The 115,160-nt window shown below is 40.2% G+C and overlaps 13 protein-coding genes and 4 long non-coding RNA genes across 22 annotated transcripts; 9 read left to right on the top strand and 8 right to left on the bottom strand.

Annotated features, from left to right (window-relative positions):
* Positions 1 to 7,413: 7,413 nt before the first annotated feature.
* On the top strand, positions 7,414 to 11,020 carry LOC116209957 (IQ domain-containing protein IQM2-like). Its single transcript, XM_031543726.1, has 10 exons — positions 7,414 to 7,654; positions 7,772 to 8,034; positions 8,211 to 8,704; positions 8,797 to 8,911; positions 8,992 to 9,057; positions 9,163 to 9,251; positions 9,341 to 9,428; positions 9,520 to 9,759; positions 9,881 to 9,982; positions 10,094 to 11,020. The coding sequence occupies exons 2-10, from the start codon at positions 8,032 to 8,034 to the stop codon at positions 10,640 to 10,642; spliced, it is 1,746 nt and encodes a 581-aa protein (XP_031399586.1). The 5' UTR covers positions 7,414 to 7,654; positions 7,772 to 8,031; the 3' UTR covers positions 10,643 to 11,020.
* Positions 11,021 to 12,069: 1,049 nt separating this feature from the next.
* On the top strand, positions 12,070 to 15,195 carry LOC116211830 (protochlorophyllide-dependent translocon component 52, chloroplastic). The gene is made up of 7 exons (XM_031546358.1): positions 12,070 to 12,682; positions 12,907 to 13,094; positions 13,331 to 13,420; positions 13,508 to 13,694; positions 13,782 to 13,982; positions 14,196 to 14,383; positions 14,586 to 15,195. The coding sequence occupies exons 1-7, from the start codon at positions 12,182 to 12,184 to the stop codon at positions 14,839 to 14,841; spliced, it is 1,611 nt and encodes a 536-aa protein (XP_031402218.1). The 5' UTR covers positions 12,070 to 12,181; the 3' UTR covers positions 14,842 to 15,195.
* A 428-nt stretch (positions 15,196 to 15,623) lies between these two features.
* On the top strand, positions 15,624 to 17,860 carry LOC116211302. The gene has a single exon (XM_031545620.1). It carries the CDS (start codon positions 15,887 to 15,889, stop codon positions 17,609 to 17,611), a length of 1,725 nt encoding a protein of 574 aa, XP_031401480.1. The 5' UTR covers positions 15,624 to 15,886; the 3' UTR covers positions 17,612 to 17,860.
* A 3,495-nt stretch (positions 17,861 to 21,355) lies between these two features.
* LOC116210715 lies at positions 21,356 to 29,385 on the top strand. The gene is made up of 4 exons (XR_004157550.1): positions 21,356 to 21,529; positions 26,943 to 28,237; positions 28,486 to 28,731; positions 28,967 to 29,385. It is a non-coding gene; the product is annotated as an uncharacterized LOC116210715 (long non-coding RNA).
* Positions 26,575 to 28,616, bottom strand: LOC116210714 (transcription repressor MYB5-like). Of its 2 annotated transcripts, XM_031544725.1 has the most exons (3): positions 28,484 to 28,616; positions 27,896 to 28,237; positions 26,583 to 27,565 (listed from the first exon to the last, which is right to left on the bottom strand). In XM_031544725.1, the coding sequence occupies exons 2-3, from the start codon at positions 28,204 to 28,206 to the stop codon at positions 26,857 to 26,859; spliced, it is 1,020 nt and encodes a 339-aa protein (XP_031400585.1). In that variant the 5' UTR covers positions 28,207 to 28,237; positions 28,484 to 28,616; the 3' UTR covers positions 26,583 to 26,856. The 2 variants fall into 2 exon arrangements, with proteins under 2 accessions (XP_031400584.1, XP_031400585.1); XM_031544724.1 differs by lacking the exon at positions 28,484 to 28,616 and having other exon boundaries at positions 26,575 to 27,565; positions 27,896 to 28,463.
* Positions 29,386 to 29,576: 191 nt separating the features above from the next.
* LOC116211987 lies at positions 29,577 to 30,787 on the top strand. The gene is made up of 2 exons (XR_004157795.1): positions 29,577 to 30,478; positions 30,652 to 30,787. It is a non-coding gene; the product is annotated as an uncharacterized LOC116211987 (long non-coding RNA).
* Positions 30,788 to 30,845: 58 nt separating this feature from the next.
* Positions 30,846 to 34,498, bottom strand: LOC116211986 (peptidyl-tRNA hydrolase, mitochondrial). Of its 3 annotated transcripts, none has more exons than XM_031546544.1 (10): positions 34,202 to 34,494; positions 33,796 to 33,985; positions 33,619 to 33,703; positions 33,478 to 33,545; positions 32,603 to 32,653; positions 32,434 to 32,507; positions 32,113 to 32,171; positions 31,919 to 31,995; positions 31,550 to 31,687; positions 30,846 to 31,295 (listed from the first exon to the last, which is right to left on the bottom strand). In XM_031546544.1, exons 2-9 carry the CDS (start codon positions 33,892 to 33,894, stop codon positions 31,556 to 31,558), a joined length of 645 nt encoding a protein of 214 aa, XP_031402404.1. In that variant the 5' UTR covers positions 33,895 to 33,985; positions 34,202 to 34,494; the 3' UTR covers positions 30,846 to 31,295; positions 31,550 to 31,555. The 3 variants fall into 3 exon arrangements, with proteins under 3 accessions (XP_031402404.1, XP_031402405.1, XP_031402407.1); XM_031546545.1 differs by having other exon boundaries at positions 33,796 to 33,953; XM_031546547.1 differs by lacking the exon at positions 30,846 to 31,295 and having other exon boundaries at positions 31,551 to 31,691; positions 34,202 to 34,498.
* A 9,708-nt stretch (positions 34,499 to 44,206) lies between these two features.
* LOC116210478 (importin-5) lies at positions 44,207 to 50,902 on the top strand. Its single transcript, XM_031544355.1, has 21 exons — positions 44,207 to 45,110; positions 45,368 to 45,926; positions 46,045 to 46,248; positions 46,374 to 46,478; positions 46,605 to 46,670; positions 46,746 to 46,910; positions 47,135 to 47,209; positions 47,292 to 47,446; positions 47,718 to 47,853; positions 47,937 to 48,006; positions 48,093 to 48,220; positions 48,329 to 48,385; positions 48,716 to 48,901; positions 49,046 to 49,138; positions 49,329 to 49,414; positions 49,499 to 49,565; positions 49,644 to 49,710; positions 49,803 to 49,939; positions 50,076 to 50,167; positions 50,270 to 50,336; positions 50,592 to 50,902. Exons 1-21 carry the CDS (start codon positions 44,440 to 44,442, stop codon positions 50,754 to 50,756), a joined length of 3,351 nt encoding a protein of 1,116 aa, XP_031400215.1. The 5' UTR covers positions 44,207 to 44,439; the 3' UTR covers positions 50,757 to 50,902.
* A 2,332-nt stretch (positions 50,903 to 53,234) lies between these two features.
* LOC116211424 (mitochondrial dicarboxylate/tricarboxylate transporter DTC-like) lies at positions 53,235 to 55,528 on the top strand. Its single transcript, XM_031545800.1, has 6 exons — positions 53,235 to 53,468; positions 53,941 to 54,024; positions 54,226 to 54,287; positions 54,410 to 54,771; positions 54,896 to 55,110; positions 55,205 to 55,528. Exons 1-6 carry the CDS (start codon positions 53,346 to 53,348, stop codon positions 55,259 to 55,261), a joined length of 903 nt encoding a protein of 300 aa, XP_031401660.1. The 5' UTR covers positions 53,235 to 53,345; the 3' UTR covers positions 55,262 to 55,528.
* A 361-nt stretch (positions 55,529 to 55,889) lies between these two features.
* Positions 55,890 to 60,746, bottom strand: LOC116211425 (elongation factor P). Its single transcript, XM_031545801.1, has 11 exons — positions 60,460 to 60,746; positions 60,012 to 60,042; positions 59,888 to 59,901; positions 59,746 to 59,796; positions 59,504 to 59,573; positions 59,230 to 59,296; positions 59,076 to 59,143; positions 57,890 to 58,013; positions 57,437 to 57,476; positions 57,079 to 57,146; positions 55,890 to 56,324 (listed from the first exon to the last, which is right to left on the bottom strand). The coding sequence occupies exons 1-11, from the start codon at positions 60,673 to 60,675 to the stop codon at positions 56,297 to 56,299; spliced, it is 777 nt and encodes a 258-aa protein (XP_031401661.1). The 5' UTR covers positions 60,676 to 60,746; the 3' UTR covers positions 55,890 to 56,296.
* A 1,177-nt stretch (positions 60,747 to 61,923) lies between these two features.
* LOC116210045 (mediator of RNA polymerase II transcription subunit 13) lies at positions 61,924 to 76,025 on the top strand. Its single transcript, XM_031543838.1, has 23 exons — positions 61,924 to 62,156; positions 62,256 to 62,382; positions 62,848 to 62,921; positions 63,039 to 63,178; positions 64,046 to 64,132; positions 64,404 to 64,491; positions 64,575 to 64,655; positions 64,815 to 64,892; positions 65,036 to 65,109; positions 65,709 to 65,787; positions 65,875 to 66,201; positions 66,564 to 66,623; positions 66,879 to 67,113; positions 67,317 to 67,544; positions 68,129 to 69,478; positions 69,977 to 70,274; positions 70,984 to 71,128; positions 71,598 to 71,685; positions 71,789 to 71,867; positions 72,329 to 72,624; positions 72,975 to 74,067; positions 74,355 to 74,726; positions 75,079 to 76,025. Exons 2-23 carry the CDS (start codon positions 62,359 to 62,361, stop codon positions 75,693 to 75,695), a joined length of 5,913 nt encoding a protein of 1,970 aa, XP_031399698.1. The 5' UTR covers positions 61,924 to 62,156; positions 62,256 to 62,358; the 3' UTR covers positions 75,696 to 76,025.
* Positions 76,026 to 77,921: 1,896 nt separating this feature from the next.
* Positions 77,922 to 78,535, bottom strand: LOC116210123 (arabinogalactan protein 21). Its single transcript, XM_031543937.1, has one exon. It carries the CDS (start codon positions 78,411 to 78,413, stop codon positions 78,228 to 78,230), a length of 186 nt encoding a protein of 61 aa, XP_031399797.1. The 5' UTR covers positions 78,414 to 78,535; the 3' UTR covers positions 77,922 to 78,227.
* A 2,570-nt stretch (positions 78,536 to 81,105) lies between these two features.
* Positions 81,106 to 83,251, bottom strand: LOC116210632 (probable serine/threonine-protein kinase DDB_G0280133). 2 transcript variants are annotated; one of them, XM_031544582.1, is made up of 5 exons: positions 82,729 to 83,248; positions 82,340 to 82,635; positions 81,740 to 82,016; positions 81,540 to 81,617; positions 81,106 to 81,367 (listed from the first exon to the last, which is right to left on the bottom strand). In XM_031544582.1, the coding sequence occupies exons 2-5, from the start codon at positions 82,612 to 82,614 to the stop codon at positions 81,317 to 81,319; spliced, it is 681 nt and encodes a 226-aa protein (XP_031400442.1). In that variant the 5' UTR covers positions 82,615 to 82,635; positions 82,729 to 83,248; the 3' UTR covers positions 81,106 to 81,316. The 2 variants fall into 2 exon arrangements, with proteins under 2 accessions (XP_031400442.1, XP_031400444.1); XM_031544584.1 differs by lacking the exon at positions 81,106 to 81,367 and adding an exon at positions 81,402 to 81,454 and having other exon boundaries at positions 82,729 to 83,251.
* Positions 83,252 to 83,429: 178 nt separating this feature from the next.
* Positions 83,430 to 84,472, top strand: LOC116210633. Its single transcript, XR_004157534.1, has 2 exons — positions 83,430 to 83,731; positions 83,821 to 84,472. It is a non-coding gene; the product is annotated as an uncharacterized LOC116210633 (long non-coding RNA).
* On the bottom strand, positions 83,919 to 99,137 carry LOC116210630 (calpain-type cysteine protease DEK1). The gene is made up of 30 exons (XM_031544579.1): positions 98,508 to 99,137; positions 97,107 to 97,357; positions 96,328 to 96,507; positions 96,073 to 96,208; positions 95,633 to 95,763; positions 95,409 to 95,523; positions 94,316 to 95,324; positions 94,060 to 94,170; positions 93,264 to 93,322; positions 93,016 to 93,178; positions 92,527 to 92,800; positions 91,985 to 92,135; positions 91,747 to 91,858; positions 91,473 to 91,638; positions 91,300 to 91,370; positions 91,096 to 91,187; positions 90,847 to 91,009; positions 90,648 to 90,719; positions 89,100 to 89,474; positions 88,893 to 89,008; positions 88,516 to 88,813; positions 88,119 to 88,435; positions 87,639 to 87,993; positions 87,003 to 87,326; positions 86,827 to 86,931; positions 86,574 to 86,702; positions 85,714 to 86,094; positions 85,449 to 85,586; positions 85,123 to 85,359; positions 83,919 to 84,931 (listed from the first exon to the last, which is right to left on the bottom strand). Exons 1-30 carry the CDS (start codon positions 98,630 to 98,632, stop codon positions 84,626 to 84,628), a joined length of 6,462 nt encoding a protein of 2,153 aa, XP_031400439.1. The 5' UTR covers positions 98,633 to 99,137; the 3' UTR covers positions 83,919 to 84,625.
* A 1,878-nt stretch (positions 99,138 to 101,015) lies between these two features.
* LOC116210631 lies at positions 101,016 to 104,905 on the bottom strand. Of its 2 annotated transcripts, none has more exons than XM_031544581.1 (7): positions 104,288 to 104,905; positions 103,574 to 103,660; positions 103,211 to 103,474; positions 102,929 to 103,093; positions 102,748 to 102,801; positions 102,494 to 102,640; positions 101,016 to 101,819 (listed from the first exon to the last, which is right to left on the bottom strand). In XM_031544581.1, the coding sequence occupies exons 1-7, from the start codon at positions 104,462 to 104,464 to the stop codon at positions 101,694 to 101,696; spliced, it is 1,020 nt and encodes a 339-aa protein (XP_031400441.1). In that variant the 5' UTR covers positions 104,465 to 104,905; the 3' UTR covers positions 101,016 to 101,693. The 2 variants fall into 2 exon arrangements, with proteins under 2 accessions (XP_031400441.1, XP_031400440.1); XM_031544580.1 differs by having other exon boundaries at positions 101,016 to 101,778; positions 104,288 to 104,876.
* A 6,005-nt stretch (positions 104,906 to 110,910) lies between these two features.
* On the bottom strand, positions 110,911 to 113,555 carry LOC116211870. The gene is made up of 3 exons (XR_004157771.1): positions 113,135 to 113,555; positions 112,793 to 112,923; positions 110,911 to 111,218 (listed from the first exon to the last, which is right to left on the bottom strand). It is a non-coding gene; the product is annotated as an uncharacterized LOC116211870 (long non-coding RNA).
* Between the last annotated feature and the right edge of the window lie 1,605 nt (positions 113,556 to 115,160).

Genomic DNA, 115,160 nt, shown 5'->3' with positions numbered 1-115,160 from the left:
GTAAACTTAAACTGGCCGACCGCACGCAACACAATGCAACTGCAAGACCGACCCGACCCGACCAATACAATACAATGCGTCGGTGCGCCACAGCTGTTCTCTGTGCTCTGCTCTGCTCTGCTCTGGCCGGTTAACAATCAACATCCATGACCGTCCTTCTGCCCTGCCCCGCCCCGCCGCGCCCCATAGAAATTGAATTGAATGCCGAAGAATAAAATCATATATATACATGTGACACGATCTCACTCAACAGTCTCTTTTGAGTCGGTGATGATTTAATGTGAGCGAGAAAAAAATTTGTGATAACTCCACTCGTTGGCTCGTGCCGTCTAAACAGGACTATTCCGATAATAACAAGAGGTGCATTTTTCGCAAAAGATTTTAAATGCGGTAGGTTTCATGAACATATATATATACACCGTGAACGAGCTAGATATATATATATATATATATATATATGAAACTCACACTTAGTTACAAATATTAGATAATTAGGCCGTGTAAATTTTGGATTTGCGTTATTACGTTGTCAAGTCATTATTATATGTTAGTCTGAATATTCACTTTCACTTGACAATATTGGGTCACGTCATTATTATGCCAGGGCGCCATTGGGGTCCGCCCTTAAATTAACAGTTACTAGTTACTACTCGAAAAATATATATCTGCAATGTTTCCAAAGTATATATCTAATCTTATATATCCGCCATTATATGTCGCACGTACGGTTGGTTGCACACCAGAGACAGCATAATTAGGAAAAGCATATTGTTAATTAGTTTACCATTGAAATTTTGATAGCTCTCAAAAATATAATTAATTAGCCGAGTTTTAACGGGTTTTGGAATATGAGATGGCAAAAACTTAAAATATATATATATATATATATAAATAAAGGGCACTTCTACTATAGTGTGTCTAAAGCAGGTCGGAAAGTGCATTCGGTTGATCTTAGCGTTATACAAATTCTTTTACTGCGGGGTGACAAATCATGGATTGCTGCTAGCTAGTAGGAAGAATTTGTTCTAGAGGTTATAATGAATATATAGTACATATACATCTCGTAATATATATATACATATATATTCATTATTCAAATATATATATATATATATATATAAGATTAAAAAAATGGAAATTGATTTTTATTACCAAATTTTGATCACTTTTCCTTCTCGATCTCTATGCACCACCTAATACCTGAAATTCCTATAACTCCGACAATTTAATGATATGATTTTTTTTGATAAATAGTGATATGATTAATTTTATCTTTAAATCAGAGCAAGGAGAACAGATTCCTTATTAATTAGGTTTATCCATCTTTGTTGACGATAATCAATAATAAAAATAAACATTAATTAACAGAGCGACGTGGCACTGGCAGTAGCTCGGAAGCACGTGGGCCCACTACGAGGGTGCAGCTGGGTTGCCTCCCCAAGCCGTCGGTGAGGAGCATAGCATGTTCATGGAAGCATCGTCCTTGTTCTTCCCCAGTTTTGCACCGGCCCCGGTCTCATGGGTTTATGGCCACGTCATACGTGCGTACGGTGCGAGTACTAGCTAGGACAGAGATCTGGAAATGACAGTTGGAAATGACCAGGTACGGTCTGTGGTCTGACTACCATCTTCCTCCCTCCCCATAACTTAAGGAAATTTATTCAGTCTTGAGGCAAAATCAATACAGTTGAATATAGTCGACTGAAAATATAACTTAGCTGACTGCATTTTATTTCAACCGATTATGTTCATTTTACAATCGACTATATTCAATTGGACCGATTCCGGTTCGGGACTGATTAAGCTTTCATAACTTAATTACAGAGAGATTTGGGTGCTGATTTTTGTGTGATCATTGAAGGCCCCGGAATAAATGGTAATGGTTGGGACGAGGTTTTGTGAGAGCCTCTCTCGTGATCTAGTTTGTGTAACGTGGAACATGTTCTGACAAGTTTTAAAATATGGACAACAAAAACGAAAGAAAAACATGGAACATGCTGTCTCCTGGACGGTCCCCGGTTAAATTATGGCTATTAATTGTTGATCCAGTAGGCACTAATAATTAATATAAGGTTTAGAATTCATCAAAAGTATTATATAAGGTTTACCTATAGGGTCCATATATTTTATGAAGAGGTTTTTTAGTCGATTAGATTTAGATTTAGGTCAGAGAGCTAATTTACGGGGGAGCTACGGCTGGTGATGAAAATCATGAACTTGCTCTCGGGGCTTTAGCTGAACATTGCTTAGTGCACTGTTCTCTCTCCTAAAAAGAGAGGGAAAAAAAGGCTTTTAACCAATAGATAGATCCTCTAATTAAGGCAAACTATATAGAAAAAAATAAAGAATAATTAATTGCTAAAAATTAATCTTTCTTATCAAAAAGATTGTAGTGCAGTGGAGTCTGTCATCGCCTGTTGATTTCGAGGTCACAAGTTCGATATCTAGTGAAACTACACATACTCATTTATTAGTTATTTAATATTTATCTTTCATTATACTAGGCGAGCCTTTGGTCTCTTTTATAATGACAGTTGGAAATCCAAGGCTCTTGTCAAACACACAGATTCGTGCCTCTTGTGGGCATCTATCACCTCTATTTTCTTTAAGGCAAGTTATCGCAAAAATTAGAGGTGATAGATGCCCACAAGAGGCACGAACCTTTGTGTTCGACAAATTCAGATTTTCGTACATTATTTTCATTTATGGTTAGTTTTTAATGAAAATTTTGGTTATTTTTTGTTAGATTAAAGAGAGATGTGTTTTATCAAAAGAGGGTTTAGCACAACACACACGCCTTCATAGTAACCAAGATATTTAAAGTTCAATATCAAATGGTATTATCCGTACCCATTTATTAGTTATTATAATTTTTATTTTATTGTATTAGTCGAGATTCACGAGCCTCCCTTATAATCCAAAGAAAAAAAAGATGTGTTTAGCTAATGTTCGGTGATAAGTAATTGGATTTTACATATACAAGTAAATCAAATTAAACTTCATATATAGTTTCAGTAGTATTCGGAAATCCAATGGATTCCAACTAATTCAATTCTAGTTAGATTGACACTAAATGGTAAAACTCTCTTAATTAATAATTTTTTCCATTCACAATAATTAAACTTCAGATATTAACCTACCCTTGAAGTTAATGATAAATGATTATTTTAACCCAAAAAGATGATAAACAATAATCAAAAATACAAAAGGCAAAGAACTGATTTAATTAAGCGGTGACTGATCGATCCAGCTTGTCCAATAATGTCGAGAAAACCGAAGGGAAACTGAAGCCTTGATCTGAATTAATTGTTGAAGACTCGATGTCACATGTACGTTTAAGACATGTATTATGTATGTGTACGTAATATAGCAAAAGGTCGTACGTACGGTCTACAGTCAAACCCGTACGGGAGTGGTGGTGATTAATTATTCGAACACAGTCTGCATGGAAATCGATGACATCGTTGGATGTCAACCATCGACTTTTCGCTGTATATGCGACTTTCCGACGCATGCACAGATTCCCATGCATGCTTGTTTGATTGATCTCTTCTCTGTACGTAGGAGACCCACACTTCTTCCTTTTTCCTTTGTTCCCTTGGTCGGTATTCTCGGCTACGCGCTATTTGAATTTTATTACGTGACACACACACACACACACACACACGTATATATATATATATATATATAGAAGTTCTGTAACTCACCTTTTCATAATATTTCTATATACATATATATATGTGCATGTGTGTGTGTATATCCTTGTAAAAAGTGATGATAAAGATGTCCATTTGACAAATCATGTTCATACATACATATACCCATTATTAAACTGGATAAAAGAAAATAATATTTGGTTGGTGCACTTTATTTTTGAAATCCAAATGTAAGACCACACGAGAGACCTCTATTATTTTTCATACGCACTTTTTGAAAGAGGCATTCTTCCCAACCATATATTTTCATATTTGGCGGTGTCAAATCATCGTTTCACATGAGATTCTTTAATATTAAATTTTGAAAGTTGCTTTTGCAACTCAATTTGCATTGGGGGCGAAAAAAGAAAAAGAAAATGCTCTTTTAGGATAACGTGCATTCATAGATTTTATCCTACCAGAATTTTGAAAGTAATTTTGCGATTTTTTATCATACCTTGTTTACCTTATCGTCTCGCCTGTCGAGTCATGGTTGATGATGATTTTTCCTTTATTTTTCTGAGTTTTATTAACCGTTTGATCTGAATTAATCCTTTAATTAAAGTTACCGATAATCCAAGTTTGTTGATGAAATAATACATATATATAAACCACATGGCAACATATATGAAGAGAAAAGATCAATGATCAGTATAATAACGAAAAATTTCATCAAATTGTTCTTATTGTTACCGACTTGTGATGATTCATAATTTTATGATAGTAGCTGCAAGGTGTTACAATATTAGGGTTAGTTTCACCATACAACGCGATACTTTAAAATTTTTCACCGCATAACATTTATCGTGTTATGCAATGAAATTTTTTTAAAATATCATGTAATTTGGTGAAATTATGACGATATATGCCACGTAATGAAAATTTTTAAAATATCGTATTTTACGGTGAAATTAACCCTACAATATTATTCCTATAATCTTATACCAGCCAAATACATCTATTTGGGAGAACTCATAATTATATGACTCAAATGTGAAATTCCGGACATGTCAACACTGGCAGTTTACTCCATGCATATGCCGCCGTCCATTTTCTCTCTCTCTTTTTTTTTTCCATATTCAATTGAAATTTAATCCATTAAAGAATTAAAGACATAAATATATTCGGTTATGAATTTGAAGAGGGTCGTGGCACTTCTACTTTACCTGATGGCCGGATACGGTAAGTAAAGTCTCATTACTGTTAGATGGGACCTCCCTCATAGCAGTAGGCAGCCATGGATGCGAGAGTGATAAATCTTTCTTTGCGGTTTTAATAGGTCAATAAAAAAAATTTGACCCTGCTGGCTCGTCTCGATGGATTATTAATTTGTAACTGTTTTTTCCCTCTCCTTTGGTGTTTCTGATGATATATTTGTAAGGTCAATTATACCCTCAATTTGCCCACTGTTTATTAATTATCGTGCTTTGTTGGATTTAAAAATAAAATTGTACTCCACTCCATTCCACGTTATTCTTCCATCAATACAACGACACAATCTTTATTTATTTTATCTTTTTTTCAATTTAATTATAAATTCTCATACATACTTTTTCTTAATTATAATTATAACTAATTTTTAATTCCAAATTCTTCTAATCATTCATTGCTCTTTTAAATTTTTTTTTCCAATTTTATAATAAATCCTTTCACATATTTTTCTTAACAATTATTACAATTAATTTTTTTAATAATAAATTTTTAACTATTTTGTCTTCATCTATTAAAGTGGAGTAAAGTTATAACTCTAAAATGTTTCTCAATCCAATGACATGGACAGATAGTCTAATATTTTGACAAACGAGGGAACTTTTTGGCTTTTGGTAATAGACAAAGTCCTATTGATATTTGATCGGGGAACCAAAGTGCAATGTTTTTCAACTACGGACTTATTATGTTCTGTGGAATTTGAAACATTAAAAAAATACCAAAAAGAAAAAATGTTCAAGAAATTTAATGTTTTTATTATCCCCATCCAATCAGTGTCCAGATCATACGGTGGGTCAGTCCCCCATGATTTTGCATGGAAGTTTCCCCGACTTGAATCTTCGAATTCGATTTTTTTTTTTATAAATGAGATTTAAGACCTAATATAATGAAAGAAAAATTCTAAATAACTAATGGCACGGGTAGTTTCACTAGGTGTCGAATTTGCGACTTCTAGATTTACAGGTGAGAGCGTGTACCACTGCGCTACACCTTTTTTATTCAATTTCAAATCTTTAGTTGGTTTAAATTTGAGTTGTAAAGGAACGTTTTTTAGTGAACATTAATTGTTTTTTTCCTTATAGAAACATAATATAGTATATTCTTCTTGCTTTTCTATTTCATATGTTCATTTTCTTTATATCTCCTCGCTTTTCTTCTTATAAAACTCAAAAATGTACAAAAAAGAAAAAAAGAAAAAGAACCGCTTCTGACATGTCAAATAAGTTTGTCAAATTACATTTTTTGGGCGGAGGAATTGTTTTTGCCTTGGCAAAATCTACTAAAAATGTCGACGATTTTGGGTGTAAGAAAATTTTTTCCCCGTTGTCGCATAAAATTGAGATTATTTCCCGAAATATTGCCAGCGAAAAGCTTGGAATCTATGAACAAGTCAATCTGGATTGAGTATCGACATAACTGAAAATGAACCACAAGCGTGTAAAATCCTGCAGAGCCAGGGAAAAAAAAAGCACTAAGACAAAGTACTAGTAGTTTATTCCCTTTATTTTTTGTATTCATCATTATTATTATTTTTATTTTGTTAATATTTGTTTGGGCTGTCAAACTGACTTTTTTTGGTTCCATGTACATAGCATGAACACGGGTTTATGTTTGTTTTTAGAAAAGAAGTAAGGAGGTTTCATTTTTTTCTAATCTCTTGAATGAACTGCTCATGTTAGTTGAGCTTTCCCTCATTTCACAGTTTTTCAAACATCAAACTAATGGAGAAAAGAGTATAAAGAAGGTGAATCAAGTTATATATACGTCGCCGGTAACACTAATTTGGCCTAGTCGACTTTGTGAGCTCATGCATGATAAAAGAAAAGTAAGTCGCTTATCCACTTGATTCAGATTGAAGTTTGAAATAGTCGATGCTACGTTTACCAGTCATGAATCCCGAAACATCTTTCTGATTTCCGTCGAGGGGCATAAGATTTAGTCAATCCTGAGATTTTGAGCTATTATGATGTGTCAATTTATTCGATTGTAGGTTTCTTATGGTATTAGCTAAACCAAATTATTCCTCAATTTTACTTAGGGAGAGCTCCTAAAGCGACTATGTTTTTGGCGGTGCACTAACAATGGGATAAAAAAATTAAAGCGAACTCGACGGTTGAATTGGTCACTTGAAGCAATACCTTATTTGACCATAGAATTTCTCTTGATTGTGTCCCAATTGCACTCCGTCCATCCGACCATAAACTTTTGCTTGTTTGAACCCACAAAAAGGGCAAGAAAAGAGCGGCAAGGTGCTATTGCTGCTTTTTCGATAGGATCCATTATTATCGATGAATTCTGACGTCATCTCGCTACGTAAAAGTGAGAAAACACCTATTAAATTAGTGATGAATAGAACGATAAGTATTAATTACACTATTAATCGCTAAAATTTTATCAATTTTGATAATTTCATTAATCTTCTTCTCGCTATATTCTTATAAAATAGAATCATTTAAGATTTTCTCGTATTCACCCCAGTCCACGACCCGTACCACGTGGTAGGAAAATCTGTTTTCTCTCCGTCCGTGTCCCCTATCCCCTGTTTATATATTTGCCAACCGGAGGACGAGGAAGGACACTCAAACTTTACTTCCATCTTTGAATAGCTCAACCTCTAGGATTTATATCATCTAATATATTCTACACAGCACCAACTAACTCCACCTCCACCTCCATTTTCTTCCCCAAGGGCTTCACCCTCAACGCAGAAAGAAACCCAGAAGAAGAACAGCTCAAGCTCAAGCTCAAAGGTAATGCTTTTGATTCTGTCAATGAGCTGCAGAAATGGCACGAGCATACGATGTTCCATTTGATTCTCTCAAAAGGGTCAAGTGGGTTTTCCTTTTCTTGGCTCCTTTCCCTTTCAGCTGTCGGGAACATTCCCCTGCTTGATTGTCTTGGCCCGCCAGATCTATGATACTCTGTTCTGGGAGCTGAGCATTCTCATCCTGATGAATATTGCTTCAAATCCAGCAATGTCATGTACCCTTCGTCTTGTCTTGTGGGTTTGGATTTTTTGGGAGGACCGGTCGGCGGTCAACATGGATCCATAATTACCTCAATCGATTCTTCCTGGGAAATTTCTTTTTCATCTGCTGAAATCATGAAAACGTTCTTGAAGTAGCCTATGGTAGGCCATCTTTGTATAAGCACTCTACTTTCCTGGAATATTGACTGCTTCAACAGTGTCTTTGACTGGTTCCGCTAATGGACATTTATACAATGTTTGAAAGCCATATGTTGTTTCTGACATGTTTTAATCATTTCTGGTACTGATTTCTCCTCACTTGTTGATTTCTTCAACAGGAATTCTGTTGGCAAATGGGAATTTCTGTTTCCTGCCCATTTTCAGACTCGGGCGACCTGGAAAAAGGGATCGAATCGATCATCGTTAGGTCGATAAGTTTCGGTAAGGATGAGGCCAAGACTGTCGCCCGATCCATCAGTTTCAATGGCAGAGATTCGGATCCCACGATCGTGAAATCATTAGGTTCAGGAAAGATGATAATAGAGGGATCGATCAGTTTTAAACGAAGAGAGTTGGGGACGTTGATTTCGATAACGGCTCCTTCAGTGGATGACGAGGAGAAGGAAACTGTGTTATCGGATAGTCCTAAATCAGAAGAGAGTGATATTCAATCCCCGATTCCTAAAACTTTTTCCGGGATATCTCAAGAACTGCCGCCACTAGACCGGAGCAGTCCCAAACATGAGGCTGCAACAAAACTGCAGAAAGTTTATAAAAGCTTCCGAACAAGAAGAAAACTCGCGGACTGTGCGGTACTTGTTGCGCAAAGCTGGTATTCCTGTCTACTCTATGCTAATAGTAACTTGCTAGCTGTAAAAATTGGTAAATTCCGGGATAATTAAGCTATTTTCGTGATTCTCACAGGTGGAAGGTATTGGACTCGGTAGAGCTTAAGCGGAGCTCTGTATCTTTCTTTGACATCGAGAAGCATGAAACAGCTATTTCGCGATGGTCACGAGCAAGGACCAGGGCAGCTAAAGTAAGTTCATTAATCTTTTGATATCTCTAGCCTTTGGCTTCTAATATTGTGGAGTTTGATCATCTTTTTTGCTTTTACAGGTTGGAAAAGGTTTGTTGAAGAACGATAAAGCTCGAAAACTTGCATTGCAGCACTGGCTTGAGGCTGTAAGTTCCCCCACAAGATGATGAAATTAGATAAAACCCGATCTTTTCTCCCCCGTCCTTAATGACTGCAACTGATTTCAATATCGTTTTTTCGGTCTTGTCCAGATCGACCCACGTCATCGATACGGCCATAATCTTCACTTTTACTACGATAAATGGCTCCACTGTCAGAGTAAAGAGCCCTTCTTCTACTGGTACGAAGCTGCTACCCACAAATGTTGCCTTTTTAACATGATTTTTCTTTCATTGTTCGGATCTTAAAGGATTTGCCTCGAACTTCTAGGTTGGATATAGGCGAAGGGAAAGAGGCGAGCCTTGAAAAGTGCCCGAGATCGAAACTTCAGCAGCAGTGCATCAAATATCTCGGTCCAGTAAGTCCCATTCATCTTTTGATAATCTTTCTTGGAACTTTCAGTAATTCACCTCTGATTTGCTGACTCATATTTTTCTGTGTTCACTCAGATGGAGAGGAAGGCATATGAAGTTGCCGTGGTGGACGGGAAGTTCTTCTACAAACAGTCAGGCGAGATTCTCCATACCCTGGGAGAATCCGAGGACACAAAATGGATTTTTGTCCTGAGCACTTCGAAGAGTCTTTATGTTGGGAAGAAGAGGAAGGGAACCTTCCAACACTCGAGCTTTTTAGCTGGAGGAGCCACCTCTGCGGCTGGCCGGTTGGTTGTTGAGCATGGCACTTTAAAGGTACAGCTCGAAACAGGAGATCACATCAACTTTCCTAAATGCAAAATGATAATAAAAATGCAACAAGAGTGTGCTTCTCTGGGCATCATTTTTACTGAAGCATCCTGTTTAATCTTTGCAGGCAGTTTGGCCCCACAGCGGACATTATCGGCCCACCGAAGAGAACTTCCGGGACTTTATTTCGTTTCTCGAAGAGAACAATGTAGATATCTCAAATGTGAAGGTAAGATCAAAGTTAATGGACGGAGCTTAGCTTTTAATAGGAACATGAGCTAGAAGATCATTCGCTGAGATTTATAATAGCACTGAACGGTTTTCTGTTATTGTGTCTCAGATGAGCGCAATGGATGACGAAGAAGGTTTGCCAAGCAGACAGAGAAGCAGCGTGCATATAAGAAGCAACTCAAACGAAGAGGACTATGTCCAAAAGGCGAACAATGTGGAGACTGAAGAGGTCCGCATCACGGGCCTCACAAAAGAGGAGCCGGATGCAAGAGAGACTGCTTCGGTCGCATTGGCATCGCACAGGTTGAGGAAGGGGGACAGCTTGAGCAGAAACCTGGCCAGGCTTGAAATATCTGGAAAGGTAGATCTGCTCAAGAGCTTTTCCTCCGAAGACAATCTTTCTGGAGAGACCAAGGTCGACCACACTCAAGCGGAACCATCTGCTGCAAAAAAGGCCATCACCTCACAGAAGTCGTTCCAACTGGGAAAGCAGCTGTCCTGCAAATGGACAACCGGGGCAGGGCCGCGCATTGGCTGCGTAAGGAACTATCCTCCAGAGATCCAGTGCCGAGCCCTGGAGCACGTGAACTTGTCCCCAAGAAGTTTGGAGTATCCGAGGTCATTTTTTTCTCCTCGGACTCCTAGCGGACTAAGCTAGTGAAAACAGAAACTGGCAACAGCCCTAGGCCTGTCGGAAGGAGCATTCTCTAAACCCGAATATGCTGAAGAGCAATCCATTAACATCAGCAGTCTAGCGGTTAACTTCATAGATCAAAAATTGGTTTATTGATTCTTTCATGTGAATACAGCAAAAGAAGATTATAGGTGGATTCGATTTTTTACGACAAGAATATGACAACGAAACATGGGAAAGACTGCAGATAGGAATTTTTTGCCATTATTTTTTTCTTCAGTAGTTCTTTGCCATTATTTTCATTTCAATCAAAGAAAACTTTTTTTTTCCCTCCTTTTGTCCTTGGAAATTGATTTCACTTGTACATTGAAATAGAAATGTCATCGTTATGAACTTTTCTCAGTTCTTCAAGTTATGTTTTCAGTACAAAGGAATGGCTTCTTCTTGGAGATGGATGGATCTCTTTTTGTTACATTCGTGGGCCTCATGGGCCTACAGGCCCATAATATATTTTTTGTTCTAAAATTACAGATACCAAAATAGCGCAAAAAATGAAATAAAATAAAAATATAATCACAAACAACTGAAAAGATGATGGCGTAACCACCAACACGGTGGTCTAGTGATTAAGTATCAAGCACTCTATTTGAACATCACGATTTCGAACCTCACTGAAGACGTAGAGCTCGCCACTATGTGAGTGTATTATGAGATGGTAGTGGTCGGCTCATAATGCTTAATTCAGTGAACTTTGAACATAATTCACTACTGTGTTGGTGGGGCTGCAGTGACCAAATTGGGCTAAAGTCTCAGCGAGCTATGGCGAAAGGAACATTTCGTGGCAGTTAGACTCCTTTCGTTGGGGCAACCACAGAGGGCTAATAACCCGACCTAATATTTTATTCACCAAAAAAAAGAAAAGATGATGGTGCAGTGGGAATTGCGCCGTACAATGACATTCATTAGCAATTACGGTGTTGAAAACCACTGAAAGTGTGTGCATAGATGAGTAAGAACTAATCATAATGCTTATAAGTGAGAATGTGAGCCTATAGTGAGGTCAGTTTTCCACATTCATATATCTTAATTGAGAGTTTCATATTTAAGTATATGAATAATACTTATAAAATATTTGCTCTATAATTAAAACTGTGTTGGAATAAGGATTAATTGGAGGAGAATATATTCTCACTGATAAAAATTGACGAGACGCAATAAATATCATTTCGGATTCACAAAAAATTTATTTTATTTTCAAATTAATTGAAGCCATGCAAACACATTATCTCAAGCTTCCTAATTCCAAATAAATCATCATATTATTATTTTTATTGTTAGTGTTATTATTATTAATACACATCCATGAAAATAACAAATTAATTAAAATAATAATAATCTCTGAAAAAACCGTGGCCTCAGGTTTCATCTTTGCTTCGATCCGTCTGCTCCAAAGCTTTGGAGTTTGGACATGCACGTCACCCGCCCATTGCTCTCTCTCTCTCTCTCTTTCGCTCCGTGCTCTGATCTCTAAAGACCGACGAGACTACCAGTCCGTCACCAGCCATGGAAGCTCTCAGAGCTTCCTTCTCTCCTTCTCTTCACCACCTCCACCCGCAAACAACCCGCCACCAAATTACCCAACTGACTCTCCCCTCCTTCCCTTCCCTCAGACCCACCCGACCAGCCCCCAAGCCGTCCAGGCTCTGCACTGCTCTCTCATCCTCCGCCATTGAGACATCCCCTCCAGCTCCGGAGCTGGAGACATCCAGGGATGCCGAGAAGTTCGACTGGTACGCGCAGTGGTACCCGGTCATGCCGGTCTGCGACCTCGACAAGCGGCGGCCCCACGCGAAGCGGGTGCTGGGCATTGACGTCGTTGTGTGGTGGGACCGCAACGAGGCCGCATGGAAGGTCATGGATGACAGGTGCTCCCACCGCCTCGCCCCGCTGTCGGAGGGCAGGATAGACCAGTGGGGCAGGCTGCAGTGCGTCTACCACGGCTGGTGCTTCGACGGCTCCGGCGACTGCAAGCTCATCCCTCAGGCTCCCCGCGATGGCCCTCCGGTGATCAAATCAAACTCTTGCATATATTGCTGGCTTTATCATCGTGATATTTCCAGGATAGTTGCATCATTTGCCTGCTAGCCGATCGGATCGAAAACTGAGTACAATGGCATTCGGTTTCTAAGAATTTCCGATGGCCGATGGATTAGTCAAAATTCTAATCTATCTTCAGCAAATTGCGTTAGCTTTTGCCTAATAAATTCGTAACTTTTGTAACTGTGCAGGTTCATACATTCAAGCAAGCTTGTGTTGCCGTCTATCCGAGCACCGTGCAGCATGACATTGTTTGGTTTTGGCCTAATTCGGACCCGCAGTACAAAGATATCATCACGAAGAAGAAGCCCCCATCTATCAAGGAACTGGAGGACCCGTCGTTCACCAAGGCAATGGGAAATAGAGACATCCCTTATGGGTATGAAGAAACTTTCTCACCAACCATTGTTGTCGTCCGACTTCGGAATTGCTTGTTTTAAAGTTAAATTTAATATGAATGATACTCGTGACAATAATGCCAGGGAAGTTGCCATTTTTTGTGAAGTTTGAGGAATTATGTCACATGCTTTTAGAGTTCAATATTTATGCTTGGATATAGGCTTTGCGTGCTTGAATTTTGTGTTCACGAGTATAACCTGAATCATACATCTTCAGGTACGAGGTGTTGATTGAAAACCTCATGGATCCTGCCCACGTACCTTATGCACACCACGGGATAATGGGAGGCCAAACACCCAGAAAAAGATAAGAAACTTATCAGCATCTTGTCAGTTCACGTTGCAATATCTAAGACCTGTGTAATTCATGTGAAGCTTTTGTGCTGTTTTTCACAGAGAAAGTCGATAGAGAAGGAGGAAGGCCACTTGAATTAAGCATCAAAAAGTTGGACATAAACGGTTTTGTAGCTAAGCAGGAATGGGGAACCAGCAGGTTTCTTCCCCCTTGTATATTCTATGCCAATTCTGATCCTTTCATAGATCCTGGTAATGGGTCAGCATCATCAGCCGAGATGCAAAAGGTAAAGCATTAGGATAATTGATTGTGGACAATCTGAGTTTTGTTAAAACTCTTACGTTCATTCACACTACTACTCTGGCCAATGCAGGCACCATCATCACCTTTGGGACCAAACCGGAAATTGGCTTTGATTTTCATCTGTATCCCTGTTAGCCCTGGAAAGAGCAGGTTGATATGGGTTTTCCCGAGAAATTTTGGGGTCTGGATGGATCGTGTTGTTCCTCGGTGGATTTTCCACATCGGACAAAACCTGATCCTGGATTCAGATTTATATCTTCTTCATGTTGAGGTGATTTTCTATCGTGAAAATGTTTGTGCGGTATCTCGCAAGCTATGGTATTTAGTAATATGGCTAGAACCAATCGATGTATTATTGTAGTGTCTTTTTTCTATTTATGAGCTGATTCTTCCCAAGTAAGATAACTCAACTAGTCGCTGGAATTTGGAATCGGACAGGAAGAAGAACTTCAGGCTTATTCTCATCTCTTCTCTTCCTATACAGGAACACAAGATAATGGAGGTCGGGTCTTCCAATTGGCAGAAGGCATGTTTCGTACCTACAAAATCAGACGCTCTCGTGGTTGGCTTCAGAAAATGGTTAAACAAGTATGCTGGTGGTCAAGTCGATTGGAGAGGCAAGTTCAGTGGGGCACTTCCCCCTACTCCTCCACGAGAGCGGCTGATGGACAGGTAACTCTTCCACCATTACTCGTTGAGCTCGACTTCCATTGCGTGAAGTGAAAGTGTGGTTTCTTGCTTGAAAGCACATTATCTGTCCACCTGTCTGCATTCGTAATATTTCGGGAAAATCTCACTTGACGAACTTCAGGCATTTCAAAATTCCTGCAAATGTTGTATATTCACTTGCAGTGATGCTACTGTTTCACTGCAGGTACTGGTCCCATGTGGTGAACTGCAGCAGCTGCAATACTGCATACAAGGGCCTCAACGCGCTCGAGGTTGCGCTGCAGATAGCTTCCGTTGCTTTGCTTGGGATTCTTGCTGCGACCAAGCAGAGTGCCGCCTCAGCAATTAGGAGAAACACAGTCCTCGTAATGGCAGTGCTATGTTTCGCAGCGTCAAGGTGGTTGGCTCATTTCATCTACAAGAAATTCCGGTACCACGACTATGACCATGCCTTCCGCTGAAAATCATTCGGTATCTGGCCGAGCCGGAACGTTGCAATTGGAAATAGCAGATCGTACTAGACCGATGCCTGAGCTCCTATGATACAGCTTCAAAGGCCCATTATAATTGAAAGAGTTTCGATATAAAACGCTATTAAAGCCCAATTCATGGTTCTGTTCAGTGGTCTCTATCAGCCCAACTGAAAGCTGATAGTTCCAAACCGACACGACAGTCGACCCCCCTTATTAGGATATTATATATTTTTCTTTATTTATTGTTAGTTTTGTGTGAAGTTTATTAATCAACCTAGTGTCGTATATGTTCGTTTGCGTTGCGTGTTTCAATAATATTCGAACGACTATTATCCATATAAATCCGACAGCAAAAAATTCCATCGATCCATTTCAAATGTAAGGCGATTTTACATCCTAATTCTCTACGAAACGTGTGGTGTATTAACAGAGAAAAATATTTTCGTGAACTTCAATTGGGAAAAAAAAGGTTTTATTGAAAATTAATATTAATTAAAGAATTATTATTTTTATCATTAACTTAAAATGAAAAGAAACCGATATTTAATTAAGAAGCTTCCATCACACTGCTGACGAGGCAGCAGAGCGACCGCTAGCATCCCGATCCAGACACCGTGTGAAACATTGCCCACACCGGGTGTACACACAATCCTAGTTTGCGTGAGGGTTTGGCCAATAAACTGCACTGGGCTCATGTACGCCCGGCGCACTAGAAGTTAATGTGCAGACCCTGCATCTTCCTTCAAGCAAAAGCGAAAATGACAGAATGAATTAAGAAAAGAAAAATGGGAGTTGTTTTTGACGCTCCAACTAGAGAGTGTCAACAAGAAGAAGCTCAGTGGGTGGAAGCTGAAGAATCTTCACGATTTCGCCGGAAGTCTCGCCGGATCCTTGTCTCATCCCCTTCTCGACGGGCCCTCACCCACTGTGAGTAATACCCATCTCCCAATCTCTGCTGCTGAGCTCCGTTTAGTCTCTTGTTGCCTGTCGGGGCTTTTCTTGAACGAACAAGAACGGAGCAGATCCCACCCCCATGAAAGATTCGAACCCGGAAGGAGTACAGCCCATAGGGCAGAATCTGATTAAGGTCATCAGCAATGTCTGCTTCTCGGGGTTCGTGTTCCTGGTCTTGATTTTCACCGCCATCGCCGTCACCTACCAGCCCCCAGATCCGTGGCTCGATTCCGCTCCTGCCCTCGCCAAGCTCTTCACCCAAAACGGCAATGCCACCTTCAAAAACGACAACTCGATTCTCCGGACCGGCGAGGACTTGGCGAGCTCGGCAGGCCCCCCTGTTCTCCCCCCTAAGGCTGCTGCTGCAGCTGCAGCTGCCCCGGCCATCACCGAGGCTGTGATCGAGAAGGCCGAGGAGAAAATCGAAAACTCGACCGTTAAATCAGGTCCTGCTGCCCCGGCCTGTGATGGGCTGGCGGGAAAGGCGATTAATTGCTCGGACCCGCGGGTGCTGATTGCAATCGAAAGGTTCAATCTTCGAGCTTTTAAGTCAATTGTGTTTCTTGATTACCAGACACCAGTTAATGGGTCGAAACCCAATGAGTGCGATGTTATGTGGAGGTTTAGGAACAAGAGGGAGAGGTCTTGGAGGAAGTATAGGGATTACAGGAGGTTTAAGATCCGTGTCAAAGAGGATTGCAACTATAAGGTGGTCCACCCCGGAGGCTGGCATTCGGGTGTTAATGCCCGTCGGGCTTGGATCGGCAGTCGACCTAATGCCGCAAAGAAGGGGGGAAATAATAGAAAAGTTTCACCTCCTGTTAGCAAGGATGATCAGATCAATGATACGATCCCAACTTTGGGATCTGATTCGAGTTTTAGGAAGGGCAAGTACTTGTACTATTCTCGGGGAGGGGACTACTGTAAGGGTATGAACCATTATATGTGGAGTTTCTTATGCGGGCTTGGGGAGGCTATGTTCTTGAACCGGACGTTCGTGATGGACTTGAACATTTGCTTGGCTGCGACTTATAACCCAAGCAATAAGGACGAGGAGGGGAAAGACTTCCGGTTTTATTTCGATTTCGAGCACTTGAAGGAGGTTGCTTCGATCGTGGAGGAGGGCGAGTTCTTGAGAGACTGGAAGAAGTGGGACCGGACTCACAAGAAGAAGATCCCTCTGAGGAAGGTCCCGTCCTACAAGACTACTTCGATGCAGCTCAAGAAGGACAAGAGCACAATCATATGGAGGCAATTTGATGGCCCCGAGCCCAACAACTACTGGTACCGAGTCTGCGAGGGCCAAGCTGGGAATTTTATCAAAAGGCCATGGCGGGCTCTGTGGAAGTCCAAGAGGCTGATGAACATAGTGTCTGAAATAAGCGGGAGAATGGACTGGGACTTCGATGCAGTCCATGTGGTTCGGGGAGAGAAGGCTCGGAACAAGGAGCTGTGGCCCCACCTGGACTCCGATACCTCCCCTGATGCAATTCTTGAGAAACTCAAAGGGGCAATTCAGCCTTGGAGGAATCTGTACATCGCCACCAATGAGCCCTTCTACAATTACTTCGACAAGCTGAGGTCTCAGTATAAGGTTCACTTGCTCAACGATTATAAGGAATTGTGGGGGAACACGAGCGATTGGTACAATGAGACGACAGCTCTAAATAATGGACGGCCTGTGGAATTTGATGGGTATATGAGAGTCGCTGTGGACACGGAGGTTCTCTATAGGGCAAAGACGAGGGTGGAGACATTCTATAACTTGACAAGAGATTGCAAGGATGGCATCAATACCTGCTAAGTAATTATTGGTTGGAGATAGAGATAGAGATACCTCTGCTGATTCTTTGATAACCGATGGGAAAAGTTTTTGTGTCTCTTCTTGTTTATGCCTGTAGTCTAAGGATTCGGATTCTTGGGGAGATATCGTTTAGTATATGCCTGTTCTTTTGTTGCATTGATTGATGATCAGCGATATGTGGGATGTGGGAATTCGATGTGTATCATATGTTCAAATTATTGCATGTTGGTGTATCTTCTGAGTCTCTGATAACAGAAGTCTTTCATATATATATATATATATATATATTTGGGACTCTATTCTGAACTAGGAACTGGATGCAAAGCTTCCTTCCAAACTTCTCTAGTTCCTCTTGCAAACAGGCCGGTGCCCTCCAGCACCCAGGTCGAATCCGACCTAGCTGCTTTTTGTCTGAGCTAGGTAATGACACCCACTATATGTTCGAGGTGAGTTGCTCGAGCCAAGGTTAGGTGACTGAAGTCGGCTTTTGCTTTAGATCGAACCAAGTCGAATCTGCTTGGCTCATGTTTACCTTGGTTAAGTATAACCTGGGTTGAACCATACAAGCCAAACTCAGCCTAGTCTGTCGCCGGCCAATTGTGCTTGACCTAGGCTTGAGTTAAAAAGATCAGATCCATTCCTCTGAGTCCAAGTTGTGTCAGGCAAGGTTGAGCCGTGAACTTAGGAGGTCAAGGCCTGGCCACGGCAAGGATGGTCTGTCCAAGGAGTAAATGTAAATATTTATCAATATTTCTAATGGTGGTACATCGACCAAGCATGCATCGATTTCATCATTCCATGTGAATACTAGTGCATTCTTACGGTGATGGACCGACAACTCTTAGATATGAATATTTAATATTATAACTGTTAGGTAACTATGAACTGTGTTCAATGAGATCGTTAGATATCATTCAATAGTTTATAGCTATTTTTAGATGTTCTCAACTTATTGATTGAGAGTAGAATTTATCCCCTACGTCGGTTTGCCTCTCATATTTTCCCACCTTTACATGAGCAAGGACATTAGATTAGACAGTCTACTACATTTCATTTCACAGAGCAAAATACAACATGATACAGGCCCAAGCCTGCAATCACTTCAGCTCACTTCAACCCCATTCATCTGCAGAGAGGGACTTGAGGGCTGGCTTTTATGTGGGCCCTTATTCCCTTTAGTCCATCCTTCTTATTATTCTTATTAAATAATCAATTAATCTTTGTTCTTTATTAAAAATTAATAAAGATAGGGGAAAGAAAAAGGAATAATGGGTTTTTGCACAGAATCTGAATTAACGGTGAGGATCACCGGCGGGAATGGTAGTTTGGAGCCATATGCAGTTGAACATCTGCGAGGCAATTAATGGTTAACTTAGTCAAACGTTGACCGTGAGTTGAAAATTGGCCGATGAAAATTTGATTGGTTGGTCGCTCTCTCTGCCATTTACGAATTGTACATGATTCTTCTGTTCCCAACTCTTCCAAAGATCAACGGCTATTCTTTTATCTTTTTTTTTATGTGAAATTATAATTCGCAACACTCGCCCTCACATGTAACATGTAGTCTATTTTTACATACATATTATTACATGTCCTTAAATATTCATCCTCGACAATTGACCTTGACGTCGAGCCCATCTTCCGTACTCGGGTAAAAGGGTAGTTGCCATGAGACGCTCTTTTCTAGCTGGTCTTGGGCATACTAGGCTTCCCATGGTGCGGATGCATACGTACATGGGCGGGCATGCACGTAATCTGAGCTTTGATAGCACATTGAAATTTAATATTGAAAATCCATTAAGCTTATACGGGTTTGGACCTGTTTTCACTTAAAAACTCAAGCTGATAAATTGTGATATCAAAATCTCATATAAACTAAATGATTGTTCTTTATCTTTTTCATATCACGTGAGATTATAATTCCCAACTGTAATAATAGTAATAAAATAAAATAAAATTGAATTTTTATTTCCTTCGTGAACATAATGCATAACACCTCCTGTAGCCGGAGATGCTATCGTGTACATGACAGTGTATATAAAGCATATATATCGTGCCAGTTCGGTGTAGAGGGCCGTTTGTGATGAATATCGATGGCTGGTCCGAGAAATCGACGTATATATATAGAAATAGAATGGGGGATTGTTAATTTATAGTGCTCCATGGGGAGGATATGTGCAACACCGGATGGGCCAGAGTTCAAGCCGAGGCTAATCATTAAGCCGGTGATTACCTCGGATTAGATTCTCGGAAATCTCATACGAAGCCATGTATCATTGGATGACGAGTGGTTCTTTCATTAGCAAATGATGAATCTTTCGGGATTAACGATGATGATAATTTGTTTTAATGTTTTTATTAGAGACCATGCATGGATTATACTATCTTATCTAGATATAGATTTTTGCGTAGCAATAATGAATTGGATATTAGAGAGTAACAGCACGGAAGCTTCCTTTGATCTCTAAGAAATTTGGAATCATGAAGAAAAGTAAAACACACGAAGAGGTTCCCCAGAGTAAACCCGCATACTACGCTAAATTTCTCCCTCCGAAATCTTAAATAGTCCAAAAGCTATAAATTTATAATTCGATTCATATTTCTTTCCAATTTTTGTAATGCTTCCTATTATTTCATCTTTTTTTTTATTATCCTTTTCTAAATTCATACGCTTCCCTCCTAGATATGAAAAAAATAGAAAAAAAAGAAAAGAAATGGAAAAACTCGAACATCAATACCCAACAGCGATTTGTTTATTCCTAGCTAATTCATATCTATCCTTCCGTGTCCATGTATAAAAACTAACTTAAAAAAAAGTTGTTGGTATGTATATAAAGCATATAAAAATTACCTTAAATAAAAGATGTTGGTATATATATATATAAAGCAATCTGCAATCTTCAATTGGTGTCAGAGACATATATTATTAGCAAAATTTCCATTTTATGACAAAATCCGGTTTTCTTTTTCTTTTTTAATGAATATTTTATTACAAAATCTTAGTTCCCTCGTAAACTGGCAGGACTGGACAGACAACTATTGAATATGTTGTTTTGGCTTTTACATGTTTCGTTTAGCAATTAGTTTCAGTTAGTTTTTTTTTTTAATCGTCAAACTTTGATAATTCATATCCTAGCTCATTCAACTCAATCATTTCACTCAATTCGACTCTAACTAAACCCGGTTAACGAACTTCGTAAAGTGCCATGATTCCCATATGTAGAATAGCATCTCTACAAACGATATGCTCCCGCGATCCACAAGTCTTACTCACACGAGGAAGCTGATTCCCGAGTAGAACTTTCGTTCATCCAAAAAACCTAAGGCGGTGCAATGCAACTGCTGCGAACGCGTCCTTCACCAACCGAACAACTTCTCGGCGATCGAAGGAGCCCGAGGACCCGTGCCATTAATTAAATTGGCCTGCAAAAAGGAAAGTTTGTTCTGTCTAACAAATTCTGACCCATCGGGTTAGAACGTTCGGTCGGTCCCCAAGTGTACGTTAGATTTTGTTGATGGCAACTTGGCAAAAGGCATAGGTATTCTCCTAGCCGGTAATTCCCCGGAATCTACCGGTCAATCCCACTGTCAACTATCAGTCCGAATCCCTATTGGCGACTCTGCCGTCAGCCTGTCCCCCCATCCTCAGACTGACACGTGTCCTTCCCTCTTCAGCATTCCCAGGTTGCAAGCCCACAGCCACCGTGGGTCATATATAAAGAACCCACCCCGTCTCGTGGCCTCCGTTTTCAAGATCTTCGGCCCCTTTCGCCCTCCTCCTCCCTTCTTCTCCTCCTCCCTTTCTCATTCGTCCAACGTAACATCCTCGCACAGCGATGCATTCTGACATGGAAAAGCCGGGGGCCGTCTTCCCGCTTACACCTGACGTTTCTTCTAGCTCTGGGTGGACGTTAACCCGTGAGTGTTCCTCCTGTTCTTAATGCTATGTATATTCCTGGTTCTGGTTTACGCGTTGAATGCATCAATCCGCGTCTTAGGATGTGTAGAATGCTCGATTCTTGGCCCTTTTGCCTGTCGAGTTTCCTTCCGTGATATATAATATATGCATGCCTTATGGACAATCCCAAAGGCAACGAAGTTATTGTGAATGTGTTTTAAGTAGAAAAAAATTTCAGCATATACAAGATGATCTTTTGTTGGGGATGGCTGTCAAAAAATACTAAGTTAGTTGTCACAATGTGACAGAGAGCTAATTAGTAACTAATTATTTTGTACCAAAAATATCCCACTTTCAGCTCCTTTTTATGAATAATAACGTAATGTACTGTTCAAAGAATATTATATTTTCTTTCTTATAACCGAAAACAATATCATCCCTTTATTAAATTTGCCCTCTAAGGTAGATTTCGACGAAAATAAAACTATCTTTAGGTTTTTCTATTCGGTATATTAATTATAGTTGAGCTTTTTATCTGTATGTAGGCCATTCCCTAGAACTCGTTCAGAAAATAAAACATTTGTATGCGTGTGGATAATATACTAATTATTTATTCTTCATTAATTATCATGTATGTATATATATATATGACTTGTTGGGAGTTGCATGAATGTGATCTTACAACCATTCTCTATTCGTACTATGAAATTATTGAGAACTAATTATATAATACTAGGGGGTACATATAGGTTTCAAGAGTTGTCTTTAAACAATATATAGAGTTATCAACAAGCCAGTTATAACGTAAGGCCGATTTCTTATCAGATATCCATTAGGAATTCGATCATTAACTGGTACAATTCCGGTGCACATGATGTACTTTTTCCTGTTGTTATGTGATTTTGATCTTCGCACGTATTCGTGAGATATATTATGATGCATGGTAATGCACTTAATGAATGTAATATACATACAGCTCCCAAGGGTTAGTGCAAGTGGTTAGGATGTGCGTACATGCTTTTTGAATAGTTTACAAGGTCGTAGATTTGAATTCCTCCTTGTGCACGTAACCCTTGGTGAGGCCACCCTCACATGTACTTGCATATGGACTTACCTAGATTTATAAGCTTATGAGGTGTTCATGGGTCCGGAAAGAATAAACACCTCGTTATAAAAAAAAAAAGGCAATATATATATATATGTCGAGTAGCCTTTAATGATAGTGTGTGCAATCTTAGTATATATATGGATTCATATGTTCTTCTTTGACCGTACATTAATGTTCTTATTTACTAATTTCAAAATCTTTCGAATGTATAGTCGTAGATAAAGTAGAAGGAAAATGAAAGGCAAAGGGCGTCGGACCACTGTAGGACCGACGACCCTCACGAGGGAAGGGGGAAAAAAAAAAGTCAACCATCTACCAATCACAAGTACAAGGATTTGGACTGGTAGTTAACTTGATAAGTTGGATGGTCAGATACATGAGTTTTTGAGAACATTAGGTCAAGTTTCAAACTTGAAATTGTCTCCAACCCACTACATTTTATCTTCCCAATTAGAAGACTCCATTGTTGATTTGATTAAAAAAATAATAATCAAGAAAATATTATGCAAATGATCTTTACATTAAGGGTGTAATTCATTGCTTGAAAGTGATCATTCTCGAAATTGTATATTTTTTCAACAGCGATTGACTTTAAAAAGAAACGATCACTTGAAGTGACCATTCAAATTTATATTAATCCTTGGCTGTCGGTGGGTCAACCACTGCTCGAGCTGGGTGTGTGCCTAATGGCATGACCCATATGAAACATCCTACTAACAGCTTGTTTGGATATGCAAGTTATGAAGGATTATGGAGGGGTAATAGAAGGTCAAGGAGGGGAAGGTTTTGAGGGGTTACGAAGGGATTCTGAAACTCTTATTTGGATAAAGTTCATTAAGGGGTTTGGAGGAATTTGATTGGATTCTTTTTGTTATTATGGACTTGTTTTGGTGTCGACATGTCAAATTATAATTTTTTAATAAATAAATACACAAAAGCCTCCTAAAAGGCTAAAACTGCCGATTTGGAGGATTTGGAATTATGGCATTTAGAGAGGTTTGAAGGTGTTTCAATTCAAGTCCCTCCAAAACCTTTATAAAATTTTTCCAAATAACCTTATCGGGGGGTTTTACAACACCTCTAAATCCCTACCCGTCCGAAAATTTCCAAACCCCTCAATCCAAATATAGCGTAAAAGTCTAGGTGTCCCTGATCTCGGGTTGTGGGCCACAAACAATCTCGGGTTGTGGACCGTAAAGCATGAATAAATATGGCGAGTTAACGGCTGCTGGAGCTCAGCTCGAGCCAGAGGGGGGAAGAGAGAGAGAGAGAGAGAGAGAGAGAGAGAGAGGGCCAAGTGAATGGACCTGTTTGGGCCCCAAATGGATTCTTTCTTCAAGGTTCTTGGAGTTGGGCTGAATTGGGCCCTTGGCCCAACCCATAGCCTCAGTTGCTAGGCCGGCTATTATATTTTTCCTCTTACGATTCTGCTAGAAAACATGAAATATTTTTCGTCAATAACTTTCGGATGCCAATTAGTTAACTCAACATTCTTGTCGCGTTGTTTCCGTATTTAAGTTCGTTAAGGTTCCCGAAGTCATTTGGGATGTCTCAAATCCCTCCTTGAACAATATCATGTCATATATCAAATATGGTCTCACTATGCTATGAGTGTGTGGATATATATGATCAGTGTGTCTTTGTCCTCCTTCCTATCCATGCTTAGAGTGTCTGAATGGTTTGACACTTTACTCAGGGCTACAAGATCATGCCACTCGAGCACGTTCAGGTATCCATCGAACAAAACTGAGCCAAAATTTCAGATCTCACGAGGATGGAGCTTCTCGGAGAAAGCCCGATTCGCTAGGACTGTGCATATTGGACTGCGCATATTGGACTTCGCATATGCTGCTTATTAGAGGCAAGTACCTTAACATATCTTGAGAGTTAGGGACCACGATATTCACTGCATACCTACCCACATCTGTTTGCAGAACCAGCACAATGGCATACTCATTAAAGATTTCAATTTTGTATATCTGAGCTGTACGATCAATTCATTGAGGCGGGCCATCACTAGCATTGAATGCATTAACAAGTTGTGGTGAATAGAGATTTCTGATATATATGAATACTCACATATATATACGGACATTTAATTAGGTGTGTTCATATGGGTCACATACTAGTATATTTCACGTGCTAGATTCAATGACTTTATTTAAATCCCCTGTTCGGAACACCGATCGATCCCAAAAGTAGAAAAAAATACAAAGGTGCGAGTCTATTTATAGTGGAACCGACATTTGTGTTTTTATCAAGATTCTGGGTTAGGGAACTATTAATTATATAATAGATTGGTGCTCATAACTAAACCCTAGCTAGGGTTGAAGAAGATTCCCCTCAGGATACATAACTTAACTCATCAATAAGAAGGTTATTATCTTTTCCATATGTTGTCTCAACAAAAATTTTGAATGTCAATCTATGAAATAAAACTGAGGGAATTCAGGATGGTTATATATGTACTGGAGAAATGGATATATATCGACTTCGTATATAGCTGTTATTACTCATTTTACACCTGAAGTTTTTCCTGCATTAAGATCAAATGAGACCTTAGATCATGAGATAATTTGTTCAAATTAATAGTGCACACAAAACACAAGCTGATGAAAGTGCGTAAACAAATCATAAACATGTTTTTCAGTATATAGACATTTTCTTTGTCTTTTTCGGTTATAAAGGAGACTAAGGCCTAATACAATAAAAGAAAAATTCTAAATAACTAATAAAGGAGCACGGATAGTCTCGCTAAGTATCTAACATGCAACCTTTACGTGTACATACACATTTTTGGATCAATATATGCTGTGAATGCTTCTAAGGACATCATTTCAACTGAACAGTTAGCTCTCGTAGGTTGAATGAATCCTCCATTGACATATTGATTGCTAGCTTGTACGTACGGGCTGATCGACTCTTCCAAACATTGTCAGACACATCCTATATGTACTCGAAATTCCCAAAGCAAGAAATGTGCATAAGTAGGCATTACGCATTTCATGTGATCCACCATTTGTGGTCTCATTTCTTTGCCAGTACATATAACTATGATGATTCATTTTTGGCTGTGATATTGTGCAAGATTGCAGTAAGCTGATAGACATATACATACATTTATAGATACCTGCGTGGCACATTGTGAATCAAAAGTCCATACATTATATATATCTCTGTGATATCGTGCAAGATTGCATTTTTTGATATTGTGCAAGATTGCAGTAAGCTGATGGACATATACATACATATATAGATACCTGCGTGGCACATTGTGAATCAATAGTTCATACAGTATATACGTGTGATAGTAAAACCAATATGTTGAAGCAATCACGATTTGATGCATGCATGTATATACTGATTTGAAAGTAGAAGCAGGAAATGCTATTCTGATCTTATAATTTGAAGTCCAATTTGAGATTTTCCTTGGGACTTTTAGGAACTTGCATGGAACAATATCGATTCTTACATTTATGGAAATCAAAGATGACATTGCGCACTTATCCACAAAAAAACATGACATTGCATAGATGATCAAATGTGCTAGGAACAGGAATGACCACGTAATATAAGTAGGCATGCCGTGCATGTTCCACCATTAATTTTATGTTCTCTTGTTGATAATATAATTATCTCCGATATATGATTATTAGTTCTCGCATGAGCTTTTTGCTGTGGTATTGCTTGAGCATTTGAATCAGAACTTCATACATCATGTGATAGTAAAATCAATATGTTGGAGCAATAACGCGCATGTGTAGGAAAGAACAATTTTTGAATTAGTCTGACGCAAGTATACTGATAAGTGTTGTTATAGTAATGTTAATCGAGATCCAAATTAAGATTTCCTCTTGACACTTTTAGGAACTTCAGTAGAACAAATTGATCAATTCATACATTTTAGAGAAGCAGGAGATCACCGAGATGATGGAATTTGCAAGAGATGTAAACGAACACGACAGTAATAATTTACAGTAATCAATACATAAGAATTCTTCAAGTTTTTTTGGCTTTTTTTTTGTACAATATTAAGATACAAATGATATACCATTACACCAGCAGATCATCTGCGAGATTAAAAGGCAGAAGCTGATCATCCAGAAGTGGAAATTACATTACATTCATCATAGCTAGACACATATAATAATTGCAATAACAGAATACTGCCACAAACCCTAGAACAATATTGGCATGCACCATATCCCGTTTCGATCACGAGCTGCGTCGCTGAAAATGCTATTCGATGTGACCATTACCATAATTATCTACTCTCTTTGGGGCTTCACTATTATTCTGGCTAAATGTCGAGGACATGATTGCAGATTCCCAGCCAAGCCCGAGAGCTGATATAGGATTTGAGATCATCAGGGTATCGGATGAAGAAGAAGCCACGTGGAATGGAGGCTGCTGATGCAGCTGACTGTGGTGGCTAGCAGTGAAGGCCTCCTCGTTGATCAGAGAGTTGAGGAAAGACGAGAACACATCGTCGGTGCAGTAATTGTTGATGTCTTCTTCAGCTTCATGACTTGCCAGCACATGGCTGCCGATCCTCATCATAGTGTTGCTCATCCCGTCGGTGTACTTGGGGAGTAAGTTGTTGATGGGGAAGCTGTTTTCGAACTCGGTGGTAGGGTTGGGGTCTGGCAAAAGCTCCTTGTCGATTTCTTCAATTCCTGAGGACGCGGAGTTAGGGTTCGAGGTGGGGGACGGGGATGGGATGCTGTGATTGATCAATGGCTTCTTCGATGAGGAAACTTCTTTTGCAGTCGAGTTTGCATCCGGGGACTCGTTGTTGCTGTTGTCGGTGCGTTGGTCCTGGTTGAGGGGCTTGTGGGTGCGGGGATCAATCCCCTGGCTGATCAACTTCTTGCTGAGGTGAGTGTTCCAGTAGTTCTTTATCTCATTGTCGGTTCGCCCAGGGATCCTCCCCGCAATCAGAGACCACCTGCAAGACAAGCACATGATGTAGATGACAATGATTAGCTCGGGGATTGCATCCGGTTAAACGTAATTGATCGGTACTGAGGATCGATGAGCTGTGTAATGCGAAACCCTAAGTCGGGGGAGTGAATCAGTTGGGACTGAAAGTCGAAAGCTCCGATTTCGTAACGGCATGTCGGATTATCCAATTGATTGGGGTGAGATTTGAGCTGATTTTTGGTGCTGTCTGCTGAGTCTATATGGAGATAGAAAGAAACCCTAGAGGGTGAGTGGAGCGAGCGGAGCCCTAGGGGAATGGATCGAGGAGTACGTGATGATTCGATTGATGGATTACCGGTTGCCGAGGAGGCGGTGGAGGCGGAGGATGAGGTCCTCCTCGTCGGGGGCGATCTGGCCGCGCTTGACTGAGGGGCGGAGGTAGTTCATCCAGCGGAGGCGGCAGCTCTTGCCGCAGCGGAGAAGGCCGGCGCGCTTGGGGAGGGTCCGCCACCGGCCCTCCCCTTCCCTCTTTATGTAGCTGGACAGCAGCTCGTCCTCCTCGGGAGTCCATGGCCCCCTCTTCAGCCCCACCTTGCTGCAGCACGGCGTAGTCTTCCCACCACCACCCCCTGCCCCCGCAGCCGCCGCCGAGCTCGGGCTCCTCATCGCAAAAATCAGCTCCGATGCAAGCACACAGGTATGTCTTCACCCAGTCCTCCCTCGAAATCCTCGTCTTCCTTAAAATCCTCGTCTGGGAGCTCTGATCTGGTTGATGATAATGGTGGTTTGATTCACACTCTCTCTCTTTCTCTCTCTTCCGTGCCTCTCTCTCTCCTCTCTGCTTGATGTTAGGCTGTGTCTGTACGAACTTGAATGAGATTCGCTTTTCTTTTTTCCAATTTTTATTTATTTATTTAATTTATTTTTTCCTCTTTTCTTGTACAGAGAGAGAGAGAGAGAGAGAGAGAGAGAGAGGGGGAGGGAGACAGTGGTAGAGATGATGATGAGTCATGGAAGGGATGAAGCATAAAGTTGGAGAAATGTCATCCAAACTGCTGTCTGGGAGAGTGGGGATCACGCGCCAGCTCCGGGCCTTTCTGACCCAATGGGCCTCGCCTTTGTCTTCTATGGATAATGGCTATTCCGAAATTGGATCATATTATGAATCTTTCCCGGGTTGTTGAGTTGCCGGTAAGTTTTTCTGTTACAAACGAGACTCATGGCTCTAGTATAGTGGCCGGTAAGTTGTTCGGTAGTTCTTTGCCAAGCAATTATAGCATTTGAGATCTTCGCAATTTACCCCGATCATGACAAATGTTACATGTCAGAAACTGAGTGTAAAAGATTCATGTATCTTCTATCAATTAGTTATGATAAAAATAAGACTTTCCAACGAATATAATAACTAAGATGCTATTTGATTCAGGCGTTTTGGAATTGCGATCTTCTCGTGCTTTTGGAATCATGGAAGAGCTTCCATCATGGAGCTTCCGAGACGACTTTGAGATGTATTAGATCACCCCAAAGACGCCTTCAGCATCCCGGGTTCGCGGACCGACCATAGAGTCCTGTTCAATAAGCAAAACGCATTAGCTGTCAGCTCTTAGGTCGAGCAGTAAGGGTCGAAAAAAGGCAATCACTCATTCTTAAAATCAGCATTCTTAAGACTAAGGAGTCCAGCAGAAAAGGAGGGGAATTCTCTATTCATGATTCTCCTGTAGTTGGATCCTCGAAACTACCAAAATCCTCAATTATGATGAGATTTCAACTCAATACCCTTTAAGGTTTTGAGAAAAGTTAGTGTGTTTGGATTGATAGTTGAGTTGAGTTGAGTTTTGATTTTAATTGGTTTGTAATGATTGTATTGTTGAATTATGAGAAAAAATGTGAAAAAGTAATAAATAATTGAGAGAAAATAATGATTAAGTAATGATTGTATTGTTGAATTGTGAAAAAGTAATGAATAGTTGAGAAAATTTAATATAAAAAATTGAATTGAATGGTTAAAAATATTTAAAAAATAAAAAAAGTAATGATTGTGATGTTGAATTGAAGATAAGTGGAGTTGAGCTGAACATTGTTCCGAAAACAAACACACCATTAATCTTTGGAGAATTCAATACGATAAAAGATGTAAGCTGTGTTGGGGGGAGTTATTGAAGCAATAATTCTAACGCGAAATCATTCGTTACTATGGACTGACGGACAGAGGTTCATACTGAATGCTGTTTAGGAAAACGCCAATCTACATGATAATTGATATGATTGGGCCAAACCAAACGCCGAAGTACGGGTGACAGTCGGGATATATTTGTCATTTTAAAAAACTATGTTCTTGGATTGGAGCGTGGTGTCACATCCGTCCGGGCGGGTGGGGAGAAAGACTGGACGAGTGGGCCCACATGGGCAGTGTGGCGCCACTCCAAATTTTTATTTTTGGGAGAAATTGCTTCCCTGAATTTTCACGTTGTCCACGCAAGGTATTGTTAATTATACATCCGCGACCACGGAAGCCGCCCCGCATCGACGGCTCAGGATTGCCAGCCGATGGGAGTCATCACTGTCCACGTGCCGAGTTGGCTGTCCAACCCACGAGCACGTGACGGTTGCTGCTTCCTTTACTTCCCACGACGTGAAGTGAACTGAAATTGCCTCGACCAAATCAAGCCTCGTTGAATACATTCCAAAAAGAATACGAGGAAAATTATGCTATTTCCCCGAATTGGGGGCTGCCGGTTCGCTCACAATGGCCGTCTAATGGATTGTCGTTCGACGCGTGGCGTCATCCTATTGAGTTGTTTTCGAATATAACTTAGAAGAAGTAGTTTCTGTTGCGATGGAATGGCACAAGAATTGTACCCTCGAAGGCGGCGCGGTGCTTCGAAGGGACTGACTGAACTGGGTTCGGCATGTATCATGTGATTTCTGGGGAATGAAGGTATGACAGCGCGAGTTGAAATGATACTTTATTTTGCGGGTATGAAATAATACTTGACATTGTCATGATTACTAGAGAAAGGCAAAGAATTTTTCGTTCACAGTCGCTGTCTCATGATCTTTTGTTCCGTGTGAGGTATCAACCTTTGAATTGTTTATGAATATAATTTGTAGGAAGTAGTTTCTATGGCGATGAAATGGCACTAGAATCGGACCCCCAAAGGCACCGGCTTGGAGGGACTGACTGGGTTTGGCATGTATCATGTGATTTCTAGAGAATGAACATAAGAAAGCACCGATTGAAATGATACTTTATTTCGTGTGAAATAATATTTTACATGATTATAATTACTGGAGGAAGGCAAGAATTTTTTATACAAATTTAAGCGATAGCTGCAAAAGCAGTACACGAAAAATGTTTCTGTTAACATCAACTAGTAGAATATCTACACACATATCTTAGAAGTTTATCGGGAGCGAATACAAAATCATGTACTTCGCATGCAAACCACGTACGTACTATGTAAGAACATGTCCTTATCAAGTTCAAGACATAGCTCCTGCCCCTTCTTTGTAGCCCTAATAATACAGCAGAATGCTAACTACTTACTCGACAAGGCAATACATAGATTCTCCTAACCCAAGAAACAGTTGGCTCCAGATCAAAAGAATACGAACATTTTGCTCATTGGCTTCCTAAGTCGGGAAATGTCACTTCCAGCAGATCCATGTCCAGGTTACCCCTTTAGATAAAAGCTCCGAGGTCCTTATATGTGCTTCTGTCCACGAGCCATTTTTAGCAAGACTCTAACCATCATCTGCAGAAGAGGGGAAGTGAGAACAATTCCTTTCCATCTGTCTATTTTAGAACACATACGAGCAAGGGAATAACAGATTGATGTTATATCCCAACGAGAAAGGCATGTGAACAATGACAAACTTATCATCAGCCAGACTAAAAAGCCACTAAGACGGACAGTATGTCATCTACTCTATTGAGGACTTGAACGTAGATAAGGTGAGGCATCCTGGGAGTTAACAGAAGAAATTCCAGTAAAGTACAATTTGATACCTGATGTTAAGCCGGCAGGGTTTGCAATCTTAGATGTTTGTACTTTTGTTCCCTGTTGAAGCATCTTGCACTTTCTGTCAAGCCTTTAGACAACACATGCTTCAATGCGCCAACACCCTCTTGTAATGCAACATCAATCTTTCTTGCAGAAATAAAGCAGAAGATCGCATCAACATTGCAACATTTTCTGATCGATCTTAACAGCATAATGATTCCACAAGACTAAAGATGTGCCAGAAAGCATTTTCCGAAATATCCATCTATTTATCAGGTGGAGGCAACAAAAATTTGAACTTAGTTCCTGTCAAAAATAGTTGAGAAAACCTGTAGTATTCTAACAGCCATTCAAATAATTGACTGCAGATTTACCCGCCCTCTGGCTGTCGCATTGAACTTTTGAAGCAAGAATGCCTTCGGATCCATCTGACCGGGAGGCCTACCAATACCTGAACATGGGAGGAAGACAAAAGGAAAAGAGGCGTAAAATTTTCAATAAATTAAAAAGAACTCGAATATTACTTATATACAATTGAAAAATAAGTGCGTTTTGTTCTCAAACTAACCAATTCTTAGCCGGGCAAATTCCCGGTTGCCTCGAAAATGATAGATCACGCTCTTCAACCTAGTAAGAGAAGAGATGTTGCTCTTTAGATGAAAAGGTAACAAAAACCAATTATCTGCCAGTCCTTTCTATACGGTCACCTCCATATGTAATGCAGCTAGCAAGCTTTCCTAGCACCCAACGAATGATATATATTCTTCAATAGCAAATGCTGCTTTAGAATTCTTGGATTAACCATAACATTATTGATCCAACTTGATTTGTTGGCACCTGTTTCCCTAGTCTAGAACTAGAATTAAGTGCACAATAAAATCAATTATACCCATTATGACTTCCATGGCCTCCTTTCGGCTGAAGACGTAGAACTCCACATGGCAAGTCCATGTCATCGTGAAACTGCATCAGGAGAGTATTTAATAATGGAAAAGAATGACTAAGTTGTTAGCACCAATCAAGCTTTCAATTGAGAGAGAGAGAGAGAGAGAGAGTACCACAAGCACCCGATTAAGAGGCAACTTATAATAAGCAGCCAGAGGTCCTGTCTGTATATAAACATAAAACAGAATAATCACTGCTTTGTGCTGCTATACTGGGTGATCAAGAATATTACAATCACTGCTTGGATGAATAGTAAAACTAAAATAACTAATTCTCTTATGATTGCAGAAAATAATTGATTATAATGCCACTATTTAATAACATTCTTCTAGCTTGAACTTGAGCTCGAATGTTATTACAAGTTCCACTATTTAAAGAAATCTCAAATCATTTAGAAGGCACATCTCATTGTCAACCAGAATTTCGGTGCAACGGGAAAAAAAGAAGTTGCTGGATGCTGGCACTTTTGCTAGTGGCCAGCATAAATCTTACTAACAGGGAACGGACAAGACATCATAAGCTCACAAAGAAAAAACTGAATTCCCTCAATGAAAAGGAAAATAACGATAAACCCAGAACATGCTTGAAAACATGCTTAACATAAAATGTCTCAGACTGCATTATAATTATCTCACTATCACCAATAGCCTCTATAAATATTATGAACATCCTAACTCTCGCCAAATATGGATACTTAGATGACAGAAGCACAGGCAATCCACTTCAGTATATTGTTTTTTGTGCATGCTCTGATACAATAACCATTTGATGCTACCAGAGAAACAAATTTTCAGAAAGAACAATGACATCAATACTAGTAAGGGGATAGAACTCATCTTGGTGACTAATTATCAGCTTAGCTACCTTATGCAATTCCGTGAAACTGGAACGTAAGATATGGAGAGCAATTTGAAATTATATTTATCCCTTCACTTGAAACCAGATGATGTTAATGGAATTGATAATGAATATTATAACAGCCACTTACAGATTCGCCGCTCAAATTCATGTATGTTTGAGGCTTAGCGAGTATAACGGGCGCATCGTCAACGAAACCTGTAGCTGAAAACGAACATAAGCAACCATACGCAACTCACTAACACTACAAATATTCGAGCAGAAAACGTGCCTTGGCCGAATAGAGCTTTGCAGTGGACGGTGTCCATTAAAATCCCTTGCGATTCAGCAAATGCGTCAATCATCTCGAACCCTACCTGCCATGAGACAGCTCAGAATCAGCAAATGGCTCGAGCAGAGCTTGAGTTTAGGGTTCAAAGGGCAGGAGGTTGAAGCCAAGTTACAGTACATTGTGCCTGGTGCCTCGGTACTTGTCGCCGGGGTTCCCCAGGCCGATGAAGAGCCAAGGACGTGAAGTCGCCGTGCAGAAGCAGCGCCGGCTGATCATCGGCGACCGAGCGAAGCCGAAGGAGTCCTTCTATGGAGTCCGGCGATTCTGTCACCCAGCTGTGAGAGGAGATGTGAAAATCGACGGGACACTGCGGGAACAGAGAGAGAGAGAGAGCAGAAAATTTCACTCCCGAGTTTTTAAAAATTTAACACGACCCATAATTTTTTTCGAAATCAAGCAGTCCAATGGATTCGACCGACATTGCATCCCATTCTCTCCTACTGTATCGTTTCCTCTTCGGAACAAGAGCAAGCGGAGCTAAGGAGAGAGAGGGGAGACAGAGTCGAGTCAGTCGACGACTCACCAGGGGCAGTCGAAGGGGGGAGGAGCCGCAGCAGCGGCAGGGGTGGCCGTCGAAGGGAGGAGCCGAGACAGCAGCGACGGTCGAAGTCGAGCGGGAGGGCGAGCAGAAGCAGCGACAGGAGGACTAGAACGAGGGAGCGGTAGAGCGCCAAGCAGGAGCAGCGGCGGCAGGAGGAGGGGAGCAGGCGAGCGCCGAGAGGAGCAGCGACGACCGGAGGAGTCGAACGGCAGAGAAAGAATCGGTCTAGAGTTAGATTTTTTTATTTTTTTTCCAGTTTTTCTTTATTATTTTTTAGAAAGGAAGTTATCTTTAATATTTTCAAATATAAAATGAAAAACAATTAAAATGGAACCGGTTTCTGATAACGGTTTCAGTTCTACATACTCCGTACGCTGAACCGGAGCCAAAATCAGTTTTCATTGGTTTCCTAATTTATTATCCAAACCCTACCATGTTCCTTTCGGATATGGTCCAACTAGTTTCGAGTATATCGAAAATCCATGCACACCCCTAGACACCACTAATCTTACATGGTTTTTCTTTTATAAGTTCACTCTTACATGGTTAATTCTACACTAATTGCATCGATAAATTGTATTTATACGGACACAAGGCTCTATGGAGACAACAAAACTTGTCTGGTTTGGTCATTGAATAATTTAGTGGCTGTCCAAGCCAAATCTATTTAAGAGGGCTAGTCGAGGATGAAGTGTCGTTCCGCTCGATGTTCAATCGCACTCGGTTTAGTAACACGAGAACTAGATGTAAGGTAGTCGCGGAGCGAAATCCGAACAAATCACATGCCTATTCCTTTATGTTCATTCACTCGATACATATGAAATCTATATTTTAAATTTGTCTCGTTCGTTTTAGCAAAACATTAACTCGTGCCCTTCAATGTGACTTTGCCAATGAACCTAATAGAAAAATCCTATCCCCGTTCCATGTGTTATTTTAGCCACAGAGGTTTTATAATACTTTCTTTTTTATAGTTACACTAATCTCGATCGATTTTAATGACATAATTACAGAAAGAAATAATAAGAAGTACGATAAGTGTTGATCGTCATATATAATTAGGGAAAATTGGAGTGCACAAATTTTAAAAAATCTAACTCAAAACATATCGTTTTTCTAGTTTGTTGATTATTGGGTTGAACACATTTTTGACATGGTTTAACAAAGCTATACTTATATACAATAATAATTTTCGTAATTAATATTAGTTAAATGAGTTTCTTCAATACTTTTTCATAAGTCGTTTGATCAATATTTTTTTAGATTTCTGCTCAAACACAAAACTGGGATGAATTCATAACATTCATTCAGAGAAATCTCGGTCTCGGCTGCAAATATAATATATATCAGAAAAGTCAAAGAGGGAAACTAACTAACTATTCTATAACAAAATGAAAACTACTTAAATTAGAAGATTGTGATATCCAGACAAAAACGGAAGTGTATCTCGGATATCCTAGGGAAGTGTATCTCGGGATCACGAGTATCTCTCAATACTCCCCCTCAAGTTGGAGCATGAGACTGACGAATGCCCAACTTGCTGAGAAGAAATGTAAAACGTTCTTGACCCAAAGCCTTCGTAAATATGTCTACGAGCTGCAATCTGGTTGGAACTCGTGCAGTGGCAATGACTCGAGATTGAATGTGTTCACGAATAAAATGACAATCTATTTCAATGTGTTTAGTTCTCTCGTGAAACACAGGATTGGTTGCAATGTGTAAAGCAGCCTGATTGTCGCAGAACAATCTTGTAGGATGAGCAGTCTGAACTCCAAGAGAGTTTAAGGCCCCATTTGAAATTTAGGTTGGATTTTAGAATCGTGATTTTGATTTTAACTCTACCCACTAAACAACAAAAACACACGTTTCCCAAGTCAAATTTAGAATACCATCTCATTTGTCTTTTTCCACAATCAAAATCAAAGTTACTTTAACTCTAAAATCAAACGCACCCTAATAAACTTCGCAGCCAAAGTACCTCGCTTACAGTTGCTGCTATAGCTCTATACTCAACTTCTGCAAACGATCGAGACACTATAGTCTGTTTCTTGGTCTTCCAAGAGAGCGGTGATCCTCCAAGCGTAATGAAGTATCATGTAACTGATCGTCTTGTCATGGGGCAGCTCACCCAATCTGAATCACAGTAAGCCACAAGATCTAAAGAGTCAGGCTGTATGAAATCCCTTGTCCCGGTGACTGCTTCAGATAGCGTATCACTCTTATAGCCGCATCCCAATGTGACTGACGCGGATCCTGCATGAATTGTGCCAATATATGCATCGAATAACACAAATCTGGTCTCGTTATGGTCGGATAAATTAACCGACCAATCAACCGTCTGTATCTACTTGCATCTTCAAGACGAGAACCCAAACCAATTGTAAGTCCATGATTCTGCTCCATGGGAAAATAAGAGGGTTTGGACCCCAGCATCCCGCACTCGGTTAGAATATCAAGTGCATATTTCCTATGATAAAGAAAGAGACCAGAGTCGGTACAAGTTACCTCAATTCCTAGAAAATATTTCAGTGGACCAAGATCCTTAATCCTGAAACACCGATGAAGATACTTCTTGAATGAAGCACAATGCTCATAAATGTTGCCAACTACTATAAGGTCATCCATATAAACTAGAACTCCCATAAATATATCTTCCTTCGAATAAATAAACAAGGAATAATCAGCATCAGATTGTTGAAAATCATATCTTTGTAGTGCATTCGTAAACTTAGAATACCAGTTGCGCGAGGCCTGCCGAAGACCATAAAGAGACTTCTGGAGACGACAAACAACCCCTCCTTTACGAGAAGAAAAACCACGTGGTAACTTCATATATACCTCTTCATCTAGATCTCCACGTAGAAAAGCATTCCGCACATCCATTTGGTGTGTTTCCCAGCCCCTTGCTACCGGCACAGTCAACAGACATCGCACGGTAACTAATTTAACCACAGGAGCAAAAGTCTCATGAAAATCAATACCTTCTACCTGAGTGAATCCTTTCGCAACCAACCGCGCTTTATAGCGCTCCACACTCCCAGCACGTCGCTTTATCTTGTACACCCATTTGCAATCTATGGGTCGTTTACCTTGAGGTAATGTCTCTAATATCCAGGTTTGGTTCAACTCTAATGCTCGTATTTCTTCTGCCATTGCGGCTCTTCACTGAGGATCACGAATCGCTTCTTGATAAGTCCTAGGCTCGACATCCGAATCAATTGCAGCCAAATAAGACAAATCCATATTAGAAGAACTTGTTTGAGCCAAATAAGTCTCAATGGGATACGACATATTGAGAGATACTCGTGATCAACAAAATCTTTCAAATATGTTGGCGCTCGAATCTCTCTACTAGAATGTTGGGCCTGGTCAGTTCGGCTTGTGGGCTGAATCTGTTGCCTCTGATTTTGTTTTCTCGGAAGCCCATTGGAATTTTCCGTCGGTGGGCTAGACCGAAGGTCTTCCTGAGGCCCAGCGGAGCCTCTTGTCTGTGAGCCAAACTGCACTTCTTCCCTTGGGCTTATCAATGTCAATTATTTGTGGGCTACTCTTGTCCCCATTCGCTTTCTACCCTAATTGGACTCCCCAGAGACCCGCCCATAATTTCTGGCGATGGGCTGATCCGTGACCCATCGTAAGCCCCTTTATCTTCATCTGATTGCTCATTGATGTGCCACATATATTCCTCCCCCTCGAAATTATCATTCTCTTCAACCCATGTCTTCGGAAAAAATAGTGGATTACCTGATGTCATCTTCGAGTGATTAACTCCCTCGAACGGAAATTCATTTTCAATGAATTGTACATCCCGTGAGACAAAGAACTCTTCTTTCTCCAAATCAAACACCTGCCATCCTTTCTTTCCATGCAGATACCCCATAAATATGCATCTTCGCGATCTCTCAGCAAACTTATCCCGATTACGTGGTTGGCGATGTGCATAACATAGAGATCCAAACACCCGCAAATTAGAATACTGCGGCTTCCTCCGAAAAAGAACTTCATGTGGACTCTTACCTCCCAATATTTGAGTAGGTAGCAGATTAATCAAATAGGCCGTCGTTGCAACACTTTCTCCCCATAAATATTTAGGGAGGGACACTTGAAACAATAACGCTCGGGCGACATTAAGAATGTGTCTGTGTTTCCTTTCTACTCGTCCATTTTGTTGCAGGGTGTTTGTACAAGAAGTCTTCCCATTCCAATAAAAGAAATCCTGCAACTCCCGAGAAAGAAATTCTAGCCCATTATCGCTTCGTACCACCTTCATAGTGGTTCAAAACTGATTTTTAACTAGGTTATAGAATGCTATCAAGCTTTGTCGAGCTTCTGTTTTATCCTTCAACATATACAACCGGACTGCTCGATTATGATCATCCACTATAGTCAAGAAATAACTTGCACCAGATATCGATTTCTCCTTATAAGGGCCCCACAAATCACAGTGCACAAGATTAAATGGCAATATCGCTTTATTCGAACTCAAACCAAATTGCAAACAAGTTTGTTTAGCTCGAATGCATACATCACAATTCTTATTTCTGGAGTCAAAATTAATCTCACTTATTCTAACGCCACTGGATGGGTGCCCAAGTCGTTTGTGCCATATGTTTCCCGAACTAACTCCCTGAGCTTGACAAGCCAACGCCGTGGATGAAAGCCACCGCAAGTAGTATATCCCCCCTTTGAGCTCACCCAGCCCAATCATCCTCCTCGATATGCGGTCATGTATCACACATAACTCAGGTAAGAATGTAACTAGACAATCCATATCTTTACTTAACTAGCCCACCAAGATTAAGTTGTAATTGAATTCCGGCACAAATATAACATCCTGCAATACGAAAGAATTCCCAAGTCGCACATCTCCACGTTTGTTGCTCGAATAGAAACCCCATTAGGAATATAAACAGAAAATTTGTCTCCAATAGATCTCGAATCGTCTAAATAGCTCGCATATCCAGTCATATGTCTCGAAGCCCCTGTATCAATTATCCATTCCCCATTTTTAACAAAAATAAAATCATTCTTGTGTTTACCGACTAATGGCTCGTTCTTCCCTTCATGCACAGCAATCAGATTGAGCAGTGTCTCGAGTTGGGAATTTGAAAATCCCGAAAATGAATTACTGCTACCGCTGGATCCTGCTCCTTCATGTACAGCGCCAGCCATACCAATCCTAGCCGCCCGACCTCCTGTCCATCCTCCCAATGAATTCTGAGTGCCTTGACCCGTCCCTTTCCACCGCTGGCCTGAAGCTTGTCCGGGTGCCTTCCACTGCCCAAAAGCTCCTTGTTTTCCTTGCCCGGATATCTTCTTTCCTCTTCCTTTGCTTCCTTCTACAGGTGGACCATGGAGTGCCCAGCACGAGCTTTTGATGTGGCGGGGTCAACCACAATGATCACATATCGGTTTGCCCTCCGCTGTCCAATGCTGCCCCTGTCGGTTTTCAGCAACACCTTTGACAGCAAACGCCCCCAGTTCGACTCCTCCCTCCAGTGTGCACGCTGTCTCCCGAGAACGAGCAACAACAAACTGGTTTTCCTCTTCCGAAACCATCTGATATATTCGGCTGAGTGTGGGTAGAGGATAAGTCGCAAAGATCATCCCAAAGATCATCCCAAAGCATCTTTGCCTCCGTAGTATAAGTCGCACTCGGCTGTAGCTCCCTTTCCAGGCCATTGAAAATCCAAGCTAAAACCAAGGAGTTGCACATCTCCCAGTTTTCCAGGTTCAAGTCACCTGGTGGCGGTTTCGGAACTCTACCTTCCACAAATCCCAAATTTCCCTTCGCCATCAATGCGATCGTCATCGCCCTTGACCACGTCAAATAGTTCTCTCCATTGAGCAAACAAGAAGTAATCTGGACTCCCGTGGAATCCGAGCTCCCAATCCTATATACTGCAGAATCCCGCATCCCTTTACCCGAACCTTCTTCCTTGTCCTCCCTCTTCGTCATGTCACCTCATCAAGCCTCGGGTCTCACAAGTTTCAGATAGAGCCCTTGCTCTGATACCATGCTCAGACACAAAACTGGGATGAATTCATAACATTCATTCAGAGAAATCTCGATCTCGGCTACAAATATAATATATATCAAAAAAGTCAAAGAGGGAAACTAACTAACTATTCTATAACAAAATGGAAACTACTTAAACTAGAAGATTGTGATATCCCGACAAAAACGGAAATGTATCTCGGATATCCTAGGGACGTGTATCCCGAGATCACGAGTATCTCTCAATAATTTCACGATATAAAAAGTTAATTTGTAAAGTACAAGAGATGAGATGAGTTCTAAAAATTTTCCATTACACATTTGTTCTAAATCTTTATTTTTTCCTTTCGTTCACAATTTCTAAAGTTCAAAATTATAAAACAAATTTAAACACATATTATATGTAATGTATATATAATTTTCTCAAGCATATTGCATACATAAGCACTAGAGTTATATAAAAGTACGGCGGCCGGGGAAACGCGTTTTGCGGGCGCTCCCTGGACTTAAGCGTGCAATTAGGGCGAGAGACGGCGCCGCTTATGCAACCATCTCATGTTATATTACTGAGTTATGTTAACTGCAATTTGCCCCCTGAACTTACTTTCATCTCAATTACCTCCCCCAAAAATTTTACTTGTAGCGATTGTCCCCCGTCCCTTTATATCTTGGTTGTCTCCAATAACTTTGCGTTGTAATAGATTGCTTAACAATAATAAAGAAGGGGGAATAGAACTAAAAATGCAACCAACGCTAGAACCGTGAAAATTAGCTCGAAAATCCTAGCATGCCTAAGAATGCTTCAATGGTAATTGCAAATCAACATCCGGATAATTAGACAATGATGTCCATATTTGTTGGTAAAATTACTGTGACCGAGAATTTAATCATGATATTCTAAGCAAATGAATTACCAGCCAGTAAGCAACAGAGGCACAAATTAAGAAATGTTATAATCAATGATGTTAGTATATATATTAGTTTTTAAATAGCATGACATTTAATAAGGTTGAAAGTTTGAAGGCTGTCAACTGATTAATGCTTGTTGCTGCTTGCTACCATTTTTCTTTTTATTTTTATATAAATTGTTTAATTATTTATTATTCCATAAATGTTTATTTCCCTCCAAAACACAAAAAAGGACATTTAATCATCATGATTCATGACACACAGACCACAGCTAAGCATCCATTTATCCTATATATATATATATAAAAGAGCATCCATTTATCCTTGATGTGCCCTATAATTAGCCCCACTCCACTTTATTTTCCCTTTTTTTTTTATCTGTAATATGACACCGAGTAATAGTAATTGCATCTAAAAATCCTATACTTCAAAAAGCAATCACAGACCATCCACAAATGCTGAGAAATTACATATGTTCCCCTTAAAATATTAATTTCCAATAGCATTATATTTCTGCTAATAGCGTGTTTACGTTCTTTTGTCACATGGACTTTATGGAGCCAAACTAGGCTTCCATAACTTGACGAGCTCAAGAGCCAAATCAATTCTATAAAGAATTCGTTGCAACATATTATTTTATAATAGTTCACAAGAATTCTTAGTTATGAGGAGTTGTGCCATATTTTATACCTATTATAATACCTTCAAATCAATCTCGTTTTGTTTACACGAGTGATATTTTAAGTTTTTGCATTTGCAAATCTCTTCAAAAGCATGAGAGGAAGACCAAAGGTCAAGAGGATGAGCAGGGTGGCAAATCAAATGCAATGATAGGAGATTTTTAACCCTCCGCTAGATCGAAGTATTATGGCTTTAAGAAACTCATCAAGCCCCATATTGGTAAAAGCATAAGGTCTTCGGACGCAAGAGGGTGAGAATATAGTTTCACTAAAATCTTAGGGTCAATGTTTAATTTCCCTCCTTTTTCCCCCAAAGATTTTCCCTTTTTCTATCTACTATTATAAATAAGCATATGTATGTATATTTTCTTTTGCGGTCTTACTTTTTTCATTTTTTTTCTCCCCTTGCTTACAAATCTTGCTTATTTAGTTCATTTAGTTTAGACAATATAAAGCTCGCTGGAATGTTAGAGTCAATGCATAATTTTGCTTTTTTTCCCCCAAAATTTCCCTTTTTCTATCTACTATTTTAAATAGGAATATATGTTTATTTTTTTCATGGTCTCACATATTTAGTTTAGACTATCTTTATTGGTAAGTTCACTTATACAGTTTAGACAATATTATTTAGTTTACTTTTTTTATCTACTATATTATATATATATATATTGGGTGGTACTATTATATAGCTTAGATTTAGACAATATAAAAGGCATATATACATATGTACATATATACACAAGTAAAAAATCTATGTCGATCTATATATATATATATATATATATATAATATAATATAAAGTGGTGTGTCTGCCATATGACCTCAAAATGCTTAATTGTTAAATTGAATTTTCTCAAATTTTAGAGTTTTTTTATAAATGTCTTTTTTTAATATTTTTAAATTTTAATGAATTGCAAATAAAATTTATATTTATATTTCAGAAGATTTTGATTGGTTTTTGAAGTGATGTAGTTGATATTTGTATTTTAAAAGTTATTGATTGAAAATTACTTTCTTGACTCAGTAGAGATTTAGTTTGGATATTTTTAGGGTTTCTTTGTTTGGATCATTTAAGGATATTATGTATGATATGCTATGGACAGAAGACCACACGTAATATTATATTCTAGTTATTATTGAATTTTAATAATCATCAGACATGATATTATACTCATGGATGGAGGTATATTGCCATTTACTCGTGAGTCAATTATCTATAAAAATGGATCATATGTTCATTATTTTAAAAAATTTATGATCCTGTTTACTTTTTGAAAAAATAATTTAAATCATTTTTTTAATAAATATAAATATAATATTATAGGTTTTTCTTGGTTGAACGGTAATATTTTATTAAGTCACCATAATTACATTGGACCTCCGACCACGAGGCCAACCAAAATACCAACGACGCTGTCGGCCACAAGGCCAACGAGACTGCTAACCAGACGGCCAGCCACAAACCATCGGTCTAACACCACCACATTGCCGACAACACCACCGGCCATCCAGCTACATAGAGATAAACACTCCTTATTAGTAAGCACATTGACAAACCTAATCGACCACACATACATGCCTCTGAGCAATCCAGACCCGACACAGCGCAATCCAAGAGAAACCAGCTACAGATACAAACGAAATAGATCGAGAACATCCCTATAAAGCCACCGGGAGAGACACCAAAACGAACAAGGGAGCGACATTGGACAACGTTGGTAAATCGTCGATAGTAAGCGTCTAATCCACAGTTTTTTAATCAAAAACGAAATAAAAGGTGACCTGAAGGGGTTCCAAAACGATTCGTGCTTGGATTGTTATGGTGAGCAAGGACTTGAGTCGTTTCGATGCCGGTCTGTAGGGGCGTCCGAGGATGGGAGATCGGATTGGGCAACCTACAACAACAATGGAAGGAAAGGCATGAGCACAGAGGAAGGATAGGGAGAGACCGATCGGCACGAGGAGCAAATGGATGCAGGGATTGAGCGGAGCAGGGCAGTAGGGCTGGAGTTGTGTGAGTTGGGTAATGAAGGAAAAGAAACATAGGAGATGAATGATAGAAGAACGAGGGGAAAAGAGAATAGAAAGGTTGGTCACCGTCAGACGCGTCGGTAACAGAGCAATTGGGAGGACAACGGGTGCTAGATGAGGGTTCTAAGGCGAGACAAAGACAAAGAAAGAGATTGAACTCTATATTATAGGTTATATATAGTATTCGGTGTAATTCATATAGTTTGATCTGAACTAATCCTGCCTAATTCAGATACTGAGGTGCATACTAAAAAAAAAAAATATGTACATCCATGATATTATCACAACAAAAGAACATATAAATCTTTAATATATATATATATATCATCAAAAATCAAAACCCTTGTGTCTGCGTTGGATTTTCTGCCTTTATAACCCCAAACCCTTCGCCGAGACACGCCCGCTCTTTTCCCTCTTCCCCCCCAATTCCCCCATTCCCCCTTTTATAGCGCAGCGGAGAGAGAGTGCGCCTCCCTCTCTCCAAAGAGCCCGCCGCCAATCCTATCGCCGCCGCCGCCGTCGCCGCCGTCCCGCCTCCATAGTCCTCCTCCTTGTCTCCGCCGCGGCCACCGTACAGAGCCCCAATCAACCCTCCGTCGGCGATGGATCCCGGGTCAACTCAGCTCCAGCAGGCTCAGCTCGCCATGATCCTCGGGCCCGACGCGGCCCCCTTCGAAACCCTAATCTCCCACCTCATGTCTTCCTCCAACGACCAGCGATCCACCGCCGAGTCCCTCTTCAACCTCGCCAAGCAGACCGATCCCAACTCCCTTTCCCTCAAGCTCGCCCACCTTCTCCACTCCTCCCCTCTCATGGAGCTCCGCGCCATGTCCGCCATCCTACTCCGCAAGCTCCTCACCCGGGACGACTCCTACATATACCCCCGCCTCACCCTTCAGACCCAGTCCTCCATCAAATCCATCCTCCTCTCCTCGATTCAGCGCGAGGAGGCGAAATCCATTACCAAGAAGCTATGCGACACCGTCTCCGAGCTCGCCTCCAGCATCCTCCCCGACAACGGCTGGCCTGAGCTCCTACCCTTCATGTTCCAGTGCGTCTCCTCCGATTCCCCCAAGCTCCAGGAGGCTGCGTTCCTCATCTTTGCGCAGCTTGCCCAGTACATAGGCGACATGTTGACTCCCTACATCAAGGAGCTCCACACGGTCTTCCTGCAGTGCCTGACCTCCTCCTCGAACCCGGACGTGAAGATTGCAGCCTTGAATGCTGTTATTAATTTTATTCAGTGTCTGTCAAATTCATCCGATCGTGACAGGTCTGCTGTTAGCTCTCTTCCTTGCGTACTATGCTAATGTCTGGCAGTTATTTCCGTTCGACTAACTCTATCTCGAGGCACATGATGTTGGACTAATGGTATGCTGTGCTTAGCTCGATTGGATTAGCTTCGGCTCGTAAAAACAACAATGTCAATTTTGTGTAGACAGAAAAGAGAGCTCGGAAAATTTCGTTTCTGGTTATTGAAGATAATGAGCGAATTGCATAATATGTGATGTTTTCGTGCAATATGAACAGATTCCAGGACCTATTGCCAGCAATGATGCACACGTTGACTCAGGCATTGAACAGTGGGCAAGAGGTTACTGCACAGGAAGCTCTTGAATTGTTGATTGAACTAGCCGGGACGGAGCCTAGGTTCTTGAGGAGGCAATTGGTGGAAGTGGTGGGTTCCATGTTGCAAATAGCTGAGGCAGAGTCGTTGGAAGAGGCTACCAGACATTTGGCAATCGAATTTGTGATTACACTCGCAGAGGCAAGAGAACGGGCGCCGGGGATGATGAGGAAGCTGCCCCAGTTTGTTAGTAGGCTTTTTGCCATTTTGATGAAGATGTTGTTGGACATTGAAGATGATCCTGTGTGGCACAGTGCGGAGAGTGAGGATGAGGATGCAGGAGAGACAAGTAATTATAGCGTAGGGCAGGAGTGCTTGGACCGGCTCTCGATTTCACTAGGTGGAAACACAGTAGTTCCCGTTGCTTCAGAGCAGTTGCCTGCGTATCTAGCTGCCCCAGAGTGGCAAAAGCACCATGCCGCCTTAATAGCAATTGCCCAAATAGCTGAGGGTTGCTCAAAGGTAATCCTATGGTCAGTGGTATCTGGGATTGTATTTCATTTGGTTGGGAAAACCGTTAATTGTGTGTCATTGTATTGATTACTGCTTTTGTTTTGTAAATTTCGCTTATTAATTATAGGTAATGACTAAGAACTTGGATAGAGTTGTATCAATGGTTTTAAACTCATTTCAAGACCCACACCCTCGGGTTAGATGGGCAGCAATAAACGCGATCGGGCAGCTATCAACCGATTTGGGTCCGGACTTGCAAGTGCAATATCACCAGCAGGTTCTTCCAGCATTGGCTGGGGCTATGGATGATTTCCAGAATCCTCGTGTGCAGGTGATTGCTTGTGAATTATATATATATATATAATTCCTGTGGAAATATATTTTTCCTTGTGTGCAGCTTTGAGTGCTCTCTTGACAATGTTTCACGCTTTCCTTTTTCTACTTGTATACCCTCAGGCTCATGCTGCATCTGCTATACTCAACTTCAGTGAGAACTGCACACCAGATATATTGCTGCCCTACTTAGATGGGATAGTGAGCAAACTACTTATGCTTCTACAGGTACTTTACTGGGGGTCCACATCCAATATCACTATACTATCAGAAACCGTGCTTGCTTAGTGTTGATTATTCTGAACTTGCATGCTCTAGCCTTTTCATCCCCGACATAATGTGTTGATAATGTAGAATGGCAAACAAATGGTGCAAGAGGGTGCTTTGACTGCTTTGGCATCAGTTGCTGATTCATCTCAGGTTTGCTTCTTCCATGATCTGTTATTAGTTTTTTCCTATGTAGGATGGATTGACTAAGATATCTCTTGACTGCAGGAGCACTTCCAAAAATACTATGACACTGTCATGCCGTACTTGAAAGCTATTTTGATCAATGCAACTGACAAGTCCAACCGGATGCTCCGTGCAAAAGCAATGGAATGCATTAGTTTGGTCGGGATGGCTGTTGGAAAAGAGAAGTTCAGAGATGATGCTAAACAGGTAGGGAAGAATATGAAATAAATTTGTGAAAAATAATTGGTCTAGGATGTAGTTTTAGGGAAAATATCCCAAGTCTTGATGTCTTTATGTCCTTGTTGGGTGCTGTTGGTAATTTTGTTGGTGGGTTGGGTTTCTCTAGAAGTAGTAATGACACCGTCACTTTCCAATCTGTGTGTGTTTGATACCTTTTGCTTGACTTGAATTTTGTGCCTGCTTGATAAAAGGTTATGGAAGTTCTGATGTCCTTACAAGGATCCCAGATGGAGACTGATGATCCGACAACGAGTTATATGCTACAGGTATGTCTTCATTGCCTTGGTCTCTTATAGTTATGGATCTACATCTACTCTGTCTCGATCTTGACAACTTCTTATGTTTTAGGCCTGGGCAAGGCTTTGCAAATGTTTGGGACAAGACTTTTTGCCATACATGAGCGTTGTGATGCCCCCGTTGCTTCAGTCTGCCCAACTCAAGCCTGATGTTACCATCACATCTGCTGATTCAGATAACGAGAATGACGAGTCTGACGATGAAGGGTGAGTATTTTGCATGTAATTCGAATTATTAGGTGATGTCGTGATGATACTTCATATATCTACATTTATTATGTTAGTCAATTTCTTTTTGCTATTGTTTTTTTGGATAAGTTTCTTTTTGCTATTTAAAGTATGTTGCTACTCAGGAAATAGTGGGATCCTTTTTTTTTTTTGGGTATAATATTTGCCGCTGGTGTGGTTGCATCAAGGCCCTGTTGAAACTTAAAAAGTTCTGAATATGCTCTCTGATGAAAATTAATTGGTGATGCAGGATGGAGACCATCACTCTTGGGGATAAGAGGATCGGGATCAAAACCAGCGTCTTGGAAGAGAAGGCTACTGCTTGCAACATGTTGTGTTGCTATGCTGATGAATTGAAGGAAGGCTTTTATCCCTGGATTGATCAGGTCAGTCTTGTTGTTCAAACTTTGCTTCATGTTGCAGAAATTTCTACGCGAGGATATTATGGACAAAATTTCTACTGGTTCAGGTGGCTCCGACATTGGTTCCCCTTCTAAAGTTTTACTTCCATGAAGAAGTTAGAAAAGCAGCTGTTTCAGGTAATACTATGGCGGGACTTTCATCATGTCCTCTTAAATTTTTTGTCGGGGCTGGCTCAGCTTCATATGTGTAAGTTCTTTTACAGCTATGCCGGAGCTTTTGCGTTCTGCCAAATTAGCTGTTGAGAAAGGGCTGGCTCAGGGTCGTAATGAAGCTTACATAAAGCAACTCTCTGACTACATTGTTCCGGCTTTGGTGGAGGCTTTGCCTAAGGTCACAGTTTAACATTCAACTATGCAAAGAATTGCATTTTCATCTTGATTATATATTATAGTGGTTAAATTGCATGGTGCTGGTGTCTCTGAATTGCATTTGCTACAGGAACCAGATACAGAAATCTGTGCAAATATGTTGGACGCCCTGAATGAATGCTTGCAGGTGTGTGTTGTTATCTCTATTCATTAGATGTGAATAGATAAGGTAAAATATCAAGTCTTTATTATGGGGAAAAAATGAGCACTAAAATTCATTAGCTTGTGAAATTAAAAATTGGCGCTGTTCGATTATGTGGTACATTATTTCCGGCAGATACCAACTTCGGTTTGTTATGATAGCTAACTCTTCTACTTGTATTGCATCGTTTTGTGCTCCTCAAGTGTCATCTGCAGCAAAGCAATAGCAATGAACAACATAAAAAATTATTTGAATTGCTTTTCTTAGTAACATTTGGTTTGGATCAGCTACTCATTATTGTACTTTGCCCCTCAGATTTCTGGACTGCTGTTGGACCAGAATCAGGTCAAATCAATCGTTGATGAGGTAAAACAAGTAATTACAGCTAGCTCAAGTAGAAAAAGAGAGCGGGCAGAACGGGCTAAAGCTGAAGACTTTGATGCTGAGGAGGGGGAGTTGCTTAAAGAGGAGAATGAGCAAGAGGAAGAAGTTTTTGAGCAAGTTAGTTTACGGATTCTATCTTTTAGATGGACATTGTTGAATGCTGATTTGAAATTTTAACTTGTTTAATTTCTGATATGACGAGCAAACTTCCATTGGATTTAAGATCTATTATCTGAATTGGTTTATTACTTTAATTTGTAGGTGGGTGAAATCTTGGGCACTTTGGTTAAAACATTTAAGGCCTCTTTCTTGCCATTCTTTGATGAGCTGTCCTCTTACTTGACACCTATGTGGGTAAGTTAGTGAAGATCTGACCCACTTGTTCTTACTATATTTGTTTATTTAGGTTCCGAATTCTATATTGGTATTCTGCCTCCTGTTGTTCTCCATTTAGTTTTGCCCGGAACTAAATTCAGAAAGTGATTCTAGCATGCTCTCTCTGCAATTCACTAATTATCTTATGATCGTTGTTTGCTAACTTAAGGGCAAGGATAAAACAGCTGATGAGAGGAGAGTTGCAATCTGCATTTTCGATGATGTTGCCGAGCAGTGTCGGGAAGCAGCTCTTAAGTAAGCTTCTATGTAGCTTGTAGTGCTTGACCAGTTGAAGTATTGCATTACGGGTTAGTTCTAACAGCATAATCTTTTTTGTAGGTACTACGATACATATCTACCATTCCTTTTGGAGGCTTGCAATGATGAAAATGCAGATGTTCGACAGGTATGTCATTTACTATCATGTTGTCTTTCAGGGCTTATATATCCATCTGTCATTTGATGATTCTACTCATCTTTGCAGGCAGCTGTTTATGGATTGGGAGTGTGTGCAGAATTTGGTGGAACGGTGATCAAACCTCTAGTCGGAGGTAAGACACATTCTTAAAAATAAAATAAAATAAAAATATTTGTTCGATAAATTCATTTTGCTAGGGTTTGTGACTATAATTGCTGTTTGCAGAGGCCCTTTCAAGGTTAAATGTTGTGATTCGCGATCCTAATGCTCTGCAATCTGATAATGTGATGGCGTATGACAATGCCGTTTCGGCTCTTGGAAAAATATGCCAGTTCCATCGTGATAGCATTGATTCCTCACAGGTACTTTCGAGGAACTGATGAAGTAGTAACTCTGACTGCATGAATATTGAAACCGCTAGAGAGAGAGTGTTCTAATTTAAGATTAATTAGTTATCTGATCAGAGTTTAAAACTATTTTACCTTGCGATGTTGGCAGGTTGTTCCGGCATGGCTAAATTGTTTGCCAATAAAAGGTGATCTGATTGAGGCCAAAGTAGTTCATGAAATGCTCTGCTCTATGGTGGAGAGGTGAGGACTTCAGGGCCTTACTTACCATGATGAAGAGCTGGTCCTTAATCCTTAGATAATGACGATCCATATGAAGTACTAATTTCAACTATTTTTATACAGATCCGATAGAGAACTCCTGGGTCCTAGCAATCAGTATCTTCCGAAGATTGTTGCTGTATTTGCTGAGGTATGTCGCTGCAAGCCATTTTTTTGGTGTAGCAAGGTCTATCTGAATCATTTGATCATCTATCTTCCTTTCCCACATAACCCACTCTTCGAGCTGATACACTACCTGCCATACTGTGAACAAGTGAAAAGAGGATTTCAGTTTGATGATGGGATCATTGCAAAGTTATAACCCTAATGTCACTTATTCTCTTTTGACGCAAATGCGTGTCATTTAATTTGGAGCTGATTATTTATGGTCTTCTCTTGTGTTTAGGTTTTGTGTGCAGGGAAGGATCTAGCTACAGAACAAACTGCAAGTCGAATGATAAACCTGTTGAGACAGCTTCAGCAGACTCTGCCACCAGCAACTTTGGCATCGACATGGTCGTCCCTTCAGCCCCAGCAACAGCTTGCCCTGCAATCGATCCTCTCGTCCTAGTGATATCAGCCGTGTCCCTACAATCATGTCAGGAGTCAGCATGCTCCTCTTTTGGGGGAGAATACTGCCGTGCTATCGGTGTGTCAGATACCTATTGTTTATCACCACCCATTATTTTTTCGAGGAAAAAAAAAAGTGGTTGTCAATCATCGGTTTTTCTTGCATGAAAGCCCTGGGGCTTTTGGTTGTGTGGAGTCGTGATATATTTGTAATCTCTCTGGGGAACTTGGCTTGGAGGGCTTCTTGTGTATACTAGAAGGGGAGTCAATCCATATAGTTAGTCCTTCAAGACCGAGGGGGATCATGAGGTTGTTCATTCATGTTGAAGGCGTCGGTTCGTGTCATTGTGTGATGTCTTGAGGGGTTGCCTCGGGAGCAAACCCTAAGTCGCAGTTTTGGTCCCGTACGATGCGCTTTGCCATTTTTGGTCTCTTTTTCTTTTGGTTTGCATACAGCCACACTCTCTGTGATAAGAATTGTATTTTTGAGTAAAGAGAATGGTGAATGGTCATTCTTTTATTGACTTTTGCACTATAAACTTGACGGAACCAACTTTGCCTCATTTATTTTCTTGTTCGGTGAAAGTACATCGACAGGTGTATCATATGAATTACTCATCCAAAGTGTGTATCGTATTAACTATTAATCCGAAGATCGATCGGGGAACCGATCTTGATACTTCGGTGGGACAATGCAGATCTGATGGGCTGGGTCTGCAGAAGGCTCGGAGTCTTTGGGCCTCAAAGATTTTCGTGGGCTACGCCCATTAAGGAGAATCTTAAAATTTGGGATCTCAAGTAATCTCAGGGAAACCTCCATCCAACATCGTACGGATTTCCCAAACTGTTGCTTTGCTTTGCTTTACTTACTACCAGTTGCCACTTCATGCCGAACCCACGATTCGTGAGTTTGAATCCAAGTAGAAAGGACATTGGTGGCCGTCTTTGTATAAGCGGTCTTCGTTCTTGACGACGAAGGTAGCAAGAAATACGTGCAGTACATAAGTCAGCTTACAAAAGGAAGTATATTCAGTTCTCAAGCAGTGTATTGAAGGAGTGTTGCATAATAGAGTGGATTTAATTATCCAAAAGATCAAGCAGGTCAGAATGCGGAGTTTTCGGGGTTCTTATATTCGATGAACACTTCAAAGGCACACCGGTAGAAAGGTAGTGCCAAATCAAACAAACTAATATATGTCCTTTGAGGAAGATTCGATGATTGTGAATGAGAAAAATGGGACATGGAATATATCCCACCCAACAATTATATATCAGAGGTTGTTCTGTCAATCTCCAAGAAAAACACCAAAAATTGAGAATGAGGAGAGATATTTCGGAATTATTGAAGACAAGAGGTCGTCAGGCAGCTCATTTTCCGACCATAAATAAATTTTATTAAATTAAATTGAAAAAGAAAAGGGTGTAAATTACAACAATTCTCATATTCTTTGACTCCATCCCTAAAGTCTAATATTTGGCAATCACTCCTTGAATTTTTTATTTTCGCACTGACCCCTTACCACATATAGTTCTATGGCGGGTCGATGACGAATAAAAGCATACTCGACTTTGATTGGCCAATCCCGACCCCAACTCCGACTACAGTCAGAGATGGGTACATGAGAACTCACAAGTCGAGAACTACTTGCGCTAATAAGGTTGCAATCGCCTCGCAAGCTAGCTCATGCAGTTGCCCTTGAGTGTGAATACTAATAGATTTTAATTAGATAGATTGAACCATCAGTTTCAGATCGCTACACTATTATGTAGATGAATTGCACATCAAAAAATAACTTTTTATTCATCGTATTTTTCATTGATGAATTTTCTCTGATTTAAGCATTAGAAACACAACCCAAGTAATCACCATTAATTTAGATTTATTGACTTCAAGTTGTCGTGGCGTCAGAAAAATAATGGGAAGCAAGTTGGGGTCAAGCCCGTTTGACTTTAGAGTAGAAATATATTTCACTTCACTCTACTCCATTTTACTTTTTAACACAATAATTACTTTTTACTTTTTTCTTTAATTTTTTTTATCTTAACTACCATTATATTTATTTTTTAATATTAAATTATCTTAATTATTCGTTACTTTTTTCATAATTCAACAATACAATCATTACTTTTTTTTTTATCTTCATCAATCTCATTATTATAACCCCACTTAAATATATATATATATATATATATAATTTTTTCACCAGTTTTTTTTTTTATCTATTTCAATGAGAATAAAGTTAAATTTCAAAATTTAATTCTATTGTCAAACGGATCTTGAATCGAGACCACATAAGTTTTATATTTTAAAGAGTAATAATGGATATTGAGAGGTGGAGAAAAGTGAAGGGGGTAATGGCATAAAGTAAAAGTCTAGGGGATATTGTACTTAGATCCAAAGATTTTGGAACTGTTCAAATCAAGCCCCCGAACAAACAAGTAAGTAAAATTTATAGTCCGCCGCTCTGTCCGTCCTTTCCCTTTCTCTCTCCTCTGTCCACCGTCTCTTTCTCTCCGACGTCTCTGTGGAGAAGTTCTTTTCTTGTGGACTGAAAATCACCCGAGGAACAGAGCAGGAGGCCCGGGGAAGATGGGAGACGAGAAGAAGCCCAAGTCGGCCACCGGCGTTTGGCCCACCGTCAAGCCCTTCGTCAATGGCGGCGCCTCTGGCATGCTCGCCACCTCCGTCATTCAACCCATCGACATGGTTAAGGTATCCCCAGCAGTGTCCGTCTCTCTTTTTTCTTGTCCTCTGTCTGGTTCCTGTTTTGAGTTGTCTTCTCAGCTTATTATGATTACCATAGTTGAGTCTGAATTCTTGTTTTCCATGGCCTGCCCGTGTCTGAAAGAAGTGGCAGCTGCTCGTTTTCTTGGGTTCATAGTCGGGCCTTTGGAAAGACGCCCGGTTACGGTATACGGGATATTGAGAACCATGTATCGGCATGCTTGCTTAGATTTGGTATTCTTATTTTGCATCAAATAGATGAACGAATGAAGTTGTTCAACTTGTGGTGAGCTAAAGGACTTCTGGTCATAAGCTTCTGTTTGGTATTCTGTGGCGGTTTTGATTAGTTTGGTTCTGGCTACTGCTGCGCTTTGGTGAGATTGGAAATTTGGTTCTAATCGGGCTTTGATTTTTATTTTGGTAATGCTCGGTTTTTCATTTTCGATTATGCTTGGTGTAGGTGAGAATTCAGCTGGGGCAGGGATCGGCAGCTCAGGTGACCAAGAACATGCTCAAGGAGGAGGGCCTTGGCGCCTTCTATAAGGTTGTACTCCGGGACTAATTTCGAACTCAGTCTGCCTCTGCCGTCATCGTGTAACAACTTCAATGTATAATGCAAGACGTACCCTTTTCCAGGAGTCGAAATTCCGAGCACAATGTAGATTGAGATAATATGTGATCCCTTGTCAGTTTACTTAGGAGTACAGTTACTCTTGTCGGCTTACTTAGCAATATCTTGGATCAGGGACTGTCCGCTGGGCTGCTCAGGCAAGCTACGTACACGACTGCACGACTAGGATCATTTAAGTAAGTCACCTTACATGCCAAAATTAGCATAAATCGATGTTCTCTGGCATGCTCTGTTGTTCAGGTTTCCTTGACCTTTAGATTTGCTGATTTATGCCATCACCTGCTGATGCTCCCGCTAGAATTTTGACTGCAAAAGCAGTCGAAGCCAATGATGGGAAGCCCCTGCCCTTATACCAGAAGGCCTTGTGTGGCCTAACTGCTGGTGCAATCGGTGCTTGTGTTGGAAACCCAGCAGATTTAGCCCTCATTCGTATGCAGGCCGATGCCACTTTGCCAGCTGCCCAGCGCCGACATTACAAAAATGCCTTCCATGCCCTCTATCGTATTGTGGCCGATGAAGGAGTTTTGGCTCTCTGGAAAGGTGCTGGCCCTACCGTGGTCCGAGCGATGGCACTGAACATGGGAATGCTCGCTTCTTATGATCAGAGTGTGGAATTCTTCAGGGACTCCCTTGGTTTTGGAGAAGCTGCCACAGTTCTAGGTAATGTTTATTTTGCAAGAAAGAGACCATTTCTGAGGTTTTCCTCTCAGACACGACTCTGTTTCTTGAAAGTTTGTCTAGCTTTTTCGGTGCATCAATATGTACTTGTATGTACCAATTGTAGGAGCGAGCACTGTGTCGGGATTCTTTGCTTCGGCTTGCAGTTTACCCTTCGATTACGTGAAGACCCAGATCCAAAAGATGCAACCCGATGCTGAAGGGAAGTTCCCTTACACCGGCTCATTTGACTGTACCCTGAAAACCCTGAACTCAGGTGGACCGCTGAAGTTCTACACCGGATTCCCCGTATACTGTGTCCGCATTGCACCTCATGTCATGGTATTCTCCTCATCTCTTGATATGTCCGATATATGAAACATATCTGTATATATATGAGACTGAGTGTGCATGATTTTTTTTTTGCTTTTTGCAGCTGACATGGATATTTCTCAACCAGATCCAGAAACTGGAGAAGAACAGCGGGTTGTAATCTATCAACTGACTTGCTTGCCGGTTCTCCTGATACCACTCGCAGCTCGATGTCGAACTGTTTACTTGAGTATTTTCCAGAGCTGCAACTGGGAAGATCTTCCACTGTTAATAGAGTAGTAATAGCAGCAACATTCAGTTGTAAAATTTGGCTGAGCTGAACAGACCGGACGAACGGGATTCACCATCTGGTACTATATTTGAGAGTGAAATGTTCGATTGTGGTTTGTTATAAGTTTACTTCAAAGATCATTGTTTCTTTGGTCCCCTTCTTTCTGCATCCGAGATAATTACTCTATGTACATTTCATGTTGAGCCAACGGATATATAAAAAAATGTCAAGGACCTAGGCAGAGATTTGTATCATATCATACCGAAAGATATGAGAAGGAAGGCAAGTGCAGCCACCATTTCAGTTCCTCTCGAGAATTCAATTGGAACCCATGAAGAAAATTCCACCTCTTCATTGCGTTTTCATGTAACATATTCGAAAGCAATCAGTGACGAGCAGCACTGGGAGATTGTATTTTTCAATAAAAAGAAATTTCGTTTTGTTATCTGAAAACACTGAAGAAAGGGAACCTAAAGGCAGTCTTTAAATGAGAGAACATAGAACTGAGACAGCTTTCTGTAACAAATAGAACATGAATCAGTGGCTAGAAGAAGAAATCCCCAATTTAACAAATGATCGAACTCACAGCATCCCAGATGTTGTAGTACATTATTCAATGAGTCTAAATTCACAATCGCAGCCACCAAAATATTTGCCCTGGCCCATTTCGGAGAACTTAAGTGGATCATCTCCGAAAATGAGATGCTGCATTTTGAATATCCCAGCTATATTTCAACCAAAACTGCTAAACAGTCCATTATTCTCTGTAATGGAATCATGCAATCCAAAAATTTGCATCCTGTGGTGACTAACCCACAGCCTGTCCTGACGTAGTTGGAATTGCCCAGACATAAGAAACTCCAATTCTTTCCAGAAAATAATGCCGTCAGTATCGGTTCAGGCCCACTGCACCATTTCTCTCAATTATGAATTAGTGTGCCACTCCTTGGCCCTGAGAAGAAACTTACAATCAGCGAATTTTCAATGATAGATAGCTTTTTTGCTAGATAGCGAATTTTAATGGGAGATAGCTAGCGATGTAATAGTAAGGTGAAGTGCTTTAAAAAAGCTCCTTACTCTAGCTTGATTGATGCCAATAGTTTTTCCAGATATCGTAAATACTGGTTTTAGAGTTAAGTAGAGTTGAATTTTGATTTTAATTGAATTGTAATGATTGTGTTCTTGAATTATAAGAAAAAATGTGAAAGAGTAATGAATAGTTGAGGGAATTTAATATTAAAAATTGAATTGAATGGTTAAAAAATTAAAAAAAGTAATAATTGTGTTGTTGACTTTTGTTGTTTAGTGAGTAGAGTAAAAATTTTAACGGTGTGTTTGGTTTTAGAGTTAAGTAGAGTTGAGTTTTGATTTAAATTGAGTTATAATGATTGTGTTGTTGAATTATGAGAAAAAAATGTGAAAAAATAATAAATAGTTAAAAAAAAGTAATGATTGTATTGTTGAATTGTGAAAAAAGTAATGGATAATTGATAGAATTTAGTATTAAAAATTGCCTTGCCTGGTTCCCCCCCTTGAAGAAAAAGTAATAATTGTATTGTTGAGTTTTGTTGTATAGTGAGTAAAGTTAAAAGTTAGAGTTAAAATTTTAAAAATATGATTGTAAAATCAAACGGGAAAAATTGACCCTAAAAATCAAACGGGTAATAAGAATCTGATTGAACTGAAGATGAGATATCGGAAGTTACCTGCTTATGTAAGAGTCATCTTCGGTATTGACAAGAATTGCTTCACCAGTTTCAATGAACGAAGGCACCTGTAAAAAACATGTGGTTAAAATCAAAATACGGGGGCAGAACTGCCAACTGTCATATCAGAAAAGTCTATCATAATGGAATGGGCCCAAACAGATGCAAGCAATTAGCTCCGACACATGACAGACTTTCTGGTCAATTCAGAATCAATAGAAAGAAGTAGATGCGAAGAGTGTCCTGGTTGAAGCGCTGTAGAAATAACCAACAATAGAAATCTTCCTGATGGAATCACATAAAGTGAGCGGTTTAATGGCTACAAATAATATAAGAAGAAAGAAGAGGTCAGACTAACTTTCACAGTAAGTCCATTGTCCAGCAAAGCCCTTTTTTCCCTGCATGCAACAAGGTATTCTGAGTATCATCAGCCTAGTGCAGGCAAAGGGTCGATTGCAATAATAAACACAAAGTGGAGCAAACCCATACACAGAGATAAACAAAAGTTTAACAAAAAGGAGAGAACAAAAGCACCTAGCTGTTTTACTTTTATTGGAAAAACTAACTCGATCCTATTGTCATCTGAATTTCACTTCATGCCAACTTTATCATCAGAACCGCAAGAATATTACTTTCAACTTGTTTCCGGCAAAAGCTTGCACAGTCTTGATTCTACTCAACCACAGTTTAGATGGTAGATGACATACATGGCATTCCAGGTATGTAAAATGCAAGAACAACATGTAGCAAACCTATGTTGAACCATATAGCATGGGTAATGGAGAGGTGAAAGCAGAGAGACTGAACATACGCAGGTGTAGCAGACACCCCCTTCACCTGAGGTGGGGTTTCTTTGACAATGCAAATCACACGCTTTGGAATCGATCCTGAGAGAGGTCTATCATCGAAGAGCCGCAACGTAACCTTCATTTCCTCTGTACAATATGATGTCCAATAAGCTAGAAAGAATAAGTGCAACGCAAGCTAGATCAATAAGAATTTGCCTAACTAATGCCATTACTCTAGACCAAATAGACGTTGAAAGACACATCCCACAATTACAAAGCCAGGATGTACTATATTGCATAAAGTTCAACATAATCATCAACAAAACAATTACTTGTAGTAACTACAGAATTCATCAGCATTAACCCATTGACATTTCATAAACTTAATCAAGGACGGAGACAAGAATTATGTCCAGAGGGGCAAAACATAAACCAATAATTAGCATAATTTACGAAACTTCCTTTATTTGTATAAATAAATGGAACGTAAAAAAAAAATCATTGAAATTAAAAAAAAAAATCCAGAAATGTTCTCGACGAGTTTTCATGACCAGAAAACTATTGAAGATTCCTTTTATTGTCAAATGCTACAAAAATATCCTTCTCAATATAGGTAATTATATAATTTTTATAATGTTCTCAAACTAAAGATTAGATTTAAGTATTCTTAATATTACATGGAAATGATTTCCAAATTTTTACCCAAAAAACAAATATTATACTTAAATTACCAAAATTTCCCATACCATATAAACTTTAATTTCTAAATTGCTAATTGATAAATTATTAGAGGTAATATTATTCTATTCTAGAAAAGAATAGTTTATCATTAACCCTTAAAAATTCTAAAACTCAAGATTTAAATACAATCTATTTTAGAATCCTAAATAGCTATAAATATTTTACTTTTAGTAGGATTTATAGGAAAATTGTAGGGGCAAAGTTAAATAATAAAATATCTTAGAGGGGGCATTTACATGTTTTAGGAAGCAAATTTTTAAAATTTGGTGATTTTTCATGTAACAACAAGTAAATTGCAAATCTCGGAGGGGGCATCTGGCCCATTCCACCCTTAGTGGCTCCGTCCCTGGATTTAATCAATGACACAACCAAAATATACCATAAATTATTTGTTAATAACTTGCTGATAAGCTTCACACACGGATTTGCAAATCAACTTAGAGATGGCATCGTGTAACTCTCATTTACCTTCTAGATAAACTGCATTCTTGCCAAACAAATCCTTTTTCACATCTAATTGCTCAAATGTAGCGGGGCTGCAAAAAACGACGAATACATCTCATGATTATGATATAGAGCATCACATCTACAGAAAGTAGAGAATGCTTCAGCACTGACTCACTCTATCAGAGCAACTTCATCATTAATTGTGCACATACATGTGAAAGACTTCTCCTCCACAAACACCTCTGCATCAAGTTTGCATGAAAATCAATCATAATTCTCTCAAAAATGAGTTACAAAGACCATCAATCGCATCCACGTGAACAGGAGGGGAACAAAAGAAGGAGAATGAGCTAAAAATTATGAGCTTCTGCTCTCTCCTTCCTCCTCCTCTCTCTAACATTTAAATGCACTTGACAGCACAATCCATAGGAAAGAATTAAATCACATACTTGCTATAGATTCATCTGTATTAAAACGAGCATTTACTTTATTTCCACTTTCAACATCACGAAGCTCGACCTGAAATTCACAAATTGGCTTCAGTATGATTGTTAATTATTAAAGTAAAGAAGGCAATACAATCGTCAACAAGTAACACCTTGCTAAATATTTTCAGAAGGTTTGAGAAATAACAGATGCAAAAGAATAACAAATATCCATGTGCATGTCAAATGTTGTCTAATGAAGGAACCTGTATCAGAGCAGATCCTCTGCCCTGTTGGTTATGTTCAGCTTTCACGACCTAGACCACACAATGACAAACTCGTCATAACATCTAAATGCAATTCAGAACAGTAGTCACGTATTAAAAGAAATTGAGCTCAATCACCAACCTCATAGAGATGCCCTGAAACAGATATTCCCGGGAAAATCAAAGACGCAAACAGTTAGTAGACTCATCAGTCATAGGACTGGAAAAATTATTCATTACAGCAAGGGTACCTCATCGAGGACAACCTTTTCTTTCAATGACATTGCCTGGTCTTACCTGCATAATGACAACAGATATTAGAAACCAAAATTAGTGTAGAAATTCTTTTTTTATACAACAAATACAAAAGGGTTCCAAGGTTGAGGTTCAACAGCGCACTTCGGTATGACTAATTGCCAAATGAGAGGACTAGCACACATGGACAAAATCATATATCACGACACTGAAGCATAAAATCAAACAACTCATATACACCAACTGCAGAACCGATACATCGACACACCAATTTACAGATGTAAAGAAAGAAGCATTGCTAAAAATCCAAATCATGCATAGCCAGCAAGAACGTCAGTGCGTGCAGACGATAATCTACCGAAGGCTAGCAGATTTCCAAAAATCAAGCACATGTCATTCAAGATAGTAAAACGCTTCAGGAACTTCAGATAGTGATGTGAGGCTTATCGAAATGCTCACTTCAGAGCCTTGAATTTTGACTCCGCGGTGTTGGATGATGGACCAGGGGGACAGGAAGAGCTGCCCCGCCGGCGATGCAGAGGCGGCGCCAGAACGGTCGAACGCGAGGGGAGAATGCGGCGGGAGAGCAGTCAGCGTTCGTAGCGAGCGGGAAGAAGGAACAGCTGCAGCGGAGAGGAGAGCTCGAGAGAGCCTCCTGCTTGCGACTGCTCGCATGTAGAGAGCTCGGCTTGAACTGAGAGCTCCGATGATCGGCTCAGTTGGATCACGTGAGAAGTGTGATCTGCGGCGCGCGCAGCGTTTATTCTCGCCTGAACCACCGAGAGGAACTTGCGGACCGGTTGTTGGTCCAACCGGATGCTTGGTTCGGAGGGAGGGACGCGTACCGACCCGGTCTACTTGACTTTAATTGAGCCAATGGTTGGACTCGCACCAACGGATAGTTATCGATTTTACGAGAGTATGGTGCGTAAATCTTCCAAGTCGATCAGTGCAACAGAGTATAATTATCGATCGCGAAAATTTGCTTAGGCACATTATTTAAGTTGATCTCAATGATAAAATCATTGAAAATAGTAAACCTCATCAATTAAAAGTGGTCTTATTTGGTTTGTTTTCCTATATATTATTCTCTAATTCTGTTTCCAATAAAAAAAATTGTGGCTTAGCGTTTATAATGATATATTTATTATCTAATTACTTAATCGCCAAACACTAATATTAGTATTATTTTTCAAATCAACTATAATTATGATCATTTGCTGTGAAGTCATTTTATATTTAATATGAATGAAATTTAAGGCAAGTATATTATAGTTTTGATAACTACACATAAGTAAATTGAAAATTGACTCAATGTATAAATAAACAACTCCAGTAAGCTTTAGATTGCATTTTATTTTCTTTTCGTAATTTTGGTAATTGGTAGTTTGTGTATATCAATTTCAATACGTTCACATATTTCACATTAATTCTTATCATTCAGAATGATAGACCAATATACAAATTTAATAAGGCTTGACGCCCAATACGTAATATGAATAATTAGCTAATTACTGGACAAGCACACATACTTAATTTATGTAAGTTTCGATACTGCAAAATCAGTGTTCTTATAAAAAATAAATAACTTATAGAAATTTATATAGACTCTTGAGTCATCTTGCGAATCAACATGTGTAGAGTGTCTTAATTGAATAACTCGATAGATTAAGCACTTTGGTGTTTACAAATAAAAATTCAGCACTTATAATTATTAAGTTGGAACAGACACATTCTTAGAAAAATACGTACGTCTTGTGTTTGACAAAGTCCTTCAAAAAATTATAAAAAGTTGTCCACAAACACGTCCGGTCCATATCCGGTTCGCATGGTTGGATATCGACCTCCGAAGCGTCCGGTTTGATCTTCCCTCGGTCAAACCCCGGTCCTTCCCCAACGGGCCTCGACAGCGAGCTCGGTGGACTTTTCTGCACTGACGGACGAACCATCTCTCTCTCTCTCTCTCAGGGTCAGCTCTACTCCCCAGAAAAATTCCTTCTCCGCCCACCTTCGTTAGTTCATCACTCTCGCAGAAAGAACGGGTTCGCCATCAAATCACTGGTTCAGGGCGTAGCTGCGAGAATCCTCCACTTCCTCCTCCTCAATTAGATCCCCTGCGGCCTAACTCCGCTTCTTCCTCCCGCGCTTTACCTGTGGTTAGGGTTTTCAATTGCTTTCTTTCCCGCGAATCTTCTCTATTTGAATTTGGAAGCGCTTTCCGCGTATGCTGATAGACTGTAATTCTCTGGTTTCAGCTCACAGGAAGTGGTGCTCGACATGAATTGAGCTCGCCAGGCGGCTTTTGCGGACTCCGGAGTGCTCTGTTGCAGGGGAAAGCTTTCAAGCAACGCTCCAGAGATGTGGACTAATGTATTCAAAATTGTGAGTTTTTCTGTTTCTGAGTTTCTAGCTTATGGCCTTTCTTCGTCTTGGTTTTTGGTGCCTTGACTGTAGTTGCACTGCCTACTGTTTATTTTCGTGCTGTTGAATGTGTGCGGAATCGAGTCACCGCCTAGGATTTAAGATGAACGAGCAATTGGCTATTAAATTTTTCGACTGCATCTCAGTGACTGGTCATAACAAATATAGGATGGCATTTTCCTCTAGCCTTGTGCAATTTTAAAATCGATGATAATCTGAAGTCTGAAAGTCGAATATCCTTTGATGGTTCATCGGTTTTCTTGTTTGTTCATTTGATTGTTGGACAGTTGATTTGCAAGTTCGTTTCCCCATCTTTCTAAATTTTTGCTGCCTGTTTTTGGAGACCTGTTTGCCTCTGTGCTAGTTCTTTTACTTATGGTTCGCTGTTCTTAAGCTTTTAGTCTATACTCGTATATCCATTTACAGGGAGGGCTTCATCAGCTTACTTGGTTCCAGTTTCTTCCCCTTGAATCTGATTTGAATTCTCTAGCAGATAAAAGGTATGAATATAAAAGCACCAGCAAGTTTCATGGAAAATTGGAGTTTAGATTGAAATTAGCACTGGTCTAATCTGTTCTATGTTAATTTTAATGTCTGATTTCCAACATTTTGGGTAGTTTGAAGCTGGAAGCAAGGGATGCTGCAACGTATTTGGTTCTTTCATCGCATCTACAATTGCAGAAGAAAGGATTTCTTAGTACTTGGACAAATTCTTTTGTAGGACCTTGGGACCCCTCTCAGGGAGTTCACAATCCTGGTAAAGGATTCTGCTCGTGGTTTCCTCTCTCACTTCTATTTATTGTCCTGTATTTTGGCTTATTTTGGCTTTGATGTTATATTTCTTGGGGCACCCCTTTTGGTACTTATTTTTTAGAGTTATGCATGGAATAGCCATGAACCTATTCAGTGGCACCCTGATGCTGTCGTTCACCGATATCTTTGATCTTTAGCTTTAAGGAAAGAGTTTTTGGATGTCGAATCTAGGATCCATTTGTTACCTCTTGGCTTCTTAAAAGGGATACTTTAAAAGTGTTTCTGAGAGCTCCCTAGGCATCTGAAAAACGCTTGACTGATTTGTTGCCGTCCAAACTTAAGGATGTGCTTCTGAAGATTGAATGGCTTTCACCTATGGTATAAGTTATAATGAAGAACAGCTACAAGTCTATGGTAGTTTTTGCCTAGTCTGGGGAGAAACTCAAATAAAATCTGATTACTAGGATTGAGGAACTCTGCAGAGATGCTCTGGTTCAACTGGGGAATTTCCTTCCTGGGGTAAAAATAGAGTAAGAGTGCGACATGCAGTGTTGAACGTTTTCTTCTACTTTGGTTTTTTGGGCATTAGAAGGAGAGGATTTGAAGAGAGTACGAAGGGGTTCACTAGATCTTTTTTCAGCTTGTGCGTGAACACTTTACTTATAATGGTTTGGTATTAGTGCATTCTGTATGATCAAGCCTGTGGCAGCTCACTCCATATGTGTAGTTTCCTCAGGGGTTGCTCGACAATTTGATGTTTTTGTACAGATTACGCAGTTTCTTTTCCAAAGCCTAATGGGACTGATAGAGAAATGAAAAAGAGAAGATAATGGTTTATCTGACAGTTGTTTATTCCGTATGGAAATCTTAGATGAAAAGATCAAGCTATGGCTTTTTCTTCCGGGCCGCCATTCATCTATTGCTGAGGCTGCACAAGCGTCAGTATCCAAATTAAGAGGTATGTCATGATATCAGATTTTCCTTTGTTTCTTTATAATGTACCTCCCAGGTGTAAATCTCTCTCTCCCCCTCTCTTGCTTTTCTTGATGGAAAATGTTTTCTTTTGAAATTGAAAGTGGACTCAATTTAAAGCAAAAGGGAGTAGCCTCTCTCTCTCTCTGGTTTTGAATCTATTGGGAATATAGAGTTTGGTAGAAATATCACATTACGGGCCTTTATTATGTGAGAAGGCATGTTATTTATTCTTTTTTCACTTTTGGCTATTGAAGTTGTTGCATCCGGTATCTGGTTGTCTCCTGGGGACTCAGAAGAGGTTGCAGCTGCTCTCTCCCAAGCTCTGAGAAATTGTATAGAGAGGTGAATCTTCATCACATTTGTATTTAATCACATCAGATGTGTGCGCTCTCTCATCTAAGTAGTTCTCTATTTGGTATTGGCAGATCATTGGGTGCCCACTCTTATGTGAGATATGGAGATGTATATTCAAAGTACAATCCATTCCATAGTGAAGAAATTTACAGGTCCCCTGTCCTTGCCTCCATTTTTTTGTCCTTTTCGATTCCTTTTTCTGTATAGTACATCTCTATCCTTGTTTCTAATTTTCTGTTCCTCGGAACTTGAGTTTGGTAGGCTTTCAAGCCAATCTTTCACCTGGCTAATAATTCTTTGGTTCTTTGCAGGAGAGGACAACCGACAGTTGAATTTGTCTTTGCTGCTACAGAGGAGGCAATCTTTGTGCATGTTATAATTTCTGCAAAGTTAGATTTTCTATTTCCTTTCGCTCCTGCAGCATTTTTTTCTATTATCTATCAAATCCTTTTCTCGATGCTTGTCCAGTTGCTGCACAACAGATGTCTCTAGATATGCATGTAAAGGTGATATCTTATGTGTGTTTAACTAGGCATGTACGGGCGCTTTCCTGTGATGACATGGAAAAAGTATCGAAGCGCTCCAGTTCTGCTGGAAGACTTCCAGGTTAGTGTTTTTCTCTCTGGTACATGGATTTCCAGTCATTCTAGATCTGAATGCAAAACCTGTTATTTTCCTTCCTCGTTGCTGTGGGGTTCCTCAGATGTTCAGCAAATAATATGATTATTGTACATGTGAGCCCTGTCATGTTTTGACATAAAAAACATGCTTTATTATGTAAATGACAGGCCAAAATGAACTAAATTATATTATTGGTAAGACCATATCAGAGAACTTTGCTGATCATGCATTTGAAATTTTAGAACACATAATTGACTGTCTGGATTGAGCTGGCCTTACTCATGGGATATTATTTCATGCAACTTCCAAACATGGAGATGCTTGAAATTGTTAGCGTATTTGATTTGGCTTTGCAAATAGGATGAATTCTCTCTTTTTTCAGAAAATTATCTTAAACAGAAAAAAAGAAAGCCACACATGCTAGGCTGCTAAAGTGAGAAAGAACCCCTGAATCGACTAATAGGAAATCTGGCTGCCAAAGACATTCGTTTAAATTCTTTTCAATTTTAGTTCAGTAAGAAAATTACCTTTCAATAGGTCTTGCTGACGGATTATCTAATGGTGTCATCGTATACTTCTTTTAGTGATCGTTTCTCCTAATGGTATGCGTGGAATGCTAACTGGATGTTGTCCTGGCGATCTTGTCAAGCAAGTCTACTTAAGGTAAATATATATCACTTTTTTTTAACCTATATTTGGGCTTTATTAATCTTCTCTTGATCATAATTTCTCCTGTTAATTCTTGTACAGCTCTGGCAAGTCAAAGGCTTCAAATTCACTTGTTGGGTTACCTCCCCATGTTTCTCAAGGATTTAGCTGCCAACTGAGGGGGCAAAATTGTTTTGCTGAAGTTACCATTGGAAGCCCCATATCTGAAACTGACAGGGCGTCTCAATCAGGCTTACATACTGTTAAAAGTATAGCTAAGAATCATGTTGCTGAATCACCTGCTAATGGAAGAGGAGATCAGAAGGGTTCGCAAGATCGGTTCGCGCATGAGAAGACACTTGTTTACCCAGTCGAGGGAGTGCTTGTCCCAGTTCTGCAAACGTCACTGACTAGAACTTCCTTGAAAAGGTATATGCTTGCTGTTCAAAACGTTTAATTTGCAGTAATGAGATAAGCTAATAGCTATATATATATATATGTATGTATGTAAGTCTTCTGTTGCATTCTTCGAGAGATGATTCTTATTGGGATATTATATATCTCCATCGCGATGGCTTTCTGACTTCAGTTTCTCACTAAAATTTCTTCACATACCCAAATCCATACTTTCTGATTTGTCAATGCAAATGCTTGGTGGTTAGGAGAATCTTCCCTATTTAGTATTGGGTGTCACATAAGATCAATGACGATGCTCTGCCAGCTTTTTTGCGTAGTACCTTGCGAGTCTTTTCCAGTTTGTGATGCCTAACACCGGTAATGATGCTTTGCAGATTTTGGCTGCAAAATTGGTTGGGGCCATCAATGCATGGTTCATCTTTCTTCATGCATTGGTTAGTGCTGTTTTTCTTTTAGACCGACATCCCATTTCTGCACTTAATGATTAGAGGAACTTGTTAACAATTATAGCCGTAAATTTTCTAGTTATTAGAAAGGGAGGCATATTAATATGCACAGCTAATATCTATTGTCATTCCACTAAGAATGTTTTGCTGTTACTCTCTCTCTCTCTCTCTCTCTCTTCCTTTTTCTTTTTCATGTGAACACTTAGAAACCATCCATTTGTTCCCCACCTTTTCTTTTTGCAGTGCCCCTCAGTTTGATTCTTTTGATGGAGCGCCCGAAACAAATGGAGTACGTTCGCAGCATAGTTATTACAGTAGCAGCAATAGTAATTCTAGCAGCTTAAGCAGCAGTTCAAGTGAAACCGATAACAGGATGACTGCAAGAGGTGGTGATCTTGATGCTGATGCTGATTCTTTAACATGTAAACAGTCGGAAATATCTTCAGCTGATCATTTGGCGAATGATCATGTCAAAGCGGTAAAATTATAGCCCATCTATCTGCCAATATCTAATTAAGTGAAACATAAGTGAAGGTGTATTTTTTGCTTTTGGTAGGGATGCTGCTCTTTCTATGCCGTAAAGAGCAGTGGCAACTATTCACATGTCAGGCCTTTTGTGTCTTTAGAGCTGAGAATGCAATTTATTCTGTCTTCTAAGGATGCAATCTTATTTTGATTCAGGGGTCAAAACGTTCTCGAGCAGCTGCTGTACAAGATGGGTATAAGTCTGATTTTGGTTCTTTAGAAGTTAATGATTCAGCAATTACAGGAATTGCTACTGAGCAGATAGGATCTCATTGGGATTGGGACGATGATGATAGAGGTGTAGGCACAGATATCCAAGCTCTACTATCCGAGTTTGGAGACTTTGGTGACTTCTTCGAAAATGATGCTTTGCCCTTTGGAGAGGTAAGAGGCAGTACCTTATTCTCCTCTTCTATGGCATAGGATGAATGCTAGGGTTGCTGCAATTCTTTTTATATGACAATATTCTGTTCTCTTAAAGGATGTATTTCTTATGATACTTCTATGTGCACGAGCTACCAATTTTATGTTGTGGTCTTGTCCAACTTAATTTTCTGACTGAAGTTATCAAGTTTTAGTAGAGTTGACAAAAAAGTTTCTTAGCCAACTAATTTTTTTCGGTAATTTGGTGCCTTTGTAGGTCTCTTTGATTTTGTTGCACGAAAGAAACTCTGTAGATGGGTTAGAAACTCTTTGATTTTGTGGGATTTTTTGCTTCCTTCGAAATTTTTTGTGAAAAAATTTATTCAACACTACACCATAGGTCATATCAATTGAACATGTCTAGTAAGAAGAAAATGCCCTGCATGATCATGATGCTGAAATTTTTTCTTGAATTATCTTTGTGGCTGCATCTTTCTGAACTTTAGCACCCGGCTTGTTTATATATCTCAATTATCTGTACTGTTTTACATAATTTTATTTATTGTGTAGTCATTATTAAGTTTTCTTTGAATCTTATTGCAAAGCCCCCAGGAACTGCAGAGTCGCATGCTCTTATGTTTTCTGGTTCAGATTTGGGAGTAGGTAGCAGTCCTGTTGGTGTTATGGACGTTTCAGATGAGATGCTTCTGCCTGTCGGATTTTCATCCTTTGAGAGCTTCAACCCTCCGCCAGCAGTTACTGAGGAATGTATTAGTAAAAGTCAAGAGATTACCACTAATTCCTTACCATCGGCTCCGATTCCTAACACTCCGGTGTCTACTTCTGGTGATTTTGACCATCTAATTAAAGCCGAAGCATTTATGACCTTTGCGCCAGAGTATGGAGCAATTGAGGCTCCATTAAGTGATATTTCTTCACCAATTTTTAGAAGCCCTTATCTGCCTAAGTCTCGCAATGTGGAGAGTGCGAATTCTAGTACAAATAATTATAGATATGGAGCAACACCACCATCTTCTCCTCGTGTCATTGGATCTGATGAGAAGAGCAGCTTGCCTCTGACCTCAAAAAATTATCAAGGCAGGCATGATTTGGGCGCTGCCCAGCACTCAAAAAATTATTATACGCATGTGGACGGCAGGAAAGTACCAGATGGGAAGAGATCTAATGCTACTTTGGAGGCTGCTCAATCTTCAGTTTCATTCTCTAATATGAGTTCTACAAATGCCGTAAAATCTGTCCAGAGAAGAGTGAGTGAAGGCACTTCTGAACTGGACCACTTCCTGCTTTCTTCAAGGATTGCAATTGCTATGGACATTGAATGCTTGCTGATCCAATCTTATATGTGCAAGGCACGACACACATTGTTATCTTCTGGTAGCACATGTTCTATAAGTTCAGGTAGGTTAACTGGTGGCAGCATCTTAAATACTCTGCCAGGTGAGCAAAGCACTTTGACGGATAATGTATCTGGCATGTATGAGGTAAAGAAGAAAGAATCCATTCCAGTTAGAATTGCTGGTGATATTGATGGACTGCTAGATGGGCACCTTAATGCACCGGTAAATGTTTGGCGCCCTGTTGGAGTTCCTAAAGTTCCCAAACAAAGTAATTCTCCAGGTATAGAAGTTAGTCCGTCATTGCCCCACAACTCCTATGGTGAGGAAGGTATCCTCTCCTATGGGCAAAGGCAGCCTCTGCAGGAGCTTCTTGATGGGCTACCATTGCTAGTCCAACAGGCTACTTCCTTTGTGGATGTCACTTTGGATGCAGAGTGTGGTGATGGACCTTATGGTTGGCTTGCATTGGAAGAACAAGGGCGTCGTGGGTTTTGTTGTGGACCCTCCATGGTACATGCGGGCTGTGGTGGTACCTTGTCATCGTGCCATTTTCTTGATATTGCTGGTGTGGAGCTGGTGGACCCACTTTCTGCTGATGTGAGTATTGACCTTCTATTACTCTTCTCATGCCTTCTGACAACTTGCTTTTTGAATTTCTGTCCTAAATTGCTTGGACTTTTTGGTACATGCAGTCAATGCATGGTCCTATATGTGAAGTGCATTCGTTCCTTGCTCAGCTAGCTTTCCTATAGTGTTTAGTAACTGTTTGCTTTCTAGTTTCTCTATTCTGCTTTGGTTAGTAACTGTTTGCATGTGAGTAATTGTTTGCATGTGTATATTGTCCTATCTTGTAGTGTTTAGTAAATGATCGCTCTCTGTAATTGCTCAGATCATTTTCTATCATTTCTCTTGTTCTTGACTTTGCCTTCTTTGACTTTCTTCTGTTTGATATTTTCTAGGTAAATAATATTGGCGTAGCACTGTCGTATATATTATGTAGTGATCCTCAAGTAGATGTGCTTTTTTGGTTATTTTTCTTCTACCCTATTGTAAAAATGCCATTTCCTCACATTGACGCTGTCTCTCTTCTGCCAGGTTCATGCATCATCAGTGCTTAGTTTGCTGCAATCGGACATAAAATCAGCATTAAAAGCTGCTTTTGGAAACTTGGATGGTCTGTTTGGCCAAAGAAGAAACTTGGAGGGTCCATTGACCATCCAAGATTGGTGCAAGGGACGTAGTCAGGCAGCTGATTCTGGGAACCTGGGGGATGGATTTTCGGCAGAATCCAGCGTAGGTGATTGTAGAGATCATTCAAGTACTTTGACTCTTTCTGGTGGAGAGCCATTCAGCCCATGTGTATCTACTGCAGTTGCATCTTCCAACCTAAAGGGTGAGGAAATTACATAGAGACTAAGATTTCGAAAATTTATGGAAAATTTAAAACAACTTATCCATTATTTATTTTTATTTTTTTAAAAGGGAACTTTAGTAACATACCTGCTGCACATTTTGGTGTCATCACCACCCTTCATGCAGAGATCTGGGATTTCTTTGGGTGTAGAATTATACAGAAAGATATCCATGTATGCAACCATCAATGTTTTAATGGAAAGGGGTCAATAGTGTCTGCAAACCCATATAGGAAAAGATATATAGTATTTCAATAATGGAGTTCGTATATGGTGTAGTACAATCTCAACATGAATATTTTTCTATGTACGTTTTGCTGTTCTTGTGGCTCCCAGTCTCCTCGCTTTCCTCTGTTTAGTTATTCTTCATTAACTGGCAAATCAGTTCGTGAAACAAAGGAAGCATGTAACTATTATTTGACAACTCACAAATAGTATCATAACTATAAATACCCCTCACTAAATACATTGATAATATTTCTGTGTATTCTCGGCCCCCCGAAAAGAAAGCTTTCCATAACTGGTTACCAAAATTTTCAGATTAATCTTTTACTGATTAAAAAAAAACATTTATAGATAATTGGTTACCAAATTCTCTTAAGCTAGAAAGTATGTTATTATTGCGTACAACGAATAAGCATTCATTTAGTCACTGTTATATCTATGTTTTATATGGTTTCTCATTTGCAGGATCAATTGGAATGGATGGTGGTAGAGCTGATGATTTAAGTCAAAGGAGATCGAGCCAAGAAAGCAGTTCAGAGTCTGAGCAGCAATTTAGCTCTCGACGGAAGCCGACACTTTACATTCTTCCTTTCCCTGCAATTCTTGTCGGGTACTTGTACTGCTGTCATTATTATCTTTTAACCTGGTAATGCAATAAGTGGGCTACACAATGAGGGACTCACTGTTATCTCACGCCACATCAACTGTACATGACCACCAGAAGCTCCATTTCTTTACTCAAAATCTCCGTATATGACAAGCAGGAACAGATATGGGCCTTTTTCTTACTCTGAAGGATAGATGCCCTTAGCCAGCTAGACCAAGTGATGCGATTACTTGCCAAACATTTGACTAATCAAAAGACTATGAAAGCATGCTAAGATATTAGGAAAAAGCTTATGCAAGAAAATATCTTTGTTTTGCCATATAAATCTCAATTAGCTGAATTGTGATCTAATGCTTGTATATATATATATATACACACAGTTTAGGAATGTAGTGAAAACTGATACTTTATTTTACCGCATTGGATGGTCTGAACACCTAGTTTTAACCTTCTCATATTATTATTGTATTAGGTATCAGGATGACTGGCTTAAGACATCAGCAAGCTCTCTACAATTGTGGGAAAAGGCTCCTCTCGAACCATATGCTCTACAAAAACCTGTAAACTTCTACATATGAGAGCACTCTATTATTTGCATCGGATTTTTGTCAGTGCTTGCCTATGATTTTAGTCTAATTTCTTGTTGTATAACGATGCTTGCAGATTACTTACTCCGTGATTTGCCCCGATATCGATCCACTTACTTCTGCTGCTGCTGATTTTTTCCAACAACTTGGGACTGGTCAGTTGGCACTCCTTTTATACTGAGGTTTAACAGGTGTCGGGAGTTTGCATGTCTTAGAAAGATCAATTTTAACATCACGTGTTAGGCTTCTAATGTTAGAAGCTGTTTAGGTTTCTAATCAATTGAGGAGTTCTGCACCTTCTCTTGTTCGTCATTCTACGTGATCGTTACCATGTCATTACTTGAGGGAATTAAATTTGAGAATGCTCCTATTCTTTGCAAGTGAAGAAAAGTGAAGGGAGTAGCATCAAATTTATCTCAGCTGTCCTTAGATTGCCCTGTTAATTCTTATTATTGTGCATGTTGAATAACTATGACCTTTTGCAACTTCCACACAATTCCATGCATTTCATTTAGACAACGAATTTTGTGGGCCTCTGACTGATAGTTTATGCTGATAGAGTAGCCAAACATCTATGGAACTAACAATGATCTATCCCTCCTGTTGTCCTATTCAGTTTATGAGACATGCAAGCTTGGGACGCACACACCTCAGACTCTCGGAAACCAAATGGAGATAGACTCTGGAAAATCTTCGACTTCTGGTTTTGTTTTCCTGGATTGCCCTCAATCGATGAAGATGGATAGCAGCAATGCTTCTCTTGTGGGATCAATAAGTGACTATTTCCTTTCTTTGTCCAATGGCTGGGACTTGACGAGCTATCTTAAGTCCCTCTCAAAGACTCTCAAAACTTTGAAACTTGGTTTTAGCATGCCAACAAATCCCAAAGAAGGAAGCAGTGGTGCTTCAATGGTAGGTGATGATTTTTATTTGGTTGCACTAACATTAGTCAATATTAGACTCCTTGTTATACGCTAAATTATTCTGGAGGACTTACTTTTCTTGGAATTCTTTTGATTAGTTGTTCAGCTAAATCTGAAATTTTCACCTTTTATCCAGGTTGCATATAGATTTTTATTTAAAATACTTAGTCGTCAAGGAAATCATGTTCTGAGATTAATTGTAGTTGTGCCTTCTGATTGTTAGAAAACTCTACATTGGAAAATCATTTTTCTTAAGTGGTTAAAATTCATCAAGTATGCCCCAGAAAACCCAAATTCAGATATATCTTAAAATCTTAAATTCTTTTTTTTTTTTTTCAGGTGATCTATGTCGTGTGCCCCTTCCCTGATCCTATGGCAATTCTCAAGACAGTAATTGAATCGTCTGTTGCAGTGGGATCGGTGGTTCTCCCATCAGATAGGAGAGCTGCATTACACAATCAGGTTGGGAAGGCACTGAGCTGCTCAGCAGGTGTTGACGAAGCATCAATATCCAACATTCTGGTTCTTTCAGGGTTCAGTGTTCCTAAGGTAGTCCTTCAGATTGTGACAGTTGATACTATATTCAGAGTTACAAGCCCAACTCTCAGTGAGCTCACTGTTCTTAAGGAGACAGCTTTCACTGTCTACGGCAAGGCTCGGCGAATTTCTCGAGGATCTTCCCCTGACGTTCAGTCATCATCCTTATCTTCTAGATCACAGTCGATCCTGACCCAAATGACCTCTCCTATGTCTTCAATGTGGAAAGACTGTGTTGGTCCTCGAATGAGCGGGCCTTCCCTTCCCAGGGAGGGTGAAATGGATGCCAATATGAGGACTGCTGCTTGGGAGAATTCGTGGCAAACAAGGACTGGTGTATTAAGCTGTGATATCAGTAGAAGCGGAGATTTTCCATTCCACGAGGAAACCCACTTCATGTTCGAACCTCTCTTTATTCTATCTGAACCTGGTTCTGTAGAGCATGGAGTTTCCCCAGCAGCGTTTGGTGGTTCCATCTCTGAATCCTCAAAACCTCAGTCAGATGATAATACTGGAAGTTACTTGCATCCCGGGAGTTCAACAGGAACTGTAGATACGGGATCTAGCTCTCAAATGGATGGATCTGAGCCTGATATCTATGGTCCAGGCCATCAAAAACTCCCGAGCATACATTGTTGCTATGGATGGACAGAAGATTGGCGATGGCTAGTTTGCATATGGACCGATGCGCGGGGAGAATTACTTGATAGCCATATTTTCCCTTTTGGCGGAATCAGTAGTAGGCAGGACACAAAGGGTTTACAGTGCTTATTTGCACAAGTTCTACAGCAAGGCTGTCAAATTCTTCAGGCATGTTCCTCTGATAATAGTGCCGTGAAGCCCAGAGATTTTGTGATCACCCGCATTGGAAGCTTTTACGAACTTGAATACCTAGGTATATATCTTTCTGCCAGTGTATTTATATCTGATCTCATTTTAAAGCATCACAAATCCTTCCTCTCCCTCTCTATCTCCCATTCCTCAACCCCCAAACCCCCTCCTCTTCTTTCTTCCTTCTCTCCCGTTTTGTCTTGCAAGATTTTGGGGGTGAACAGAGTTTCAGTGAAAATTATGCAGTTTCACCACGAGATGAAATATCGGTTGCGTTATCTTTTCCTTCTTAATCTTCATGCTGACAACCTTTAGTTCTTTTATTAACATCAATTCATGGATCGTGACCAGAGTGGCAGAAAGCCATTTATTCAGTTGGAGGAGCTGAGATGAAGAGCTGGTCCCTGCAATTAAGGCGGTTTGGGTCTGACGGAATCTCCACAGGCAATAATGGTGCCTCATTGCAGCAGCAGGAGATGAGTTTGATTCAAGAGAGAGGTCTGCCTTCCTCACCAAGCCCTCTTTATAGTCCTCACTCGAAGACATCAGGATACATGAAAGGTTCTCTGGGCCAACAAACTGCTAGAAAGCAGCTGATGGGTGGACAAGCAGCAGCTGATGGGGCAAGAGGGTTGCTCCAGTGGGTGCAGAGCATCAGCTTTGTTACAATCTCGGTTGATCACTCATTGCATCTAGTTCTTCAAGCAGATTCGACGTCTTCAGGTGAGTACTTGATTCTGCTTTTCTTATGGCTTTGTTCTTTCATAACATTCATATGTTACCTCTCAAATAATGCTTATTTTTGTATGTAGAACTTGAAGAGCATATTTCACGAATTAGAAATTGTAATCTATACGTAAAATATTAAGTTGAGAAGTAAAGGTTGGGATAGATTGGGATAGAAACCCCAAGGTGCAGGAATCTTCTGGCAGAAGGCTCTTTTCTGAAGCACAATTAAAAAATAAAAAAAAAAACAAGATTCAGTTCCTACAAGGATACATCTTACGCATAACATTGGCGACATCATGATATTTCGACCCAGTATTGTTAACAAGATGAAGAATTGATCGTGCAGGAGGGTCTCAAATGGGGTCCGGTACGGGACCACCACCAAGCTACCTCGAAGGCTTTACTCCTGTGAAAGCACTTGGTTCGGCATCTGCTTCATACCTTCTAATCCCATCACCGAGCATGCGGTTCCTCCCTTCCACCCCTCTCCAGCTTCCCACATGCCTCACTGCTGAGTCTCCTCCACTGGCCCACCTCCTCCATAGCAAGGGCCCCTCGATCCCTTTATCCACTGCCTTTGTGGTCTCAAGGGCTGTCCCTTCAATGAGGAAAGATTTTCGGGGCAACTTGAAGGAAGAGTGGCCTTCGGTTCTCACAGTTGGCCTCATTGACCACTATGGAGGTGGTAACAGTGGTAACCACCACCACCAAGAGAAGATGGGAAGAGGTGGAATCAAGCAAAGAAGCATAAACCCCGAGCCTAGAGATTTCGAAGTGCAGACCCATTCAGTTCTCGAGTCTGTAGCAGCAGAGCTTCAGGCCCTCTCGTGGATGACTGTTAGTCCTGCATACAAAGAACGGAGAACCGCCCTTCCCTTCCATTGCGACATGGTATTGCGGCTGAGGCGGCTCCTCCATTTCGCGGATAAGGAGATCTTCTCACAGCAACAGGAGAAGTCATAGTCAAGCTAAAGGTGTGATAGAGGTTTGCGTCTTTTCTCTCCTCAGGCCCTTAAATTAGCAAATCCTGTACAATGAAGTAGTTGGTAGTATTATAACTATCTACAATACATGCATAGTTAGCTTAGCAGCTGATTTATCGTGCCTTCCCTAGTAAAGCACAATGTTTAGGGGAAGAGCCGGGCTAGGACTGAAGAGTTTTTTTACATTTAACTTAGGATTACAGGTATATTATGTAAGATCAGCTTGTTCGACACAAAACTGTAAAAATCGGTAGTTCCTGCTATGTTCTGCCTAATGGAAACCCTTGTCGGTAACGTGCACACTGGAAAACTGTTTTCTGCAATTTCCTACTGCAAAACCACAATAATCTTATAAAGTACAATCAGGAAAGACCATATGGTCCCATCGATCTGAATTTTGTGGTCCAGTTTTAAACTTTTTCTTTAGCTTGCGGACAAAGGCTCGACTTAACCACCATAATCTTGAAAGACCATATGGTCCCATCGATCTGAATTTTGTGGTCCAGTTTTAAACTTTTTCTTTAGCTTGCGGACAAAGGCTCGACTTAACCACCATAATCTTGAAAGACCATATGGTCCCATCCATCCGAATTTTGTGGTCCAGTTTTAAACTTCTTCTTTAGCTTGCGGACAAAGGCTCGACTTAACCACCATAATCTTGGAAGACCATATGGTCCTAGGGGTTTTGGGACTGTTGAATCGGGGGGACCCGGATTAGCATGAAGCTGTCCCTCCCTCCATCCAAACATCCTGGTGGTGCCCGTGCCATAGACGGGCCAGGCCGGACCATAAATTTCCCCCTAATGTCTGGTCGTCTTCTTTTCCCCAAAAAAGTTGGGAAAAAAAAAAAAGCACGCAACAAAAGAGAAGGAAAAACAGAAAAAATCCCTCTGCGTGTTGTTTGTGGCTGGTCCTTTATGCAGAGTCGGCCGCCTCCCATGTGCAAATGCAAAAGCAAAAGCAAAAGCAAAATGATTCATGCGGCTCAGCCACAGCCATCATTGCTCTCTTGTCCTGCTTTTCACCAGCAATCTTATGCCACTTATTATTGTTATTGTTGTTTTAAACAATAATCAGAAAGATCATAATCTCCTGCGTCTGATTCTTCCATGTGGTGGTTGGAGATAAAAAAAAAAAAAAAAAAGGTTTTACTTGGGATTCCCAAGTGTATTAAGTCCAAACCTCCTATCATAATCGTTGTTCAAACTCAGTGTTAATAATTGGGGTTGTTTGGAAATGTGGTAGAGTTAAAAACTCTACTACATTCCAACTATATTTTTATATATATTTAATTGGAAATTGTAATAATAAGGTGGAGCTATCAATTACATTCATCTAAGGTTAGTTCAGAACTCAGAAGCAGTTGTTTGTAATATTCCAAACTCGTCATCCGGGCTTGCTACAAGAGAACTTGAATTGAGTGGGGACGCATAATCGGTTTATTGCAATTTCCAGTCACTTGATTATCAAGAAGTGGGAAGCGTCTTTCGGGGCTCGCTTCCAAAGTTAGTTGGTACACATATACATCTCAACCGATCCCAAGAAAACGACCGGATCCATTCCAATTGGTCCGGTCTCACGGGGTCAATTAGTCTTTTTCGGGAAGTTATTGTATTTTTAACGCAAGGAATGATGGGAGAATTACCGAGTTTGGATCGGCGATAAAAGTCACATCCCTTGTCATCATCTCGGAGCTAAGTGTGTGGATTTCAGACCGTCATCATCACATGATTATTTTCTAGGATTGCATCCATCTCACCCCTCACTAAATTGAGCCACAAGAATTGGAACAATACGGACTGGACTGGTCTCAAATTTTGATTCGTGGCCCAATCAGAGTGGCATCCTGCAATTTTTTTATTATTATTATTTTCTTTTGACTAAAAGTTCATGAGAATTAATTTATTTTTGTTATTTGTTGATCAAAATCTTAGGGAAGACCTTCACAACACTGCAACGCTTCCGAATTATATTACCATATCGCGACGAGTGACGGACGATCCGATCCGGTCTTGTAAACCCGATATGTGTGAATATTAAACTGTTCGAATTATAGGCCGTGAAACTTATCAACGAAGCACCCCGTCGTCGCTCTAATTTTCCGAACATTGAAGCAAACTGGCATTGGTCGTGGGATCGGTCGGAATTCAATATATGCCTATGATTCGCAAGATCAATTAATTCTAAAAGATATACACTCATTAACTATTTTAAAAAAAATTATATATATTACAATCTCTTCAAGCACATGTATATTTCACACCCACCATTGACAAATCTCATCACCACATCATCAATCAATCACCACAAATCACCAAAAACAAAAATATCAACATTATTAAAAAAAAAAAAAAACAGGAATTGGAAATTGAAATTAAATCCGGTGGGCGAAAAAAATGCTGAAACAATTTTAATTAATAATAATTAATTCAAAAATTTAAAATGTGAATTACAACGGAGCTATGTTCTCTGTACGGGGGGGGGGGGGGTGCTGGCTGGCTACAAGCTGAGCTCAGAGCAAGAACCCGGCGGCGAGTGAGGCTACGGATGCGAACAATGTGGGGACGAACACCGCGGTGGCGTCGGACGCCGGGCTCGGGGCTGGGGCCTCTGCAGCGGCGGCCTTCTGCACGGCGGCGGAAGCCACCAGGGCCACCAACATGAATGCGGCGAGCAGCTTCATCCTCATCACCTCCATTTCCCCTCCTTCGCGACTGCTCGTAGCTTAGCTCGAAATGTGGGGATTGATCGTTGGCAGAGAAGAGAGTAATCGAAGAAAGCGCAGAGGAGAAATGAACTTAGCTTGCAGGAACAGAGAGTGGAGCCAGTGGGCTTATATAAACTGTAATTCCTAGAGAGAGAGAGAGAGAGAGAGAGATTGAGGAGATGTTTCTGTGCTCCCGGCGCAGGAGAGTGGGGATTCGGCCCCTCAATAATCTAATTGGGCTTACGGTGCGCCGGGAGTAGGTGAAAGAAACGTGTATGAGAGTTCGTACAGGCTGAGCTTGGGCTGTGGGTGCAGGACAGCTGGCTCTACGCAATGTGTGGGGCCCCCACCTCTGCTGTCTTCTTCTTTACAGTCCATATATATATTATTTGAGTTTTATTTTTATAATTTTCTTAAAGGAAAAAATAATAATAATAATGGTTTCTTCATTTTCACTCAATCATTATTATCACTTTCCTAGCCTCGCCTGATTTTACCTTACCTTTACTTTTACGTAAGGTTGGTAATTTAGAAATACATTAAGTTAGATTTCATGAAAAAATGGTAAATTATCTATGCGACTTTACGAGAGAGTCATAAAAGTTAAGGAATGCGACTGGAGAGAGCTGCCCGGAACCATCCAATATCCATAACATGATGCTGAGTAAAAATGTGGACCATGTTGAAGGGAAAGAGTTAATATTTCCAGAATCTTAATGGTGCATTTAATTTTAGAGTTAAAGTAATTTTGATTTTGATTGTGAAAAATAATAAATAATTGTGTAGTGTGTTGAATTAAAATTAAAGTTCAAATTTTTTATTTGAAAAATGTATATTTTTATTGTGTAGTGTATTAAGTTAAAATTAAAATTAAAATCAAAATGATTTTAATTTCCAAAATAAACAGGCCATGATTCGAGAATAATGATATCTAATGATTCCTAAACAGTGAAAGGAAAATGTTTGAGAATTTGAGAATTTTGCCTCTTAAAGCTTGGTTTGGGAGTGTTGTCGCTGAAACAAAAGTGCTAAGTATAATTCCTGAAAAATAAGTGTTGATTTTAGTATAAACAAAAACATTTGAGAGGTAACAATTTGAAGCTGTTAAAATTAAAATTAATACTTAAAATAGCAAATAAGCAAAAATAATTTTTACAAATACTTATCAACTTGTTAGAGAAAATCCCATTTCCAATCGCAAAAATCGGCGAAACCATAGTTTTGAAAAATTTCACAAAATACTACTTCTGCTTAAAACTAAATAAGATAAGTACTTACTCAAATGCCACTACACTCCCAAATGAGGCCTAAATTTGGTTGAAAGGAAAGTAGTAACGGTTTGATTTGTACTCCTTAGCAGCTCAATTCTTTTTTCTCAATTATATTTTGTTTATGTCTATCATTTAATGCGCATAGGGAAAATGCACTGCAATAAGTAAGTTACGTAGTATGAGATATACCCTTTTATCTCATCAAGTCAAGTGACATAAAAAAGAATCAATTAGAATGTAAAAAACTCGTAAATGAGGTATTAATCACATGAACAATTACCATAATTAGTCAGTTACAAGAATTTTATTGATTTTTCTTCATTACATCATTTAAAAAAAAGAATATTTAAGAACTTATCTGGTGATATAAACATTATAACAATGATTACATATCATTACCCTAGTGGAAACTTACAAACTCTTAATTGCACTCCACGAAAATATGGCGTAGATTTTTTTTTTGTTTGCCCTTTCTGGAATAATTAGACCGTTGCAAGTTGCAACAATTGAAGAACTAGTCAATCAACAAAATCAACCACCAAATTCGCTTTTTTTTTCCACTTTTTTTTCTCTCTCACTTGATGAATAGAAAAAGGCAAAAAGAGCATTATAGTTTCTTTTGCTTTTGAGCAAAGGCTCACGGGAAGTCATGAAAGAGTGGGATGCTAAAGAGAGCCGTTACTAAAAAGTCATGGGGGCACCCTTTCAAGAAAAGCAAAAGGTCATGAAAGAGTGGGATGGAAGTGGTTGAATTTTAAGTTCACCAACAATTAATCTAAATCTAAATGACAATCATCTTCATGATCACATCCCGAGCATGGCCTCATCACCCGATTCAAAATCGCCATTTTCACATTCGAAATTACATTTACCCGCACAGCGTAGTCCCTACATCGACGACCCGTCTGTCCCACGACATGAATGTTCGATATTATGAAAGATGTTAATTGAGGTAAAATGTGGGTTTTCCAATGGAAAGACAAATGGGCCTCAAGAAGCCCAATGGGCCAACAGATTAAAGGTCCATTAACAATGGTTCTTTCTGGGCCATGTCCATTAACCTTGGTTAGATAATGAGGTGCCTAACCTTCATCTAGACAGATGATGCGTCCCAATTTTTCCATATTTGGCATTGTCTGTAAAGGTAAAATGTTGTCTCTCAATCATTGAAAGACATCGAGATCTTACTCAAAGAATCATACATCCATTCGAACTCTAGCCAGTACGAACGCTGCGCGGTACGGGTTACAAGTTGTTAAGGGCACGCTCGAGATTTGGTGAAATGGGTGGAAATCCAGGAAAGAGGAGGAAGACATCTTCCAATTGGATATGGCCTTCTAAGTTCGGTTAGCAGATGGGATCTTACTTTCTACATGTCACAGCCTAAAGTCAAAAGGTAAGACGGAGAGAAGGACATGAGAACTTTGATTTTTGCATATCTAAAAATGGAACGGTGATCTTTTTTTTCTACATCAAGATATGACCAAATAAAACACCTCCCAAATTTTTAACCATCCCATTCACTCTCTCAACTATCAAAAAGAAGAAAAAGATCATATATGGATTTTATCATCACTGTAGCCCGCTTTCCTTTCCTTCCTCCGTCGGGTCGTGCCGTCTGTCTCATTCCGATTCGCTCTCCATGCTTCCCATGGCCTTCAATCCTCTGGGCTTCTGCATCGCAAAGCAAACCATGGTTAGAACTTCGCTTCATCGCATCTTTGCTGGCATCGGCTCTAATCATTCATTGCCACTGATTGGCTAGTACAAATCGTAACTCGCTTGGTTAGGGAGTAAAAGCAACACCGCAAACAGGGAATTTGAGTAAGAGAACGCATCATTTTACCTTCTTAGAAGCCTTCTTCTCTCTCACTTCGTACCTCTCGTGGGACAGATCTGATAGCCAAGTACCAGGACACACCAACTGCAAGACACGACATAAGAGAAACTCAATCAGCAGTCTGATATGATGTAGATCCGTATCGCAAAATTGAAACTTTTCCAACAAACGGCTTGCAACCACGCTACTCAGCAAAGGAAACTCACGAGAACACTCCTTTGGATCAACTTGGCTCTCTTTTTAGGCCTCTGAGGAGGTTTACACCCTTTGAAAGCCATGAAATCCTCTTCCTTCTCTTTGCTTGATAATGAAAGAAACAGTTTTGGCCAGACCACAGCGCCTTTGTCGTTCTTCGCATTGTGATCCAATAACAATTTACCATTCTCGTCTGCTCCCACCGATCCCCTTGTAGTGTAGAACCGATCTTCCTTCTCCGGTGAATGCTGAGATGGCTTCCTCTTATTCGCAGGAGGGTCAGAGCTCCTGCAAGTGAAGCAGAAATCAGGACAAATCAAGCACCCAATCATGAAGGGAACTCAGTCATCTTAACCCCTAATTTCATAAACCAGATCTACACCAACATTTTATAAAATAGTTCAAGGTCAAATAACCAGAACCTATGACATGTTTGATTTGCATATGCTGTTTCAGAACCTGCTAGGTTATAGCAGTCATCTACAAACGAAGGAAACAAAAACCAAAGAAAAAGAAGAAATTCCAACCAGAGAAGAGCAACTTCAGACAAAAACTGGGTCATGATGGACCTAAAATTTCCAACTTTAAGGCATCTCTTCAGAATTCCTCACCTAGTGAGACCTCTATGCGGTGACTGAGAAAATGAATCCTTCTTGGGGTTTAACACACTTGAGTTCAACCTCTTCCTCGTCATAGAATCAGATGAAAATTTGCTGGTGCTGAGGTTGCTGTGGTTGTTGTTGTTGTTGTTGTTGTTGTTGGCGGATGTCGGGGCGATGCTGGGGTCTTTGCTCTTGACCTTCACACATCTGTGCCTCTTCCTATTCCCCCATTGCAACACAAAATCAGGTTCCTTTGCCCTTTGATTCTTCGCTTCCTTTTCCATCAATCTGCCTCCTGCTCAGCCCTGCAGAGACAGACGAGGAGAATCCCACAGACCTGATAAATACCTTCTTCGAGAAGACAAAAGATGACGGGAAGACTCTTAGCAGACACAAACCTCAAGATCTGAAGTTCAGAGGAGAGAGAGAGATGCAATGGACTGTCTCAGCATGAGATTGACCGAGACAACACTGATAGATCTCAAACCCAAGCACCAAATCAAGCAGAAGAAAGCTCTGCAGGTTCAGCAGCCGAGGAAGTGCAGACAGGAAAACCAACGATGTCGATTCAACAAGCCACCACCTCAGAAATTTCTTTTTGACCCCCCAAAATGGCCCAACGAATCACCAGTGGGGAAGAAAGAAGAGGGAGACAGAGAGAGAGAGAGAGAGAGAGCAAGAGACAGACACAGGCAAAGGTTGGAGCTTTTCACTGCAGAGAACTGGAGAAGACTATGAGACTATTTGTTCGAGAGAGAGAGAGAACAACACAGAAGATGAATGCCCTTTGGAGAATACTGTACTGGGTATGTACTGGTTTGAGGATTCAGGGCTAAACTGAAGAGATCAACAGTTACGGCGCTCCTTCTCCTCCTCCTTCCTCTTCTCCTCTGTTATCTTCTTCACCTCTCTCTCTCTCTCTCTCTCTCTCTTGAAAGCCCTCTCCGTTCTTCACCCCACATCACATTCCCTTTTCTTTTTTCTTTTTTTTTCCCTTTTTATTTAATTAATTATATTTGCATTTATTTTATATCTCTCTATTTTACAATTGGATGAGAGCAGTGAAGGCAACGAGGACGCTCCGATGTGAAATGGACGGCCCGGTTGCTTTCCCTCCAACAAGCTGAAGGCTGACGCCAGCCAAAGAGTCGGAGCTTCCCCCGAAGGTCACGTGCGTGAGGCCTGAAGCACGTGAGGACATTGCCAGCTCAGCAGCAGCCCATCGAGGACTTTCCTTTCCTCCCCCCCCACGCAGATTAACGCTCACATATTGTCGTTTCTTATGGCAGCCAACGTTCTCCCCTCCGATTTGGTCCATGAATTTCATCTGAAACTCTGGAAATGGAAGAGGGGCCTGCAGTTCTCTACGTTTAGGGTTCGCAAATCGGGTTTGGAAGTCAGGTACGGTTCGATCGCAAGTGCTCTTCGTTTATGGGAACTTACTCGAATACAGGATACGAACTAAACTTGCAGAGAAAGTTACCGCGTAGGATTGCTTGCGAAAGTCCACTACTTTATGCTGTCGACAAGAACAAGGAAATGTCAGTTTGTTTCTTCATTGCTTGATGAGAAATCTGGTCGAAGGTTCTACGAGGAAGTGTAAGGGTGAGAAGTGTTAAAACATTTCCTAGTCCGAAAATTGTATGAACAATGAGATTGTTCACAGGACGCAGCTGGAAACTATACACTTTAAATCAGCTACAGCAAGAAAAATTCCTAAAACTAATTTTCCTGTAACCTTCCGACTATTTTGACCTAATTCTTTTTGGGTTAACATAAACATCTTACCCTCTGCAGCTACTCATTCATGTACAACTGATCCCGAGAACCCCCCCGATGGACAGTGGCATGACCCTATGATCCAACTCCTAGGAAACGGTTCACGGGAGGCCCAAGGCCGAGAACTCAAGCGCCACTTGATGACCAAAGAGGACATTTCCTTTCTAACAATCAAAGCTGAACTCTGCAGGAATCGCCATCGTGTAGAGCCTTTCTGCACCTCCAGGACAAGTATTGCTCGAATCTCGGCAACCTCTGAGGCCATGCCATGGCACTGAACCACATTTTGATGTTGAGGTACATCACAGAATAGAGGGACAGAAGGATAAGTCGGGCATCTTAGATATTTGTCATGAAAAAAAAGCCCACGGTGAACACTGGTTCCAACTTACTCCATTGCTACGAGCCAAGATTTGTGGTTCAGAAGCATGCCTGTACGTGCCCCTCAACAGCACCGGACCTGATCAATGCTCGGGGATGGTAATTGCAATCAAGAAGTCATCTATCTGTTTTGCCCTACAGAGCTTCCAGGATTATCGATGCTTTGGTGAAGACTGAGAGAACGAAGGGTGCTTCTTCCCCGGGATGTATAGTTGTGGGCACTATTGTATAACCCTTGGGATCAGGATCGAGCACCATCTCACACGAGATTTCTCGGGAGTTCACATAATCAGTCCCACCAACTGATTCATGCAGGTAGATGTTGTAGGCGGCTCGCCGGCCCCGGGTCCTCAGTATCCTCATTCCAATATAGAACATCATCGAGTCATGACTTGATTGATAGTTTCTGAATCCAGCAGCTGTTCTCGAGAAACTCACACCCTACACATAGTATGTTGACCACCAAATTAAAATTGAGAGGTGGAGACGCAATTCAAAATCAAAACCTAAATTGTTGATATTGGAGTTTATATTATTGTATATGTTATGAGCTTATACTTATTAGTGCACCTTCCCATCCGACCAACGCAAGCTTTCAGGAAAGTCGGTAAGTTAAAGAGTTCGACTTATACCTGAGTCAGGGTAATAAATACATGAATCGGCATTGATGCATCAGACCCATTGGCACGGAGGCGGAACTGCGGATTTTGATGCCAGCTTTCGTAGTCCTGACAACCACCAGCACTGTATCCTCGCCATTGGCTGTGAACAGAGTATCGCATCTCTGGGGGGTAGACCCGACACACGTATATTGACCGGAAGTGTATCTGAAAGTCTTGCCAAGACATCCAAAATATCCCATCCTTTGACTGCTCAAAAAGAATCAGGACAAGGCGATTAGACACGTTGATAGAAAGCAAGTATAGAAAATGATAAACGTGATAGAGCCAAAAATAACCTGCGGGACATGTTTCAACTTGTGCTTCATTCGATCTGTCCATTCGGGTGAAGAATCCGACCACGGACCATTCCATTCAACCTCATTGGCCCATGGATTTCGGATTTGCACGAGTTTGTGACCATCCACTTCTCTTACCTGAACAAGGGTTCACAACAGTTAAGAGTACAGCATTGTTTGGAGCTGTTTCGCAACCCGACTTTTAAAACTTGTATCTGAATTAAAATCATTAGAACTGCTTTAGAGGTCATTTCCAAACAGAGACCTGCAAGAGTGAGTAAGCATGCCCTTGCACAATGCCGCTTGAGGAAACATGCACATCAGATCCCGATGGGCTTCCAGCACCGAGCAAAAAGCCCTCGTCCTTGAAACGCAATAATTGAGACCAGAGCCTACCGCTTGCAAGATCGATCTGGGCCTGGGCACTTCTCATATCAATCTCCTCACCAGCACCTCCTGTGAGGTCCACGAGCGCATCCTGAACGAGTCCGCCTTCTAGAGCCTCGTAAGACCCATGCAATTTAGCATAAGCTTTCTCTAGCATAGACACCCAGAGCTCATTGCCCTTCCTACTGGTGGCAAATGCTGGTTTGCCCGGTGATTCACAAGGAATCCAATCATCCACGACTACTGGGACCCACTCGCCCTATAAGATCCAAAATACAAAGCATCATATATCTACACTACTATACAAAGTAAATCCCTGGTGTCCCTGGCTAGTTATTTTAGCAGTGATGTTACTGAGTTACCGTAATAACTCTAATCATATCGAAGAGAAGAAAAATATCATATCAAACATAGGGACAAAACTGTAACTCCACGCAACATTCTTCCCTCTCCTCTCCTTATGCCATGCGACCAACTTCCCCTTTTCCTTTTTCCGCTTCTTCTAAGCCCCACCTTCCATTGCTTTTAGGTTTTTATTTCATTTTAATATAATTTTCTTTGTTCTCCTTAGAAAATTTTAATGTAATTTTAGTTAGTTTACCACCCGCGTATAGCACGGGTGCAAGCGATAGTCACAGTAATGGCACATCTCAAAAGCTCAAATTAAAAGCTCTCATCAGTAATTAATTACTCTAAGCTTAGATGATTTATGGAAAAAGTTGGCGCGGAGAATTTTACCTGAATGCAGAAGCGGACGGTGTAAATTCCTTCTTCGTTATAGTCTGGTGTAATAATCACTTCCGATATACGTGAAACTTCAGTTAAGACAGCAACCGCACTCAGGAACCAACAGTCACCCAACCGCCCCTATTCAACAGTTCAATCATTTTAGGAAAAACAAAATAATTATATTTAAGAAAAATAAACAGTTGCTATTAAGAAAAATTCGTCCCAAGTCATGAAATTCATCGTTAAGCATTTGAAATCAAACCTGACAGACATCAGATGGGTTGGCAGCTCCTGAGAATAAGCAAGGTCGACAATCTAAGCGGCCCTCTCTTATTATATCGGTAGGCCTCATCCACTCAGAGACGACCTAGATTAATTGATAATGTAAGCCACAGCCAAATGCTGAAGAAAGACATCTGTAACAGGGGAAAACATTACCTGCAACTTTGGCGGGGCATTCTCAGGATCCACAAACAGAGATTGATCGTTGGGAGGAAATTCTTGGTCAGTAAAATGAGATTCACCTCTTGCAGTCAGAGCTTCCTTGACTGCTAATTCAACTGATAGCATCCTCTGATTGATCTCTTCCTGTGTCTCCATCCTTGGTTTCCTAAACCTCCTCGTAAAAGAATCCATGTCAACAGCCACCCCACCATCGCGTTCTGTCCTCCTCTTCCTCCCACTGGAATATTGTCCGTCCCAGTCCACATCATCCCTTTCGCATAGGTCCACATCGGCAGGGTCACTATCCCATTCGTCAACCTAAGTGAATCATAAAAAAGAGAGGTTCAAACTTTAGTCATTGTACAGTAAGCTGCAACTATAATGGTTCTCAAACTAGACCATATTGATAAGCAACTAAGGCAAGGCATAGATTTATGGGTCATGAGTTGAAACTGCAAGAATGATTCTATTTATCGGAATTACAAAAGGATCTAAAACCGTCATATGGGTGCCAGGGTTGAGAAAGATCTGGGCAGGTAGGTCCAGCTTCAGTGCTAAAGAGGTCTATCAGACCGATGTGCAGACTCGCTGCCCATTTTTATTCACAACTATGCTAGCTCTGCCACTTACTCGGGAGGGAGAGTCTGCCCATTGCCAAGTATCATCACGGAAGTCCACGGTGCTGAGTTCAATTGAGCCTCCAACGGCAGTATGAAGGGCCGCAACCTCGTCCTCTGTTAAACACCGACCCCAGAGAAAAACGTCCATTATATGCATCTTAGGTTCAGCTCCCTCACTATCTGATCTCCCAAAAGCGTCTAAATCTATTGGAGGTTTGACACCAATCCAAACTTCTGTCCCCTCTTCCAGTATGCTGTTCCCCCCGGCTGATGGCAAACCCGTATGGTCCCCATCAAAACCACCATCTAGGTAACACGTCGCCTCTCCAATATCAGCATCTATAGTTACTGTAACTAAGTGCCACCTGTGATGGAATTACATAGCCATAGAATACGATATTAGGGTGATATTATTCAAGGAGGATCTCCTTTCAGTAGCACAGGGTTCCAGTTAGTTGCCAAAAAAGAAACAAGGAACAAGGAGCTAAACCTTCCATCAGCAATACTAGTTGCACTGATGCTCCAATCCTTTGCCATAGTGGTCTTGTCGCCCTTACAGATAAATCGAAGCCCGACTTGTCCCGCCTCTATGCCTTGTTCTGAACCAGCCACAACAATCTCCCAACATACTTTCTTCTGAAACTCAGTGCCCAAAAGACAAACTGGGCCAGACTCAGGCTGGATCATTACAGCAAAGGAGAAGCTAACCTTGTGACTAGCACATATACTAGGATCAATCTGACCACAGTGTCTCCCACTTGTGGTCGGTTCGTCGTCAAGGATGCAGACAGCACCAGCAATTCCAGTCTGTCAACATTAATATTAGCATTACAATCTTAATGACAACATAAACTCCAGCAATTAAGAACGAGATACTATAATCTTACCTGAAGGGCTCGTCTAGCCAATTGAGTGGCTCGTATACGACGGGCAATGTTAGAAACTCTTTCTCGTGCGAAAGAATCATCGAGAACAGAATCTCCTCCAACAGCACGAACTGCAGCAGCCATTGCTGCCGCCTCCCTGTTCCCAGCATTAGGTATTAATGATATAAGAGACGCTTCAATCTCCTTCCATTTGCGTTCTTCTTTCTCTAGCAAAGCTTTTCTTCTTTCCTTGCCCCTGCCCTCCTCTTCTCGTCGCTGCATCAACATCTCCTCTTCCATCTCCTTCTCCCGCATATAGCTGCATCAGCAGAAAAACAGAAGTAGATTAAGAATTGGAGAAAGGGTGATAGAGAATGTGATCACCAGAACTTAGATACCTCTCCTGAATAATTTCAAATTGTCTGCGATCCTCAGGCATCCACTTCTTAATCTTCTTAGCACTCAGATCAGAAAACCCAATGCTATCAAGAAAGAGTCTTAAACGAACTTCATCCTACAACACCGTAGATACAAAAGAGAATCAATGCCAGTCATTTCCAAAATAATACATGACAAGGACTAACAAAAAGTAGTTCCTCCATTACCTGTACTCTCTCAGCCTTCGCGGTCAAACCAAGCAATAGAAGCAAATAGCCTCCAAATTTGTCCCACATATAAACCCATTCGGTATCAATAGCCTCTTCGAGAGCTAGAATTCGTGCGTGAGCGCACATTTCTCGTCTGTAATCAACATCACCAACTCGGTCATGGCGGAAAGTTCGATATCTCATCTTATAGAAGAAAGATCCTGTAACTAGCTCCTCATTTCTGAGACGATCCCGCAATTTCATGACATCAGCTCTAGGAAGGACAAAGTTCCCAGCCCTATCACGCATAACTGTCGGATCTCCAACTAAAAGTGCTGCAGAACTGGCAGACCTCTGTGGGGCTGAATAAGTGCCTGATAGAGCATTTCTAGTCTGCGAGGCAGTAAAATAAATCACAACATTCTTGCAAATAACCAATTAATAAATAATTGTATTGTTCAACTAGGGTGTTGTGTTACTTCTGAGCATCAAGGACAACACATATAGTCTATGATCAGTATGACAAAAAATAACCCATGCAGATACAAAGACAGGGCTTAGAATGACTGATTAAATCTGCCCAAATAGGTCCTTTGATCCTTTGATAAAGGGCTTTGATCAACTTTTGTTATAAAGGGCTTCTTTGTTTTCCCACTATCCCGAGGATGGCTATGGTTGCTACGGTGCTTAAAGAAGGGGTCTGGCAGTGGCCTCATAGCAAGGACCTGCAATCCCCTATCATTCATTCCTTGGCTATGCAGATCACTTTTGTAGCAAGGGATATGGTGGTCTAGAAGCCAGCAAGCTTGGGACTGTTCTCCATAGCGAGTGCTTGAAGCATTTTGAGGCCTAGAGGTGATGAGGTTAGTTGGAGCAGCGCAGTCTGGTTTCATGGTAATTTGCCTCGAGTGGCATCTATTTGTTGGATGGTTTGGCTGGATAAGCTTACAATAAAAGATAAGCTTGTCCTTTGGAATGTTGCGCAAGATGGGGAAAGTGAATTTTGTGGGAGATGTACCAAAACAAGGGACCACTAATTTTTCTCTTGCCCTGTTACAAGTTTTATATGGATGAGTGGGATGTCCAGGTTGGAGATTTGCAGGCCTGCTGTAGATTGGAACACCGAATCTAGCTGGGTTCTCTCGCTCTAAGGAAGGTTGGACACCATCACTTTGAAACTCTTGCGGGCGCATTATGTATATTGTCTATGGCAGGAGAGGAATGAGAGGGTTTTCAGGAAGACCATTTGCTCAGTTCCTTGTTTGGTGAAGATCATGGACAGCATAAAGAAAAGGCTTTTACTTTTACCTGAGATCAGGTTTAAGTTAGCTAACAAGTTGGGCCGTGAGCCATTAAATAGAGTTCATTTTTGTTGTTTCCAGTAGTTTTGATGGTTCGGCCCTGTTTGTAGGGCTCGATTTGGTGTTGGAAAACATTGTAAATATTTTTTGATTGAATGAATGGAAATACCAATACTTATCTAAAAAATAAGTAGCATTAATTTATGGCAGTGTTTCCAAGAGATGCCAATAACTTAAGTAGCACTCAGAAAGAAATTTACAATACCTTAGTTGCAGATCGAGCGATTGCCTGAACAATTGTCTCCTTACTGAGGAATTGAACAGCATCCTCCATCATCTGGAAATAAAAGTTGGCATCTAATGAACAGAAATTTAAATATAACTGTATAGAGCATTCATTAGCCATATAATTCCAAGTCAAACTAGTATGCATTCTCTACACAAGAAAAGTATAGGAAGCAAACCTCTAGAGTTAAACATGGACGAGAAACAGCAAATCCAAAGGCTACAACAAGAGTAACAGCCGAAACTGCAGCACCAGCAAACGGTGGATAAATCTTCAAGCTAGCAACAACACCCCAGCCCTCAATTGCCAATGCAATCCCATAAAGCACAAGAAAAGCAACACTGCAGAAGCATGCAGGTGTGTTAGAAAAAAAATGACTGAAATCAATGGACAACTGAAGATGAAGAAACGTAAGTATAAGACATACCTAACATTCTTCCCACTATCAGCATGCGCATCATAAACATATACAGGAAGCACCCTAGGAGAATAGACTACAATAGGTGGTGAAAGAAGAACCTGCCAAGAAAAGCGCAAAGTTAAATTCATACTACAATAGACACAAGCCTTGAACTAGGGAATGGAAAGTGGTAAATAAAAAAATTGACTTGAATAAAGAGAGGCAGCTCACAGTCAAGGCTCTTCCACCGAGAAGAAACAAGAAGGAAAAGTACCCAACAGATGCTCCAGCAAAGGGTGTCTCTGAATTGAGAAGAAAAAGATATTTTCTATAAGACAAAGATGGTGACCAAGGGGAAAAAAACTTGAAAGACGAGATAAACTGATGATCAACTCTATAATCACCTTCAAACCACCCAACAAGAAACGCAGCCAAAGCCAAAAGAAAAGCAAGGAAGCACACTAAGAACATCTGTGTCCTCGTCAAGTAGAAATTGTTTGAGGCCCAGTGGTGTATGACACCAATAGCAAGCACGATGAAAAGAAGAACTAGGAGAAACGCTGCTCCAATCTGTTGCAATGAAGAAAAGGATTCATTAGATAGAAATCTAGATAAAACAGCTAAAAGAAGATATTTAAAAAAATCTAGATAATTAAAAAAAATGGGAGCTCCACATACAGTCCAAGGTCTGATCACAACGATGACAGCTGATATTGCGCCTAGCAGAAGAAGGAGGCCTATGCTCACAAACACGAACACACCTTGAGAAAGTCTCCAATTATCATCTTTCCTGAGCAATAAACAAGTAGAGAATTTATAATAAAAAAAAAAGTAACAATATTACCATAGAATCCAATATCAAATTTAAAATCTCAGTTTTAGAATGCAAATTCTCCGAGCTATTTAGCCATCTCACCATTTATATAAACCTGAAGAAAGTGCTAGAACTGCAGGAATGCACAGTAAAGGAAGTAAAGCCGCAAGAAAGTCGCCATTGGTTGGAACTTGGTTATCTCTCGACTTCACAACCTCCAAGTAGGATACACCACAGAATGCCACAAGGATGGCTGGAGACATATTACAGCACCACAATCATAGAAAATGTCAATCCATCTTTTAGAGAGTTGAAAAGTAGTGAAAAAAAGGTTATTAAAAACCCCCCAACAATCTGAGGCAAAAAAGGAGCATAATTTCCAGAAACCGTCTGCAAAAGAACCAATTGAACTGCCTATTTCTTTTTCAACCAGCCCCTGTACCTTAAACTCATTACTTATATTTCAATATGTTTTACTAATATTACTTCTTAACGGTTGGACAAAAACCAAATGACTCATGAAGACACCTTGGCCATTTCCATGGGCTTTTGGGTACCAAGTGATACCGTCTAAAGAAAATATCCATCCTTGAGTAAAAATTATGCAAAGTAACAAAAGGGACCATCGGGGGCAGAAAAAGTACCTGTGAATATCCCAATACATATAGCAGAAGAGAGGGAGAAACGATATGTGGCAAACCACGATACAATAGGAAGAACACCAGTTACGATTAGAGCAATTGCAGAGGCCATGGCCCACCCCAGGTAAACTGATGAAGCATATGGAGAGCTAAAGGTTTCTCCACCACCAGTCCATCCCTTGTATCTCAAATCATCCAATGGCTTGGCTGAAACGATTGCGCCCAGACCCACCACTGATAGAGCAAATAGCGATATGGAAATGACTAGAAGAATTACCTAGAGACAGCAAAACTTCACTGTAAGTTTGATAAAAGATCAGTTGCATGTGGAGTGGAATCACTAATAAGAGGGTGATTCTCAACCATGCAAGTTCCATGGAATTACTAAAGCTCGAAACCTATATATTGGGAGAGGGGGGGGCAGATTACATCCTTATGTTCAAAGTCAAAACATGTTCAGAGGAGGTCAAAAAAATTGGAAATAACATATACCTCCTTTTTCCCAGGGGCTCGGTGATTTCCTGGAAGGTCCGCATTTTGCTCACGAGGAACCCAAAACTGATAGCCATTGTGGATCCATATGGGAATGGCAATAGAAAGGCATACTACCATGAGAGGGACTGTCAACGATAATCCAAGTAGAACCGAAGACTTGCTGGAAAGAAAATTACTACATCTCAGTATGCAAAAATCCAAATGTGGTAAGTAACTCAATATCAAAATGATATTAAAAGCCTTACCTTAAGAATGAAAGCAGCAATCCAACGCAAGTGCTAAGAATCCAAGCGACAGAACCATACTGTAAAAAATGAAAAAAAATTTGCTTATATAAATCATGCCTCCCAACTTTCAAGATGTCTGTGAGAGAGCTCAACAGTCCCTGAAGATTTCCGTATCAATAAGAGTGAAATTTGCCCATTTGAGGGCATCAATAACTCCAGCCACATGATGGGCATCCACAGATCCCTCGAGTTGCAATAACAAGGTTAACAATTACAATAAGTTCTTCCCCATCCGGAGAAGCGCTAGATCAGTTGTTACGCATTTGTTTGGAAATGGAGTTGAGTTTAACTCAACTCCATTCCAACTATGTATACATATATATATTTAATTGGGTTGTAATAATAAGGTGGAGGGAAAAAAATAAAAAAGTAATGATTGTGTTATGGAAAAAAGTGGGAAAAAGTAATTAATAGTTGAGAGAATTTAGTATTAAAAATTGAATTAAATAGAAGTTAAGATTTTAAAAAATGAAGAAAAAAGGAAAAGTAATAATTGTGTTGTTGAATTGAAGATGAGTGGCGTTAAAGTGGAGTAGAGTAAAAACAATTATTCCAAAACCAAACACACTACAATTTCGACATTATACTTCATTTAATCAGTTGAATAATGAAGAAACAAAACTGAATAACCCACCAAGACAAATCCATGCAAGAAATTACACGCCACTCCTCAAATAAGTTCATAACAAAATTGTAAAAAGCATCCATTGCAAAAACCACAATTATAACATATGCTAGAAGAATGTGTCAGTACCTTCAATGGTTTAGAAGTCATGGCAAGTTCTTCCGCTTGAAGGGACCGAAGGAAAGCCATTATAGAACAGGCAACCAACGACAGTAGAAGTACAGCAATGCCAAACTCAAACTGCAAGGTATGACCCCAAAGACAACCAGTGGTATTAATTCAACTTTGTATTCCCCATTAGGATGTTGATTTGGAGCATTAACAATTAGCACGACAAGTCACAAAGAGGTAGTAAAAAAGTTCAAGAATATTGAGCCCCTCCTACCTGTTGGTGTGTCGTATCTATAATTTTAATTGTCTTCGGACGAAAAACACCCACAATTGTTGTCTCAAGAATGAAGAGAAAACTAAAAATGACCCATGCCCTTTCTGGTGTGCCAGCTATGTGGTGCAGAAGAAACCGAGACAACTGAAGCCACCTTTCGAGGCCCCGAAGCCTCAGTTCTTCAGACAGGGAAATCTGATTAGGCAAAACATTGTCAACACTGTTTGAGTCTGCAGCTTCAGTATTATCACGGTGATCTCTATCTGCATCGAGGCTACTCCTCTGCAATAAAGCCAAGATAGTGGGGTCCAAGCTCTTCTCTTTCAACATCATCGCGAAATTAGGATCCAACCCTTTATTCTGCAGTAAGTTAGCCAGCTCAATATCACCCTGTTTTCCCCGCTTTTTCAAGATAGACGTGATCCTTGGATCGCTAAGTCTCTCCTGAAATGCAAGAGCTAAGTTCAGATCCAACGTGTGCTGATTTGTAGAAGATGTGCTGGACTCGCCCCCTTGGCTTTCAAGACCGCTGCTAGAACAAACCACCAGGGAGCTATTAGGCTCAATATTCTTATCAGCAAAGTAAGCTCCTGTTTCAGTGTCTTGAACAAGAGAGCGGCATGAGCTACTTCTCTGGGCTAAGCTTGGCCGCCCACTATCAATGCTCTTATCACTCACAATTCCCTCCTGAGAACTACCAGTACGGCAGAAAACAGCATTGTTCCAGTTATTTGTTTCGCCAGTGATCTGTGTTGTAGCCCTGCAAGTGGCTTCGAGATGACCAGCTTCAACACTGCTACTGCGCTTCATACTTGAGCCACAACCTTCAGAAGAGCTAGAGGAACTGTTATGCTCTTTTCTTCGAAAACCTTCTCTCAGTCGAATCACTGTGCTCTGTAGAGCGTCTCTGCGAGCTTCTAAAGGATTCGTAGCTGATAGATGACGAGAAACAGCTGCACATAGCAGAACTGAAGCCACAAGTGCATAACTGATGCAATGCCCTAAGTACCTGAAGGATGAGCAAATATTTGTAACAAATGAAAAACAACGTGATGAAAAATGATGGAATAGAAACAGTAGGACTTGGACAAACCAGTAATGAACTCCGAAGCAGATGAGGAAAACTCGGGATGTCCCAGCAACAAGAAGAGCCAATATGCGGCTCCTCAGAAGCTTAAACCCATACAAGCATGCCCCAACATTCCAATCTGAGTCATTAGAAGACCATAAAGGAATTACTAATGGTAGACCATCAGAATAGGCCATAACAAAGGCCTGAAATCACCCAACTCATGACAGAGTTCAAGAATCACGCACCAAGTATTACAATGGCAGCTGATGTAATAGCTCCAAGTAAAGGAGCTTCCTTTGCAGTCAAACCATACAAGATGGAGTACACGAGCAGAACTAGAATGGAGCCAGCATAGAGGATTCCAAGATGAGAAGCCCTGCAAGGACCAAGTAGGATAAATACAAAGAAACCAGTTAAGCAAAATAATTATACATCTAGTCAGTCAAAGCATCTCCTTTCTTTCATCTACTCAAAGCAGAATGTAGAATAATGGTGAGCAGTATAATTACAAATTCAACGTTAATCTTTACCCAGCATTCTATCATAAAGAACGACTACAGAGTCAAACCTCAGAAGACCCCTTATAGGTTTACAGCTAATTTATCCTTTTCCTTTCTTTTGGGGATGGGGGGAGTAAGCAGCTTGTAGGTCCAGTATCTATTCAAGGAGAATTTCAGTGGCTCACCTACTGGACTGTCGAGGATACAACTCATTAGGATCTGGTGGCTCTGGAGGACATGACATGGAAGCCACTTCTATACAATCAGAATATGCAAATTTATAAGCCCTCCGAACATACTCATCCACATCTAAGCCATTTCCTGAAGACAGAATTATAAGAGCATAAGGGAGGAGAAAAACATAAACTCGAGGATAGTTACAAATTATATGAAATTTTGAACAACTGACTCTTCATCACAATGCAAACTGAGATGCTCACCGTTAAAGACCATTCTGCATATAAAAAGCATGTTGATAGCCAATGCAACTGCCGATACGCCAAAAAAGAAACCAGAAGGGGAATATTCCACTGATGCTCCACTCGATGTGACATACACAGCACAAAGCTCATATGCACAAAGTAGGGAAACCGCCAAGAGGAGAAGAAGCGCAACAGCCCCTGTCATACGAGATTAAGAATGAATATGACAACGCATGCATATAAGTACATTTATAAGAGGTTGTGCTGAAAAGAATCAAACTCAAGGAAACAGCTGCCAGCAAAATATTGCCCCCACTTCAGTTATCTATGCCACCGGTATATGTAAGAATACGGTACAAGCATAACTGATAAACAAAATGTATATGTTGATAAAGAAAATCTCAAGTTCCCAGTTAAGCATCCTATTTCATTCCTGATTGCTAAATCAATCATCAGCCTTTTTGCCTATATCCATCTGCTTCTGCTGTTTATGATAATTCTTTCATAATATCAGTATACTGAAAGTAGGCAGATCCAATTAGACAAAGAATTACATAATAAATGCCAACTCCAACAATTTTGCAAGGCCGCCTTAAATATTTGTATTGTACATATATTTTACTAAGGCATCAAAAGGTGCTTGATGATTGAAGAATATCATTTCTGCCATAACTAAAGGTGAAAATAGTAAATGGCTATCTAATAAAATATCCTTGGGCATAATTAAAATAAGACATAATTCTCTAAGAAAGAAATTAGTGAAGTTCAGTTTGATGCATTATGTGAAGAATACGTACTTGAGCTTTGCCACTGGGTTCTCCACCAAAGCATGATTGAATAGAAGGCCAACAAAAGAGCAGAGCCCGCCATTATAACAGCCAAACCAACCAAATCTCGACCCAGTATCACAGTTAACCAGCATCCCCATATGATAATAACCAGAATGGGAGACAAAACAATCATCCACGCAGACAAAGAAAGAAATCCGCATAGCATACCCAGCTGGGGCCCTTTCAGAACAGCAGGCCATTTTCTGGCAAAGATCCAACTGAAAAGCAAAACAAATTTGATGTTTAAGGAAATGCAATGCCAACAATAGATAACCAAGAAAAACAATACTTCTTTATTGTAGTTCGAAATTATAAAGGTCAAGCTAGAGCTTCCTATCTTCCCTTCCCCTAGATGGCCATCAAGCTTGTTAAGCATGTATTCGAGCTTACTATTTAAGTTCCCTATGTCACTACCAACAAACATTTAGTTCATTGGCTTGGCAATAAGCAGATTTGCGTCACATGCAATGCATTGAAATTCGCTGTCCCTTGAATAGCACATGCAAGCTACAAAACTAATTAATAAGAAAATCAACAATTTGAAAAGCGTCCTAGAAAAATTAGAAGAGTAGCGTCCAGGGATTGTCACGTGACTACTTCCTAATCTTCATGCTGCAATTCTAATATTAAGAATATATAGCTATGTATTATTCTCACTGTGCATGAGTTATGCGCTTAGACATGGTAAAAGTGAGAATATCAAATACTTGCCCATAATAATGCCATTTATGGAAACTACTACGCAGCCAAAATGCACCAGAAGTTTTCCATATTATAGCTAGTTCGCCTGCTTCCACACTAAATCCTGACAGCTTAGCACTAGACCTATATATTTCACAATGCACTAATAGTTTTCCCGCACAATTGAGATACAGTGATCATTGATATGAGCATTTGAATATAATGAAGTGCTGCTGAGGAAAACACGGATCCACCCCAGGATACCAAAATCAAAATGCAATACAATCTAACCACTAAAAGCTGGCTCCTGAAAACAGAGAGGGAATTTAAAAACGGACAAGAACAGGAAAGAACTGTCGCCCCATTAAATTAAGCCACTCAGAAGACTACTGTTCCACCACATACTAATGGAAAATGCACCGGGAGTATCATTCTCTGACTGCCTAACCAGTAAACTACACATCCTAAAGCAGGTTAAATTTCACCCACAGTTTTTCAATAGATTATGCAACTAAAGCACATTTCTAGCAATCCAACAATTTTCCCCGCGAATTTAAGTGCTTGCAAATAGAAATCCGGACCTATCAACGGATCGCATAAAAGAAATTCAGCAGCAGAACAACTCCTTCATCCCAATAAAGATGATAGCAACCTAAGAAACAGTAATAGAGGTCGTACGAAATTCACCTGTAAATCCTCCACGGTCGCCAATTCACTGCCCAGAGGATCGAAAATGAACCCGAACCCAAAATCGCAAAAAGGGTCCCAGAAATTACACATGCCAGGACCAGGTTTTTCTCGTCCCCTTCCATGGCTTCAGCTCTCAACTGCTCCGAGAGGCCAATAATTCCATAACACACCCGAGTTAAGAACCCAACAGAGCTCTGAACACCTCCAGCACGAGAGCAGGTAACCCTAGCAGGAAACAGCAATGCAGGGCAGGGAAGAAGGGGATGCTCAGCTGCTCACCTCCTGGGGTGGGGGTGGGAGCAGCATGACGTGAAATTCAGGCAAATGGGTCAGTATGAGCATGGAAATTGGGGGGGGTCAACAGCTAGAGCAGGCAAGTCAATGTACACATGGCTCAGCTCAGGAGCAAGGGTTTTGAGCTGCAGGAAGTCAAGCCGGACATGGAGGACCGGGAAGTTCTAGGGTTAGGGTTTCGTTCTATCTTCCACTTCAGCTCCTCCGATTGTCTTGTTTCAGCTCAGAGAGAGAGAGAGAGTAAAGATTAAAACCCTACCCCGTGTGAACTGTGCCAGTAAAAGAGGTCCCTTTTTTAGAGAGAGAGAGAGGGAGGGAGGGTGATGGTGAAAGGAGAGCCGGTCTATTAGAGAGAGACGGAGAAAAGAAGAGAGCGCTAAGCAGGAAAAAAAAGGCTGTAAGAAAAAAAAAAAAAAAAACAAGAACAAAAAAAAGCTACCTCTGTGTCTGCAATGGAGCTTGGCCCAGTCTCCACGGAGGCGCGTGGTAACCACGGACCAATCAGGTGGCGGCGGGCGTCACTGAGCTCTGGTCCGGAGTTCGTCAAAATTTGCTGTTTTTTCTTCCATGGACGCATCCAAAAGGTCTCACGACATACATACTTTTTATTTATTAATTAATTTATTTAAATTCTAATAATTATAAATTAACGTTAACGTTTTGACAATGTCTTGCGGTTTTTTTCAGTTAAAGATGTGCATTAATTTGATCCCACTCTATAAATTATATGTTCGTTATTTTTTTGTTTAAAAAACTATTACTTTTTTTCTCATGAAAAGGTGGTTCTTGGGCCTCATTTTAGCAAACTTGGTTTGGGGGCAGACAGCGAAAATTTTGTATTCCTATCGACCGAAACAAATATCGGACACGAGCTATAATCTACGCGCACTCATTTTATTTCTTGGCCAGGATAAGGTGAAAATGAAAATTTTCATATACATACCTCGATAGAGTCGACTTTAAATTTACAGCAATCCACCGTCGTAATTGGCCTATGACGCTTTTTGTTCACCAGTCTTGAAGTATTAGGTGGAAGGCATGTCCATAGGTATCCAACATTGATTTGTTGAGCGGCAAAGGAATTTTCAAGGATGGGCCTTTCTTCCACATTTTACCATAAGATAATCAACCACGAAGATAGTGATAATATATAAATATAAATAAATAAAAAGTATTAGGGAAAAGGACCGGTAACTGAAATGGCTAAAGGTGACAAATTGATCATTGTTTATTTGCGAGACAATGGCAATTGGCTGTCGTACCATTATGCATCTGAACAAAAGAACCTGTCCCCCCCATGGGGCCATCCGCTTTGCCCTCGAACACGTAATGGGCACCAAAAGATCATCTTGCAGATCATATTCCCACCTCAACCTCGAATCCATGGAGATCTCTAGGCCCTGCTGTCGCCAAGGCTGGTCGAGTTTGCGTTGATCTCTGCTTTCCAGATCCTAAGCCATCGAACATTTTGATGGGGAATATGTCCCCTTCGTTTATATCCGAAGGACCGGACTGAGAGACGACTTAAGCCGTTCCTTAATGATACCGCCAATCTAGCCATTGTCCCGGGATTCTATCAAAGGTTAGGCAGATGGCAATAGATAACTACTGCGAGTCATTCTCTCCCCTGTTAATTACATGAATCCAAGCTTAGCCCATCTTATATTGAACTGAAAGATATCAGTACATCGTTTTCATTCCCTCGCAGATGAAAGCGAACAGCTTCTGCAACTGCGTGTGCACGATGCTCCTAAGGATAGACTGTTGAGCGAGATTGAGTACAACAGACTGTACAATACATTCGGGATGACCATTTTCATATATTCATGGTAGCATAGTACGCCTCCAGCACAATGAGTGAGCAGGTGACTGAAAGCGACCCGAGTAGTCCACGATCGAGGTATCGTCCTAGGAGCGGGATTCGAGTTACCTCTTTCTCGAGGACACCTTTTCGATTCCATGGGACAAGAAGATGCAAAATTCAAAATGTAATTGTGACCTTCGAAGAAAAATGAGATAAGAGCTGTCACCCACTTGAATGGAGCTCCAATCACCAAATTAGTCAACGAGAAACATGGATTTCTCAGAAGAGCAAGAACACAGACGACGGCAAACTAAGCTGGCAGTGTGGAGATTTTAGGCGCAATGTCAGGGTCGAGATGACGCCAGCATTGATCTCAAGAAATAGGCCGTGCCACACACCTTATGGTCTCACCGAGAAAAGGGAGAGAAGCTGTTCATTCATTCCTTAAGAGACCAACTCCAAAGACAGGAGTGAGTAAACAAATAGAATACAAAGAGAGAGAGAGACAGAAGTGGACTGAGGTTCTGCGTCTCTTTGAGCTTTGAGAGACATCAGACCAAACTCTCCAACAACTTACATTTGAGGAGGAGACTTCTTTCTTCTGCTAAGAGAAATGAAAAAAGAAAACCAAGAAGGACCCAGACAAAATTTCCCACTACCTAGTCCAGACCTAAGACTAAAAGGACAGAAGGGCACAGGTATACAGAAGAGGGAGTGAGGGAAGGGAACATCATTACACATAGGTTGAATGATACATAAACGGAAGAAGATCGAGGGCAAGGGCCCAAGCTTTCACTGGCATTTCGGGTTTTTACCCGGCCCCCCGTAGTAGAAGTAGTGGCCCCAGTCCCCGTTATTCCCAGTCTGCACGTCATAGCAGTTGGACTGCTCCGTGAAGGTCCCGATCCCTTTAGGGGCCTTGAGGTTGTTGGATCCGTCCACAACCTGAATGTTCCGGAAGTAGCTCGACTTCCCAAACCCTTCCTCAGGGAAGTGGCCGCTCCCCATCTGCGTCGAGGTGTGCTGACCATCGGGCTCCGAGTTCACGACCTCGCCTCCCCACTCGATCATTGAGGCGCTGTCCGCTAGGTACGAGAAGAGGAAGGCCGGCCAGTAGCCCAGCACGTAGCCGTTCCCGAATTGCATCCACCAGTGTCCTTCATTGGGATCCTGTGAAGTAAAATAAGATACATATAAGGCTCTGTCTGCATCTGCAAGAAAATTGGAAAAGATTGCCGGATCTCAAAGAGGAAACCGAAATCATAAAAAGTCCTTGGAAAAATAAAGATAACATAATACTAAGAGGTGTCTGATTGGGCATTGGCATCTTCCCGAAAGCAATTTGACGCACTTTTTCCGTCATTTTCTACATTTTCAAAGCCGAACCCGACCTAACTGATTGTGAAAAGGTAAAAGCAGTTCTTAGTGTTATGATACAGAGTTCTCACTCTTTCGGGCGGTAGATCCTGTGACTGCCTGGTGTATGAGTTAGAAAAGAAAATGCCAAACAAACCGGTCCCAAAACATCTGCTGTTGTTTGGTGAATGAATCCTTCGTTTGAAATCACACATCTATAATATTGCCAAGAAGGCAATTTCCACATCCAATAATGCACAGACTACACAAAAAACAACTTGCCCTGGTAGTCACATGCATAACTTGAACATATCTCCTTCCCACCCATTTCGGATTTTTGGGTTTTCCGCTTTTTTCTATTATTTAAAAAACAAAAATGAGTGACTTTCCTTCTCCTGATCTTCTTCAAAAAAACTCCAATTTACTGTAAAACGATTTCTCCTTTTTTTCAAGATTTTAAAATTGAAAACGGGAAAACTGATGACAGCTTCTGGAGCTTTTCTGAACAATGAGAGGAGAGCTTTATTACCTTCCATATAAGTATACTTATATCATACTGAGAACCCCTGAAAGCAGAAATTGGGGAGATGCTGGCTCCCATGGCAATCTCGTTGTTTATCTGGATGAAACCTGAGCAGAGAAGGTTGTAGCACCCCGTGGCTTGATACGCATCACTCTGTCAAAAATTTCAGAATGAGAGAACATACGAACCAGCAATAATAAGGCATCAGAAAGAGAAGTCTAAATTTCGCTTCTCGGGAAGAGAACATAAGGGAGATTTACCGTCCAGTAGGTGAACAATCTTGTGTTATTATCACCATATAGATCTGGGCTGACCTGCAAAAACCAAATTTGGTTACAGTCAATAATTTGAAAAAGAAAGGAACAAATTTGGCACTGTCATGATGTTAATGGACTGTTTCTGATAATAGCAAGAAGATCTAGCAATGGGCAATAATATAACCTGCCAACCCGCCTCAATGCTATTGAGATCTTCCCCAAATGAACCTCCCAAGATCCACAGCTGAGAGAGACTGAACTCATTTGACTGCTGAATCTTGGGCTCCCAAACATTAATGGTGGCCTTTGCTCCATAGTACTTGTCCCCCTCAACATAAGCTATGGCATGCTGGTAACCCAAAACATAGTCAGTATACCAAAAAGCTAAAACAAAAGAAACAAAACCTGATTGAAAAGATTACGTAATTCTTTCGAGAACAGCAGGAGAAGCGGTGAGAAATTTAACCTGGTGGCCACTCTGGTTGATAAGATCGGGATCAGCGGAGCGGGGCTGAGGGACGGTTCTGTGCTTCTTCCTCCCATATCTCTTGACAGAACTCGCTCGAAGAACATCATCACTCTTTGTTCTCCTTATGGGGATCGTGTTCTCAGGGCATTTCCCATTTTGGTGCCAAAGCTGGTTAATCGGGTTTGCTTGCTCCTTAGAAGCTGAGGAAGAAGCCACCTTGTTCTCATCAAACAGCCCTTCTGGGTGATAACTAGGCCTCATCTGATACACAAGACACAACCCAAGAAGAGATTTAAACAGACAAGAGATAAAGAAACCGAAGATTTGAGATGTAAATGTAAATGTAAGCTGAGTCCGGACCTGGATTTTGTGATCTTTGAGGTAAGGGTGATCAAAGGCAGGCTGATTTGACATGTGGACACAATCTATTATGTCCCCATCTGGGCTCTGCATAATCCAAAGGCATCAGATCATAAGAATGAGATCTTATACATAAATTGCTGGATTGTTTCTACCACTAATTAACCGAAGCAACACCAAAGTTTCGAGCTCCTCTTGGCAAGAAAGAAGAATCATTTCACTGAATCATTCAAGGAAAAAAGGAAGTGGGCACAGGAAAATAAGGAATTTAGCCCCCCACCCCCCAAGAGACAAAAGGAGCTCATCATAGCACCTCTACTCTACTTCAATGAATTCTTTAACAAACCCCATTAAAGAATAACTCATGAAGAAATCACTTGGACTGAGAGGAAGTAATTATCACAGCATCATTGCAGCTCCAAACAAGATTGTCTAATCATTCAGAACAAGTGAATAAGAAGAACAAGAAGAAGCAAAAACAAGAAAACAAAACCCAGAAATTAGAGAGGGAAAAGAAAACATTATCTGACCCAGCTGGGGTGAGATTCTTAAGTCACGCAAAGCTTAAAGCTTTTCACAAAGCATGGCCCCATAACAACCAAGAAAAGTGTATTTTCCCCTTTCACTTTCTTCTTCCTTTTTCCAACACAGAACGCTCCAACTTTACCCAAACAGCCAGAGAGGAAATGAAGAGGAAGAGGAGAAAGCCACAACCTGAATGCTCTTCACAGGGGCCTTGTTGAGGCGCTTCAGGTGCTTCTGAACCTCCAGCTTCTGCTTCGACCCGTCTTCGAGCCTCGCGGCCCCGCCGCAGGACAGCGAAGCCATCAGACCCAACAGGCAGAGAAACGCCGCGAGAGCTCTCCTCTTCCTCCCACCACCGCCCACCATTGTTGGAAACCGAGAAGAAAAACCCACTACCCAGGTGAAGAAAGCCCCGGAGAGAGAGTGGTCAACGGTCAACACTGAAAAAGCCCGGCGAGGGAGCGGTAGCAGCAGGGCTCGAGCTCAAATGAGTGAGGGCAGAGCAGAAGCAGAGGACCCCAAGGAGGAATGAGGAGGAAGAAAGGTTTCTTTATCCTGCGCACCTCCCCACACGCACCACTGAGCTTGACCCAACTTCTCTCTCTCTCTCCCCTTCCGCAAAAATCCAATGAAACTTCCCACGTCTCTCTCTCTCTCTCTCTCTCTCTCTCTCTCTCTAAACCTCCATTACCGTCCACTGCTCGCTTAATAACATTATTATTTCCCTCCCCTCTACCATGTTCTCTCTCTTCCCTCTCTCTACTTTTTCCATTAATATAAGCAAACAATGCCCCCCATCTCTCTCATCTCTTCCTCTCTTTCTCTCTCTAGCTCACCCTTGATGTGATTTTTCGTTTCTTCTAATGAAGACGGAGGAGGAAAGGGGATGGATAGGAAAGGAATTTGGAAAAGTGCAAAGCTTGCATCTTTTTCTGCTGTGTTTCCTTGAAAAAAAGGGAACATTTTTCCCGGGAAAATAGGCAATTTATTATCGAAAAACAGAAACTTCCTACGAAGAAAACAAAAGGACACTTTGTAATCGTATGTGTCAAATTTTTAATTTTTTAGAGAAGCCAGATAAGAAAAATGGAATTAAATCAACTAAATTGCATAACTATCAATGAAATCTCTTTTAAGAAATACCGCAAATTACAGACGCCCATATTAACAAGAATGCAATGTTACCACGCTTCAAAAATCCGATTTTTAATATCATACAGATTGATCGGTCACATTGTCTCTTTGAACAGATTGCATTTGAGAAAGATCAGCGCGATAATTTTTTTCACATTTATATTCCTTATTTATGCATGACAAGATGCGATAAGAACTTACAAGATGCCGAAAAAAAAGAACTCGAATACAAGCATATATATCTTATTTTATTGATCAATTATCTCAGAAACTGAAGAAAGAGCAGACCTAAAAGAAAAGGTACAAAGCAAGACGAAGAATATGCCGTGATCAAAGCGATTCAAGGTAATTCGAGCTCATTATAGTAGTAAAAAAGTTGTCGAGTCAAGGTTGTCCATGATTAAATTGCGTGGTATCTTATGAGTCCCATATGATCAAATTGCATGATTTGTAGGCCCTCCTCGAAGAAAAATATTATTGCAAGCTTTTATCGATTATTATTGTTATTATCGTGATGTTTCATGTTTGATTTATTAATTAGGAATCCAATGGCAAAAAAATTCAAACACTGCAGCAAAATCTTTTACAACTGGCTTTCGCAGTTCACGATAATGTTTTTGCCTTGCATGTTATTCTAAGACAAAGATTCTTCTGTTTTGATCACATCATGCAGTTTTATAATCCAACCCTTCTTTAGTTTTATTCGCATTATTCTGATCGTTGTTATCATAAGTTGGTCTGACAAATTTCAGAACTAATTTAAAAAATGTTAGATGCTGAGCAGAGGACAACGGTCAAATTCATAATTTTACAATTTCATATTTTTTTACCCTGATTATTCAACTCTGGAAGGTCACAATTTCCAAAAAGAATAACACTATTATATAGTTTTCTTTTCTTACATCGCCCAACGTGGAGATGCATAATTTCCGCAACCACGATTTTTTTTTTCTGCTGAAGGTTCTCCCGTCTTTCCTTTTTCTTAATTTAAAATTTTCATCTTTATTTTCTTTTTTGGGAAAACACGAGAAAAATATGAAGCATGTAGAGCTTATTTGATTTCAAAGTTAAAGTAATTTTGATTTTAATTGTGGAAAATGACAAATGAGGTGATATTATAAATTTGACTTGAAAAACGTGTATTTTTTGTTGTGTAGTGGGTAGAGTTAAAATAAAAATCATAATTTTAAAATCAGACTATGAAAACAAACGCAGTCGTAGTGTTTGATATTGTTAAAGATGATGGCTCATGGGATCTAGAAAAGCTATCTGTGGAACTTCCGGAGAATATCCAAGAACTTCTGCTTAGTGTGCCTAGGAGCATGCCAGGGGAGGGCAAGATAAATTGTTCAGGAATTTCTCGATGAATGGTAATTCGCTACTAAATTTGTTTATGTCTTGGCTTGTGGTTGTGATCCTAAAGAGTATAAGAAAGATTGGGCGTGGGTATGGAAAGGTTAAGGGCGTGTTTGGTTTCGCAATTGTATTTTAGAATCACAATTCTAACTTAATTCTACCCACTACAAAACAAAATAACTCATATAAAGTCAAAGAGTGAGTTCCATTTTTATCACTTTTTCCCACAATAAAACAACATAACTCATACAAAGTCAAAGGGTGGGCCCCATTTATACCACTCAAAATCAAAATCAAAATCTAATTTTAAAATCCGACTATGTAACCAAACACCACCTAAATCTCATCTGAGGGTTTACAATTTCTCATGGCCATGTCGTCACCACGACGTCCCTTCTGCATATCATCTTTATAACCAAAGCATGAATATTTCCCCCATTTGTCAGCTTGCTCCCAAACAAAGGAAACCCTTATCCATATTCTCCGCGAGTACTCTGTTGCGAAAGATTTTTGGAGCAAGTTAAGGTGTTATAATTCTAAGCTGGTCACTTTTTGGTTACCAATTCATGAATGGATATGAACTAATTGTGAGGCTTATGAGGTGCATTCATTAAATATCCCATGAAATGTCATTTTCCCTTATGTTGTATGGTTGCTATGGAAGCAACGCAATGCTTGCTATTTTCAACAAGGCTAAAGTTTTTGAGACCCTGTCTCACGGCAGAACTCCATGCAGCTGCTTCGATGTCTAATCCTACTATCAAACAAGCAATTCCTATTCGTTGGACTTCACCACCGAGGGGTGGGCTAAGCTGAAAATTGACGGCTCGGTGTTTGGTTGTCCGGTTCGAGCGGGTGCTGGTGGTGTTCTTCGTACAACTCTTGGGAATTGGATTGGGGTTTTTTCTAAATTTCATAGAGTTACTAATGCCGCCTTTGATTTCATAATAAGATTTTGAAATTAGATTTTGATTTTGAAAAAAAGTGGTATAAATGAGACCCACCCTTTGACTTTGTATGAATTATTTTGTTTTGTTGTTAAAATTTTTTTGTATAAATGGGGTCCACTCTTTGAATTTGTATGAGTTATTTTGTTTTATTGTGGGTAGAATTAAATTAGAATTGTAATTCTAAAATTTCATCCACAAACCAAACAAGTCCTAAAGTGTCATTGCAAAACTTTGGGGCATCCATGAGGGACTTATTATGGTGCGTGATATGGACATCCAATCTCTGCTTGTAACTTGTAGAGTTGGACGCGAAGGTAGTATTTGATCTTGCGTGGGTTCTTGTTCTGATCATATTAGTCTGATGCCCATCATTTTGGATTGCAGGAAAAATCAGCCAGAGTGTGTTTGGATTTGGAGTTAAGTTGAATTGAGTTGAATTTTGATTTTAATTGGTTTGTAATGATTATATTGTTGAATTATGAGAAAAAGTGTGAAAAAGAAATAAATAGTCGAGAGAAAGTAATGATTAAATAATAATTGTGTTGTTGAATTGTGAAAAAGTAATAAATAGTTTAGAGAATTTAATATTAAAAATTAAATTGGATGATTAAAAGGTTTTAAAAAATAATGATTATGTTATTGAATTAAAAATAAGTAAAATTAAGTTGAGTTGAAGTGAAAACTTTTAAAAAAGCAAACACGCCCTAACAAAGTGGCGAACTTTCTTGCTTGTCGTGCTAGAGACTTTTGTACTGATCTTACTCTCTATGATTCCCCTCCCACACAGGTGGCTGACTTAGCGTTTGCTGATGCTTTGGGGATGTCTGCTCCGAGACTTGCATATATGAACATTTCCATCTCGGATGGATTTAGCTAAATAATATTATTGCTTTTGAGATAAAAAAAAAAAAAAAAAAAACGAAGAGCATGGTACAGCTAGGGTGGATAGCTGAATCGAGGCAGTACTGTACTACAAATATAGCTCATGAAATTTTGACTTTACTCGTATTGTCATAATACAAAAACGGTTCCGCCACGTTCGAGTACTCGACTGTTCAATCGTCAGCAAAGTCCCTAAAACAAAAATATAGGTCATGTTTATCAGCTAAAAGAATATCACTTTAGTAAGGACAAAATAGACGTTTTGGTCCCCGGAAGATACTGCTCACGGCATCTTCATCCCCGAAAGATTTTCTCTGCACTAATTGGTCCGACCGTTTGAAACGTTTGGACCAATTGGTCCTTCCGTTCGTTCAAACGTTGGTCCTCGGGCAGCATCCCTCTTAGACGCCGTGAGCTTGGTCGGCCCCATCTTCTCCTCTTCTCTTCTTGGTTTCCAGCTCGAAATTAGGTCAATTCTTCTCTTCTCTTCTCGGTTTCCTTGGCTTCTTGAGATTCAGTGGTGAAATTAGGGCAGCTAGCCGTGAGATTTCTTCCGATTTCGGCCGATTGTTCGACGGATTTCTGCCGATTGTTCGACGGGAATTCGTCAAGATCCTCCTTCGAGCTCATTCGATTCATTGGAGGTGCTTTTCTGCATGAATTCCGGATTCGCGCTCCATTATCAGAATCCAATTCGTACGCCATTGCTGTGTCCGAGAGCAAGTTTTCTTGAGCTGGTAATGCCTCCCGGTTGTCCGCTGACTTGACTTCGGTTGCTTCTTTGTGTTCAGTTTGTGCATTGTGATTGTTTAGCTCCTGGATAGCTTGGTTGTTTTTCATTGCTGGATCTGAACGTTACTGTGCATTGTGTTTGGATTGGTGGCTGACCCGTTCAAGTTGGACATGTGTTTTCATGTTCCTGAGCCGAATTTTTTTTTTGGCTTTCAGGTTATGTCCCTTGTTCTTCCAATTCACTCCAATAGAATTGACTCTGTTATGTGCTTCTGAGCCATAACCTGCTGGAATGAAGGTCAGAAATGGGTATCTTCGAAAATGTTAAATCCTGATATGGCGAGCTTGACGACATAGTGCCATGCCAGCATTATATTAACTGAAAATAGGTCGATGAACAATGGTAGTAACTGGAGATGTTTGGTCGAGGAAAATATACAATATTCTCTTGATTTTTCTAGAGTAAAATACGAAAGTTGTCTTCAATGGCTCGAAGGGTGTTCTATTCCGTTTTTTTCCGTAGTATGGCTTGATTGTTGGTCGAAAGGGTGTTTTGCTGCGTTATTATCTGGTGAGAGGCCTAATTGTTTTCTGCGTTGCGTTGTTTTGTGTTTTGCTGCGTTATTTTGTGTTTTGCTGCGTTGTTTTGTGTTTTGCTGCATTGTTTTCTGTTATGATGCGTTGTTTTCTGTTTTGCTGCGTTGTTTTGTGTTTTGCTTCGTTGTTCTCTGTTTTGCTGCATTGTTTTGTGTTTTGCTGGGTTGTTTTGTGTTTTGCTGCGTTGTTTTCTGTTTTGCTGGGTTGTTTTTGTGTTTTGCTGTGTTGTTTTCTGTTTTGCTGCGTTGTTTTCTGTTTTGCTGCGTTGTTTTCCATCTGAATGGAAACCTGAAGTTTGCTGCTGAACTTGGTATTTCATCTCTAAAGTTTGCTGCTGAACTATGTGGTATTTTATATCTAGATATAGTACAAGCAGAGAGAACAGCCGATTGTTGTCGAGATTTCTTCCGAAGTTGCCGGCCGTGAGAAGCCCGATTGTTGCAGATGGGGAGCAGGTCAGTTCAAATCCCTCTAAGAAGCCCGACTGTTGCAATGTAATTTGCATCCGATTGTTTAGTTTGGGTGGTTTTCTAAATGGGTGTTTTTGGGCTGATCTGGGACAAATTCGATGAAGCATTGAACATCGAAATGGGTGTAGGATGTAGGATGTTTTGACCTCTTCATCAAACATTGAAATGGAATGCCATTTCGTGTTATTTCGCGTTATTTCAAACATTGAAATTGAAATGGATTCCATCAATTGGTATGTGCACCTTTGCTCGTTCTTCGCGTTATTTCGCGATGTGCTTTCCGGCTATCTGAGAGCAACCATTGAATGCGAGATGCTTACCTGAAAAAAAATCTGATGCTGATGGAAGACAAAATCTTGAATGTAGGACGAACAGGAAACCTGTTATTTTCAAAAATGACGAACATGAATCTGATGCTTACTTGGATTGTTCTAATTAAAGTTTCAAAAATGCCAGCCATCTGACCTGTTATTTTCCAAGCAAAGTCGGGCAATAATGAAAAAGCATAATAAATTGTATCTACAATTTTGAAATAGATTTATCCCGTAAGCTTTTTAATTTATTGAGTTTATGCTTTCTATTTGGTATTATGTTTATATTTACTATATTGTTTGGTTTTATGAAGGAATGATTATGAGGTTGGTGAAGAGAATAATCTTGAAGGATCTGATGTAAATAGGCAGGAGGATCAATTTGAATATGAAGGTGCTGAACATGTTGAAAATTGTAGATATCCACATGTAAGATCACTTCTTTTCCATAAGGGACAGCTAAGGAAACGCCTACCATAGCTCTGTTTCTTTGTAGATATTTGTAGTAGGAGCTTCTTTCCACACCCGCAGAGATTGACTGATTCCTCAACCGGTGAATAAGCCGTGGACTTTTTGACATATTGGTTTGTCCCACTCCAATGGCTTCCCTCACCTCCCATATCTTTTGTCATTCCTTGGGTCGTTATTTCTGCTTGCACTTTCTCTGTTCTCTCTGCTTGTACTATATCTAGAGATAAAATACCACATAGTTCAGCAGCAAACTTTAGAGATGAAATACCAAGTTCAGCAGCAAACTTCAGGTTTCCATTCAGATGGAAAACAACGCAGCAAAACAGAAAAACAACGCAGCAAAACACAAAAACAACGCAGCAAAATACAAAACAACGCAGCAAAACACAAAACAACTCAGCAAAACACAAAACAATGCAGCAAAACAGAGAACAACGAAGCAAAACACAAAACAACGCAGCAAAACAGAAAACAACACATCATAACAGAAAACAATGCAGCAAAACACAAAACAACGCAGCAAAACACAAAATAACGCAACAAAACACAAAACAACGCCGCAAAACACAAAATAACGCAGCAAAACACAAAACAACGCAACACAGAAAACAATTAGGCCTCTCACCAGAAAATAACGCAGCAAAACACCCTTTCGACCAACAATCAAGCCATACTACGGAAAAAAACGCAATAGAACACCCTTCGAGCCATTGAAGACAACTTTCGTATTTTACTCTAGAAAAATCAAGAGAATATTGTATATTTTCCTCGACCAAACATCTCCAGTTACTACCATTGTTCATCGACCTATTTTTAGTTAATATAATGCTGGCATGGCACTATGTCGTCAAGCTCGCCATATCAGGATTTAACATTTTCAAATTCGTCCAACCGCAAAACTAATTTTGCGAGCATATTTTCCTCTCAGATAATTCTACTTTAGGTCATAAATCTACTTTGGGTCAGCCTGGTACTATCACTTGTGAAGAGAACAAACCTTCCCCATCCAAAAAGATGGCTACAATTAAAAAATGAAAACACACTTTCTATGAGTAAAAAATTTCAACTCGAGTTACGTTTAAGACAAAAACGTAGATCACATGATTCTATTTATTTTAGTTCTTCAGAGGTTGTTATTTTTTTTATTATAATAGAGGCCCATAAAGTTTTAAAGAGGATAGAGGAATGGAAAAAACTAAGAGGACAAGAGACATGTTATTAAAGTGACACTAGACTCGCCGCCTTTTAGTTTCGGTCGAGACCAAATGTTACTTCACTGAATCAGGTCATATCTCGAGACGAACTCATTCACTTAGGTTTTTCAATGTTTGCATTTTTTCAGTAAAAAATTTCAACATATACACATTCATACATTAGCAAATATATATATATGCTCTAAGAATTAATGATCCTAAAGTCTTAATGGACGCAATCAAGAACTCCTTAATAATACAAGTTCTCTCTTCTTCTTTTTTTTTCAGTTATAAAAGATATCCATAAAATTAGTATAAGAAAAAAAACTTAATAAAAAAGAACGAATAATCTCACTATAAAAATTAAATTTAAAATATCTAATTTATCAAACGAAAATGTATACCACTGCACTTCGTGACATTTTTTATCAACCCTCCATATTTTTAAGACAACTTCTCAGGATCAGTTTCCAAAGTTGCAAAAATAATGGGCACACCAACATCAATTTCATTTTTCCAAAGTGCAAAGACACCCACTTATATAACACCAACCAGGCACATAAGCAGCAACAACTTGCTTGGGATGAAACAGACTTACCGCCTTTTCTCGAGAAACAGGCAATCCATCGAAGGTACCCATTTCTGACCTTCACTCCAGCAGGTTATGGCTCAGAAGCACATAACAGAGTCAATTCTATTGGAGTGAATTGGAAGAACAAGGGACATAACCTGAAAGCCAAAAAAAAAATTCGGCTCAGGAACATGAAAACACATGTCCAGCTTGAACGGGTCAGCCACCAATCCAAACACAATGCACAGTAACGTTCAGATCCAGCAATGAAAAACAACCAAGCTATCCAGGAGCTAAACAATCACAATGCACAAACTGAACACAAAGAAGCAACCGAAGTCAAGTCAGCGGACAACCGGGAGGCATTACCAGCTCAAGAAAACTTGCTCTCGGACACAGCAATGGCGTACGAATTGGATTCTGATAATGGAGCGCGAATCCGGAATTCATGCAGAAAAGCACCTCCAATGAATCGAATGAGCTCGAAGGAGGATCTTGACGAATTCCCGTCGAACAATCGGCAGAAATCCGTCGAACAATCGGCCGAAAATCGGAAGAAATCTCACGGCTAGCTGCCCTAATTTCACCACTGAATCGCAAGAAGCCAAGGAAACCGAGAAGAGAAGAGGAGAAGATGGGGCCGACCAAGCTCACGGCGTCTAAGAGGGATGCTGCCCAGGGACCAACGTTTGAACGAATGGAAGGACCAATTGGTCCAAACGTTTCAAACGGTCGGACCAATTAGTGCAGAGAAAATCTTTCGGGGATGAAGATGCCGTGAGCAGTATCTTCCGGGGACCAAAACGTCTATTTTGTCCTTTAGTAAGATACAAAAATGTATTTATTTTCTTGCTCTTGCATGTTCGGCCTTCTTGGATATAATTTTTTTATGAAATATGAGAGAATACATTTTTGCCCTTATTATTAGTCGTGCTCGAGAATAATTCAAACTGGAAAAACAATATACGTGGTTTCCTCAACCTTTAATTACTTGACCAACTACACTCGGTACTAAGCTAACTCATCGAACGGATGCTTTTTAGCTTTCGTCGGGATTATGCCCGAACTACTCTGCAAATTTCCACACAGTCGTAACATTTCGAAACGCGTAAATCAAATTTGAATGGTACTTGCCTGTGCCAATTCGGAATAACCTATGGGAAAAAACCTTTTTTTAGGAAAAAAGAAAATAATCTACTGCACGTGGTTTTTGGGAGAAAAAGGAAAAAAATGATAATGAAAATCCAAGGAAGACCCAGACTTCCGGCTGGTACTCTCACCCGCAGATCACGCTGCGGAGAGCGACCACCACTCCGATATCGCTATAGGCTGGAGTGGGGAGGTGAGGTGACGCAGAGACAGACGGTGGGGTGAGGCAGTCACACCCCCGTGCGGGGTACGTCCCCCGGGCCGTAGACTCAAGCAGGCCCTAATCCTAATCAAAAGGAGGCCCACCCGTGAGCATCTACGTACAGTCGCAGAATCACGGGACCACAGTCCCAAAACTTGATTGGACGAGAGAGCCCCTACTGGAAATTATTACTTACTATTCGCGTGGGGGCAGTGAATGGTAGTTCAGCAAATTGACCACGAGGGCAGTTCAGTAATATGATTTGTTTGGCATTTGAATTGAATTTTAACTCAATTCTATTTTAACTTTGAATATATATAAATTAATTGAGTTGTAATGATTGTATTATTAAATTATGAGAAAAAATGTACAAAAAATAATAATAAATAGTTGAGAGAAAGTAATGATTGTGCTGTTAAATTATGGAAAAAATAGTGAATAGTTTAAAAAATTTAGTATTAAAAATTGAATTGAATGATTAAAAAATTAAAGAAAAATTAAATAGTAATAATTATATTATTAAATTGAATATAAATAGAGTAAAGTGAAGTAGAATTAAAAATAAATTGTAAACCCAAACAAATGATTAATTATTCGCGATTCTTTATAACTGAGGTATTGTACTAGCATAAATTATAGATTCGAGTTGATTTCCGTCTATACCTTGCCGGATCCGGATCCTGAATTTCTCAGGTTGATTTTTTTTTTCTTTTTTCAATAGATCAATATATATTTGGGCATCAATCTAATTCTAACTAACGCGATGTCCCTTTAATGAGTTTTGGATATTTGTTACTGCCAGTAAAATTCGCTCACTTGTGTGCTTGTTAGTTGTACACATCTCGTGGTTGGATCAGATTTCATTTCAATCATAATACCTACCGACAAACAAATGAAGGTGGACCCGATTGCCCGTTGAGTCAGATTTCTTAATTTTCACTTATAGAGGATGAAATCTCATTCTGTATAGTCAATTTTTATTTTTCCTTGTCAGCATATTTGAGCTGATATGAGGGTAAAAGTAGATGCTCCCAATAGAATCAT

Source organism: Punica granatum, chromosome 6 (assembly GCF_007655135.1).
Source record: "Punica granatum isolate Tunisia-2019 chromosome 6, ASM765513v2, whole genome shotgun sequence".
In the NCBI taxonomy this organism is placed as follows: domain Eukaryota; kingdom Viridiplantae; phylum Streptophyta; class Magnoliopsida; order Myrtales; family Lythraceae; genus Punica; species Punica granatum.
Note: the sequence above shows the minus strand (reverse complement) of the source record. Positions and strands in the feature narration are given on the sequence as shown.

Excerpts from the sequence above, each read along its gene's own strand:
- LOC116209957 (XM_031543726.1), top strand. Across the intron at positions 9,252-9,340 it reads AAAGAGCCCTTCTTCTACTG|GTTGGATATAGGCGAAGGGA; the intron begins GTACGAAGCTGC and ends TCGAACTTCTAG. Across the intron at positions 9,983-10,093 it reads TAGATATCTCAAATGTGAAG|ATGAGCGCAATGGATGACGA; the intron begins GTAAGATCAAAG and ends ATTGTGTCTCAG.
- LOC116211830 (XM_031546358.1), top strand. The coding sequence starts at position 12,182 with ATGGAAGCTCTCAGAGCTTCCTTCTCTCCTTCTCTTCACCACCTCCAC. Across the intron at positions 12,683-12,906 it reads CTCCCCGCGATGGCCCTCCG|GTTCATACATTCAAGCAAGC; the intron begins GTGATCAAATCA and ends GTAACTGTGCAG. Across the intron at positions 13,695-13,781 it reads CATCAGCCGAGATGCAAAAG|GCACCATCATCACCTTTGGG; the intron begins GTAAAGCATTAG and ends TGGCCAATGCAG.
- LOC116211302 (XM_031545620.1), top strand. The coding sequence starts at position 15,887 with ATGAAAGATTCGAACCCGGAAGGAGTACAGCCCATAGGGCAGAATCTG.
- LOC116210714 (XM_031544725.1), bottom strand. The coding sequence starts at position 28,206 with ATGAGGAGCCCGAGCTCGGCGGCGGCTGCGGGGGCAGGGGGTGGTGGT. Across the intron at positions 27,566-27,895 it reads CACCGCCTCCTCGGCAACCG|GTGGTCTCTGATTGCGGGGA; the intron begins GTAATCCATCAA and ends CTTGTCTTGCAG.
- LOC116211986 (XM_031546544.1), bottom strand. The coding sequence starts at position 33,894 with ATGATCAGCCGGCGCTGCTTCTGCACGGCGACTTCACGTCCTTGGCTC. Across the intron at positions 32,172-32,433 it reads GGCCATGGAAGTCATAATGG|GTTGAAGAGCGTGATCTATC; the intron begins GTATAATTGATT and ends TTCTCTTACTAG. Across the intron at positions 31,996-32,112 it reads ATTTGCCCGGCTAAGAATTG|GTATTGGTAGGCCTCCCGGT; the intron begins GTTAGTTTGAGA and ends TCCCATGTTCAG.
- LOC116210478 (XM_031544355.1), top strand. The coding sequence starts at position 44,440 with ATGGATCCCGGGTCAACTCAGCTCCAGCAGGCTCAGCTCGCCATGATC. Across the intron at positions 46,671-46,745 it reads CAGTTGCTGATTCATCTCAG|GAGCACTTCCAAAAATACTA; the intron begins GTTTGCTTCTTC and ends TCTTGACTGCAG. Across the intron at positions 49,139-49,328 it reads CTTACTTGACACCTATGTGG|GGCAAGGATAAAACAGCTGA; the intron begins GTAAGTTAGTGA and ends TGCTAACTTAAG.
- LOC116211424 (XM_031545800.1), top strand. The coding sequence starts at position 53,346 with ATGGGAGACGAGAAGAAGCCCAAGTCGGCCACCGGCGTTTGGCCCACC. Across the intron at positions 54,772-54,895 it reads AGAAGCTGCCACAGTTCTAG|GAGCGAGCACTGTGTCGGGA; the intron begins GTAATGTTTATT and ends TACCAATTGTAG. Across the intron at positions 55,111-55,204 it reads GCATTGCACCTCATGTCATG|CTGACATGGATATTTCTCAA; the intron begins GTATTCTCCTCA and ends TGCTTTTTGCAG.
- LOC116211425 (XM_031545801.1), bottom strand. The coding sequence starts at position 60,675 with ATGCGAGCAGTCGCAAGCAGGAGGCTCTCTCGAGCTCTCCTCTCCGCT. Across the intron at positions 57,477-57,889 it reads GGGGTGTCTGCTACACCTGC|GGAAAAAAGGGCTTTGCTGG; the intron begins GTATGTTCAGTC and ends TGTTGCATGCAG. Across the intron at positions 56,325-57,078 it reads GATGACTCTTACATAAGCAG|GGCCAAGGAGTGGCACACTA; the intron begins GTAACTTCCGAT and ends GTTTCTTCTCAG.
- LOC116210045 (XM_031543838.1), top strand. The coding sequence starts at position 62,359 with ATGTGGACTAATGTATTCAAAATT. Across the intron at positions 64,492-64,574 it reads CTGAGAAATTGTATAGAGAG|ATCATTGGGTGCCCACTCTT; the intron begins GTGAATCTTCAT and ends TGGTATTGGCAG. Across the intron at positions 69,479-69,976 it reads TGGACCCACTTTCTGCTGAT|GTTCATGCATCATCAGTGCT; the intron begins GTGAGTATTGAC and ends CTCTTCTGCCAG.
- LOC116210123 (XM_031543937.1), bottom strand. The coding sequence starts at position 78,413 with ATGGAGGTGATGAGGATGAAGCTGCTCGCCGCATTCATGTTGGTGGCC.
- LOC116210632 (XM_031544582.1), bottom strand. The coding sequence starts at position 82,614 with ATGGAAAAGGAAGCGAAGAATCAAAGGGCAAAGGAACCTGATTTTGTG. Across the intron at positions 81,618-81,739 it reads TGATCCAAAGGAGTGTTCTC|TTGGTGTGTCCTGGTACTTG; the intron begins GTGAGTTTCCTT and ends CGTGTCTTGCAG. Across the intron at positions 81,368-81,539 it reads AGAAGAAGGCTTCTAAGAAG|AAGCCCAGAGGATTGAAGGC; the intron begins GTAAAATGATGC and ends TTTGCGATGCAG.
- LOC116210630 (XM_031544579.1), bottom strand. The coding sequence starts at position 98,632 with ATGGAAGGGGACGAGAAAAACCTGGTCCTGGCATGTGTAATTTCTGGG. Across the intron at positions 97,358-98,507 it reads CGACCGTGGAGGATTTACAG|TTGGATCTTTGCCAGAAAAT; the intron begins GTGAATTTCGTA and ends TTTGCTTTTCAG. Across the intron at positions 92,801-93,015 it reads GAGCCCCTGGGAAAAAGGAG|GTAATTCTTCTAGTCATTTC; the intron begins GTATATGTTATT and ends TGCTGTCTCTAG.
- LOC116210631 (XM_031544580.1), bottom strand. The coding sequence starts at position 104,464 with ATGGTGGGCGGTGGTGGGAGGAAGAGGAGAGCTCTCGCGGCGTTTCTC. Across the intron at positions 103,475-103,573 it reads TCAAAGATCACAAAATCCAG|ATGAGGCCTAGTTATCACCC; the intron begins GTCCGGACTCAG and ends CTTGTGTATCAG. Across the intron at positions 103,094-103,210 it reads TCAACCAGAGTGGCCACCAG|CATGCCATAGCTTATGTTGA; the intron begins GTTAAATTTCTC and ends TTGGGTTACCAG.